Source organism: Delphinus delphis, chromosome 6, assembly GCF_949987515.2.
Source record: "Delphinus delphis chromosome 6, mDelDel1.2, whole genome shotgun sequence".
Lineage (NCBI taxonomy): Eukaryota > Metazoa > Chordata > Mammalia > Artiodactyla > Delphinidae > Delphinus > Delphinus delphis.
Window position 1 is genome coordinate 33699191 of NC_082688.1, and position 124824 is coordinate 33824014.

At 43.6% G+C, this 124824-nt stretch overlaps 5 protein-coding genes across 9 annotated transcripts in view; 3 read left to right on the forward strand and 2 right to left on the reverse strand.

Annotated features, from left to right (window-relative positions):
• The window catches only part of TRIM14 (tripartite motif containing 14), a 21601-nt gene extending 20650 nt beyond the window's left edge, over positions 1–951 (forward strand). The window contains 3 exon segments of the mRNA XM_060015330.1: positions 428–665; positions 667–845; positions 848–951. Coding sequence (XP_059871313.1) covers positions 428–665; positions 667–845; positions 848–951 — 521 coding nt within the window.
• Positions 952–8085: 7134 nt separating this feature from the next.
• On the reverse strand, positions 8086–37285 carry NANS (N-acetylneuraminate synthase). Its single transcript, XM_060014453.1, has 6 exons — positions 37055–37285; positions 25662–25877; positions 13952–14051; positions 12989–13143; positions 10092–10358; positions 8086–8316 (listed from the first exon to the last, which is right to left on the reverse strand). Exons 1-6 carry the CDS (start codon positions 37184–37186, stop codon positions 8107–8109), a joined length of 1080 nt encoding a protein of 359 aa, XP_059870436.1. The 5' UTR covers positions 37187–37285; the 3' UTR covers positions 8086–8106.
• A 12519-nt stretch (positions 37286–49804) lies between these two features.
• Positions 49805–77002, reverse strand: ANP32B (acidic nuclear phosphoprotein 32 family member B). 2 transcript variants are annotated; one of them, XM_060014454.1, is made up of 7 exons: positions 76608–77002; positions 64695–64844; positions 61381–61503; positions 55815–56004; positions 52575–52699; positions 51476–51551; positions 49805–50261 (listed from the first exon to the last, which is right to left on the reverse strand). In XM_060014454.1, the coding sequence occupies exons 1-7, from the start codon at positions 76659–76661 to the stop codon at positions 50194–50196; spliced, it is 786 nt and encodes a 261-aa protein (XP_059870437.1). In that variant the 5' UTR covers positions 76662–77002; the 3' UTR covers positions 49805–50193. The 2 variants fall into 2 exon arrangements, 1 of the variants encoding a protein (XP_059870437.1); XR_009519848.1 differs by lacking the exons at positions 49805–50261; positions 51476–51551; positions 52575–52699; ... (1 more) ...; positions 61381–61503; positions 76608–77002 and adding an exon at positions 75098–76130 and having other exon boundaries at positions 64708–64844.
• A 3851-nt stretch (positions 77003–80853) lies between these two features.
• On the forward strand, positions 80854–119839 carry HEMGN (hemogen). Of its 2 annotated transcripts, XM_060013366.1 has the most exons (7): positions 80854–80997; positions 81501–81606; positions 85112–85230; positions 109171–109296; positions 111058–111151; positions 115256–116316; positions 118920–119839. In XM_060013366.1, the coding sequence occupies exons 3-6, from the start codon at positions 85155–85157 to the stop codon at positions 116313–116315; spliced, it is 1356 nt and encodes a 451-aa protein (XP_059869349.1). In that variant the 5' UTR covers positions 80854–80997; positions 81501–81606; positions 85112–85154; the 3' UTR covers position 116316; positions 118920–119839. The 2 variants fall into 2 exon arrangements, with proteins under 2 accessions (XP_059869349.1, XP_059869350.1); XM_060013367.1 differs by lacking the exon at positions 80854–80997 and having other exon boundaries at positions 81473–81606.
• A 4342-nt stretch (positions 119840–124181) lies between these two features.
• TRMO (tRNA methyltransferase O) overlaps positions 124182–124824 on the forward strand; it is a 12114-nt gene continuing 11471 nt past the window's right edge. Inside the window, exon 1 of one of the 3 annotated variants that reach the window (XM_060013368.1) lies at positions 124182–124315. In XM_060013368.1, the coding sequence (XP_059869351.1) occupies positions 124240–124315 (76 nt within the window). In that variant the 5' untranslated portion in view covers positions 124182–124239. The remainder of the gene's footprint in view (positions 124316–124824) is intronic. The other 2 variants (XM_060013369.1, XM_060013372.1) reach the window with 2 other exon arrangements.

A 124824-nucleotide genomic window follows, 5' to 3' on the forward strand; every position in this document is an offset into this window, starting at 1 on the left:
CTCTTGTTGCGGAGCACAGGCTCCAGACGCGCAGGCTCAGTAGTTGTGGCTCACGGGCCTAGCTGCTCCGCGGCATGTGGAATCTTCCCAGACTAGGGCTCGAACCCGTGTCCCCTGCATTGGCAGGCAGACTCTCAACCACTGCGCCACCAGGGAAGCCCCGATAGGATTATTTTTTATTAACTTTTTAGAAATTGGCAACAAATTCCATGGTACAAAATTCAAGCCGTACAACGGGTGTGCACTAAAATGTTTTCTCCTGCCCGTGCTCCCCAGCCACCGCCCCACTAGTGATTTCCGTGTTTCCCTGTATTCTACCCTGAACACTTGCGGGACAACGGGTACCAGCAGGGTCGGTTTCCAGGGGGCGGGGCAGGGGCACTGGCCCCGCCCATCGGGCCTGGCCCGGTGTCCCCGCCCTCCGCAGACGCGCGTACGCTCACGCTGGAGGCAGACACGCTGCACTCGCGCGTGCGTCTCTCGGCAGACTGCTTGAAGGTGCGTTGTGGCCACCACGGCAACCTGGGGCTCAATCCTGCGCTGCGTTTCGACGCGCTGTGGCAGGTGCTGGGCTGCGACTGCTTCGACGCCGGCCGCCACTACTGGGAAGTGGACGTGCTGGAGGCGGGCGTCGGCTGGTGGGTGGGCGCGGCCTACGGCTCCCTGCGGCGCCTCTGCCGCAGCCCGCTTGGGCTGCAACCGCCAGTCCTGGTGCCTCGAACTATATGACCTCGAGTACTGGGCCTTCCACGATGGCCAGCGCAGCCGTCTGCGGCGCCGCGACGACCCCGACCGGCTCGGCGTCTTCCTGGACTACGAGGTCGGCGTCTTCACCTTTTACGACGTGACGGCATGACCCACCTGCACACCTTCCGTGCCGCCTTCCAGGAGCTGCTCTACCCGGCCCTGCGGCTCTGGGAAGGGGCCATCAGCATCTCCCGACTGCCCTAGGGGCCGACACCTGAGTGGCCGCCCTAGGCTCTCCGCGGCTCTGGTCTCATCCCATCCAGACATGGCTGGTCTACTGCCGCCTCTGTAAGCATTCCCATCCTCTCCCTTACCAGTCATGCCCTGTGCTTTGAACAGTTCCTCTCCTAGGTACGCTAGTTTCAAACGGGCCCTAAACACAGGTCCTCTGCTGCTGCTCTCTCATCCGAATTCCCCACCGCCACCAGGGCCCTTCTTCTACACTGCTTTTAGTCCAGGTTCCTGAAAGGACACACCCATGGGTGAGCCCTAAGCATCCTCACCATGTCAGAATACATGATCCTCAGCCTCAGAACATTCTCCCTCGTACAGCACTCAGAACCGCCTGGCACATAGTAGGCGCACAGTAAATATGTGAATAAGAGTCGCTAAGACTCTTCTGTCCCTTAATGTCCCTTGGATCTGCTTCCTCCTCTCCACTCTCCTTCAGCTTGTCCATGTCACTTCCTTAAGAGCAGCTGCAAGAGCTTCTTAACACCTGGCCTGAACCCTTTCCCATGCTCATCCTCCACCCTACAGCTAGAGTGATCTGCGTGAAACCACTTAACCTCTTAGAACTATCAGAAGGTTCCCAAGGAGACTATGGGGGGGGGGGAGGGGAGCACTTTACCTTAGCAGTCAAGGCTTTTCTAGTCTGCCCCAAACTACACATCCTCATCTAGCTCCTACTGCTCTTTTCAGAGACTCTCCAATCAGAACTGTGTGTCGCATAGTTCCACCTCTATACCCTTGCCCTTTCCCATATAAAGACATTTATACAGGAAAGCCCCGTCTTCTTTTTGCCTGTCTGTTTTCCCCAGGCTTAACTGCCCCCAGGAAGTCTCCCCAAGCTACAAGAATCTCTCTGTATCAGATCCACAGTCTGGGACCTGTCTTTCCAATTAGAATGGAAGATTCCTAAGGGCAGCCATGTCCTACACCTTACCCACCCTGAAAAGTTCAGAAAGTCCCTTCCCTCCAAGGCAGCGAGTGAATGACCACTAGCTGGCTGCTATTGAATCAGAACAGCTGAGCTGGGAGGGTCTCACAGATCACTCAGCCTGACCCCATTGTCCATTTGGGGAGAATAAGGTCCTGAAAGAAAGTTGCCTAAAGTCACCCACGGTGATTAAGGGCTCGGCCACCTCCCAGCCCTCAGGCATGTGTCTCACTTGCCCCCTGGCCCAGCCCTTCAGGCCCAGCTTTCAACCTGGAAGATTTTACTGCTTATTCATTTCTTAGGGAATGTTGGGAAGAAATCAGCAGGTGACTGTTGCTAAGCAACCACAGGCAGTTTTCCCAACCGTCTTGGAATCAAAAGGAGAGGAACTAACTATGAGTGGGGTTTGGGCAGCTCAGGCATCCCTATGCTCCTCAGGTCCAAAATGTTGCCAAGGAAACCCAGAGAGCCCCTGCTTTCCAGAAGGTAATGATGGAAATAGAGAAGGCCAAATCAGCAGGGCTTCCCAGGGAGATCATCCCCTCTAGTAGGGAGGGAAAGGCCTCTTTCCAGGGTCTGTGCCTCAGTTCTGAAGGTTCAGCATCCTGTCGGTCAAATTCCTTATATGGTTTTGAAGTGGTACTATGTAAAAGTATCTTCTTAGGTGCTTGGCAGGAGGGCAGTGGTAGGGTGAGGAAAACGCAAAGCAATCGCCCTCAGGGTTTAAACAGACTCTCAGTGCGTTAATTGGTTTGAACCATATAAAACTGGCAATTTCCAATAGTTTTTTTTTAACCTAAAAACGGTACTTTCATATGGGGCAATGTAATGTAAGTAGAATACAAGGCAGAAGGAACCTCAAAAGTGGCTTTAGTCCTAACCAAATCATTTAAAACGCTAGCTTGGATAGATGTCTTCAGCGCTATGCTCCAGGAATGCTGAGAAGAGGGAAATTAATTCTACTGGGGATGGCCCAGAGCTGAATTCTGACAGGCAGAGGGCATTCCTGACAGAGGAAGATGCATGCACTTGACCCCATATCTCTGTTCATCCCTGCAAACCAATATTTATTCCCAGACCCATGGCCACAGGGTCCAAGTAAAAATACTTGCTATTTTGTCAGGCACTGTTCTAATGCTTTACAGCTATTAACTCATTTGATCCTTACATCACCCCTAGGAGGTAGAAAGTTATCCCAATTGTACACATGGCAAAATTGAGACACAGAATGAGTAACTTGCCCAAGGTCACACAGCTGATGGTGGAACTGGGGTGTGTACTCATCCACCATGTTCAGGTGAATGCAGCCGGTCTCTAGCCAGTGCCTACTCGCTCTGGCCCCTCTCTTTTTTCTTTTTTTTTCTTTTTTAACATCTTTATTGGAGTATAATTGCTTTACAATGGTGTGTTAGTTTCTGCTTTATAACAAAGTGAATCAGTTATACGTATACATATGTTCCCAATCTCTTCCCTCTTGCGTCTCCCTCCCACCCTTCCTATCCCACCTCTCTAGGTGGTCACAAACCACTGAGCTGATCTCCCTGTGCTATGCGGCTGCTTCCCACTAGCTATCTATTTTACGTTTGGTAGTGTATATATGTCCATGCCACTGTCTCACTTTGTCACAGCTTACCCTTCCCCCTCCCCATATCCTCAAGTCCATTCTCTAGTAGGTCTGTGTCTTTATTCCCGTCTTACCCCTAGGTTCTTCATGACCTTTTTTTTTTTCTTAGATTCCATATATATGTGTTAGCATACGCTATTTGTTTTTCTCTTTCTGACTTACTTCACTCTGTATGACAGACTCTAGGTTCATCCACCTCACTACAAATAACTCAATTTCATTTCTTTTTATGGCTGAGTAATATTCCATTGTATATATGTGCCACATCTTCTTTATCCATTCATCTGTTGATGGACACTTAGGTTGCTTCCATGTCCTGGCTATTGTAAATAGAGCTGCAATGAACATTTTGGTACATGACTCTTTTTGAATTATGGTTTTCTCAGTGTATATGCCCAGTAGTGGGATTGCTGGGTCATATGGTAATTCTATTTTTAGTTTTTTAAGGAACCTCCATACTGTTCTCCATAGAGGCTGTATCAATTTGCATTCCCACCAACAGTGCAAGAGGGTTCCCTTTTCTCCACACCCTCTCCAGCATTTACTGTTTGTAGATTTTTTGATGATGGCCATTCTGACTGGTGTGAGATGATATCTCATTGCAGTTTTGATTTGCATTTCTGTAATGATTAGTGATGTTGAGCATCCTTTCATGTGTTTGTTGGCCGTCTGTATATCTTCTTTGGAGATGGCCCCTCTCTTATTAGGCCTGTGATGCTTTGCTTTTGCTCGGTTTCTCTGTGGGACTTAAGTCTACCTTTGGATTACCTTCCATGGGCTCTGAGATGAGGTCTTACACCCAGAGGGAGATTTGAGAGTTTGGGATTCAGGTAGCAGAGTCAGAGCTGGACTATAAAGGATGAAAACTGCAGTTTTGGTCCACAATCAATTGTGACCTCAAGCTAGTCACTGTACTCCTTGGGGCATCATCTGTAAAATGAGGTTAATGACCCTACCTGCAAGTGCTGTGAGGCTCAGATGAGCCCACAGGATATGAACTTGCCTTAAAAACTGTACAGTACTGTACCATGCCAGGACCTATCTGCATCCCCAGTGGAGTTCCTGTTGTGCCTGACACGGTGCTGAGACAGCCGATACTCCTAGCTGCCATCTGGCAGTAGCAGGAGCCTCCGTGAATACTCAGCACAGGACTGAGCTTCCTTGGGGTCCATGTCTGTAACGGTACTGATCACTATTCTCTTTCAGACTTGAATTTATAGAAATTTCCTTATTGATAAGAGCAAATTGCTTGCAGATGTGGTTTTAATAAAATGAATACCGTCCCTTTTTTATTTTTATTTTTTGGTACACGGGCCTCTCACTGTTGCGGCCTCTCCCGTTGCGGAGCACAGGCTCCGGACGCGCAGGCTCAGCGGCCATGGCTCACGGGCCCAGCCGCTCCGCGGCATGTGGGATCCCCCCAGACCGGGGCACGAACCCGTGCCCCCTGCATCGGCAGGCGGACTCTCTACCACTGTGCCACCAGGGAAGCCCGTACCGTCCCTTTTAACCGTGTTCTTCATTGGGAGTTTGTGTTGCTTCAAGTACACGGCACCCAGGCCTGGACGGGGCCTTGCTCATTTCCCACCCCCTCCACAACTTTCTTGCTCTAGTCAGCTGGTCCTTGATGAAATATCTCTAGTAATGGGGGGAGTTCACTATTTCTGAAGGTAATTCACGTTAGAACTTCTTGCTTATGTGGCAACAAATTCTGCTTCCCAGCAGTTCCTATCCAAGATAATATTATGTAACTTTGGGCAACTTTTGATCAACATTGAAGCCATTTGTGGTCACTTACTAATTTTTAGAGATTTCAGGGACCCTTTCTTGTCTACTGAATGATATCTTCTGTTTCTGCAGTTCCTTTTTGCCAGGGAGAAGGGGGACAGTGATGATAGCCTGGTGGAGGAGACGCAGCCTAGCAGAGGGCACACAGAGGTGGCCCAGCGCAGCCAGGGCATGGTGAGCAGGAGTCCATACCACGAGGAGGGGACAGGCTGCCCAAGAAGCCAAGCTGCATATGAGGTGGGACGGTAAGCATAAGAGGGGTGGGGCCCAAGATTGAGTCCGCCATGTCCTGCTCTGAAGCCTTCCATGGCTTCCCATTGCCTATTGAACACAGTCCAAAGTCAGCAGGCTTTTAAGCCCTTGCTTCCTTCCTGACAACCTTCCAAATCCCTTCCTTCCTCTCCATGTGGCCATTCCCTGCCCAACTTTCACCTGGACATACAGGGTACTTCCCATGCCCCAGATTCCACAATTCCTCCCTCAGTCACTTCTCAACATGCACAGTTGAACTAAAGTGCCACCTCCTCCAGGAGAGCTTCCCTGGCCAACGCCTCCTCTCCCATCCCCACTCCCATAGCTCTCATGACTCTTAGAAAACATTTACGCAATTCACACATGCAGGGCACTATTTGTGGACGTAACTGCACCCAATAGGCTGTGAATTCTCCAACAGGGACCGTCTGCTGCCTCACTGTGGGCCCAGCACTGGATCTCCTTCCTGGCAGGTGCTCAGGGACGTACGAATAGGCCAGAGCTGTGCCCAGAGATCCATCCTCCTGCCCTCAGGGCCTGGCACAGCATGAGGTGGCCAGCTGCTCCTGGCTGCAGGCAGCCCCATACTTTACCTACACACGGCATTCACAGGCTATGATTTTCTCTATGTGCCCTGATGGGAAGCAGTTTCTAGACGATGGCCCTTCTTCACAGTTCTCTCCAACACATTACCCAGTCCTTTACCCAAAGGGCAGAGTTAGGCCCTGTGCCCTCACTGGCTTCTGCCCTGTGGGGGAATCTAGCTGAGGTCTACAGAGCAGCCTGGGCCCTTCTCACATTCCAGTCTGACAGGACCTGGAAGCAACTGACAGGTTCCCTGCTAGAAACCGCCTGCCGTACATTCTCAGCCAGAGCCCCAGCTAGGCTCTTCCCTCCTTTCCTTTCAGACCCACCTCCTCTTCCCAGGCCCTGGAACACATCCGTCTACTACCATACTAAGTCTCTTCTTGTTAGGAGGTCTCAGATATTTAATGTCATCTCTGCTCTTGTAGAAAAAAAAAAAAAGGCTATGGAATCAGAAATTTTGATTGTCTGCTCATGACTGTTTGTAGGGAGAAGTGAAAGGGAGTAAACAGCAGCCAGAAATGGATGCCGTCACACTCCAGCTCCTAGCACGTCAATCTTACGGATTCTCGTGAGTACAACCGTGGATTCCCACCCCACCCCACCCACACATACAAACACGAGTCTCCTTCCAGAAACTGTTTTGGGATCCCCAGGAGAGGGAGGCCCTATCCTCACAAGTAAAGAAACTTCAAAGAGCAATTTACACATTCGAAAAGAGACTCCAAGATACACTTTTTTTTTTTTTTTTTTTGAGGTACACGGGCCTCTCACTGTTGTGGCCTCTCCCGTTGCGGAGCACAGGCTCCGGACACGCAGGCTCAGCAGCCGTGGCTCACGGGCCCAGCCGCTCCGCGGCATGTGGGATCTTCCCAGACCGGGGCACGAACCCGTGTCCCCTGCGTCGGCAGGTGGACTCTCAACCACTGTGCCACTAGGGAAGCCCCCCAAGATACACTTTGAATCAAGAGGAATTAAAGTAACCAGGTCAAATAAATATGAACAAAGATTAAGAATTTGAAAGTACATTTGAAAATAATCATTAATCTCAGTATTGGTTCAAAAGAACAAAGAGGACTATGATAGGGAATCTCTGTGAAGGGTTCATGCTTCAGTTCAAGGAAGTCCAACAGTGAGGATCTTTTGTTAGCTGGGTTTGTAATTTCACGATGGATCATGGAAGGGCTGATTTCAGCATCGCCAGCATACTTACAAGTCACCACAAGCTGCAAATACGCCAAGCCCCACACTCCCCAGCTCCCTCACGTGCCCCACTGCACGTGTCACCTTCTGTGGTTTACTTTACTGTGCTCCTGGTTTATGGAGCATCTGTCCCCATCTGAACGGAAGTCCCATAAGGAGGGGATTCACTGCAGTATCCTCAGGCCCCAAAGCAGGGCCTGGCACATAGTAGGCCCTCCATATTTGTTTAAAGAAGGAATAAATGCCATTTCCCTCTCTTTGCTCAGAGCTGTGAGTGCTTTGGCATCCTCTGCCTGCAAAACACTTTGGCCAACCCCTTCTCTAATGCCTAGTGATGGCTATACAGCTAACTAGACTCAACCCCAGGGCGGGCAGGGGATAAGGAGAGAGAGCTGGAAGGAAGAGATATTTGGGGTCATTAGCGTTGGTTTTGCAGGCAGGAAGAAGGAAGGCTGAAAGGAGAGGGCCCATACAGCCAGCACTCACTCCTCTGCACCCTCACTGCCACTGGGCAGTGATGAGATGCTTCTGAGCCCACCGCCCCTTCTGGGCCAGCCAGCCTGAGGCAGAGGCCGCCCATGTTTGCTCTCTGTATCCCTCCAACGGGCTTGACCCAGGGCCTGGCCCCTAAATGTCTGCTGTCTGGGTGGGGAGTGGATGAAAGCCAGATCCCCGGAGACCACCACTCCTGCCCCACCTCACCCAAATGCACCTGACGGCACCAGCATTCAGAGAATGGCACTTTATTTTAAGACTTGATTTTTTTGCCATGATTTTCTACCGATTCCTCCATGATGGTGTCGTCTTCTTCCACAGTGACCAGGACCTTCTTGCCCACCAGACTGAAGATATCTTCAGGAGGGTAGCCTTTGGGCTCACCCACCTTCACAGTGAGCATGTCCAGTGTTAGAATGGTGCCTTCCGGAATTTTCACTTTGGCCACCACAGACTTGCCCAGCTGTGGACAAAATTAAGACTCAGTGCCAGCCTCACAGAAATAGCACACGTTGCTTTATCCCCAAGGTCCCTGATCAGTTTTCTCGCACAAGGTTACCTGGATAGCAGGGACTCTGTTTTCCCCCTTCGGTGCCTAGAACAGTATCTCACACACAGCAGGGACTCGGCCAGTGTGGGGTGGACTCAGAGACTCAGAGGAGGGGCCTTTATAATAAAGGACTCAGGTTATGTAGCCAAAGAGAGCCAGATCCGAATCCCAGGCAGCTGGGTACAAGCTGTGGCTGAGTTTCTCTGTAAAATGGGAAATAACAGTGTCTCTGCCCTGTCAGATGACTACAAGGATTCGTGATAATAATGTAGGTAACCTACCTGGAACATAGACTGCTCTCAGTAAATTAAAATTATGATTGCTTTTGTCATCGTCCAGTTCAGCATCACATTTTAAACATGGGGAAACGGAGGTCCACGGAGGGCGGGTAAGCTGGCCAAGGTTGCGAGGAGCCAAGATGAGAACCTGGGGTTCCTGACTCCTGGCCCACTGCTCGAGGGACACAAACCTTGTGTCCTCCTTGCTCAGTACAGTAGCAGTACAGAGGGCGCACAGACGCTGAGTATGGAAGGGAGCCTCTTAGGAAGAGGCAGATAGGCTGGACAGGTGAGGGGAACAAAGGAGACCTGAAGCTCATGACCAGTGTTTCTAGGTCTTGCCCATAGATGCTTTTCAACAAAGTATCTAGTCCGATACTCTGCATCGTCCAGGTAAGGGCCAAGGAATCAGTTCTGGAATTTATGGCAGGACAAAAGGTCTGTCGGCGGATGATTATCAGATTCTGCATCCTCTGGTACCTCACTGTTTGCCCAGGGAGCCAGGAGGCTCAGAACCAAATTAAGTGCTCAACTGCTATAACTCTCATTCCAGTTTCTGGGCCAATTCTCTCCCCTTTTCTTGTATAAGGTAGTTTGTTTCTTTTTACTGTTATTTTAATTTCCTGGTGTATATGCATCTTTAATTTGAGGGCAGCAAGTAGGCCCCACAGGGATAAAAGAGCACTCCTCTAGCAGGCCTAGTGTTAGATCTTTGTTCTGGCCCAGACAGCCTGCAGCGTTTGAGGAGTGTCTGCTTCCCTGGCAGCCCCGGGACGCCTGGCTCTAGACTCAGAGGCCGAGCCAGGTATAGGCCATGGCTTCCGGGAAGCCCAGATAGTCAGTGTGCCAGGCAGGGCTCGCGGGCCTCCCCGTCCCCTCTGTCTGAAGGTTAACGCTGCACAGCTCAAACTGCTCCTGAGGGAACGTTTGCGTCATCCCCCACCAACCCTGTGACAAGCCCCACCCCCATCCATCCATTGCCTCCCACGCTTAGGGATGCCTTGACATAGCACAGGCCCTCCTCCCACTGCCTCATGGGGCCCCTCTGCCTGGATGTCCCTCAAGGATTACCTACTCCACGGGACCCCAGACTTGACCTACCCGCATGCCTCACGAGGGGCCCCGGATACCACCTCCCTTTACCCGGGGTCTAGAGCGCCGGGGCCAGAGGCTTCAGAGACTTAATGGAAAACTGTAATATTACAGGGAACCAGAGAAACAGCTGAAGTTCCTTAAATAACCAGTTCCTCCCGCTGCTAATATGAACCCCAAAAAACTCATAGGCTCTGAGCGACATCCCTGCATCATTCCACTGGCCTGGGCTCAGGTAGGGCTGGTACCAACTACCTCTCAGGTAAGCGCACGCGGCCCCCTCTCAACAGTGGCACCCGGCAGGACAGAAGAACCCACCTTCTCGTTGCAGGCCATCTCACAGGGCAGCAGCTGCTTGGTCGGGGAGCCCAGGGCCCTCTCCACGAGGCGCACGGACCGCACTAGCTCGGCCAGCTCCACAGGCTCCAGCGAGGCCGAGTGGTCACTCCCCTTCCAGGTCTTGTCCAAAGTTATGTGACGCTCCAAGACCTTGGCCCCCAGAGCCACTGCGGCCACAGATATCACTATGCCCGTTTCATGCCCAGAATACCCTATGGGAATGTCAGGAAAGAGCTTCTGATATTCCTTTAAAATAGAAAAAGGGAGGGAAAAAAAAGTTAAATAGTGTGGTACTTTCCGCATACATTCTAAAGTCAGGCAGACCTGAGTTTGAGGCCCAGTAAGCTCCAGGAAGCCTCCGAGGCTCTCTGAGTCTCTCCTTCCCAGGGATAGCAGTACCTGGTGGGAGCTGCTATGAACTTGTGGAGGGCACTCAGCACACTGTAAATGCTCAAAAATAATGGCTGCTGTTATCAGGAACACATCTGAAGAATGTTACACACTGCGCAAACCACGAAGAATAAGAACTATAACCAAATGCCTAAACCCATTCAAAAAGCATCTGTCACATTTAATTAGCCTGAGCTGCTGAAAGCAAGTATGCTATATGCACAAATATCACCATCAATAATACATACAGCCCAATCTCAAAACAATCCTTTGGTGGGAATGCTAAATAATTGATTAATTGGTTATCTATAATTCACTGGATGTGACGAAAGACATTCTAAGTGGAGTGAGCCTTGTCAGTGAGGGTGACCAGAAAGCTTAAGTACAGCAGAAAGACCCAGATGGGAATTAATAGAAGATAAGGATGGCTGAGTGGCAAAGGCCTTGAAAACCAGGCTTAAGGGTGTGTGATGGACAAAGAAGTGCAGGTTGCTAGGTCAGAGGACTCACCCTGCTGTGACAGGGGTGGGCTGGGCCTGGGGGGCAGGCTGGCAATTTAACTCTGACGGTGCCCTGCTCTAAAGAGAGAGGATGTGAGCATACCTCAGGTGGGGATGGAAGGGATATGGGGACCACACTTCACAAAGGAAGAAAACTGAGGAAAATATTTGGCGTCAGACACACTAAATTGTTAATTACGGTAATCTCTGTGGGATGGGATTACAGAGGATGTTCATTTTGTATGTTAAATATTTCAGGGCTGAATTTTTTTTTTAAACCATGTTTAAATTTAAAAAATAACATGATTTAGAGATGAGCTAGAAATGGAGAAAAGACTACAGAACTGGGAGAGACAGAAACTTTAGTTAAAAAGAGAGTAGTGTCATTTCAAAAAAGGTTAATTTTTTTTTTTAAGTTAAACATGAAGACTAAAAAAATGTATAAGAGCTTATATAATCATGGGGGGAAAAAACCCTGCAGAATGTCATATACGGTAATGAAAGAAAAATATAAAAGGAAAACTGGTTAATTGCAGTATCAGGATTGTGTGTGTGTATATTTAGAATTCCACTACTCTTACTATAATGTTTTTTGTACGATAATTACACACCTATATATTTCCAATTATGTTTCGGGAGCTACCAGGAGGAATTGATAGAGATGGCCTGAAACAATAAGGGACAAAGAATTCTACTCCAGCTTTGCCACCAGGATGCTGTGAGATCTCAGGCCAGGTAAGGACTGGACCTCGTCACCTGTAAACCGACTGAAGTGGAACAGACAAAATGCTGGGAGAGAGAGAGCTCTCTCAAGGTTGTCACTGTAACAACTCTGACCCTCAAGGATACTCAGAATCAGAGAGCTGGTAAATAACAGAGTTGGAAGTAGGAAAAGCCAGAAGTTTCAAGAAGGTCTCCTACAACTCAATATGAAGAAAAACGGATTTCTATACACCAGTCTTCATATCTGCATTATTCACAATAGCCAAAAGGTGGAACCATCCCAAAATGGTTTTGTTGTGCTACCATCACCACCATCCATCTCCAGGACTTTTTCATCGTCTCAGAGTCAAACTCTCTACTCATTAACACTAACTGCCCATTTCCCCCTCCCCCACTGACAAACAAAATGGGTATTTTGTTTGTCAATATGGAGAAAAGTGGTGTATTTGTACACCAATGTTCATATCAGCATTATTCACAATAGCCAAAATGTGGAACCATGCCAAGTGTCCATCAACGGATGACTGGATAAACAAAATGTGGTATATATATACAATGGAATATTTTTCAGCCTTAAAAAGGAATGAAATGCTAACACATGCTACAACATGGATGAACCCTAAAGACATTATGCTAAGTGAAAGCAGACACACAGAAGGACAAGTACTGTACGGTTCCATTTATTTGAGATACCTAGAGTAGTCAAATTCATAGAGACAAAACAGAATGACTGCTGCCAGGGGCTCGGGGAGGGGAAATGGGCAGTTAGTGTTTAATGAGTATAGAGTTTGACTCTGAGATGATGAAAAAGTCCTGGAGATGGATGGTGGCGATGGTAGCACAACAGTGTGAAAGCACTTAATGCCACTGAACTGGACGCCAAAAAATGGTTAAGATGGTAAATCATATGTATATTTTACAAACACAAACCCACAACTCACTAAGAAAGCCAGCGATTCACAGAAGACGGACTGCTGATGGCCAATACACACAGGTAAAGAAAAGGTATATGGACAATTATGAAGACTCCCCCTTAAATTTTATAATGAGAGAAATTAAGGTTGGTTTTAAGAAAACGTAATTTGTAATCTTTAGAATGTATCGGACTCCTTAACTGCATAGTTGATTCTAATTTGATTCTGCAACAGCAAGATCGTCAAAGGATGTTCGAATTACGAAGCATGTCAAGACTGGTTAGAATTTGGGCTGCATCTTCCCCACAGCAAACGGCCCAGTCAGACAAGGGCCCTCCCTCGGGCTCACCGAGATGACACACAGGTTGACGTCCTCGGGCTGGAGCGGGTACGCACTGGTGCACTGGAGGAAGCAGAAGTTGGGGTTGAGGGGCTTCACAATCTGATAGACTTGCTTCATGGTGTCCATGGACTGCATCCCACTGGAGATGACCATTGGGCGGCCTGAGGGACCCAACACCAACACCATCATCACTTTCTTTTTAGGGGTTCTGACTCTCCCTTAAGCACACCCCTGCTGTTGGTTTCATCATTCTACTGAACCCCGCAAACATCTCTTAAGCACTGTGCCAGCCACAGTGGGGGAACGGAGGTGAGCCTGGTGGGTTCCTGTTCTCAACCACGGGAAACGTAGACTCCCCTCACCCCCATAAAACATTATTGTTCAGCAAAGTGAACCCAATTAAGAGGAATTTCACACTCTTTAGAGAAAGATGAGCATCTCATTGGATTAAGAGGTTGCACAGTGTGGTAGAGTGAGCGCTGCCCCAGACTCAAGAGTGTGAGGCCCGGGGCGGCCAGTGTCCTAGCTGTGTGTTCTCAGATGCCTCGTCAGTGAAGTAAGTAGAAAGCATCATCATCATATGACCTGCGTCAGTCCCAGGATTGTCATGAGGATCAAATGAGATCAGTCATGTTGTAAAACCACTTTACAAACTGTGATGTGTGGAGGTTGGATATTATACCTACAGAATACTTCTCAAAGTCAGAGCTTCCTCTAAGAAGTTTGACACATACTGTCATATCCTTAATTTTATATAAATATTTTCTTAGAAATTAAAAATAATTTTAAAATTCTTTTAAAAAACTGTCTTATTTTTCATTTCTTTCCTTGCAAGTCAGCACATGAAAAAGTGGGAGTATAGGCTGACTGGAAAATCTGTCTTCAGCAGACTCCTTTAGTGGGTTATTACTAGCGGGGTGAAAACATGAAGGTCTGGACTCAGATGTATGACAAAAATTAAACACTCACCTTTTCTGGCTGTCTTTTCCAGATAAGGGAAGTTGTTAGTGTCCCCAGATCCAACTTTGAAAAATGGAACATTCAGTTCATGCAGAAACTCAACTGCCATCTACAAAAATCCGAGAGGGAGCTCCTTTTCACGACTGTTCAGAAGCACTGTCCTGAAGACAGGCGAGGAGCCACATACGAAGAGAAAAACCCCTCTTGCCCAGCAAGAGGGACTCTCTCAACAACTTGAAAGCAGACACAGATTTGTTATGTCATGTCATTCAAATTCAAACATTCCGTCATTCATATCCACCCATCCATTTGTCCAACAAACATTGCGTGCTGGGACACACTGGCTATGAGCAACTGGAAAAGAATCGGAACCCTGGCCAGACCTTCCTTCCCCAGGGGCCTGGAGCCCCAGTAAACAAACGAAAAAGGGTCATGACCTAATCCTGACCCAGCAAAGCAGGCAGTGAGCAAGTGAAAGTCCCTCAAAGGCCTTATCCTTTCCTCAGGACCAAACAGCCGGAAGAGAGGCCATTTCAATCCTTGCCAAAAATGGAGCGTTTGATGGCCTAGCCCTGACACACTGATCCACAGCTGGCGGGGCCCATCAAACCCAAGCCCTTTCAGACCTCAAACTATGCTGCCCACAGAAAAAACGAACCTCAGTCACTTTTTTGGACACAACGTCACTGTTTGAGGTTACCTCTCTAGGGCCCTTCACTATCCTTACCTGGGATTCATCAATAACACTCAGGAAATTGGCAAATGTCAGCAAATGCTTGCTGAAGGAATCAGTGGACCACAAGTTTTAAGAATAAAATCTCAATTTGCTGTAAAATTACAATTTTACATTACTATTACTGTTTTCATTACTATTTTTTTTAAATTGAAGTTGAAAATCAGAAGTAGGGCGAATCAATGTCTTGGAACGTTTCCCAATATCTAAGTTCCATCTATTAAAATGCTGGCTGAGTCTCAGAAGTAACTTTGGAAGACTTGATTAGCTAGGTCAGTGCTTCTCACGCTTTATTACGGGCACACGAACCTGCCATGGATCTTGCCCAAATGAAATGCAAATTCTGATTCTGTTGGTCTAGAGTGGGGCCTGAGAGTCTGCATTTCTTGTAAGTTCCTGGGTAACACTGCTGTTACTGCTCCGTGAATCATACTCTGAGTAGCAAGTAGCAAGGTTACCAGCATGAAAATCCAAAGGGCTCGGGGGTGGTAAGGAACAATATGAGAAGGCAATTCTGCAGCAGGTTCTTTAAATCAACCCACTACTGCCTGAGCTCCCTTCCATCTTCCCAGCAGGTGATGAGCTACTCCAATCATTGGTCTCACTCAGAGAATCACCTTCCTCATATGTTAATCCTCTAATAATGTAGGGGTTAGAGCTGCTGGTGATTCATACAGAGTGACCAACCAGCCAGTGAACAGTTCAAAGGCAGAAGGCAACCCCCTCGGTCTAAGAGACACCTCTCAGGATGGCCCAGGCGCCACTCCCCTCCAAGGTGCTAAGCCACCACTGCCTTCCCCCACTCTGCTTTATGTCTTCCTCGTCTCTCTCTTCCCTTCCACAGTTTTCTATGTCACTCTCTCCTGTGTACGTATCTCTCGTACTGTTAACCAGCCCTAAGGTGGAACTGAAAACCATTTGTTTTTAATATATTTCTTGAACAAAGTCTAATGTTCCCACCCTTCTCACTCCATCTGGCAGATGAAGAGTGTTTTCTATTTTAAGAGGGAAAACCCTATGCTAAGTTTTCGTCTGTAAAATGCTCTATTTGTGAGAGCATGGCTCATGATGAAAAAGTCCCCAAGGGCATAAAGAGATGGATGAGCCCACTCAGGAGAGGTGCAGAGTGCGCAGGGGCAAGGAGGGGCCAAATGCAGAAAACACACTTTGCAAAAGCTTACCTACACTACTGTATAGCCCAGGGAACTCTACTCAATGCTCTGTGGTGACCTAAATGAGAAGGAAATCCAAAAAAGAGGGGATATATGTATATGTCCAGCTGATTCACTTTGCTGTACAGTATAAACTAACGCAATATTATAAAGCAACTACACTCCAATAAAAAATTTTTAAAAAGCTTACCTACACTGATTGTAAAATCTGCATGGAGCTCTACAATTTTCAAGTGAGGAAAAGGGGAAATTCCTGCCGGAGGAGAAAGGCGCATCTCGTTTTGCAGCCCTCCTGGGGAGCCAGCCCCATCTAGTGGCCATTTAGAAAACTGCCATTTTGTCAATCCTTGGTCCAGGAAGATCCCACATGCCACGGAGCAACTAAGCCCAGGAGCCACAACTACTGAGCCTGCGCTCTAGAGCCCGCGAGCCACAACTACTGAGCTCGCATTGCCACAACTACTGAAGCCCACGCACCTAGAGCCCGTGCTCCGCAACAAGAGAAACCACCACAATGAGAACCCCGCACACCTCAGCAAAGAGTAGCGCCTGCTCGCTGCAACTAGAGAAAGCTCGCGCACAGCAACAAAGACCCAACGCAGCCAAAAATTAATAAAATTTTAAAAATAAATAAGTAGAGAAAGCATTCTTTAAACATTAAAAAAAGAAAAAGAAAACTGCCATTTTGGATTAATCCCTGCAAACGGTGCCAACTTCCGTAGTAATCTGGAAGATACTAGCCTTCCATCCTGAGGCAATATTATTGTGCCCAGGGCCCCTCAGTCTAGGTCAGCGCCAGTGGCTGCCTTCTCTCTGTGGACTCCCTGGCTTCCTCTAGCCCTGCCCACGCCGCTGTCTGTCCTCCTTCCATCTAGGGGTACAATGCAGCCAGGCAGTCTCACAACTTCTCCTCCCTCCCACCCCACACATCATAAAGGCTTTCTGAGTCTGTCTGAAAGGAACTCGACTGAGTATGACCCTCCCTGGGCATCCAACTGGGTTAAACACACAGAAAACAGTCCCACTAGCAAACTGGTTTGGGTAAAATGCTGCATTGTTAGACTCTCCCTTAGAGGGTCCCAGTAAATACAATTGTCTAGCTATTTTACAGTGTTTCCACACTTATTCTACTCAGAACCCTTATTTATTTGGGGAAGGGGCTTTGATTCTAAATTAATGAATTAATGAGGAACCCCCTTCCCACAACGTGTGCCCACAGAACCCCCTTTCCACATCATGTCCCATGAGAAATTTGGGGGCCCGCTGATCTAAGGGGTAACAGAAATGACAGGAGTGGAGCTGGGATTTTTCTAGAGCTGCTTCCACTCCCCTTGGTTTCTGGATCCATGGTGATGAGCTGGGGAGAACAGGGGGTGCTGGAGAGCTGCCCAGGGTGAGGAAATGATGAGGGGGGAAGCACGGAGCCATAAAGGCTGGGCCTGCCCTCAGCCCGGTGGCCCTGTCAGAGTGCACCACGACGTAGGCAGGGGGTGCCCTGTGGCAGAGGTGGTGGAGGAGAGAGGGCACCGTGGAGGCAGGCGCTGGGAGGGAAGGGCAGCTCTGCCGGAATCGGTCTCCAGGGGCCCCCTCTATGTCACGGCTCCCATTTGCTTTCTCAACAGAACCCTCCATTTTGACCAGACACTCTGCTCATTTCAGTCAAGTTCCACATGCCTCCGTGCAGTTTTGACCGTGTGCCCTGGCAGTTTTCTTGGTCTTCACAAAGTTCGTTCCACCATGCCTTAACCTTTCCTCAGCACACAAAGACTGCCCTAGGACAGCACACAGAGTGGAGAAAATCGGCACCCAATAAATGCCTACTATCCATGAGGAAGTTTGGGTGGGTAAATACTCAGAGATACTTGCCAGGTAAACACAGAACAAGGAACCAACCCACCTCCAATAGCCGGGTAGACAGGACTTGCTGGTTTGGCAAAGGGACCTGGCCGGCAAAGAAAATTAACTTGCAAAGGCTCTTAAGAATGCATTTCTCCTTACTGCCTATGCCCAGGTCAGTCAGGAGACTAGTGGGGAACAAACAGCATTCTTAGGAGAGAGGAGCCTCCCTGCCCTGTTAATGTGAAGCAGAGAAAAGGGTTCTGAGCAACAGAACAGCTGTCATTCAGTGGGTGCAGATCTTGCACCTCCTAGACTCACCTCACTGGGTCCCCACTGCAGCCTCTGGGGTGGGCATCTTGATTACCCCGTTTTTACAGATTGGACACGTGTGGCTCAAAGAAGCTACATGACCAGCCCAAGCCCACCGATCAAGTGCTAGTACCAGGACCTGAACTCAGAGGGTGTCCGCAGAGCACGCGTTTATACACCAAAGAGAAGTGCTTCCTGGGAAACCAAGAGGGTACCTGCGGAGAGTCAGCCCCAGCTACCAACACCCAGCCAGGTTCCTCTCCTTCTCCCACCTGCTCCTGATTCCCACCTCGAAGCCACCGGGGAGTGAAAGACCTAAAGAAGTGACTTCCTGAGCAGATGCAAGGAGATGCACCCCCTTCAGAGTCCACAACCGGGAGCTCCGGTGCCTGGAAACGTGTACTGGACAGGAAAGTTCTCATCCCAAATCCAAGTCACCTTAGTGACACTATCTCTGATTCTATGCTGGCTCAGGACAACAGAGCAGGGAGAGCCTTTGGATAGCAGCTTGTTCACACACAAAAGGAAATGGAGGCCCACAGCAGGGAAGGGACTCTTCCAAGCTCACACTCAGAGCAGAGCAGGGCAAGGACCCGGATGTCCCGATCCTCAGCCCAGGCTGTTTCCTGAACCGTAACTAACATCGCTAAGCGCTGGCTGTGTGCTGCGCTTTACATGGGTGATCACATTTAATCCTCATAACAACCCTACGAGATGGGTTCAGCTGAAGAAACAGAAGCACAAAGAAGGTAAATAACCTCCACCTGGACTCAGCAGGCATGACGGGCAAAACCATATTCAAACTCAAAATGTGACCCCAGAGTCTGTACACTTAACCACGGGCCCATCCAGCCAGGGTCTGCGCTAGAGAGCACTCTTAGTACTGAGGACTCTACTGAGTTTCTGTTTATGCAGGTTCTACCTATTCATATTTACTGAATTAAAATATGTTAAGGGACTTTCCTGGTGGCACAGTGGTTAAGAACCCGCCTGCCAATGCAGGGGACACAGGTTCGAGCCCTGGTCCGGGAAGATCCCACATGCTGCGAAGCAACTGAGCCCGTGCGCCACAACTACTGAGCCTGCGCTCTAGACCCGCGAGCCACAACTACTGAAGCCTGTGCACCTAAAGCCCGTGCTCTGCAACAAGAGAAGCCATGCAATGAGAAGCCCACGTGCAGCAACAAAGACCCAATGCAACAAAAAAAAAAATTTTTTAAACCAAGGATTTTTTTTTTAGATTTTAAACTTTTTATTTTGAGATAATTAATAGCTTCACATGTAGCTGTAAGAAATAATACAGAAAGAACCTATGTACACTTTACAGTTCCCCCCAGTGGTAACATCTTGCAAAACTACAGTGTAATATCACAACTGGGAGGGTAAGGTTGATAGAGGCCACCGATCTCATTCAGATTTCACCATTTTCAAATGGACCCATCTGAGTGTGCTCGTATCTAATTCTCTGCAATTTTACCACGTGCCCAGACTCACGCGGACCACCACCACAGCCCGATACAGAGTTATGCCACCACTACAAGGCTCCCGTCATGTTACCCCTCTATAGCCACATCAACCTCCAAGCCCTCCCCTCCCTAACTCCTGATGACCACTAATCTGCTCTCCAGCTCTATAATTCTGTTATTCCGAGAATGTTAAATAAGCAGAGCCGTACGGTATGCAACCTTCTGAGAGAAGCTTTTTCACTCAGCACAGTATCCCTGAGATCCATCCAAGCTGTGGCAGCCATCAGTTTTCACTCCTTTTTATTGCTGAGTAGTATTCCGTGGTGTGGATACGCTACAGTTTATTTAATGATTCATCCCCTAAAGAAAGTTTGGGTTCTAGTTTGGGGCTACTACAAATAAAGTTGCTATGGACACTCATATACAGATTTTTGGGTGAACATAGGTTTTCATTTCTTTGGGGATAAATTACCAAATGACAACTGGTGGGTCACATGATGAGCACATGTCTAGTTTTATAAGAAACTACCAGTATACGTCAAGTGGGTGAATCGTACAGTATATGAATTATATCTTGATAAAGTTGTTTTTAAAAAAGGAAAGAATTTTCTAGAATGTACCGTTCTACATTCCCACCAGCAATGCACGAGAGGTCCATTTTCTCTGCATCCTTGCCACAATTTGGTGTTATCATCACTTTTTTTTTTAAGATTTAATTTTATTTATTTTTGGCTACGTTGGGTCTTCGTTGCTGCGCGCGGGCTTTCTCTAGTTGTGGCGAACGGGGGCTACTCTTGGTTGTGGTGCTCTGGCTTTTCCTTGCTGTGGCTTCTCTTGCTGTAGAGCACTGGCTCTAGGCGCACGTGGGCTTCAGTAGTTGTGGCGTGCGGGCTTAGTTGTTCCACGGCATGTGGGATCTTCCCGGACCAGAGATCGAACCCGTGTCCCCTGCATTAGCAGGCGGACTCCTGTCTATTGCGCCACCAGGGAAGTCCCATCACTTTTTATTTTAGCCTTTAGCCATACTGATAGTTGTGCAGTGATATCACATTGTGGTTTAAAACTGAGAAATGTTTAAATTACAAGAATAGACAAGCATAAAAGAAAAAACTAAAAAATTGGACATCATCAAAATTAAAGATGTTCGTGCTTCAAAGGACACCATCAAGAAGTGAAAAGATACCCCACAGAATGGGAAAATTTTTTGCAAATCATGTTTCTGATTAGGGACTTGTATCAGGAATATGTAAAGATAAATAACCCAATTTTAAAACTGGCAAAGGATCTGAATAGATATTCCTCCAAAGAAGACACACAAATGGCCAATATGCATGCGAAAAGATGCTCAACATCATTAGCCATCAGATAAATGCAAGTCAAAACCACAATAAGATATCACTTCACACTCACTAGGATGTCTAGAATCAGAAAGACATGTAATAACAAATGTTGGTGAGGATGTAGAGAAATTGGAACCCTCATACATTGCTGGTGGGAATGTAAAATGGTGCAGCCACTTTGAAAAACAGTCTGACAGTTTCTTGAAAAAAATTAAACATGAGCTACCGTATATACACCCAAGAGAAATGAAAATATGTTCATATAAAACATGTACATGGATGTTTGTGACAGCATTGCTCATACTATTCATACTAGCCAAAAAGTGGAAACAATCCAAATGTCCATCAACTGAGATGTGGATAAATAAAATGTAGTCTAGCCATAAAATTGAATGGTATTCAGCAACAAAAAGGAATGAAATACTGACACATGCTATCACATAGATGAACCTTGAAAAAATGTTGCCATGTGAAAGAAGCCAGACACAAAGGACCACATATTATCTGATTCTATTTACATGCAATGTCCAAAAGAGGCAAAACTATAGAGATAGACAGGAGATTAGAGGTTGCCTAGGGTTGGGAGAATTGAGGGAATTGAGCAATGACTGCTAATGGGTATAGTTCTTCTTCTTGGGGTGATAAAAATGTTCTAAATTGATTGTGGTGATGGTCGCACAACTCTGTGAATATACTAAAAACCACTGAACTGTGCAATTTAATTGATTGAACTGTATAGTATGTCAATAAAGCTGTTAATTAAACACTGGGAAACCAAAAAATTCATTTGAATTGCTCTATTGATATATTCACTTTATTGCGGTGGTCTGGAATTGAACCCACAATATCTTCGAGGTATGCCTGAATGCTTATTCCAAAGACAGTACTAGGGATCCAAAATACATCTGTACACTTCCTTGGAAATTCTCTCCAGAGCCTGTTTATGGGCCCTGCAAAAACTAATCTGCCTCAAAATGAACCTCCAGGGACTTCCCTGGTAGTCCAGTGGTTAAGACTCTGTGCTTCCACTTCAGGGGGCACGGGTTTGATCCCTGGTTGGGGAACTAAGATCCCGCATGCCGAGAGGTGTGGCCAAAAATTAAAAACAAAAAAACGAATCTGCCTCATTACTGACTTGTTACCAAGTTGGTCAGATCAAAAGTTTCACCCAGGAATTTTAAGTCTATTCACATTTGACCCAAGAACAATCAGTTTCTTGAACCCAAACCAGCCCTCTCCAAGGACTAAGATTTAGCTGTCCCTGAGTGAATGAGCCCTACAGGCAGTTACCAAAGAGCAATCCCCAAAGGTTCTGAACCCACAGTACGTGAAACAAGCATGGAATGAAAACTGTCATTTCTTGGGCATGACCTTCCTATCAAGCTATTTCCTAAGCATGGACTATGGGTCAACACTGTGCCAGGACCTGGGTTCATGAGGGTGTCCATGCTCCTCAGGTCAAGCCTACCTCCTGGGTATTTTTACTTTTATTTATTTATTTTAAAAATAAATTTATTTATTTTTGGCTGCATTGGGTCTTCGTTGGTGCACGCGGGCTTTCTCTAGTTGTGGTGAACTGGGGCTACGCTTCGTTGCGGTGTGTGGGCTTCTCAGTGTGGTGGCTTCTCTTGTTGCGGAGCACGGGCTCTAGGCACGTGGGCTTCAGTAGTTGTGGCATGCAGGCTCGGTAGTTGTGGCTCACGAGCTCTAGAGCGCAGGCTCAGTAGTTGTGGTGCATAGGCTTAGTTGCTCCGCGGCATGTGGGATCTTCCCGGACCAAGGCTCAAAGCCGTGTCCCCTGCATGGGCAGGCGGATTCTTAACCGCTGCGCCACCAGGGAAGTCGACTTCTGGGTATTTTTAATCCATCCCCTTGCCCTTTACCTATGAGGAAACAGGCCCGAGAGATGCAAGAAGAGTATGGTCAGGAGGGCAGGCTCTGGAGTCACCTAGGTTGGAATCAGCCTCTGCTGATCAACAGCTACTGACAGCTAACCCGCTCCGTGCTCTAGCGTCCTCATCTGTAGAGTGGGAATAATAACTGTCCTATCTCAAGGGGTTAAGAGGAGTAAATGAGCTGATACATTTAAAATACCTAGCACAGAACCTGGCAGATCATAAACACTCAAGAAACGTTGAAGATTCTTACTTTTAATCACTCAGCTAGTTAATAGCAAGACCAGAAAAAACACCCAAGTCTTTCAGATCCCAAAGCCCACAATCTTTTTTGTCTAACATTTTTGATTTACAGATCCTTTAAGGATCTGATAAAAACCATCAACCCTCTCTTTTGTTTGGCTCGCTTATTTACTTATTCACTCAACAAACATCTCCCGAGCACCTACTACGTTCCAGGCACTGGGGATGCTGTGGTGTTAACAGCCTGGTGGAAAGGAGCAATAGTTAGCGGTAATTACGGAAGTAAAGAAAATCGGGAGACAGGACTTCCCTGGTGGTGCAGTGGTTCGGAGTCTGCCAGCCAATGCAGGGGACATAGGTTCGAGCCCTGGTCCGGGAAGATCCCACATGCCGCGGAGCAACTAAGCCCGTGCGCCCCAACTACTGAGCCTGTACTCTGGAGTCTGTGAGCCACAACTACTGAAGCCCGTGTGCCTAGAGCCCGTGCTCTGCAACAAGAGAAGCCACCACAATGAGAACGAAGAGTAGCCCCTGCTCACCGCAACTAGAGAAAGCCCGCACGCAGCAACGAAGACCCAATGCAGCCAAAAATAAATAAATAAATAAATTAATTAATTAAAAAAAAAGAAAACCAAGAGAACACAACAGAAGGACGGGCCTGAACCAAGCAGGGGCACAGGAAGAATTTCCTGAGGAGGTACTATTTAAGATGGGATCAGAAAAATGCCCAGTAACCACTTTAGATAGGTTTTCCTAAAAATATGTCCCCTTTTCCCCAGGGCATCTCTTGGGCCCAAAGACTCTCCAGCCACCAACATCGAGAGTGGTGAAGAGCAGGGGGGAAGCCCAAAGGCTCTCCTGAGCTTTGGGAAGCCACACACACCCGAACGGACGGCCAGGTGGCAGCTGAGGGACTGCAGAAAGCACACTGCACTAGGCATCAGATCTGCCCTCAAGACCCATTTCCCAGCTGTGTGACACTGTACAAACTTCCTGGCCCCTCTGAGTCTCCATTTCTTCATCTGCAAAATGGGGCATAGTAGGGATAAGATATATTACTGTAAGCGGGCTACGGAACTGAAGCCTGGACTTGTCAAGTTTCACAGACACCTAGGTTCTCTGCTTCCCCCCCTTTTTTAAACTACCAATAGTTTAGGCTAGAGTTATGTTTCTTTCGACTCAATTTACAGACATATCTTAGGGTTGGAATAGTGACACAAAAGGTCAGACGCCTAGAGAAGGAACTGGGCTCCCTTCAAATATTCTAGTTGACTAAAAGAATCCTAAGTGTTTCAAGAGCCTTTAAAATGTTGTTTCATCTAATGATCCATTACTGCAAAGCTATCCTAAGGAAACAATTCAAACCACAGAAAAGAAGATGGTCATCTCAGCATTATTTATAACACAAAAAACTGAAAGTAAAAACATAACCTCATGTTCAAACATAAAGAAATGGTTACATACATTATAAATCCTCAAAAGAAATACTACACCATCATTAATAACTTTCAGCACAAGATATGGAGAGCTACATGTCAATTATATCTCAATAAAGCTGAGAAAAAAAAAACAAGATATGGGTAAAAGCTGTAGATAATGTTAACTGGGAAAAGCATGCACGGAACTCAACATTCACAAATATAACAACTAGGCAATAAAAGATGCATATAAAACAACTTCAGGAGGAAATATATAAAGAGAGCTGCCAGGGACTTCCCTGGTGGCACAGTGGTTAAGAACCTGCCTGCCAATGCAGGGGACACGGGTTCCAGCCCTGGTCCGCGAAGATCCCACATGCCATGGAGCAACGAAGCCCGTGCGCCACAACTACTGAGCCTGCGCTCTAGAGCCTGCAAGCCACAACTACTGAGCCTGTGTGCCACAACTACTGAAGCCTGCGTGCCTAGAGCCAGTGCTCCGCAACAAGAGAAGCCACCGCAATGTGAAGCCTGCGCGCCGCAACAAGAGTAGCCCCCGCTTGCCGCAACTAGAGAAAGCCCACCTGCAGCAACAAAGACCCAACGCAGCCAAAAATAAATTAATTAATTAACTGATTAAAAAAAAAAAAAGAGCTGCCATATAGAGATTATGGGTCAGTTTTTCTCCCTTCTTTCTGTTTTCTAAACTTTCTGTGACATTGTATAACATTGTATAATTTTTATAATTAAAAAAATTTTTTATATTTGAAAAAAGAGCACGTAAAGGAGTCTTGAGGCAGGTTACAGAGCAGATGGGACCCAAGACCTGGCACCAGCTGGACTCGTCCAGTATGTCAGCATGGCCATCCTGTGTGCTACTGCCTTCTGAATCATGCAATGCCACCTCACCCAGATAAGCCACGGCCACTCAGCAGGGGGAGGACTCCTGTCAGAACTGAGGTTTCCTGTGTCCAGGCCACTTTCCACTGGGAGAAAACTGGCCCAGTGTGGCATCTTCCACAGGCTTGAGGGACTCTGGGGTTCCAGGGTGGCTGGCCCCTACTCCCAGAGACAGCCTGCTCTGAAAACTATGGTTCCCTGCATCACTGGGCCTCTGATCCCCCTGGCCTCCTGTTTAGTTGGGCATTTATCTTGTTAATGCTATGGGGAACTCTAGGTCCAGAAAGCACAAAAAAGTCTAAAGTGAGCAAGGGCTGGAGCTGGCTCTAAGCCAAAGCCACAGGGCTACCTGATGTCCCCTAGGTCTGCTAAAATGACAAATAGCAGCGTGGCAGAGGGCTCACCTCATCCATGCCGGAGGCAGTGAAGAAGATGCCAACCTCCTCAGCATATTTCTGCAGCTCCTTGTACTGGGCGTGGCTGAATTCCAGGTGGCGTTTGTGCTCCCCGTACGTCTTCCCCCAGGAATGCTTCGAAGTATACGGCCTCTCCAAGGCTTTCCGATTAAACTTATACTCCAGCTCACTCTTCTGGAACTTGGCACAGTCAGCGCCACACTCCTGCAAACACACATTAGGGCTCCTTTAATGACCCTGCACAGATTCTGAGAGACAAGAGAAGTGTTGGGGCAACTGCTATGAAATTATTATCTTTAAAAATAACATCGGGGGGCTTCCCTGGTGGCGCAGTGGTTGAGAGTCCGCCTGCTGATGCAGAGGACACGGGTTCGTGCCCCAGTCCGGGAGGATCCCACATGCCGCGGAGCGGCTGGGCCCATGAGCCATGGCCGCTGAGCCTGCGCGTCCGGAGCCTGTGCTCCGCAACGGGAGAGGCCACAACAGTGAGAGGCCCGCGTACCGCTAAAAAAAAAAAAAAAAAAAAAAAAAAAATAACATGAATTGACAGACGCATTAAGAACTCCCAAAGAAGAGAAACAGGAAAAGCAAGGAAGTCTCACAGGAATAAAAGGGTGGGGATGGGGGTTCTGCTGTATTTTTCCCTCTTAAAATGTAAAAAAAAAAAAGGGGAGCTGCTTTGTTTTGTATTATAATATTAAAAATAATTAATCAAACAGTCAAAGAAGATTTTAAGTTGTGTAACTCGGCAGAGGATATGAAAACTGGGCCAGAATTTAGGGGAAAAAGTCAGAATCTGACTTAACTCTGACTCTCTTGGATAAGTCACTTCCTATCTCTGGACTCAGTTTCTCCATCTATACAAATGGCCATTTGGACTAGCTCTAGGACCTGTAACTTGCTGAGGAGCCCCTGATGGGGGTGGGAAACAAAGGAACAACTGTGTTTTTAGCTGTTCTGCACATCTGCTTTTCTGCACAGCATCTCATTTGAACAAGAGGTTCTGGGGCAAAAGCAAGCAAACTTAGAAATGCCCCAGCTTTACTTAACAGAAGCTATAATATAAAAGCTGGATTGTCTGACTATAAAAGCTGTAATTTTATTGCCAGTCAGCCTCCAATCTTTCAAAATTGTTTTTTAAAACCACTCAACAGATAGATTAAGCAAAGCTCTCTAAAGTCTCAGCTCGCTGACATTTCTGTAGACACAGAGGTCTTCATGCTGCTGGAAACCTCAGCTCCAGAAATGCCTGTGCTGAGAGTGCTGCTTCTACTCCTGGAAAAATCAAAAGATGGCACAGTCAGGACTTGATGCTGGATAGAAGTTCAGAGAACATTAGACCTGAAAGTGACCTTGGGCAACAGAGTCCTCATTGTCTAGATGAAGATCCCAAGGCCTAGAGTGACCTGACCAAAGCTGCACAGTGAGTCTCTGGCAGAGCTGGCCAGAGGGCTTTCCTGAACGCTGCAGAACATGATCTTCACAGAGCACTGCTTCCTTCCCTTTGCGTCTCACCTCCGTCTGAAGAAGTAGACTTACCCTCAAGAAGTTAAAAAGCTTGTCTCCACCTAGGCAAGTAGTAAAGTGAAGTAAAACAGCAGAAAGTACTAATGATAAGAGATAAGATAAAGTTCTACCACATTCCACCTGACAGCAGTTGTATGGGGAGGACAGCAGGTTCCTCCCCTTCTTTTCTCAGCTTCTTTCCTAAATATGACAAATTTCTCTATCTGTTTAATGCTATGGTCAACTCTTGGTTCAGAAAACACAACCACTGTCACTATTTTACCATAATGCTGATGGTTTCTTTGCTCAAGCTTTTATTGCTTCTCTACTGGCAAAAAGCAAGCTACAGAATGAGCCAAGGTGTGATGTGCCCTTTGCATCAAAATTTGAGAGTTAAAAGTATATTCAATCAGCAAATTTCTAATTGTAACACAGTTATATTTTTATACATATTATATAATTATAATAACATTTTGTTGTAATAAAATAAAAATAATTGGGTGAACAAAGAAAAGAACAAAGGGTGTCACTCATCATCCAATTATACAAAAGCTTAAGTTGCAACCCACTGTAGTCACCCACAGAGAGTGAGTCCTAAGAGGAACTCAGGATAGAAAAAACAGGATGAGGGATTCTGTGCTTTGGATAAAAAGCCCCCAGAGGAGCTTCTGGGTTGGCTGACACGTGGAGGTGATGGGAGAGTGGTGCGCCTGGAGAAGTCATGGGAAGTCTGCTCCCATTCCCCGTGCCTTGCCCTATGCATCCCTTTCATCTGGCTGTCCCTGAGTTATATCATTTTATGATCCACTACGGATCTACCGTGTGGCTGACAGGGTCTTGGTGCTCCAGCCGGGTGTCAGGCCTGAGCCTCTGAGGTGGGAGAGCCGAGTTCAGGACATTGGTCCACCAGAGACCTCCTGGCCCCATGTAATATCAAACGGTGAAAGCTCTCTCAGAGATCTCCATCTCAACGCTAAGACCCAGCTCCACTCAACAACCAGCAAGCTCCAGTGCTGGATGCCCCATGCCAAACAACTAGCAAGACAGTAACACAACCCCATCCATTAGCAGAGAGGCTGCCTAAAGTCATACTAAGTTCACAGATACCCCAAAACACACCACCAGATGCGGTCCTGCCCACCAGAAAGACAAGATCCAGCCTCATCCACCAGAACACAGGCACCAGTCCCCTACACCAGGAAGCCTACACAACCTACTGAACCAACCTTACCCACTGGGGGCAAACATCAAAAACAACAGGAACTACGAACCTGCAGCCTGTGAAAAGGAGACCCCAAACACAGTAAGTTAAACAAAATGAGAAGACAGAGAATTACACAGCAGATGAAGGAGCAAGGTAAAAACCCACTAGACCAAACAAATGAAGAGGAAATAGGCAGTCTACCTGAAAAAGAATTCAGAATAATGAGAGTAAAGATCCAAAATCTTGGAAATAGAATGGAGAAAATACAAGAAACGTTTAACAAGGACCTAGAAGAACTAAAGAGCAAACAATGATGAACAACACAATAAATGAAATTAAAAATTCTCCAGAAGGAATCAATAGCAGAATAACTGAGGCAGAAGAACAGATAAGTGACCTGGAAGATAAAATAGTGGAAATAACTACCACAGAGCTGAATAAAGAAAAAAGAATGAAAAGAATTGAGGACAGTTTCAAAGACCTCTGGGAGAACATTAAACACACCAACATTCGAATTATAGGGGTCCCAGAAGAAGAAGAGAATAAAAAAAAGGGACTGAGAAAATATTTGAAGAGATTATAGTTGAAAACTTCCCTAATATGGTAAAGGAAATAGTCAATCAAGTCCAGGAAGCACAGAGAGTCCCATACAGGATAAATCCAAGGAGAAACACACCAAGGCACATATTAATCAAACTATCAAAAATTAAATACAGGGCTTCCCTGGTGGCGCAGTGGTTGAGAGTCCACCTGCCGATGCAGGAGACAGGGTTCGTGCCCCGGTCCGGGAGGATCCCACGTGCCGCGGAGCGGCTGGGCCCGTGAGCCATGGCCGCTGAGCCTGCGCGTCCGGAGCCTGTGCTCCGCAACAGGAGAGGCCACAATGGTGAGACGCCCGCATACCGCAAAAAAAGAAAAAAAAAATTAAATACAAAGGAAAAATATTAAAAGCAGCAAGGGAAAAGCAACAAATAACATACAAGGGAATCTCCATAAGGTTAACAGCTGATCTTTCAGCAGAAACTCTGCAAACCAGAAGGGAGTGGCAGGACATATTTAAAGTGACGAAAGAGAAAAACATACAACCAAGATTACTCAACCCAGCAAGAATCTCATTCAGATTCAACAGAGAAATTAAAACCTTTACGGACAAGCAAAAGCTAAGAGAATTCAGCACCACCAAACCAGCTTTACAACAAATCCTAAAGGAAGTTCTCTAGGTAGGAAACACAAGAGAAGAAAAGGACCTACAATAAGAAACCCAAAACAGTTAAGAAAATGGTAATAGGAACACACATATCGATAACTACCTTGAATGTAAATGGATTAAATGCTCTAACCAAAAGACATAGACTGGCTGAATGGATACAAAAACAACACCTGTATATTTGCTGTCTACAAGGGACCCACTTCAGACCTAGGGACACATACAGACTGAAAGTGAGGGGATGGCAAAAGATATTCCATGCAAATGGAAATCAAAAGAAAGCAGGAGTAGCAATTCTCATATCAGACAAAATGGACTTTAAAATAAAGACTATTACAAGAGACAAAGAAGGACACTACATAATCATCAAGGGATCAATCCAAGAAGAAGATATAACAATTGTAAATATTTATGCACCCAACATAGGAGCACCTCAATACATAAGGCAAATGCTAACAGCCATAAAAGGGGAAATCAACAGTAACACAATCATACTAGGGGACTTTAACACCCCACTTTCACCAATGGACAGATCATCCAAAATGAAAATAAATAAGGAAACACAAGTCTTAAATGATACATTAAACAAGATGGACTTAATTGATATTTATAGGACATTCCATCCGAACACAACAGAATACACTTTCTTCTCAAGTGCTCATGGAACATTCTCCAGGATAGATCATATCTTGGGTCACAAATCAAGCCTTGGTAAATTTAAGAAAATTGAAATCATATCAAGTATCTTTTCCAACCACAACACTATGAGGCTAGATATCAATTACAGGAAAAAATCTGTAAAAAATACAAACACATGGAGGCTAAACAATACACTACTTAATAATGAAGTGATCACTGAAGAAATCAAAGAGGAAATCAAAAAATACCTAGAAACAAATGACAATGAAAACACGATGACCTAAAAGCTATGGGATGCAGCAAAAGCAATTCTAAGAGGGACGTTTATAGCAATACAATCCTACCTCAAGAAACAAGAAACATCTCAAACAAACAACCTAACCTTATACCTAAAGCAATTAGAGAAAGAAGAACAAAAAACACCCGAAGTTAGCAGAAGGAAAGAAATCATAAAGATCAGATCAGAAATAAATGAAAAAGAAATGAAGGAAATAATAGCTAAGATCAATAAAACTAAAAGCTGTTTCTTTGAGAAGATAAACAAAATTGATAAACCACTAGCCAGACTCATCAAGAAAAAAAGGGAGAAGTCTCAAATCAATAGAATTAGAAATGAAAAAGGAGAAGTAACAACTGACACTGCAGAAATACAAAGGATCAGGAGAGATTACTACAAGCAACTATATGCCAATAAAATGGACAAACTGGAAGAAATGGACACATTCTTAGAAAAGCACAACCTCCTGAGACTGAACCAGGAAGAAATAGAAAATATAAACAGACCAATCACAAGCACAGAAATTGAAACTGTGATTAAAAATCTTCCAGGGCTTCTCTGGTGGCGCAGTGGTTGAGAGTCCGCCTGCCGATGCAGGGGACACGGGTTCGTGTCCCGGTCCGGGAAGACCCCACATACTGCAGAGTGGCTGGGCCAGTGAGCCATGGCCACTGAGCCTGCGCGTCTGGAGCCTGTGCTCCGGAACGAGAGAGGCCACAACAGTGAGAGGCCCGCGTACCGAAAAAAAAAAAAATCTTCCAAAAATAAAGCCCAGGACCAGATGGCTTCACAGGCAAATTCTATCAAACATTTAGAGAAGAGCTAACACCTATCCTCTCAAACTCTTCCAAAATATAGCAGAGGGAGGAACACTCCCAAACTCATTCTATGAGGCCACCATCACCCTGATACCAAACCAGACAAAGATGTCACAAAGAAAGAAAATTACAGGCCAATATCACTGATGAACATAGATGCAAAAATCCTCAACAAAGTACTAGCAAACAGAATCCAACAGCACATCAAAAGGATCATACACCATGATTAAGTGGGGTTTACCCCAGGGATGCAAGGATTCTTCAATATATACAAATCAATCAATGTGATAAACCATATTAACAAATTGAAGGAGAAAAACCGTATGATCTTCTCAATAGATGCAGAAAAAGCTTTTGACAAAATTCAACACCCATTTATGATAAAAACTCTCCCGAAAGTAGGCATAGAGGAAACTTACCTCAACATAATAAAGGCCGTATATGACAACCCCACAGCCAACATCGTTCTCAGTGGTGAAACATTGAAACCATTTCCACTAAGATCAGGTACAAGACAAGGTTGCCCACTCTCACCACTATTATTCAACATAGTTTCGGAAGTTTCAGCCACAGAACTCAGAGAAGAAAAAGAAATAAAAGGAATCCAAATTGGAAAAGAAGAAGTAAAACTGTCACTGTTTGCAGATGACATGATACTATACATAGAGGATCCCAAAGATGCTACCAGAAAACTACTAGAGCTAATCAATGAATTTGGTAAGGTAGCAGGATACAAAATTAATGCACAGAAATCTCTTGCATTCCTATACACTAATGACAAAAAATCTGAAAGGGAAATTAAGGAAACACTTCAATTTACCATTGCAACAAAAAGAATTAAATACCTAGGTATAAACCTACCTAAGGAGACAAAAGACCTGTATGCAGAAAAGTATAAGACACTGATGAAAGAAATTAAAGATGATACAAACAGATGGAGAGATATACCATGTTTTTGGATTGGAAGAGTCAACACTGTGAAAATGACTATACTACCCAAAGCAATCTACAGATTCAATGCAATCCCTATCAAATTACCAATGGCATTTTCCACAGAACTAGAACAAAAAATTTCACAATTTGTATGGAAACACAAAAGACCCTGAATAGCCAAAGCAATCTTGAGAAAGAAAAACAGAGCTGGAGGAATCAGGCTCCCTGACTTCAGACTATACTACAAAGCTACAGTAATCAAGACAGTATGGTACTGGCACAAAAACAGAAATATAGATCAATGGAACAGGATAGAAAGCCCAGAGATAAACCCACACACATATGGTCACCTTATCTTTGATAAAGCAGGCAAGAATATACAATGAAGAAAAGACAGCCTCTTCAATAAGTGGTGCTGGGAAAACTGGACAGCTACATGTAAAAGAATGAAATTAGAACACTCCCTAACACCATACACAAAAATAAATTCAAAATGGATTAAAGACCTAAATGTAAGGCCAGAAACTATCAAACTCTTAGAGGAAAACATAGGCAGAACACTCTATTACATACATCACAGCAAGATCCTTTTTGACCCACCTCCTAGAGAAATGAAAATAAAAACAAAAATAAACAAATGGGACCTAATGAAACTTAAAAGCTTTTGCACAGCAGAGGAAACCATAAACAAGATGAAAAGACAACCCTCAGAATGGGAGAAAATAGCTGCAAATGAAGCAACTGACAAAGGATTAATCTCCAAAATTTACAAGCAGCTCATGCAGCTCAATATCAAAAAAACAAACAACCCAGTCCAAAAATGGGCAGAAGACCTAAATAGACATTTCTCCAAAGAAGATATACAGATTGCCAACAAACACATGAAAGGATGCTCAACATCACTAATCATTAGAGAAATGCAAATCAAAACTACAATGAGAATTCACCTTGCACCAGTCAGAATGGCCATCCTCAAAATACCTACAACAACAAATGCTGGAGAGGGTGTGGAGAAAAGGGAACCCTCTTGCACTGTTGGTGGGAATGTAAATTGATACAGCCACTATGGAGAACAGTATGGAGGTTCCTTAGAAAACTAAAAATAGAACTACCATATGACCCAGCGATCCCACTACTGGGCATATACCCTGAGAAAACCATAATTCAAAAAGAGTCATGTACCACAATGTTCATTGCAGCTCTATTTACAATAGCCAGGACATGGAAGCAACCTATGTGTCCATCAACAGATGAATGCATAAAGAAGATGTGGCACATATATACAATGGAATATTACTCAGCCATAAAAAGAAACGAAATTGAGTTATTTGTAGTAAGGTGGATGGACCTAGAGACTGTCAAACAGAGTGAAGTAAATCAGAAAGAGAAAAACAAATACCATATGCTAACACATATATACGGAATATAAAAAAAAAATTGGTTCTAAAGAACCTAAGGGCAGGACGGGAATAAAGACACAGATGTAGAGAATGGACTTGAGGACATGGGGAGGGGGATGGGTAAGCTGGGACGAAGTGAGAGCGTGCTGTGGACCTATATACACTACCAAATGTAAATAGATAGCTAGTGGGAAGCAGCCACATAGCACAGGGAGATCACCTCGGTGCTTTGTGTCCACCTAGAGGGGTGGGATAGGGAAGGTGGGAGGGAGACGCAAGAGGGAGGAGATATGGGGATATATGTTTGTGTATAGCTGATTCACTTTGTTATACAGCAGAAACTAACACATGACTGTAAAGCAATTATACTCCAATAAAGATGTTAAAAAAAAAAAAAAAGCCCCCAGATAGCTAACATGCATGTCTCAGGAAAAATTTTAATGATCCCAGATTCTTGCATTTGCCCATATATAGAAAAGTACTAAAATCATTAACTTGAGATATTTGTTCTTTGTGATTAGCAGTACTTTTTTTTACCAAGATTCATGCTTGATTACATGTATTTCCTAGCCAAAAAATCCATATATATACTGGCTTCTCCCCTACCTCTTTGGAGCAGTTTCTCAGATCTACTGAGAGACTGTATCCTGGGCTATAGTCCTCACTATAAAACTTAGCTCACAACTCTTCTGTTGCACATTTTTATTTTGGTCAACAATTGAATGAACTGCCAATTAAAGAAGGTCACTTGCCACCTGGTTCTACAAGAATTAACTCACTACCCACTGCAGCTGCTGACCTTCAACATATCCTGAAAGTAATTTAGGGTAGAGATCAGGAATGAGGCTCTCTGTGCTCCAGGAAAACTGGCAGAACAGGCCTTTAGACAGTTAAGTATTTGTAGGAGAAATTTCTTATGAACCTGAATTCTTGAATCTTCCCATACTTAGAAAAGCACTAAAACCATTAACTAAGATATCTGTTCCTCGTGACTAGCAGCAACCTTCCACAGAGATGTGTGGTTGATTACAGGTTCCCTTCATCAAAATCACATATACACTTACCTCCCTCCTCACCTCTTCAGAACAGTTTCTCAGAGGCTGTCTCCCTGGTTATGACTCTGAATAAACTCAGTATGACACTGAATAAACTCAACTCACAGCTTTTACACTGTGCGATTTTTTCCAAGTTGACAGAACTCAACTTTTAATATTGTAAACAGATTTGGTACATGAACAAGCCAGCTTGTACATAATATACTCTGGATAACTGAACTTGGAAATGTGACTCCATCTGGCAAGAAAAAAAATCCTAAAACGTAAGGATTGCAAAAGATTCCATTGCTTTAAGTTTAAAAATAAAGATACATACATATTATAAAACAAGTGAAACTGAAGCTTAGAGAGGAAAAGTCCAAGATTATCCAGCTGCCCAAGATTATTCAGCTAGTAAATGGTATCATGACTCCAGTCCAGCGCTCTTTCCACTATAACACAACCTCAAACTCTTCATTCCCCTCCCCCGGGGAAAACTATCCTTCACAATTAAAACAGGAAGAAGAAAAAAAACCACTATAACTTTGTTTCTATGGCTTCACTATTTCTAGGTATTTTTACAACTTGAGCATTCAGAGTTGACACCTCCAAAATAAGGTTGTTTCCTAAATTAAGAGCCGAAGTCTCCCCCTAGAAAACAATGTTACAGTACAAAGGCTGGAGCCTTGTGTCTAAGAGCAAAGCTCTGAAATACATGAATTACTAGCTGTGGGCCCTCAGACAAGCCACTGATCTTCTCTGAGCCTTTAAAATGAAACCAACTGCATCTATTCCACTGTGTTGTTGTAGGAATTAAATGAGATGGTGCATTTAAAGCACTTGGCCCAGAAAGCATTCAAAAATGTTAGCAATTGTTACTCTTTAAAAGTATTTTAATTTTTAGATTTCATAAGTGATAACATAGAGTATTTGTTTTTCTCTGACTTATTTCACTAAGCATAATATCCTCCAGGTCCACCCACATTGTTGTAAATGGCAGAATTTCATTCTTTTTTATGCTTGAATAATATTCCATTGTGTATATCAACCACATCTTCTTTATCCATTCGTCTGTTGACGGACACTTAGGTTGCAAATAGACTCACAGATCTAGAGAACAAACTAATGGTTACCAGTGGGGAGAAGTAAGGGGGAGAGGTAAGATAGGAGTGGGGGATTAAGAAGCACCATCTACTATGTATAAAATAAATAAGCAACAAAGATGTATTGCACAGCACAGGGAAATATAGCCATTATTTTGCAGTAACTTTAAATGGAGTATAATCTATAAAAGTATTGAATCATTATGTTGTACACCTGAAACCAATGTTATTGCAAATCAATTATACTTCAATGAAAAAGTAAATAAAATTTAAAAATAAAAGTATTTTTATGATTCAGTAGGCTTCCATAAAAGCTAGTCCTGAAGGAGTAATAACAGTTAGTCCTGAAGGAGTAACAGAAAACCTAATCATGAATGACTGAGTGAACAGCACTGACTGAAGGGAAGTGAAAGGAAAAAAGATGGAGTGAGCTATCGCTAAACCAGGGAATCACAGCGCAGACTTATTGTGGGGCCCGGGGTCACAATGAAGAACGTGACAGGCCTCTCCTTCAGAGGGCTCACAGTCTAACAGAGAGAGAAGTTTAAACAGACAGTGACAATACAATTCGATGGGAACAATTACAGGAGCCCAGCTTTGCAGGTAGGGATTGGAGAAAGTATCCAAAGAGGGATCATAAATGTTCATTAACATCATATCACTAATAACCAACATGTATTGAGTCCTATTTGCCAAGTACTCTACTAAGAGCTTTACACGAGTTATCTCATTTGATCCTCACAACTCTATGAGGTAGGTAAGTACAAGGAATGGCAGGTGAGAGAGACAACAGCAAATTTCAGGAACTTCCTGGAAGTAATTCACTGTCGCTGGAAGATGTCAGAGATTTAAAAAAAGGCAAGAAGGGGCCAGGTCATTAAGGTCTTGAAGGCTTTATTAAAGGGTTTCGACTCTACCCGCTGGCAGTGGGAAGCCACTGAAGGTGCCAGGCGGCTGATCAAATTTGTGTTTCAGAAAGATCATTCTGCCACCAGAAGGGAGCGAGAGAGCTGGGAGTAAGGGCGGGGGGCGCAGATGCAGTAATGCAAACAAATCAGGATGGTGGCGGAGGGCTGAAGAGGATTCGAAACGTTTGGAAATGGATCCGGCGAGCTGGACGGCAGGCCGGACGTAGGGCACCGAGAGGCAGAGGAAGGATGGCCCCAGCTCTGCGCAGCCCTGCCCCACCCTTGCCCAGGCCGGTCTTCCCCAGGCCCCGCCCCCCGCTCGGCGCCCGAGTACTCTAGACAGTCCCCTCACCTTGGCCATGCGGATCATGCGCTTGGCCACGTCCAGGTCGCCCTGGTGGTTCTGGCCGATCTCGGCAATGATGAAGCATGGGTGCTGCCCGCCCACCCAGCGCCCGGGACACAGCTCCAGCTCCAGCGGCATGGCAGCGGCTCGCGCTTCCGCGCCACACCACCCGTCACGGTGCCGCCGCCGCCGCCTTGGTCGTTTCGGTCAGCAACCCAGCAGAGCCCACACACCGGCCCCGCCACGTCAGCCCGCGACCACCGCGCAGCCAATCCTCGAGCGCCGCCTCGCTCCAGACAGCCAATCAGGTCAGGGGGCGGAGCCACCCTCTAGGGGAGAGGTGCGGCGGGAAGAGGAAGCCGCGCGCACTTCTCGGGAGCTGAGCTTGTGGCTCGCGGAGTCTGGTGGTTGTGGGGTCCCTGCGTTTACCCGTGAGCAGACATTCCCCGAAGGAGGCTGACGGCTGGGTGCTTTCGGCGTGGAGAGAGTGCGCGCCCTACAGTGTAATGGAAAAAACAGATTCTGGAGTTAGAATTACAGAGCTGGTTCGAGCCCAGCCCATGCCACTAACCAGCTCTTGATCCTAAATACCTTAGTCTTTCTGAGTTTTATTTTCCTTTTTCTCTGAAATGGGAAAATTATAAAGACCCCACCTCTTAAGGTTCGTGAGATGATGTATAGAACACCCTAATCACAGTACTTGGCCTGTAGTGCGCTTTCAATAAGTGGTTGCCAGGCTTCCCTGGTGGCGCAGTGGTTGGGAGTTCGCCTGCCGGTGCAGGGGATGCGAGTTCGTGCCCCGGTCCGGGAGGATCCCACGTGCCGCGGAGCGGCTGGGCCCGTGAGCCATGGCCGTCGGGCCTGCGCGTTCGGAGCCCGTGCTCCGCAGCGGGAGAGGCCGCAGCAGTGAGAGGCCCACATACTGCAAAAAAAAAAAAAAAAAAAAAAGTGGTTGCCAGTCCTATTACACGAGAGGCAGCAAGTTCAAAAAGGTCACTGAGGGCTTCCCTGGAACGGCTAGCCCTGTGAGCCATGGACGCTGAGCCTGCGTGTCCGGAGAGAGGCCCGCGTACCGCAAAAAAAAAAAAAGTTCACTGACTTGTCCAAAGCCGTCCAGAAAGCTGTGGTGGAGCTGGGATTAGGACCCTGGACTGCCTCCTAGCCTAGGGCTCTTGCAATACACTATACTGGGTTACAGACAAAGCTGAGAAATAACCAGTTTGAAGGAAGAAATAACACTTGATTCCCAGCTTGACTTTCAGAACTAATGAGCAAAGTAACAATAACAGAAAGGAGAGGAGGAGGCACTTCTGGGTGGAAGGGAGAAGGGTAGGTTTGGGACACGTTGGTGTAAATATGCAGGTAAAACTGCCCACCAGGCAGGAGGAGAGGCAGGTCTGAAGCTCTGAGTGGAGGTCTGGGCTGGAGAGAGAGATGTGGGAGCCATTTTGAGGAAAAGCTGAGGATGGGTTTGACTCCTGAAGGAGAGAGTGTGCAGAGGGATGAGCAGTGGAGAGGTGAGCCTTGTGCAGCCGTCCTGGAAGGACAGAGGACCAGGGTGTGTGTCCTGAGGAGGAGAGACCCACAGATTCAAAGGCCCAGAGCAGTGCAGGAGAATGATGAGCCAGAACTTGGTGGGAACATGGGGGCAGGGGGACCACTGGAGACAGCAGATTTGGTGGTAAAATGGATTTGGTGGCCAAAGGAGGATGAAGAAACACTGGAGGCAAAAATAGACTTTTCCTTGGAAAAGTTCAGTTGTTAAAAACAGATGGAAAATGGACCATGGGCTAGAGGGGGGTCCTAAAGTTGAGCGGTTCTGAAGAAGTGCAAGTTTGGAGGCCAGGAGGAAGCAACCAAAGGACAAGGAGATTGCAGCAGTGTTCATTCGTCTGCGATATGTCTAGACTAGATGCCATGTGCTTTATGTCTCTCAAGTTTAAATGGCCTTTCACACCTGGGTAAGGCTGAGCAACAGGACCTGATTACAGAGAAAATTAAACCCAGCACTAAAGTAACTCAGTCACTTGGGGCTAAAGAAAACCATCATGGTTTTGCATAGTTCATAAATAAGTGGAAATTAAGTTTAAAGGAAAAAAAAAGAAATCACATTTAAAAATATGATCATCCCACAAAAGCAAATTAGGCTGTTGTTATCTGTGGTTAAATAAGGACTTTCAATAAATTAAAGTAGGTACTTATTTAGTACCTACCATGAATAAGGAGGAAAGTATACAATTTTTCTTCTACTCTTGTTCTTGTTTTTTTGGGTTTTTTTTTTTGCGGTACGTGGGCCTCTCACTGCTGTGTTCTCTCCCGTTGCGGAGCACAGGCTCTGGACACGCAGGCTCAGCGGCCATGGCTCACGGGCCCAGCCGCTCCACGGCATGTGGGATCTTCCCGGACTAGGGCACGAACCTGTGTCCCCTGCATTGGCAGGCAGACTCTCAACCACTGCGCCACCAGGGAAGCCCTCGTTCTTGTTTTTAAAGCCAGTTTCCAGTGCTTTCTGTTGCTTTTTCTGCTTGGATAATGAATCAGTGTTCAATCTGTCAAAATGGACGAGAACATATGGGAAGGTCTTTAAAAACAAATTAAAACCAATGAGGGGTCTTTTCTTTTCTTTTTTGGCAGGAGAGGGCAAGGAAGAACTTAATTTTGGAGAAACTAGGGTACCCAGAGTGCTGGGTCATGAGGGTCAAGGTCAAGGATTGGACCCAGTTCCTAGAGCTCAGACCCTGGGGCCTGGGACCCCAGTGGCTAGTTTGACTGTGCTCATCAGCCCCTCCTGCAGCTGATTCCCGCAAAGCCTCCTCCAGCCTAGGACTCCTGCCTAATTTTTTTGCCACTCTGTGCTCTAGTTACACTGAACTATTTTTGAGTTCCCCTAAAGGATCATGTTCTCTCTCCTCCAGGCCTTGGCACAGGCAGTTTCCTAAGCCTGCACACTCCCTCCTCCCCTACACCCACCACGCTGAGCCCTGCCTTCTACAGGTCCTTCTGCAAGTCCTTCAGGGTAGAAGTCACCTCCTCTCAGGACCTTCTCTGATCTCCCCACCGACCTTCTCTGGGCTCCCATAGGACCCTCTTTTGGCCCACTTACTACCCTTCATGGTGACTCCCTCTTTTCTTGTCTGTTATTCTCTCTAGACTGTGAGCTCCTCTGGGTTGGAACCATCTGGAGCACCTACTCAGCACTAAACCCAGGGCAAAGCCCTAGGGACACCATGGTGAACAAACAAGAAGTCCAGGCCTCTGCCCGTATGTGGCTTAGAGCCTTATATTATAACTGTGTCCTCCAGGACAAAGACCTCCTTGAGAGCAGAGCCTGAACTGTTTCCTACTATATCCGTAGCACCAAGCACAGAACTTAACACTTCGTAGGTGCCAATAAACATTTTCTGAACGGCCAAGTGCAGAAAAGGAAAGATGACAGCAAGGACTGAGGCATAACTGACTTCTTACGTTTACTCCTCAGGCCACATTCAGCCTCTTAGGTGAACATGACTGTTCCCTGAAGTCAGCTTTCTGGAAAGTTCCTCTGAGGAAGAAGTGAAGTATTAATGCACCCAAGTTCCCCGACCCCAGCCGCCGAGGACCTGCCCTGGTGTCAAGTGCCCCAGGTTCTCAGTTGTTCCATTTATAGGCACGCTTGATGGTCACACCCTGACCTACACCCACGTCCTGCTTCCTCAAACTTGGTCCTCATTCCTGGAACATAAGCATCATTTTTATACTGTCCCTGAGCGAACAAGCCCACCATCACACCTGGGGCAGTCTGGGAGGTGAAAGTCACCTCATACTGTCTCTGTGGAAGGATTTTTGACCTGGGATACACAACTTACCTGCCTCCATTTTCCAAATGCTACCTCACTCACCCATCCAGCAAATAATTCCTGCATGCTAGGCACCCCGCCAAGCACGAGGAATAGAAAGGGGAATGAAGAGTGTGGCCCTCTTTCTGTAAACTGTATTTTACAGTAAATGTAGTTTACGACAAAAGTAAACTACGTTCACGCACTGCTGTAAAATCATGGACTATAATAACGAGGGCAACGAAGGAAACAAATTGAGTGCTGTGTGTGACTAACAAGGGGACCTTCTTTACACGGGTGGTCAGGAAGTGTCTTTCTGAAGAGTCGACACTGAAGCTGAGACCCCTATCCCAAATTCCTTCCAAATGATAGTAATCTATTCCCACACTGGGCCCCCACAGGAGGTTGAAACAGTATAGTGTCATGAAAAAATCACAGGGTTTGGAATAAGTCAGTCCTGGGTTCCACTCCCAGCTGTGTTCCTTCCTGCTAAGGAACTTCTCAACTTCCAGCCAATGGAAACAACCACCGCCAGAGGCCATAGTGAGGACCATAGGAGATGAGAGGTGTGAGACCTCTAACAGCCTGGACCTGCGGCCCAAGGTTCTTACCCCAGATACTTAGGGAGAAAGAAGTCTCATCCTGAGCTCCGGCTCCCTGGCCTGCTTCCACTGCCTGTGGCTTGGAGGACCTTCCCTATCCTCATACCTCATCTTGACAGTCTCTGCCTGTCACCAGCCTCATCTCCTCTTCATCCCCCACCACAACCCCCTGTCTGGCAGGTCCTGCCCACCCCCTCTCCCCAGTTAAGACAGTGGGTCTAGGGAATTCCCTGGCGGTCCAGTGGTTAGGACTCGGTGCTCTCACTGTGGTGGCCTGGGTTCAATCCCTGGTCGGGGAACTAAGATCCCTCAAGCTGTGCGGCGTGGCCAAAATAAAGACAGTGAGTCTACGTTGTCTCACCTCCTCCTAGCACTCTTTTTTTAAATTTATTTTTATTTTTTAATTTATTTTTTTTCCTCCTATCACTCTTAACTTCCAAGAGTCTCCAAAGCTTTAACAACTTTCACTCTTCTCCCTTACGCTGTCCTTGGGAATATCGTCCGTTCACAGAGCTTCGAGATGTATGTTTTCATGGGTGACTCCCAGATATTCATCACCAACCCCAGTCTGACTGCTCTCCTGGTTGCCTGCTCAGCTCACAACCATCTCTAGAAACAGCCCCAGTACACCAGAACGCCCCATAGCAACCTGGTCTCAAACATGTGATACTGCCAACCCGAGGCCAACCAGATTGATGCAGACGTGTATTAAAAGATAATATTCCAACCGATAAGCACATGAAAAGATGCTCAACATCATTAACCATCAGGAAAATGCAAATCAAAGCTACAATGAGATTCTACCTCACACTCAGTAGGATATCTAGAATTAGAAAGACAGATAATAACAAGGATGTGGAGAGATTGGAAACCTCATACACTGCTGATGGGATATAAAATGGTGCAGCCGCTTTGGGAAACAATCTGGCAGCTCTTCAAAAGGTTAAACACGGCATTACCATATGACTCAGCAATTCCACTCCTAGATATATCCCCAAGAGAAATAAAAACACGTGTCCACACAAAAACTTGTACACAAATGTTCATAGCAATATTATTCATAAAAGCCAAAAAGTAGAAACAACCCAAATGTCCATCAACTAATCAACAGATAAAGTATAATATAGCCACTCAGTGGACTATTACTTGGCAACAAAAAGGAATGAAGCACTGATGCATGCTACGACATGGAAGAACCCAGCATTGGAACCTTGTCACATGAGTATTCAATAGGTGAAACTTTCAAGAGTATTCATCTGAGATAAATTGTGAAGAAGAAAGTCTGGGGGTTAGGGGAGCCATGATGGACATTGTCAAATATTTGCAAGACTCCATTTAAAAAGCTAAATTGGATTTTTCCCCTCTGCAGCTCCATGGGGCAAAATTAGAGCCAAGAGTGTTATAGGAAATTAGATAAGTAAGAGCTTTTTAAGTAGACTGCTTATCGAGTTAACAACACCCATGATAATAAAAAATAAAGCTGCCTTACTATTGTGGAGATAAAGAACTTCCTGTTTTTCTAAGATGGTAAATACATTGCCTTATAAATTGTGAGGTCCCCATCACCAAGGTATCCAACGAAAGTCAGGTAGGCATGTTGCTGAGGGGTTTCCAACATCAGTAGAGGAATTTGACTAGATGAGATCTGGTTCCTTCCTGCCTGGGGATCCTGGATTTCATTGCATTTTAGAAGTTTCCATGGGTGTCTGGAGATACAACTTTGTTAGCTCCAGATTGGTGGGTTCTGATTTTTGGGACTCTAGACTCCCTTCTGTAAACTTGTATCATCCACTGCCATTTTAGCCTTCTGCTCCTCAAAATAAAATAATTTTTCCCAGTTCCAAGTTCAAAGGGGGTGGGGATAATTAATGTGAATTAGTGTAGTTTGAAACAGCAGTAAAGTTTGGGATAACTGACTTACACAAGATCACAAAACTGGTAGGAAGAGGCAAATCAGGATTTGACTCTCCTCTCCGAATCTGTATTCCTGGGTTCGACTTTTAATCACATTTATGTCCAAACACCCAACTGTGGGGCCTTTTAAGCTCCTGACTGCCATTCTCTGCCCAGAGGTTTTCACAATTCACGTGTTTGGCGTTCTGAGTTGAACTGTGTCCCCACAAAATGCATATGTTGAAGTCCTAATGCCCAGTCCCTCAGAATGTGACCTTACTTGGAAACAGTGTTGTTGCAGATGAATTAGTTGAGTTCATTAGGGTGGGCCCTAACCCAAGATGATTAGGTGTCCTTATAGAAAAGGGAAATTTGTGCACAGACGCATACACAAGAACCCCACATGAAAGACACAGGGAGAAGATGGCCATCTATAAGCCAGGGAGAGAGGCCTGGAACACAACCTTCCCTTGCAGCCCTCAGGAGGAACCAACCCTGCCAACACCTTGACCTTGGACTTCTAGCCTCCAGAACTGTAAAACGATAAACTTCTGTTGTTTATGTTACCCAGTCTACGGTACTTTGTTATGGCAGCCCCAGGAAGTTAATACACATGAGGAAATGTCATTGAGGAAATATGCACTGAGGGCTGGTGGGTGAGGCACAGCAAAGGGACTCAGGCCCATGGCCCTGAGCACTCACTCTCTGGCAGGGGAGACAAGACAGGGAGCAGAGTAGCCAGTGCCAGGGCCATGAGAACAAGTTATCAAAGTCACTGAATGAGGAATCCAAGGAGGGAAGTTTCCTGTCTGCTGGCCTGCTGGGGAGGCTAATGCCTTTGCACTGGTTCTTGAAGGCTGGGATGGTTGGCTTATGCAGGTGGAGGAAGAGTGCAGACAGAGGAGGCAGCATGAGCAAGGTGAAACACACAGGAATGTTCGGATGGCCAGGTAGGGCATATGGAGATTAGGTGCAGGAAGTAAGGCTGATAGGGTGATTTGGGATGTTGTGTGTGTGTGCACTTGGGGGGTGTGTGGCACTGGGAAGTCACTGAAAGTTCCTGAGCTGCATCAGGAGAACCAGGCTGTGGGGAGATCCCTTGAGCAACATAGGGAGGACAGGTCCTGGGTGAAACACTGAGGGGCCTCAAGTGGCCTATGATGTGGGAACTTGGATTTCCTCAGCCTCATTTCTTCCATTTCCCTCTTCCTCCTGCCGAAGCACCCACACTGTGGAGTGCTCTGGGTATCAGAAGTTCCCATCCACAGAGGGATCCTCTGAGATGAGCTTCTCCCAAGTCCAGTGGAATAGTCTACTGTTACTAGCTCATCCCTGGCCTTTACCCTGGGATTAGCACAAGGCAGGGAGAGAAGTCGACCTTGCTCTGCACTCTGGGGCCTTGCAACAGTCATCCTGAGCCCCAATTCCCTCATTTGAAAGATGGGGTCAGAATCCTCACACTGCCTCCCTTGAACAAGATAATGGATGTGAGCTATGCGAACTGTAGCATGGTATGGACGCATTGGGGGCCATCATTCTTTTGTCAGAAGTGGGGCTCAGGACGGGTCAGACTGGAGCCGGTCAGGCCTGAGCTTGGCAGAGTGGATGTAGGTAGGATTTGGACAGGTAGCTGTGGGAAGCACCAGGTGGCTACAGAAACAGGAAAGCAATGGGCTGATGTGCCAGCAGGAGTGAAACCTAATGGCAGATCAGGGACAAGGTAGGGCCCTGACCCAGCACTGGTATGGACAAAGCCAAGGGCCTGACAGGAATTCCTATCACCAGGGGCTGGCTGGGATCCTGCAGACTACTCACTTCCCCAGAGTCCATGTCACCCACTCCCAGACTCCCCCAGTGCCAGGTCACCCACTCTGCTCAGATGCCCACCTCTCACCCACCTGCTGCTGCTGCTGCTGCAGCTACCAGGTGCACAGCTGTGCAGAACCCCCGCTGCATGCGTGCTAGCCTAGTTGGCCACTAAGAGAAGCCCATGGTGTAGGCTGTTCCCAGCAGTTCTCCACATCACCCCTCACGGTGTCCAGCACTCTCACATTCATTAGCTTACCACAGCGTGCTCAGGGCACCCCCAATTTTTAAGTGGAAAACTGAGTCCCAAGAAGCAAATGGTCTTTTGCCAGTTCACTAAGATGGTATATGGCAGGGCTGCCTCTCACAACGTGAAATTATTATGATTAAGAGTGGTAGTTGTATTTATAGAGTGCCCACTGTTTGCCTGCACCCCTAAAGCATTTCATGGTTCTAATTCTAAAAACTAGCTCTGTTCGCACTCTGTCTTCACTCTGTCCCGAGCCTCAGGGTCTTGTGAGCCAACATCTACTTTGCTCTGGAGAAGAAAGAAATAGGTCCACTAACTTTCTCATTAGAACAGAGCCAGGAGCCAGACAGCCCTACGGAGGAGCATTTGGCAAACAGCAGAAACTGAATTCGGGCAGAGCTGGGTTGGAATAGGCTGGCTATTCACCGGCTACGTGACTTTAGAAGCACTTCACCTCTAAATCCTTCAGTTTTCATATCCGTGAAATGAGGATTACAGTTTAGCTCCCTCCCTCTGATTCAGAGCATTAGTGCCCCGCTAGGGGCAGATATACATCCTGCTCATGCTAAGGCAAGTCTGTAATTCTGTCTTCCAGTCTGATTAGTCTGACTAGTAAAACAGATTTACTAGTATTCCTGTTGCAGTTTTTGGATGACACCTCATTCACCGTCAGTCTTGGGGGTGCAGCCCTCATCCAGCCTTGTCCAGGTAACTGTAACAGCCTCCTCAATGATCTCTTGCTACAGGTCTACCCCTTTCTACTCCACCAGCCTAAGGCACAGCTCTGACATTTCCCACTAGCCCACACCCTTACCTAACTCCTCAGGAGGGTGGGGTAAGTGGAAGTAACGGCATGTAATTAACTACTAGCATGTCTACTGCTGGTTAGCACTTGGAATATATACCCCCATTCTGATTTGTATAGCTGGATCAGAGCTGCAAGCTTGCTTAAGCTTGGGCCCCATATTTTCAGCCAAGGAACTGAAGGTTCACAGAAGGGAGGTGACTCAGGAGGGTCAAATACCAGCTAGTGGCCAGGCTGGGGCTAGAACAGGTCTCTGGGTTCTCTCTGAGGCCTCCCTCACCACACCTCCACTCCTCTTCCCCAGGGCTGGGGTGGGGTGACGTTGTAACGAACACACATGCTGACCTGGGTCAAGACCCCTTAATCAGAGTAACTCTAGGGTCATTTTCTTTTCTCTATATGCCCTTCTGACACCTCTGGGACAAGTTATAAAATACTTGGTCAGAGATTACGAAGCTGACCTAATTGGCTCTAGGAAGAACTTCAACACTTGCTTCAATCTTGGTGGCTTTCCTGCAGAGCAACTGTTTGGCAGCTGAAGCTTAAGTCAGCTGGTAACTTGACTCCCTTTCAAACTGTCAACACAGTGGTATCACCAGTCTCATTAAAATTGATGTCAGCACAACTTGACAGGGCTGGAGAAAAGGGAAGGTCATAGCCTAGGGATAGAACCACCTCTGTGGTTCTGTCTCACCCTTCTCTGATGGGAGGGTGGTGTAGCCCAAACAGGAATGCCAGAAATGGAAACCATTGACTCTGCTGTAACTCTGCTCACATGTGTCCTAGTTAGGAGTCCTGGTAGTGATGATGAGTGGGGGCTAGCGTCTTACACAAGGTGCTCTGCATTTCCATCAGAAGTGTCAGTCACTCTTCAGGGCCTGGATGCCTAAAGCAGGAATAAACTAAAGGTAAGAGCAAAGTTGAAAGCAGGGCCAGGTTCTTTCACTACTTCACCAGGAAACCTTGGGCCAGTCCTTGACGCTTTCCTGTGCCTCAGTTTCCCCATAACTACAATGAGCAATAGTTCTAAGCCCTTTTATTTTTAAGAGACGAATGCTTCAAATGCATGCCAACATATCACACAGGAACAGGGCCATTGCTCTGGATGTAGGGCAGGCGTGTGTGGAAGAGACCCCTCTCCCCACCCTGCAGGAAGGAGCAAGTAGGAACCAGTTATCCAGCCCATCACAGCTCCCATCCAGCTCAGACATTTATAACTTAAACATTCACTGCAAAAGCTGGGAGCAAACCCACTCAATGAACATCTCCTTCAGATGGGAATTAACTCCAGAAATATGGTCTGCTCTGTGACCTCATCACCAAAAATCCTGTTCCTCAAGAAGTTTAAAATAGTCTTTAGTCAAGAGCAGCTAAGCCAGGGAATTCCCTAGTGGCACAGTGGTTAAGAATCCGCCGGCCAATGCAGGGGACATGGGTTCAAGTCCTGGTCCGGGAAGATCCCACATGCCACGGAGCAACTAAGCCATGTGTGCCGCAACTACCAAGCCTGCACCCTAGAGCCCATAAGCCACAACTACTGAGCCCGCGTGGTGCAACTACTGAAGCCAACGCGCCTAAAGCTCATGCTCCGCAACGAGAAGCCACTGCAATGAGAAGCCCACGCACCGCAACAAAGAGTAGCCCCTGCTCGCCATAACTAGAGAAAGCGCACGCGCAGCAACGAAGACCCAACACGGCCATAAATAAGTAAGTAAATAAATAAATATTAAGAGCAGCTAAGCCTCAAGGCCCTCCCAGAGGTCTGAATGTCACAGGCTTCTGGAAAACCTAATTTTAAAACAAGAAAAAGGGCTTCCTTGGTGGCGCAGTGGTTGAGAGTCCGCCTGCCGATGCAGGGGACACGGGTTCGTGCCCCGGTCCAGGAAGATCCCGCGTGCTGCGGAGTGGCTGGGCCCATGAGCCGTGGCTGCTGAGCCTGCGCTCCGCAACGGGAGAGGCCACAACAGTGAGAGGCCCGCGTACCGCCAAAAAAAAAAAAAAAAAAAAAAAGAAAAAGAAAAAGCATGATAGAAATGAAAAGCTGGTTTGATAGTTCCCTAGAATCCTCACTGGCCACAGGTAGTAGATCAAACTGACATTTTTGCAAAGTGAATGCAAAAGAAAGGTCTGCCGTTCAAGCCCCCTTGGGATAAGGTCCCAAATCACTGCTCCAGTCTCACCTGCCATTCCTCTTCTTCCTCTTCATTCTCTAGTCAAACTTGCCTATTTGAAGCCAAGCGTACACAACTCCCTACCTCTGACCTCTGTCTATCATGTTCCTCCCTACTTTCTCCATTTGTATTTCTAAACTCTACTCACATCTGCATGTGCGCCTCAAATACTTTCCTTTCTAGGAAACTTCCCTAATCCTCCCAGTTAAAAGCTACTTTTCCTACCTCTAAATTACTCTTAACACTTACTGGACCACTGGTACTAGGTCTTGGTAAACATCATTCCCATGTGTCTTCTCTTCCCTACTAGTTCCTATGAGCACCCAAGGGCTGGTTTGTCTTTTTTGCTGTTTGCAAAAAGCAAACTCCGCTTTAAAGCCTAGAGGGGACTTTAATGTAAAGTACATGATTTGGGGGCTCCACTGACACTAAAATGACAAATTCAGATTAGTTTCCAATCTTTAACATTGCTTTTACATGTGTAAAAACACACTCACTCCAGTAGCTTATAGCTAAGAGTTACCAAAACAATCCTCAAGTCTTCCACTACAAAAATTGACAATGTAGTCGCACATGTATTAAATTGTTGAGACACTGCATAAAGACCGCAGAATCTTACCCCTCCCCCAAGTCCTTTTAAGATCCGTAAGAACAAATTTCCATCTTCCGCAAAAAAAGCTGAGCTGAGGCAGTGTGTACCCACGCCCCTCCCCCACCCCAGCCACGCTTTTCACATGTCATTCCTCCTTAGCTCGCCTGTCTTGATAACAAACTATACCCTGTTCACCTGGTCAGTCGAACCCTACATGTTTCAGCCTTCGTGCAAAGCCCATTTTTTTCTTCAGACCTTCCTGTCAGAAGCCATTTGGTCACACCCCCTCAACTTTACAGACTGGGAGGTAGTCCAGAGGGCAACACAAGGTCACACAGGAAATCAGTGGCAGAGCCAGAACTAGAATTCAGATCTCCTGGGACTCAGAGTAAGGCCTTCTCCTTTATACTACCTCCTTTACTTAATTCATCTATTATTTGAATCTAGCACTATTTTTACTGGCTTTCAGGGGCTCCAGAGCATTGAATTTCACACATTATTTTTCAAAAGTCTACCTCATTACTCTCAGTCATCAAGAATGAGGATTAGAGTTAAATGCTCAAAGATCCTACATACTTGTGTATTTCCCCTCAACAACCACTAATATAAAAACACCAAAGAAACCAGTTCTTTAGTGTGTTTCAACACAGGCTTACAATCAAAGTCTTAAATTACAAATGTAAGCATACAACTAGGCTTTACCAAAGAGGAATGTGTTTATTTCACTTAAATTCTTAAAAATACTTTTTTGGCAGTTGTCACATAAAATGTCCTAATGTAAAAAAATTTTCATTAAAAAGAAAAGAAAAGCATGAAAAAACAGACCCAAAATGTTAAGATTTTATTTACAAAGCTTCTTTGTTGTACAGAAAGTAAAAATGCTGTTACAATCTCAGTGTAACTGGCAGCCACGGACCGTTGACTCACCAATCATAGCTATCCACACTACAGCAAGAGTCTTACACGAAAACCTAACAATGCTTACAATTTTGTTGGGGTGAAGTCCCCAAGCTTGGTGGTGGATTTCCAAGAGGGACTAAATGGAGGAAGGCGGAATGTCACAGGAACTATTCTTTGGCTCTTTGGGTGGGTGGGTGTCCTGGGGTTTGTATCACAGCTACTTTTTTTTTTTTTTTTTAAACAGCTACCAAATCCATGTGAGCAGTCCAACCAATACTGAACAGTTCTTTTTTTGCAGGTTATTTGGGGTCTTAATCATCTTCTCCTTCATCATCTGTTTCTCTCTTCCTCTTTTCACCTTTCCCGCTTTCTTCCTCTTCTGTACAATAATAAAAATTCATTTTGAGACAACTGGAAAGGCATTTACTTTGCCTAATTATTGCTAACAGAGGTAACAACAATGCATTTTTTAAGGGTTGGGAGATAAAAAATGATGTAAGCTTGATCAAATCAACAGGTTGTTAATTAAGAAGTTTTAATTCTAAGAAGCATAAACAGTAGCCACGGAACCAAGAAGGGTAAAATGCACAGCAGCACCTCAAATCACAGCAAAGTTAACTCAGTTTTCTCAAGTTAAGTTGCTGTCTAACCAAATGTTTATTTTTCTTACACTTGTTGGTCACCAAAATCAGACATTAGCAGTTATTAAAATAAATAGCAAGGACTCTGGAGCTCCTTAAGCCTATTTCCTCATTTGTAAAATGGGGACAATGGCACTGACTCCATAGGGTTATTCTGAGGATTAAATGAAATAGCACAAGTATTTAGCCTAGAACATGGCAAGACTCAAACTGTTGCAAGTTTACATTAACTAAAAAGAGATTTCTCAGACTCCTTAAGTATTTGAGACACAGAGACCTACACGTTGTTCTGTCTTTTCAACTAGTAAAAACTCACTGCTACTTTAATGAAATTAGCTAAATCTGCACTAAATTGTGTTCCAAAAAGCTCCCTGAAGGCAGAGACCAGGTCCTAATCATTGCTGTATCCAAAGTAATTTTAGTCCTGTGACTTGCACAGAGAGAAGATGCTGCTGAGAAAGTATGAACCAACAGAAAGCACAGCAACCAACCCAGTACTCTGAAACTTACACAAGCGTTAGAATCTACTTTCTAATAAATAAACAGATGTTTCACTGGTTTTGGTTGTGGTGGGGAAAGGAATAACACCAATAAAAACTAGAAAGGTGCTATTTATCTACCCTGCAAAGATTACAATCCAATTAAGATTTTTTTTTAATGAAAAAATTCCAAACACAGAAATCTCATGCTTAACAGTAACACAAACGATGGGGTCTAAAAACACATGTGGGGACTGAGGCCGGGGCCGCCCATCCTCATACAGGCACTACTAACTGCTGTAGAGCAGGTGGGTGAACCAGTACACACACACTAATGGGGCTTTACAAGTGCTTCTGAAGACCACCAGGGCCAAAGGCATTTTATTTTCTTCTCAGTAATTTCAAATTCTAAATTAACAGACATTTCCCTTGATCTTTAACTGAGAGGGACCAAAGTGCATGCAGTAACCCACCTTCATCCTCATCCTCATCTTCATCCTCATCGTCTTCATCTTCATCAACTTCTCCATCATGTCCAAATTCTTCTTCCTAAAGAATGGTAAATAGCATATCATTATTAGATTAATTCTGCCAAGTTAAGAAGTACGAAGAGAAACAAGAACTGTCAATTAAATTTAACAGTTCATTCAAAGAGAAAACTGTAATGTTACTTTTATCTACTTTAATATAGTGAGAACTGCTGGATTTTCTTAAATTAATGAGCTTAATTAAAAATTTTCTTTAAAAATTGCTTTTCAGAAGTAAGCATTAATTAAAGACATCTTTAATTAGTATACAACTTACGATGGGTAACTCCAGAAATAATTTTAAAAACTTCAAAGCATGTTTGGACAAAGACTTCCATATTCCCTTTCCTATAAAAAGCTTCTTTCAGAAACTTAATTTCATTAGACACCTCTGAGATTATACAAATGCTCAGCCTTACGTTTGTACTACAAAAGAACATTTTTTTTTTTTTTTGATGATGTCTAATTTTCTTGGCCTGTATTCACAAGTCCCCTTTAGGGTCAAAGTCACTCCTTTCTCCTATCCTTCTATGGTATTCAGCTCCTCAGAGATAACTGTTATTACTGCCTGTCCCATAAATTAGACTACCTGCCTCTTTCAGAGCAGGACCACATTTTTCTTCAACTTTTCATCCTCAACTCTTTAACACAGCAGGTACATAATGCATTTACTGCATTAAGCTGGATATACAAGAAGTTCAGACTTGGTAAACATACCCTTCACTTCAGTACAACAAAGGGGAGGACATCCCATCAGTTCTCAATGTTTCCAGTTTCCTCACCGTACTGAATGAATACTCAACTTGCTGCTGCCTCCCAAAGTTAAAGGGTCAAAACTTACTCTGCAGAGCCAAGCACTGCCTAGTTAGCATTCAGTAAGTATTCTATTTAGTATTTACTAAAAGGGGGACAAGAGCTAAATTAATCAGATTGCCATTAGTCTATTTACAAGCATACTAATTTCTTCAGAAGACTTTTCTTTTTTAAACAATCCACTTTTATTTCAATTACAAATGGGAAGCAGGGCAGCAAGAGGTGCACTGACCTCCCCACTGACTTCATCTTCATCCTCCTCCCCTTCTACATCTTCGTCTTCATCTTCATCCTCTTCATCATCAAACTCTTCTTCCTCACCATCCTCATCCTCCTCCTTGTCCTCATCTTCTCCTTCTGAAAACCGTCCAAAAGGAATACATCAAATACCCTGTGTGTCTCACAAGGTACACCTACTCAGGTGGTGGGGAGCTTTGGGTTGGTCCACAGGACAAATGCTGGGCCACACCAATGTCAGGGAAAACCACGAACCACAGTCACCTCCTTTCTTGCAAGTTGCTGAGGCTCAGTCCCTTTGACCTGAGCCCCATAAAATCCAGAGGCCAGGAGTCCTGGCGGACCAAGTGTACACTACAACACTTACCGATGAAATGATACAATGCCTAGGATTTGCTTCAAAATAAGGAAGGGGAGAAGTGGGTGGGAGTGTGTGTGTCTATAAAATAATATCAGGCGTGAACAGACCACAGCTGAAACTCAGTAATGGGAACATGAAAGTTAAAGTTAGTTTTACTGTTATTTCTACCTTTGTCTATGTCTGAAATTCTCCATAGTAAAAAGTCACACACACACACACAAAAAAAACAAAAAAGACCCACCAACCTCCTCTGGGGTAAGGGTACCAGCACAAACCAGCTGTGCAAATCAGGAACCTGGGAAACACCCATAATAACCCCATAATGGGGATGGGGGTGGGGGCAGTGGTGGTAGCCAGGCAGGCTGAAAGGCACCTGTGTCCTGTGTTTCTACTCCATTTGGTGCAGGCCTCTCATCAACTAGTTCTTACCTCTCCAGGTCCTGGAGCTCGCTGTGCTCTCTCCTGCCTCCGGACCCCACATGCTCTTCCCTTTCTTTTCTGTGTGGCTAACACTGGCTCAACCTTTGAGTCTCAGTTAAACATCACTTCCTCAGGCCAACTTGCCAGACCCCCAGTCTCAGCTCCTATGCTCTCACACACCTGGTGCTTCTCCATTACCACACACTTTGCTCACTTGTGATTAGTTATTTAGTTACGATTACGTAACATTTCTCTTCTTAGTAGACAGTAAGCTCCAAGGGACAGGAACCGTGTTTGTTTTTTCTTAAAACTATTTTTAGTCTAGTTTTTAGATAGTTTTAAAAGCCTGGCACATAGGAAATTCTCAAATACTTGTTGCCTGACTGATGTTGCTCTCAAGAACTGCCTTCCACTCTCCAAGGAATTTTCTTTACAGGCTCCTGCACATGGGTGGCTGCTCAACCCATTTAAGGTGGACTTAAATATGGACAACCAGACTGGTTTTTAAGAAAAACTGAGAACAAGCAATGAAGGGACTAAGTGATGTAAACATTTGGAACAAGATGAAACATCCTATTCAGCGTCCACTTTACCATCTAACATCCCATCTCTTTTTGCCTTGTCTCAAACCTGCTGCAAAACAAAACTGTAAAATGCTTCCAGAGTACTACCCCACTAACTGCAACCAAGGTGCCTGATGATGTTCTCCACTTTTCTTAACCATTTCTGTCTTATAAACTTTCATCTTTAAAGATATTTAAAATAATACTTTAAATACAGTAATGCTGCAAATTCTAGCAACATCAGGAATTCTCGGAGAATAAGTTTTCTTCATGCTGATTGATGTGATCACTCATAGCTCTGCTTCCTCTAAGCCACTCAGGTGAGAAACCTTTTATCCTAAGAGTGACTCAGAGTAAACAAGTCACTGTGCAAGGAAAGCACAAGCTAATCGGGAGGGATAGTTTGGGTAGAAAATATACAAAGATTCTTAAAGATAACAGGATGGGGCTTCCCTGGTGGCGCAGTGGTTGGGAGTCTGCCTGCTGATGCAGGGGATACGGGTTCATGCCCGGGTCTGGGAGGATCCCACATGCTGCGAAGCGCCTGGGCCCGTGAGCCATGGCCGCTGAGCCTGTGCATCTGGAGCCTGTGCTCCGCAACGGGAGAGGCCACAACAGTGAGAGGCCCGCGTACCGCAAAAAAAAAAAAAAAAAAAGATAACAGGATGTAAAAAACCTTGATCAAATGTCAAAAATAGGGGCTTCCCTGGTGGCGCAGTGGTTAAGAATCTGCCTGCCAACACAGGGCACAAGGGTTCAAGGCCTGGTCCGGGAAGATCCCACATGCCGCGGAGCAGCTGAGCCTGCGTGCCTAGAGCCCGTGCTCCGCAACGAGGGAGGCCAATGCGAGGCCCGCGCAATGCGAGGCCCGCGCTCCACGGCGAAGAGTGGCCCCCACTCGCCTCAACTAGAGAGAGCCCACGTGCAGCAACGAAGACCCAATGCAGCCAAAAATAAATAAATTTATATATTAAAAAAAAGTCAAAAATAAAAAGTATATTCTAATTCCATGTTATAGCTAGAAATTATTTCCTTTATTAATGAAAAATGGAATCCAACACATAGTGCTTTCAAATCATTACCTTTTAAAACTCTATAGTCATATATCAAAGCAGGAAAGATATTTATATTTGAATGTAAAAAACATGTACCAAGTGCTAGGCCCTGTGAATAAAGAGATAAGAAGATAATCACAGGGACTGCCCTGGTGGTCCAGTGGTTAAGAACCCGCCTTCCAATGTGGGGGACGAGGGTTCGATCCCTGATCGGGGAACTAAGATCCCACGCGACGCGGGACAACTAAGCCACAGCTAGAGAGCTGGCATGCCACAATGAAAGATCCTGCGTGCCGCAACTAAGACCTGATGCGGCTAAATAAATTAATTAAAAAAAAAAGAAGGTAATCATAGCATAGTTGGAAGGGACAAGAATAGCAGAGTGACAAGTGCTACGAAAGAGGTAAGCGAGGCGATGCTCTGGCACATACAAGGACCTAGGTCTCCAGCATCATAAAATGCTTCCTGGAAGTGCTGACAAAGCTGAGTTGGTAAGGATAAGCTGGCATTAGCCAAGAAAGGGAAACAGCTAGGAGAAAGGCAGGAGACCTGAGGCAATGGTCCTTTTAGTAAACCATAAACCACAAGTACTTCAAAAAATGGACTGAAGCAGTCTATGATCTCTAGGCTCCAAATTCAAGACTAATTAGCTAACAAACCATTTTCTATTTTGATCATTTGAAGACTTCAATGCCCTAAGAGTTTCAAATTTAACAGAACGCCTACATGCATGGATATAAATTATTTTTCTCAATAGCAAGAGCATTCAGTGGCCTAATCAGGACCTTTGGAAAGCAGAAATTAAGTTCACTGCACGTTGCTTTGTGCCCACTCACCTTCATCGTCCTCTTCTTCATCCACACCATCCACCTCGGCATCTGAGTCAGGGGCTTCACGATCCTCTCGGTCATAGCCATCCAGGTAGGTCAGCTGGGGAAGGAGCTTGAAGACACTCTCTCGGTAGTCATTCAGGTTCGTAACCTCACAGTTAAACAGATCCAGGCTTTTCAGACATTCCAACTTTTTCTGAGGAAAAGGATCAAGAAACATACCTACTAAACCAAAGGAACATAAGCAACAAAACCCATCTCCTAAAGAGGTAAAATTCTAGGCTCTGAATTCAATTAGCTGCTACCTACTCAGCCTTGTACATAGGAAAACATTTCAAGTCCTTTGCAACCTTTATATTAGGTCACTAGATTTTTAATTAGTCCTTCCCTTCTACCTCTATCCTCTCAGAGAACTGTTTTCTTTTGGCAGTATGAACAGTCTTAAGAAATATGAATTTGAAATATTTATTAAAACTGGACCTTTTTACAGTATGAGACAAAACAGAGACTTCAACAAATTTGGTTCAAAACTAGGTTTTAATGTTTGAGTAATCAAATGACCAATAAGAACTTGCTGGGTTATCAAGCAGTCAGTCTTCAGTGCTCTGGGGTGGTAGAATAGGAAGGGAAAAAAATTTTTCAATGAAATCAATCAACATCAAGATCCTTGACGTTTCTACTTGGGGACACAGATGGGAAACACTTGAGAACAGAACCTAGTAAAGCACAAAGTGTGGTGATGCAGATATTTTCTGGGAAGACAGGAGTCAGTGCAAGCTGGGGGAAAAGAAGGGGGACTCAGAGTTGAAACTTCACAAGTAGAGAAACTTTACACTCTTTTCTTCTTTTTTAATTTTGGGGGAAAAGATTGCCACTATTACCAGAACTTTCTGAAGTAAAATTCTTCTGATTTTACCATACCTTGAAGTTTTGTTGTAATACCTTTGTTTGAAACCTCCGTTTCATCTATCTAAAACAGTTAAGATCTAAAAACTTGGCCCAAGAAGTTTTCTGAGCAGCCAAAGCGAATAGGAAAATGTCCACGTATTCTACTCAGATCTTCATTTGTTATTACATCAGTGTACTAGTATTTCAATACCAGGTCTATTAAGTTTTGATTAAGGGTGAATTAAGAGATTGGGAGGGCAGAGTTAGTATTACAGGCAAGTAAGGAGACAGCAACAGAAAGTGACAATAGACCCTCATGGGGAGCAGAAGAGGGGGCAAACCGATAAACAGTAAACACAAAATGTGAAGTACTGTGAGGCCTGGTGCCTTTTAAAATAGGGGCTTGGGGGGCATATGGATATACGGCTTCATAAATTTAACTTTTAATGGTTCTGAGTCAAGAGAAAAGTTTGCCATTCTCTAAAAAATTACTGAGAGGATCTCTGTATGAAGCAAGTTGTAAAAAAATAAACGTTGATGTTTAAAGACTTCGATGCTTTATTGGGAAATCTATTTCAACATTCACAAGGACCTGGGAAGAAACAAAGATGGAACAAAACCTTGTCTGCAGGACTTGAGGTATCTGTGTAGTTCTTGGGAGTTACAAAATCATTTGAAAATCTGTGCTCTAAAGCAGGCCTTGGCAAATGACAGCTGGCTGGCCCACTCCGGCCTGCCTCCCGTAGTTGTAAACCAAGTTTTACTGGAACACAGCCACACTCACTTGTTTATGTATTATGTATGGCTTCTTTTATGCTACAATGGCAAAGTGGAGTAGTTGTGACAGAGACTGCATGGCCTACAAAGCCTAGAAGATCTATTATCTGGTCCTTTAGAGGAAGGGGTTGATGATCCCTGCACTCACAAATCTTCGTCTTCCTGATCAAAGAGGTTCCCACACTGGTTTTATTCTCACTGAACAGCCCTTGGGAACATGGAGCCAAGCATGGAACACAGAACAGTGTTACAGCAACAGACAAATGTACTCCTCAAAACACCAAGGTACAGTGATCCAAGAGTTTTGTGGATCCAATAATGTGCTTATGTAAGTCAGTACACTGAGGTCTTAAGAAAGCTGTCCCCAGCCCTTCTGATCATAGGGAGAACTGCTTTTCTGTCATGTAGCTTTCAGATTAGGTTCCCTACTGGACAGCCCCTGACCCCCAGAAGCCCAGGTATGACTTCTTGACAAAGAGGAAAAAAAATGCTGAAATACCACCCCAGACAACTGTAGAACTCTTTTCTCTTCACAGAAGGGTTGACTCTATACCAGCTAAGATAGAACCATGAATATATTTAGGCAGCTTTCCCAGAGGCTCAGTATAAATTCTTCACTCAAAGGAATGAGCCATTTACTGTTCAACATTATTTCCTAGGAATGGATGTGCAAAAATACATACAACTCCAGATCTTTAATGCTCAAAAGTGCCCCAAGCCCGTTTTCTAATTCTATCAACTAGCCTAGTACACAGGGCCTCCAAGGCTTTCCTGTTTCTGCAACTCTGAATCTGTGACATTTTTTGCTACTTCTTCAGAAAGGACCCATTATGAATAATTCGGACATGCCAAACAGTATGCTAGAAAACAAAGTGAAAGCAAATAACAAAATCCCCAATAACTGTAGGACTCTAGAATTGTTTAAAGCAGTAAAATTGTGCTTTAAGGCCCAAAATACACTACACACAGATTATTCAGGATCCCAATGTAATGTGTAAATACTGCTTAAAAAACAAAAAAAAAACCCCACAACTCTACCATTTCAGAAATTTGGCCTAAAACTAATAGGCTAGCCATAATAAACATTAAACATTTTATTAACAATAATTTTGCTTGCCTTCTTAGAATTTAGAAGGGCTTTGGGGGATGGTTTGGATGGCCCAGGTCTCTTAAAAAAGGTGTCCAAGGAAGTTTGAATTGATGCCTTCTTTGTCTCTCGATTAATGTCCCTGTAGTAAGCAGAGGCATTCACAATCATTGCATTGACTGTAAGAACTGGGCTCAACGTAGACGGAGTTCAAAATGTATGTGGTTGATGAGGATGAGGATGGTGTTTTCCCCACTGAAGAATACTTTCAGAAGTCAAAATGGACCCAACATTTCCCCCCTTCACCTTCTCCTACAGTTTTATTTATCCTGAAGTTATAACGTCAGGAGACCCACCTAGCGCCCCCAGGAATCTGAATAGAAAGTTCAGGAGAATGGCAGCTCAGCCTTTCCCAGACAGCCTTGGGTGTGTGGCACTGTGTCTCTGTCAACTCCCTAGCCAAGTGTGTGACTCTGGACAAGGGATTCAGCCTCTCCTAAGCCTCAGCTTCCTCATGTGTAAAATGAGGGCCATGCTATTTCTATCCATTTTATAGAAATGTTGAGGATTACTAATGGGATAACATACATAAAGCAACCACTACAGTGTATGGTACATAGCAGATCCTCCAAAAATGGTAAATATTATAATGATTATTTTTCTCATACTTCATTGCCCCAGGGGATTGAGACTTTCATAGCCACCAAAGGGCCCTAATAAATCACTGACCAGGTCAGGAACAACTCCCACACAATGTCTGCTTCTGCTCTGCCTCTGAATGCTAGGACACTGACAAAAGCTTCTGATGAAACATCAAAGAAGACTAAGGCTGCTAGGAGAATTAGGCAATGGCCAGTGATTTAGCATGGAAAGGTACTGCCTGGTGCTCTGTTCTAGAGAGAAGGGGTTCCTGTGCTTACAATGACCCTAAATTGATAGCCTGTCATTAACACAAACAATAAAGGCTTAGAGTGCCCCATGGGACTGGGAGACCATCAGCACTTAATTTAGTGCTCCTTTTGGAACTCCCAGCTTAGGTCAATTGGGGTATGGGATAAATTTATAGGTTAAAAAGAGAAGAACAGGTCCCAAGGGCAGTGGAAAGAAGGATGGACTTGGATTTGAATCCCTACTCGCCATTTATTCTGCAGCTGCTGAGTAATTAAACTTGGTTTCCTCATTTCTAAAAGGAGGACATTCCCTCTTCTTTGCATTACATGAGGATACATGGGCAAATGTTAACATCCTTGAATAAAGCAAACTGCAATAAATGTTTGCTTAAACATTGGAAATGGGTATTGATTTGGAGGAAAACAGAACTAGTGAAAAAGTAGGGAGCCCAAGTATCTGAGTGAACTGGTAACAGAAAAAAGGGGACAAAATTCATGGAGCAAAGGTGAACAACAGGCTCGCAACATTTACGAGAAATGAGCTAAATGTGGTCTACTTAATGAAACATAAAAACAAAGGGACTCGGTAAACAGTGACTAAATCTATATTGGAACAGACTCTCAATTACTATTAGGAGGGAAAAGACCCTATAGTTTTAGCAGGAAATCCTCTTTATTAAGAGTCATAATTTAACTCTATCTTCTCTTGAAATATCAACAGCACATTCTGTACAAATGATATGAAGTGCAAATATTTTAATATATTGTGATATCAGAAAAGATAGAGATAGCAGAAGGATGCCTTATCCTCTTGGGTTCTGCTGTGCTGGATCCTGAAAGACAGCTCCTATCTGCTGTATAGCCCCTCTCCCAATTAATGTTTGCAAGTTAAGTCAGATGGAAATACTGACTTTATGTACAACAGAAAAAAAAAAAAAAAAAACCCAGAAAGCTGCCACAAACTTCTTTGGGTGATATGAAACAAGTTTGAGTTCATTAGCCTTATTAAAATAGAATTCTACTTCTATGAATAGAATGTCATATTTAGGGGAAAAAAGTCGTTTAACAATCTTGAATTGTTGAATGGAATAGGAATTTCCAGGTGGCAGCCAAAGAGAACAGGCTGTGGGGCTACCCCTACCCTGCATTAATCCCTGCCTCCAGAAGCTCTTTTCTGGTCACTACAAGTTCCACTAGACTGGACCCCCATTAACACAGCTTCCCAACTTACAAAGCAAAGTAAGTGCATTACCTTATTTTATTCTCAGAACTCCTAAGTGAGGTAAGTTAGGCAGGGATTATTATCCTTCCTGCTTCATAAATGAGGAAACTGAGGCCCAGAGAGAAGAAGCAATTTGCCCAAGGTCACACAGCAAGTCTATAACCCAACTGGCATTTAACTTTCCATAGCTTATCCCAGTATGTAAGACTGAGGAGAATCTGGGGGTTCCCATGCAAAACTTTAGGCAACAGTGGTCCAGCTACAACACAAGATCATGAATTAGAAGACCTAAAACTCAGTGGAGCTGCCCTTGGCCTGTTCCATCTACAGATCAGATATGTCACCCAATATAAACAGCCTTTTCTGTAAAAGTATAATATAGAACAGTCTGGCCAGTCTGGGGAAACAATTTTAAGATAAATGTTTAAGGCTATAGTTAATATATGACATTTAAAAAGGACAAAAAAGAAAAGAATTCCCCTTTGAAGGAAGCTACCACAATAATAAGGGAGGGAGAGCAAAGTCACAGGAACACGTATAACTAAAGAGGCCCTGATTCTTTAAAACTGGACTCTTTCTATAAGAAGTACTATAAAAAACCACCATTTTCTCAGTCAATTATTATTTCCAATTATTTCCCTCACAATAAAGAAATATGAAAATGAAAATGACCAATAAGTCCTGGTTTTCAAATTCTTGATTACTTACCAAAGGTTCCAGGGTGCTGATATCTTTCAGTTTATTTCCACTTAAGTTTAGATGTGTAAGATTTGGAAGTTTTTCTGCTAACATATCCAGACCTCCAAAGATTCTATTGTCACTGAGCTCAAGCTGTTAAGAGAAAATGCACACAGCACACAAATACACACAGAGAAACACATATCATTGGAGTGTTATAAATAATGAATACAGTTCTCAAACACCAAGATCAAATGATCTCTATTTTTTATTAGGGCAGGTGTGTTCATTTTGTTTGATTAAACCCAAATAAGTAGTTTGCAGATCCCAGGAACACTTCTGGGAAGGAGAGACATGTAAGGATTAGAAGAGTTGTATTTTCTTAACCAGCTGCTAATCATAACAGTTTGCTGGCCCCTAACATCAGCAAATACATTTTCTAACCTAAAAAGTGGGTCAAAGCAAATGAGAATTCTTTGAGAAGTTGTAATACTCTATACCTGCCAGGAAGGGTAAATGGTCTGTGCATTCTAAGCAGCTATTCTGTGTGCCAAGCAAAGCTCACAATGCCCACTTGAAACCTAATCTGGTTCTGTTCAGTGTTGGCTCGCCATGGAGTTCTACATCTGGAAGCCACCAGGGGATGTTGCTCTGAAGGCTACAGTAATGGTACAAGCCCTTAAAGAAGCTCCATGACTTTGGAAAAAGGGACTGGGGCAACGGCTTCGAAAGGGCTGACGAAACCAACTCCCCAGAGGACACTTCTTACACAAACCTGGCACTAGCCTTTTTAAGAACCCACTCTAATTTCTTAGCTGCAGGTCAAGTAGCACAGCAAGTGGTATGCCAATGAAGGAACGAGCCTTCACCAAGGAATATTGGACTCTTAGAGTGAAAGAAATTGGAGCCTGGAAAAATAAGATGGTTGAGAGCATCTAATTCAAACTCTTCATTTTGCAGATGAAGAAAACTAAAGCCAGACAGCTAGTTTCAATTCTCTTTTAACTGCCAACAACAATGGTAACTGTATCTAACCCTTACACAGTACTTCAGGCACTGTTCAAAGCACTAGAAATCCATGAACTCATTTGATCTCACAATCACCCTATGGGGTAGGTAGAATTATTACCCCCATTTACAGATGACAAAAATGAACTATGAAGAGACGATATAAGTGCCCATAGATCACACAGCTGTTACATCGGTGAACCTATGATTTGAAGCCAGGCAGGCTAGCTTCAATGTGCTCCCCGCTATGCTATGTACCTAGAACAGCATGACAACTTATGCAATTTAGTCTGGCATGCAATGAAATGAAGGACATGATGCAGAATAGAGGAACTTTTAAAAATTTAAATATTCGTTGAAAGAATGAGTTTAAAAAACAGTAAGTCTGCTGCTTTGGTGTTATTAAGCATTTCGGAAGAGAAAAATGCAACATTTCAATACATTTTTTTCCTTCTGATGGGACAGTCCAGTAAAATATCTAAAATTTCTCTTGGTTGGTTAGAATATCGACACATGTAGTATTCACATCCTTTCAACATGAGTATCTTAGGAAGCAGAGATAACAAGGCAATCTGCCAAAGCATTTAGTGGCATATTTATTTTGAAATGAAATCAGTGTAAATTTAGGAAACCTGCGACATTTATACACCAAAATTTCTTTCAGAACCTGTTTCTTCTTAAAAAAAAAAAAAAAACAATCTGTGCTCTAGGGTAGGAAGAAAATCAGCTGTGAGAACACGCAATGTGCCTTTAAGTTTGGTTTACAGATATCTCTATTCCTCCCTCTCTGACCCTACAAGGTAAGTGATTAATAGGACTTCAGAAGGATTTGATACACTGATACACTGACTTTCTGAATAAGTGTGATAGTACACAGACCATGGTAATTCAGGAAAATGTACCAGGATGCTAGAAAAGCAGAACAGAACACAAAACACAGTAGGGACCTGCTAGCATCAAGTTTATGTAGATACAGGCTAAAAAGCCATCAGTTTTTTATAGGCTTATCAGAGCTTCCAATGTCACAATAAACTATGCAAACATAAAAGGATTACACTTGAACCTCTAAAGGAAATGACTGTCAGAAAAAAGAAAAAAAATTTACAAATTTAAACATAACAGAATTCTTTCTGACAGGAGGGTTGCCCTGAAACTTATGAGGACTTCCTGAGCATTTATTACCTAAAAAAGGCAAATAAATAAAAAGCACTTCTGGATTTTAATTCACGTACTTAACCAAAAAACAAGTCCCTCTCAGAATTCAAGCAAGCAAGTTACAGGAACAGCCTACTTGTCCTTTGCCTCAATTTGATTTGTTTTCTATGTGTATCTTTTTTAGATGAAGGTTCAACTTAAACTCCCTAATAAAGAGATTAGGTAAACAGTGGAGAATTCTGCAACACTGCCATGACCACAAACATTTTCGTATGTAATGGAAAAGATACTGGATTAGCAAACAGGAAGATATGGGTTCTAGCTTTGGTTCCAGTACTAACCACTTCTGTGGGTGGCTTTAGGCAAATTACTGTACCTTTCTGTATTTTCTGGGTCTACTGCTGTGCCTGTAAAACAAGGCTAGAAGATCTAAGTTTCTTCCAGTTCTGACATTCTGGGGCTTTGTGACAGGGCAATGTGCAAGGACATGAAAAAAACATTTTTCTTGAGGTTTTTTTGTTTGTTGTTTTTTTTGGGGGGGGTTGTTAGGGGGGATAGCGATTGGTTTATAATTAGACCAATAAAGCCCTAACAATGGGCCGTCAACTAGGATAGGGAAGTACAGCAGTTTTGTTAAAATGAACTCTTGCAGTCAATCACAACACATTTTAAACTTTCTAGTCATTAAGAATTACATAATGGGTTTGAAATAACATAGACTACACATTTGAAAGGTCTATACTTCAATTCTCCCTTAACATAAAACACGGAGAATGGGAGGCACCTGTGGTTCTTAAACCAGAGCATACTAAGAACAATGAGTTAACATCATAGCAACAGATTCATAACAAGTAATAAATTACTCACAAAGTAATTATTCTTCATAACTACTATTTATTCAGCACCCAACATGTATTATTTCCAAACATCACAGCAATTCTGCAAGGTCAGGTGGTATTACAAGTTTACAGATGAGGAAACTGAGTCTTAGAGAAATTAAGTAACCTGAGGAAGATTTACCCATCAGGGAAACGTTAGAGCTGGAATTCAATCCCAGATCTGCCCAGTTCCAAAGGCCATATGCTTTCTGCTACACTAAACGCTTCCTTACAGATAGAATCATGTATTTTTCCCTTCCGCAGGATGGTTCTCTCTTCTACTGTTAAAGAAAAAGCACTTACCTTTTTCAATTTAGGTAGTTTGGGGAGATTTGAAACTGAAATCAAGCCTACATTTATTAAACTGAGGAACTCTAAGTTCACAAATTCAGCTGTTAGGCCCTCAATTTTCCCATCATTTGATTTGCAATTGTCCAGGACAAGTTCTCGAACCTGTGGGTGACAAAGTGGGGAAGAAAAGCTTTAAAAAACATGCAGAAAACAATGCAAAAACTCCAATCATAAATACCCACCAAACCACCCACATATAGTGGCAGCCTCAACTTAGACCTAGGTCACAGTTATAAATAAATGAAAAATGATTAAGCCTTTAGTAACAATATTCTAATAGATATCAAGGGTGGAATGTCACACCATGATACAAATAAAGATTTAAACCCTTTATTTTCCAGAGACAGAAACTACAGTTCTTACAAGGTAAGTGAAGAAATGATACCCCCCTTATTCCTTTTCCCAAGTCTCTTCTGCAAGGGGCAGCTTTAACTACAAATGTGGAGTGAAGATACCCCACCACAACCCCTGCAACCTCTTTAGGCTGAGTCCACAACCCCTACAACCCCTTTAGGCCGAGTCTTCCTCAAGGCCCAGGAGACTGACACAAGGAAAAGAGGAAAGCTTCACTTTTCCCATCAAGGTCACTAAGAGATTGTGGCTACAGGTTTCTGGACTATACATTTCTACTTTTGGTCTTATTAATCTTTACTAAGATTATTCTAACACTAGGAAAAGATCAAGATGCAAGAGGCCTTAATTCAAAACAAAGATCATTTTGTGTTACATGTAAGAAAGTATTTCTAGGGGAGAGAACTGTTAGATATTAGGTTCCTTTTTCAGGCAACAAAATCTCCTTATTTGGAGGTCCTGAAATTCAGAATTCAAATCCATCCAAAGGTATCACATCTGAAGACTGTGAATACTGATTATTTAATAAAGTCTACTGTGTGAATATCTACCGTGATAATCCCTACTGCCATTCTTGCTCTGTGGTTGACTCTGAAACTTGCAAGTTTTAAACACATTTTGATAAATTTACACTGATGCAAATTAGTTTTAACTGCCAAAGGCATTCTTGCAGTGAATCTAACACATTTAATAGCATTAATCAAGCATGTATGAAGAGATGCTGATAGTTCTAAAATGAAAATAGGGGCTAGTAGTATCTTTATTCTCTCATACAAAATCCAAGGATACTACTCTAGCAATTGCTAACATTTATGGAGAATTTACTCATTTTTCTTTGTACCACCATACCCTTCCCTCAGTTACAGAGAAGGAAACTGATTTAGAGTCTGTGACACCCACAACACCACAACTTCTTGCTCGCTTCTTCACTACTTCTCACTACTCTACTTCCTCTTCAGAAGCCTTGCTTTCAGGATGCATACAGGCCCATTATATCTTTTGTTTCTTTCTTCCCTTCCTTCCACTTTTCTCTAGCTACCTCGGACATTCTTTCCTCTTCTGATGAAAATTAGCATATCTGAAAACTTAAGGTAGACTGAGGAGAGCTGGGCTCCAGAGACAGATGCTTAGGGTTGAATTCTGGCTTTGCCACTCACAACCTGTGTGACCTTAGGCAAGTCACTTAACCTATCTGTGCCTCAGTTTCCTCATCTGTGAAGTAGAACTGTTATAGAAAGTAGTGCTTGGGGCATAGTGAATACTGGGAAAGGCTGCAGGAGAATGACAAAGACCTTTGCTATTTACTTTATTCCTATCTGTACTAAGTTTTCTACAAGCATGTATTTCTTCTGTATTAAAAAAAAAAAAGTAGGACTTCCCTTGGTTGCACAGTGGTTGGGAATCCGCCTGCCGACGCAGGGGACACGGGTTCGATCCCTGGTCCGGGAAGATCCCACATGCCACGGAGCAATTAAGCCCATGCACCACAACTACTGAGCCTGTGCTCTAAAGCCTGTGAGCCACAACTACTGAGCCTGCGTGCCACAACTACTGAAGCCCATGCACCTAGAGCCCGTGCCCCGCAACCAAAGAAGCCACCACAATGGTAAGCCCACACACTGCAACAAAGAGTAGCCCCCATTGCCGCAACTAGAGAAAGCCCAGGCGCTGCAACAAAGACCCAACACAGCCAAAAATAAATAAATAAAAAATAAATACATTTATTAAAAAGAGTAAAACCAGCAAATCATTTTTTTTTTTAAAAAAAGGTCAACTGTAATCCCCCACCAACCTAAGTAGTATACTGCACTACAAATAAATGTTTCTATTTGATTTGGGGGGTTTTCTATGACTATATCTGACAGAGAATCCAAAAACGTTATACAGAATGACACCAATATGCCAAAAGCCAAGTAAGGAGGAATTTAGATAGCCATTTTGCCTCCCAGCCCACGGGTGTACTTCTTGGACATTTCTCTCAACTGGTAAAATTCTGCTTTAACTAGAGTCATCAAAGAGTTAGAACAAGTCTGCTGAACCAAATAGCCGAATAGGAATCAAGGAGAAATTGGGAGGGAAAAAAAGATGTTAAAGTGGTCCAAATCTGCAAAATCTAACTGCTGAGTATGAAAGATGATGGAGATGAATTGAGGTTCTGGTTTAAAGAAATGGGAACTACGTAGCTGGATGGAAATAGGAAGGAACAGCTTTGGGGATGGGGTCGGGGTAGGGGGGGAGCAGGTATATAATGAATACCACAAATAATACCAAGTTTAAAGTTCTCATGAGAAGTCCAGGTGAAAGCATCCCCAGGCAGCTGGACATGAGGGTCTGGAGTTCATGGGAGTTCTAGTTTTAAATTCTGATTTGGAAGCCATCAGGGTAGAGACAGCAGTGAAAAGATGGAATTCCTAGGAAGAGAACCAAGGATGGAACCTGGGGGATCCTGCAAAGGTGACTTGAGAAGAATCAGTAGTACCCAAAGGTGAAGCATTAGTTTCAAACACCCAGAAAGGTTTATGAAATAAGGCATAAGAAGTTACTGGGGCGGGGGGGGGGAAAGGATTGAAAAAAAATTGGATAACAATACAACTGTCCATCAACAAAGGACTCACTTCCAGGATACAGTGTATGATGAAAAAGGCACAAAATGTATAAAATGTTTTCATTTATGTCACATATCACACATTCACTTTCTTATATTCTTCTCAGGGAGAGAAAGTGACTGGCTGGGGGACTTTTCCATAACCTTATTTAACATTTCTATGATGAGATTAATCTATTAAAAAAAATAAAGGTTAAAAAAAAGGTCACTCCTAGGGACTTCGCTGGTGGTCCAGTGACTAAGGCTCCACGCTCCCGATGCAGGGAGCCCAGGTTCCATCCCTGGTCAGGGAACTAGATCCCCCATGACACAACTAAGACCTAGCGGGGTCAAATAAAGAAATAAATATTAAAAATAAAATAATTTTTTAAAAAGGTCACTGCTAGCCTTGAAATTTCATCAAGCTTCATGATGGCAGGGTCATGTCTATTTTAGTTACCACCATACCTCAGTATGAGAAGGAGCCTTCACAACTGTCAAATGCAGAAAAAGTGGCATTGGGGTTTGTGTCCGGATTGTAGGGGAATGAGCAGATGATGAAACAGAGGAAACCTGGGTATGAAGAGAACCTACTTTCTGATCTTAAGCATAATCACATTAATGCTACTTAAAGCATATTGCTGTTTGTCACTTAATACTTTGGGGTTTTTTTTTCAGTCTTTGTATATTTTAAACACAGCAAGATGAAACAATATTACTTAGCATATTTTAACAATTATAAATATTTTTTAATGGCTAAAGAAATTAAAGTGTATGGATGCACCATAAATTACAATCCTCCCTATTGAACATGTTTCCAAGTTTATTATATATAATGCCATGCTATCTTTTTATGTGAAATTTCTTTTGTAATAAGGATTGTTTCCTCACAATCTATTGCTAGGTGAAAAGAAATATAAACGTTAGAGTCTCTGAGTTTTGAGTTCTTTATTTAAAACGGCAACCAATCCCTCTTAACACTTTTTTGGTGACCTTTCTTGACATATGGAAATTCTAGGTATTTGCATATAGTTATCTTTTTCTTGAGGATACTGTTTTTACCCTAAGTGAGGAAAAAACCAAACACCTCAAAAGAAATGACAAAAAAGCAGACAAGCCATAAAAATATAAATCATCAGTAAACAAAAAAATCATTCAACAACAACAAATTATAAAAGATACATATTTAAAAATGAGATGTTATTCTACTCTTATTGAGGATGGCGCAGCTCTTTCATGGAGAAGAGATGGCTAGGATGGGTACAGGTGCAGGTAAGTTTGTAAGTGGGAGAGTGAGAAGTCAGGGAACGCACACCTGAGACCTTTAATTTTCTCCTTGAGTAGGAGGCAACAGAATGTATTGGGGTGAGTACAGGGAAGGGCTGGGCTGTATGGCTCAGCAGTGAAATCATGTCCCTAGACTTTTCCAGGAAGACTAAGCACGTAGTAAAGAAATGGGCTAACCCCAGAACAAAGTTCCAGAGGCACAGTAAGAAGATGAGCCACAAACAAGCACAGAGCAGAGTGAGAAATTACTGCAGAAAGCAGAGACCAAAGGAGGGTCCACTTAGGGCTGTGCCCAAGGATGACAGGTCTGGAAAGCCTGCCATAAGCAGCATTCTAGCCAGTCTAAAGTTCTAAACAGGACCCTGGTGAAAAGGTGTCTGCTCTCAGGCATTGTGTCAGCAGCACTTGAGATAACTAAGCCTCCCCTCTCCCCCAATTCCTTCTTGAGGGTGAAGGGATCCAGACTGCCTTACAAAGGAAGGTACATGGGGTGGGGGACATACAATGCCATGGCATCCCAATCTAGACCCAGAATAAATGGGAGGCTCTAATCAAGAAAAAGCAGCCCTAGTTTTTCCTCCTTATGTCCCAAATCCTCCCAGGAGGGAAGGTTGGGCAGGCACTTGTACATTTGTGGGCACAATTCAGGGAGCTATTTGATCCAAGGCAGAGTTACCAGGCTTTCTGATTGAAGAAAGATGACTTAACTTTGGGGGCCAAATTCACTCTTCTTCATTCCTCATCTTCCAACTAAACTAGTTTTTTCTCAAACGTTAATTTAAGGTAAACACTTAAGAGCTCAAGACAAAAATCCAAACTGTTTCCTATTCAACTTTTGTTTTTGATAGTTATCAGCAAAGCTGATACTCTAGTTTTTCAATGCAAATTTTGAAATATATTGCAACCAAGTTACAGGGATTGGGGCTAGGAGCCCCATAGGAGATCAAGGAATTTTCCTTTCATCCTCTCCAACTTGCTCTCATTTCCTACTTCCCTAGCTACTCTTTTTAAATTTATTTATTTTTGGCTGCTCTGGGTCTTCATTGCTGCACGCGGGCTTTCTCTAGTTGTGGTGAGCAGAGGCTACTCTGTTGCGGTGCGCGGGCTTCTCATTGAAGTGGCTTCTCTTGTTGCGGAGCAGGGCTCTAGGCACATGGGCTTCAGCAGTTGTGGCACGTGGGCTCTAGAGCTTAGGCTCAATAGTTGTGGCACATGGGCTTAGCTGCTCTGTGGCATGTGGGGTCTTCCTGGACCAGGGCTCGAACCTGTGTCTCCTGCATTGGCAGGCAATTCTTAACCACTGCGCCACCAGGGAAGCCCCCCTAGCTACTCTTTAAAAAAAAAGAAAATAAATTTTCCATAACTGGTTGAGTGACCTTCCCCAATCATCAATTATAATTGTTATAAGAGGGGAAAAGAAGATACAGAGGATTAAAAATCATTGAGTTATCAATTTTTTTGTTAGAAAATACATGATTATTATAGTAAGCGAAATATGTGGAAATATGTCCAAAAATGTAGAAAGTAACTCTTTCTGAGTTAACCAGTCTTCAAACCTTCCACCCTACTATTATTTTAAAATAATGTTTGCAAAATGACAGTAGAATAGAACATTAGCAGTTCTCAAATGTGTTTGGATGGCAGAACTGTTGGTATGAAGGAAGGAAACACTCATACCCTACTGGTGGGGAGAACCATTCTAGAAAGCAATTTGACAGAGATTCACATTACAAAATGTTCATTTCAATACTACTTAAAACAGTAAAAAACCTTCTAACCACCTAATGGGGATGGTTAAATTATGGCCTATGCAGGGCTTCCCTGGTGGCACAGTGGTTGAGAGTCCGCCTGCTAATGCAGGGGACACGGGTTTGTGCCTCGGTCCGGGAAGATCTCACATGCCGGTCCGGGAAGATCTCACATGCCGTGGAGCGGCTGGGCCCGTGAGCCATGGCCGCTGAGCCTGCGCGTCCGGCGCCTGTGCTCTGCAATGGGAGAGGCCACAACAGTGAGAGGCCCGAGTACCGCAAAAAAAAAAAAAAAAAAAATTATGACCTATGCAGACGTTAACAATGAGGCTGTAAAATAATAAACTGTGCCAGAGAAAGATAAAGATGTTTACTATATTTTAACAAGATATTATATGTATTAATAGCATGATCTGAGTTTAGAAAAAAACATTCTCGTGGACTATACACCAGAATGTCTAGATGGTAGGATGGGTGTGTATGAGATTTCTGAGTTTTTAAATTTTTCCTTATCTATATCTACTATTTTTTTTAGCTTATCTGTATCAAATTTTTCTTCAATGAAGACTGTATTCCTTATACAAGGAAAAGAACCCAATTAGCTGCTATGCAACCAATTAGAATATTCCACGGAGCTCAAAATCACATCACAACAGACAAAACAATAAATGCCAAAAGTTGGGGGAAAGGTTCTTCTCACGTTGCCTTTTTTTCCCTTTTTTTTTTTTTTAAGGCTGTACCATGCGGCATGTGGGATCTTAGTTCCCCAGTCAGGGATCAAACCCGTGCCCCATGCATTGGGGCAGTGAAGTGTTAACCACTGGAACGCCAGGGGAAGTCCCCTCACGTTATTTATTTTTAAAAGTAATTTTTTTTAGTAAATTGGGACTAAGGAAAAACTACTCTTATTTGTGGGATATGAAATGTCTCAGTCTAGCATACAGCCCACCAGTGTTCCACAGGGGCATTGATTGTAAACCACAGGAACTGCATGACTTTCTAACTTTGAACACAAGACTGGAACAGAGCTAACATCAAGGCTAGATACCCCTAGATTCATAGTTAATGAGGTGCTCGTATCAGTGGCATGTTTGGCATAATAGAAAGATCAGGGCCTCACATAAAGAATACATATTTTCTCAAATTCTGGAATATATCTAAATTACAAATTTAGATATAGATAATATCTATATCTCGCTACTGCATGTCTCTTCTCACATCTGACAACACCACCAATTTCTGTGGTATACATGGTATGTTCTAGTACTATACAATTTCCTCTCAGTGAAATAACTGACAACACCAATAATGTTTTGTATAAAGTATTTCCTATCCTTGCCTATATTTAAAAACAGTGATCACTGTTCTTTTTGAAGATTATTTTAAAATGCCATCTTAAGCCATTTTTTCCACTATGAGAACAAACCTCTGATATAAAGAGGTGCTTTAGACTAAGAAAAAACTTAATTATTATAGTTCTTTATAAGTCACCCCCTTAGGGAAATGAGCATACCGGTTTATAACAGGTGAAATGGAACCTATTATCTTGGTCTGTCTCATGTACTTTGGCTAAAGAACACAAGAAGTAAAGTGTTACCAGGGTCTTCTTCAAACCCCCAAATAAAATAAAAACAAAAAAGCCACACTCACAATAAAAGTCCATCTGGGGATTTCCCTGGTGGTTCAGTGGTTAAGAATCCACCTGCCAATGTAGAGGACACGGGTTCGAGCCCTGGTCCAGGAAGATCCCACATGGCGCGGAGCAACTAAGCCCGTGCACCACAACTACTGAGCCCGTGTGCCACAACTACTGAAGGCCGTGTGCCTAGAGCCCGTGCTCCACAACAAGAGAAGCCACCGCAATGAGAAGCCCGCGCACCGCAACGAAGAGTAGCCCTCGCTCGCTGCAACTAGAGAAAGCCCGCGTGCAGCAACGAAAACCCAACACAGCCAAAAATAAATAAATTTATTAAAAAAAATTCCATTGAAGAAAAAAAAGCCCATCTGGTCTTTAAACAAAAACACTGATGATCAAGCCTCCACTTACCCTCCTCAAACAGTCTTAAAGCTCGCTTGATGACATCAAGGTCAACCAAGGAACACACTGTGCTGTGCATTTAAGAGCCTCCTGTCATTATACCAATACATTCAATAAAGACAGGGTTCTTCTTCTTTCCCCAAATAACAAGAGTCTGCAGGATTCCAGAGGTCAAGGCTACTCTTTAACAGTTGGCTCCACAACATATGGAGCCATGTGACTAGCTGACTTAGAATCATCTTGGAACTTCTCACTTACCTTAAAGATGATGCTTTTGTGCAAAACATTTTTAAACTCTTATTTTAAAATTTCCTACAGCTTCCCCTCACCCCCCAAAGCCTTCAGTTTAAGGTCAAAGCTTTCCCCTCTTAAGAACCTAACTCCTACTCAGTCTCCCTGTAAGAGTTCCTAGGGGAGCCATTCTTTTTTTTTTTTTTTTTTTTTTGCGGTACGCAGGCCTCTCACTGTTGTGGCCTCTCCCGTTGAGGAGCACAGGCTCCGGACGCGCAGGCTCAGCGGCCATGGCTCACGGGCCCAGCCACTCTGCGGCATGTCGGATCCTCCTGGACCGGGGCACGAACCCACGTCCCCCGCATCGGCAGGTGGACCCTCAACCACTGCGCCACCAGGGAAGCCCAAGGTGAGCCATTCTTTACCCCACAATCCTGGCTGGCTCCCACGACACTCTCCCAAGGCCCCCTTGCACAGTGCAACGGCACCACCAGGTTCTGAGGCTTCAGGACGGAAGGGGCTGCTCTCTGCGTTGTTCACACTGCTTTTCCAGGCCCTGCCATACTGTTGGTACTCAAATATTTATTTAATAAAACCAGTGGATTATGGACTTCTCTGGTGGCAGTGTGGTTAGAAATTCGCCTGCCAATGCAGGGGACACAGGTGTGAGCCCAGGTCTGGGAAGATCCCACATGCCGCGGAGCAACTAAGCCCACGCGCCACAACTACTGAGCCAGCGAGCCACAACTGCTGAAGCCTGCATGCCTAGAGCCTGTGCTCCACAACGGGAAAGGCCACCACAGCTAGAGGCCTGCACACCGCAACAAAGAGTAGACCCCCCACCCCCGCAAGTAGAGAAAACCCGCGTGCAGCAAGGAAGACCCAACACAGCCAAAAATAAATTAATTTTTTAAAAAGTCAAGGGCTTCCCTGGTGGCGCAGTGGTTGAAAATCTGCCAGCCAAAGCAGGGGACATGGTTTCGAGCCCTGGTCTGGGAAAATCCCACATGCCACGGAGCAACTAGGCCCATGAGCCACAACTACTGAGCCTGCGTGTCTGGAGCCTGTGCTCCACAACAAGAGAGGCCGCGATAGTGAGAGGCCCGCGCACCGTGATGAAGAGTGGCCCCCGCTTGCCGCAACTAGAGAAAGCCCTCGCACAGAAACGAAGACCCAACACAGCCAAAAATAAATAAATAAATTAAAAAAAAAGTCAAGATATATATTTTTAAAAAGGTCATATATTAAAAAACAAAAACCAGTGGATTACAGTAGGAGAGTGCAGCCCAATACAGTAGCCACTAGTCACCTGTGGCTTTTGAGTTCCTGATATGTGAATACTGCAACTGACAAACTGACCTTTCAGTATAAGTTAAATAGCCTCACGACTCTAGCCTGTTTTGGGCAAAAGGGCAAGGCTTAAGCTGATTTCTTGAAAAATTAACGGTTGCACATATATATGTTCTTAAAAAGCAATATATTAGTTATTTCATATAAGAACAAATTCCACATACAACTAGCCCAGCTGTACTTCCCAGAAGGAGCAACAGTGCTCTTAGCTGAGTATTTTAAGAGTACTTTATGCACCCTCAAAGAACTCAAATTCCAGATTTTAAGGCACTTTGAAGACCCATGTGTACTTTTCTTTTGGAAAATTTGGCTAAATCTAATTCCTCCACATTCTCCTCATTTGGAACTACGCAGTAATAATTCAGACGTCTTAAATTAACAACTCCTCAAAATGAGATCACAACTCTACAAGGTTTACAGTATGAAGAAGCTTAACGGTTCAATATACTAGCACGTGGCCGACACAAAATGTCTGACTGATGGACCGAAGGGACCACTGAGGTCAAACCTCAACCTTAAAAACCCAGAGCACCGAGTCGAGACGCCCACCCCCCGAGGTCCTCAGGGACAAACGGGGAGGCTACGAGGTGCAGCGACCCGGCACCTCATTTGTGAAGACCTCAGGAATTCAAAACCTCATGCACACAAGGGAAAGCCGGTTGACGAATTCCCACAAGTTGGCAACTTGTTACCCACAGCTCCCTGACTGCACGAAACGCGCCCATCGCCAGCATCGGCTGCCCCAGGGCCAAAAGACGCCACTCACCCGAAGAAGGGGTCTGGCAGAGGCACGGCCTCCCCGCGCGGGGGCCAGGAAACATGGCCCCGCGCCCGGCCACGGGAAGGCGCTCTAGTTCGCGGGGAGGGCCAGGGGAGAAAAGAAAGCCGATTCGTAAACGTCCACCCGCCGCTCACGCAGCCGCGGCGGGCGAGTGCCGGCCTGGGTCGGCGGCCCTGGAGCACGTGCGAGGACAGAGGCCGCCCGGCCCGCGAGCCCAGCCGAGGCCCGCCCGTGCCCCCGACGCTCGACCAGGGCGGAGGCGGTCGCCTGGCGTTGCCCTTTTAAGAAGGGGGGAGGGAGACGGCAGCGTGCCCAAGAGATGAGTCGGCGGCGGCCGCAGCGCGCGGCTCCAGCCAGAGCGAGCCAAGCCCTGGCGAGGCGGGCACCATACAAGCCGCAGGCTCGGCCCGGGGAGCGGCGGCCCACAGCCACCGCCGGTGCGGACGGGCAGGGCCCGGCTGGCCGAGCCAGCAGGCCGGCTCACGCGGCGGAGGGAGACGAGAGCTCGCCAACATGGCGCTGTGTCGGCCTGTGGCGCGCCCCGGCTGACGCGAGGAGCCGCCGCCGCCCGCCCACACCGAGGGGCCAGCCTCTCAGGCAGGGGCCCCAGGGCTCCGCTGCGGCGGCACAGGGGAAGGGAGAAGCCGCCTACGCCACACCGGCGGCCCCGGGCTGAGCAAGGCCCGCCCTGGGAGGCCGGGACTGGGGAAGGCCCGGGGGGCAAAAAGGGAGCGAGAGAAATGCCGGAGAAAGTTTTATTTTTAGGCTTGAAAAATGGCGGGAACCGCATCCTTTTTTCAAACTTGGCCTGGGGAGGGGCGGCGGTTGCGCCACCGACGCCGCCCGAGCTCGCCCCTCCCCCGCTCCGCGCGCGCCAAGCCATGCCCGCTCAAGCCCCCCAGCGCCCGAGGGGACCTCCTGTCCCCCTCAGAGGCCAAGAGCCCCCTATTCGCCCCTCGGCCCCTGCCCTAGCCGGGCCGGCGCCAACCGCGAGGCCTGGCCGGAGGAGCCCCCCCACCCCGCCCAAGCCCCTTCCCCGGCCGGCCCGGGGCGCGCGGAGCACGGCCTGGCCCGCAATGGGCCCAGCCCCGGCTGGCCGCGCGGCTCCTCGGCAGGCCGGGCCTCCGCCCGGCCGCGCGTCCCGGGAGGCTGCAAACATGGCTCCCAGCGTTACACAACCCCCTCCTCCCTCCCTTGCCGCCGGCCACACGCACACGCGCTCCTCCGGGAAAGGACCCCGGCGGGTGAGGAGCTCAAAGTTTGCTTTCCCCACCCCACCGCCTTCCCCGGACGGCCGCGGGGGCCCGTGGGCGCCAAAGAGTTAATCCCCGCGCGCTCGCTCCCCCCTCCGCGCTCGCCCGCCTTCCCAGTCCGAGCCCGCGAGCTGCGCTCTTCCCCGCGCCGGGCCGGCGAACCCGCGGTCGGGGCCCCGCAGGTGGCCACCATTACATGCAAGTCATCGGGGGAGAGGGCGCCCGAAGGGGGCTCTGCTTACAGCTGCCGGGGTCCGGTTCCTCAGCTCCAGGTGGATCCTCCTCTTCATGTCCATGTTTCTCTCTTCCCCCCTCTCCAAACTTAACTTTCCGCGGCGGTGGCGGAGGGGGGAGAGGCGTCCCAGCCTGCGCAGCGAGGGCCGTCAGAAGGGGTCTGCTAGTAGCAGAGGCCGGCGGCGCGGTCCCGGGCGGTGGGCGGCGTGCGGGCAGGCGAGCGGAGCCCCCGGAGCCAAGTTACTCACGGGAGCGGAGAGAAACCATGGAGGGAAAAGGGGGCTGGAGCGCAGCGCTGTTCTCACTACCGCCGCCCCCGGCCGCGGCCCCGCACTGCGCTTAAACCGGCGACGCGTCGCGGGTGGCTGCTCGGCTCGACTCGGCCCCGCGCGGCGCCGCTCGGCTCGGCGGCCGCGGTGCACCAAGGACGGGGCGGGGAGAGGCGCGGCGGGAGAGGCGGAGGCTGGGGGGAAAAAGCGCAGCCGGGTGGACGGGAGTGACTTACTCCCGCCCTCAGATCGCACGTGGGGGTGGCTGATGTAAGACCCGCCTCGGGAGCTTCCCCGCCCACAGCTAAGCTGAGACCCCGGGGTCCCTCCTCGACGCGCCCGGAGACGGGTCTCCAGACCGCGCTTGGACGTTTGCCGGGAGGGCTGAGGGGGGACTTTACAGCCTGGCTGAGGGGGTACCTACGGCCAAGTCCTTCCGCGGAGGCTCGGCCTGGCCCTCCCGACACCCGCGAAGGCGGGAGACTTGTAGAGAGCGCGGGACGAGGGCTTTCGGGTTCACCTCCCGCTCCTCCGCACCGTGTGGGGCCAACAGCCCGAGCCCCGCGTCCCCTTGACCGTGTGGGGCTGGAAGTGCTGCGAGGATCCTCGTCGGGGGCAGAATCGCGGCGGGCCCGCGTTCTACCGCGTGGCACCGGGCGGAGTCGGCCTTCGTGGCCGGCGGGGACACGGCAACCCCGGCCGCTTGCCCAAGCCACAGGGGAGCCGAGCATCCCCAAGTCCGGGAGAATCTCCCTGGGTTTTCTAACATTTAAATATAGGCTAGCGAAGGCAGCAATTAGCATCTCTAATGGGGCCTCGGAGTTTACAGTTTCTTCGAAGACTTTTATCTCGTTTATTTTTAAGGGCACCCCTGTGAGGTGTGTGGATTCTAGATGGTCTCCATTTCGGGGATTGGCAGGTAGCCTTTGTAATGGGCTGGCTCAGAGAGCTCCCTGAGAAACAGGGTTAGAGCACTAAGTCGGCTTTGCAGACCTCAGAGAAATAATGTTACATTCAGCTTAAAATAAGTAAATACGTCACGTGTCAAATCAGATACCATCTTAATTCTAGTATGGACAAAAGGCTCCAAGATTGAGAACAATTTATGAAGAGAGAAAAACTTACAATTCTATGCATTAACCTAAGGTTTTCTTCAAGTTAAGAAAGACTGCACTCTTCCATTTCACCTAAGTTCATTTAGTGGCAAACAAAACTACCTACATCAATTTTTAAAATATCAGATGCATTAAAATGTCAAAACAAAAAAGTTTTAGAAGGATTATGGAAAAAGGCAAAAAAGAACCTTTCTAGTATGTTGTTTCCTGAGTCTTGTATTTAAAAGGTTAGTCTCAGCAGTCATCTCTGTGACGGGAAAATGATGAGGGAAGTGCTCTTCGGGATGTTACACTAGGTCTGTAACTGTAAGGTTATGAGAACCGCAGGGCCATGAGATGAAGGCTTTTACAAAAAAACTAGCAAATTAGTTCCATGAGCTAACAAGCAATGATTGAGCATCCACTTTTAGGGCTTAATACGTTCTTTCTAATTTAATGCTCAGACGACCCTGTGAAGTAGATTGTATTTTAGTCGTTTTACAGATGAGGAACTGAAGCTGTGTGGCCAACAAGAGGTGGAGCTAGGGTTTAAACCCAGATGGGTCTGACTCCAAGGCCTGTGTCTCTTCTGCTACACTATCGGTCTGTGTGGAATGAAATCGTAGCATGGGGGTCTGCTTTGAAACAGTAGGTTGGGAACAATTGTAGAGAGGCTTTAATACCAAACAGAGGCTGCAGGCGCCATCTTGTAGGTAAAGGGGAGATGCTGAAGGAGACTGGGCCGTGGTAGCTCTGTGCTAGAGAAAGTGGGAACCTGGTGGCTTGTGGGGGAGGTGATATCAATCCTTAGGGAGAAAGAGGGCAGAATCTTGGGATCCTGTCCTCTCTTTATGACCAACTCAACGGTATGAGAACTCACAAGATAAATGTGTGTTTTATAAGATTAAGCTACAAAGTAATTAATAAACATAGCCACAATGTGCAGCAAATAAAAAGAAAGCAAAAGAGCCAGAAGAGAGACTACAGACCCGGCACTGTCCCTTCTGACACAGCCGGTGCTGGCATGCACCTCTGTGAACAAAGAGCATGTGTTCCAGTGACATGCTTCTTTGTCAGGGGCTTCACTGCCAAAGGCATAAATAACACAGGCAGAACAGGGTGTGTCTCACTGCCCTGCCAACATCTTCCACTGGACTGTCAGTCCACAGGCCTGAAGGGGCTGTTGTCACAACTGTCCTGGTTGTGAATATTGCTGTACTTAACATCATTCTGTGTATGCATCTGGGTGTGAGAAAGAAGTAGAATATTGAACTGTATCTAAGCTGCAATCATTATCGTGATTTTGGATTTATGGATTTGAAGGACTGGAAGGGAATAAGGAAAAGCGAAAACATCTTAGTTTGTGAGGGAGTCTGAACTATGGGTAAATCTCTTTTACTTCCATTGATGTTAATGTTTACCTAATAAGTAATACAGATATCAAACAATGCCTGGTTTTGGCACTCCTTTGACCCTTAAAACTGCTTGTTAATCAGAATGTGTGTATTCCAGTAAGCTCCAAAATGTCTGAGAACACTCGGAGCTAGTTTGTAACTCCTTGGATCTGCTCTCCACCCCACTGCCTCAGCAACGTCATCAGATGATCAGAGCCTTCCACAAACTTTGTGTCTGTGAACAGACTTCAGCAAATCTGAAGATGAAACAGGCCCACTCAGGCATTGGCTTAACTGGTCTTGAAACCAGTTTACCAGAATCGGCACCTTTTCTCTTTAAGAAAGACAGTCTATGAAGGTGATGCATAAGATGGGGTGAAGAAATCATTACTCTAAATATTAAACACTTCCATTCTTTCCCTCCTCTCCCATACACATTTGCATACACTGGTAAATCCGTCCGCTGAGTCTCCACAGTATGGTCTGTGTGCCTGTTATAGCAGCTAGGCAACACGTGGGAGTTGTTGAAGGATCTAAATTCTCAGCGAGACTGAGCTCATACAAATATTTCTGGATGATATGAATGGAGAGCAGGAGCCTGGGGCCATCTTTAGAACATAGGTGCCCTGCAAATGTGTTATGTTGAAATAATGTCACGTGTACTCAAAAATATTACCTAGAAACAGCTGAGACACTGAGACAAATGGAGAGAGGAAGGCAAGTAGTTGGGTGAAAATGGGTTAAGGAATAAGATCCTGTTAGTCACCAGATGGTAAAAAAAAAATGAGAAGGGGAAAGTGTCAGGTGTGCAGGCAGCTGCAGGTCCAGTAAGGGGCCCCTGCCAAGACAGCCAGATTCCGTTCTGCTCTCTGAAACAGCTGTAGGTGCGTGGCCTTCCTGGGGCAGCAAGGAAGAGCTATGACCACCAAGAGTCGGGTTTAACATTTATTAAACACTATCTTTATGCCAAGTACTGTGCTTGGGACTTTTGTGTACATTGCATCTCAGTTAATCCTGGCACCAGCTCACGGGGACAAGACTATAATTCCCTTTTATTGTTTAGGAAACAGGCTTAGCAAAGCCAAGTGGAACTCACATAGCTAGTAAGAACCTGGATTTCTCTGTCATTAAAATCTCACTGTAATTCATTCGCATTACTTTGATCCACTAGTCTTCACAACTGCTTCTGAAAACTTTGATCCACTAGTCCTCACAACTGCTTCTGAAAAGCCTTTTTGTTTTCTCTGCTTTAAGAAGATTTACATGCTCAAGGAGGGGGTGCAGAGGAAGTTAAAAAAAAGAAAAAACTAAAGAAAATATTAAATTTTAAAATTAGATTCCTACTATTGAAACATATCCACCATTAAGGTGTATATCCTTGCAGCTTTTTTTTCTATATTATACATAGTTTTTAAGAAAACAATATTGGGGGGACTTCACTGGCAGTCCAGGGGTTAAGACTCTGCGCTTCCACTGCAGGGGGCGCGGGTTCCATCCCTGGTTGTCGAACTAAGACCCACATGCCACGTGACGCAGCTACAAAATTTAAAAAGAAAATTATGTTTCACGATTAAAAAAAAACAATATTGGGATCAGATTGAAGATTTTTGCTTGAAACTTGTTTTTCCAGCTAACACTATGGTAAGTAATGAGTTAATACTCATGACAAATATGAGTGTTAACTTTGCTCAATGTTTTTCCCTTTTTAGAGATGGACTCTAGTAATGTGGGAATCCACTCCATCACTTACAGGCTGTGTGCTTTGGGACAAACCACATAACCTCTAGGAGCCTCAGGCTGCTTATTTCGGGGGACTGTTATGAGGATTAGACATGATCCTGTGGGTGAAGCTCCTACCTGGCGCTGTGCCTGGCACTGTCTCTGTGCCCCAGTCACAGTTGCTGCAAGGCAGAGTCCCTCCCTTCTAAGCTGAGGCCCAGAGCTTGCTAGCTTCCTCAGGGGTTATCGAAGTTCTGCTGTGGCCATTAGTCTTCCACTTCTGCTCCATGCCCTTCATCTCCTGTAGTTACCTTGCCCTTTTGGCTGAGGTATGGGCTCACCTCAAACCAATGTAAGTTGTTTTATTTATTTATTTATTTATTTATTTATTTATTTATTTATTTATTTATTTATTGGTTGCACAGAGTTGCTGGCGGGATCTTAGTTCCCCGACCAGGGATTGAACCCAGGCCACCACAGTGAAAGTGCTGAGTCCTAACCACTGGACCGCCAGGGAATTCTCTAATCAATGTAAGTTTTGACTTTCAAAAAGGGTGGACTCATTTTCTGTTTCATGCAGGACTTGGTCTCTCTTGAGTAACTGAGAACATACTCCTGGAAAATATCTGTGTGGCCCCGCGGTGTTGGACATCCCTCTCCTCCATAATTAGCCAGCATCCCCGCCATCTGGACTCACTCATACCTCACAGGGATTTCCTTGTCCACACAGAACTAAGATTGATCCAAGAGCCCTGCTCCCGCTGACCGAACTCTACCATCTGTTCTCAAGCTTGCTTTGCCAGCTCCTGCCCAGCCAGGGGCCCCTCAGTGGGCATGCAAGGTGGTTTGTGTGCACCCTAATTTGCTAGTCTCTTATTTTGGTAAAGGCCCAAAGTCCCAAATACCCTCACACTCTGCTTCTTCCTTGAAAAGCAGGGCAGCCGGTTTCCTGATTTCTTTATGTTTATTTATGCACGTACTACAGAAAACTTGGAAACTATACTTAACCAGAAAAAAAAAAAAAGAAAAAGAAGAAGAAAGAAAAAGAAAAGAAAAATCTCAGTTCAGAGCTAAACACTGCTCACGTTTTGGTGTCTATTCTTCCAGTCTTTTCTCTACACACATATGGCACTTTCTCAAGTCTCAGATTGCCAGAAGCCTCATCTCATTAATAACAGCTTTTCACGCAGGCCGGGAGGGGGGAACCACTACATTAAATATTCATATTGATTGTAAGAGACATTTTTATTTCAGAAATAGTAAGTGGTGGAAAAAAAGTATCACAGTACCTAGGAAATATGGTGTCTATTACATTAAAAAAATTTTAAGTGGGATACTATAACCTGCTTTTTTCAGTTAACATATTATGAAAATATTTACCATTGAATAGTCTTTTACAATATATATTCCTTGAGGACATTCTTCTACAAAATGAAAATAGCTTTTCTTTTTCTGAATATAAAGACAATATATATTCATGTAGCACATACATAAAATGCACCAAAAGTATAAAGAAGAAAATACAAGGCAGCCAAAATCCCATTATCTAGCAGCAACCACTGTTAACATTTTTGTTAACAGTGAGCTATTTCTATGAATGTAGATGCATAAGTAAAACATATTATAAAGTGGAATACTACTATAAAGAGCACTTTGTAACATGCTTTTATTTTTCACTTAGCAGTAGGTCACAGGAATTGCTCCAAGTCAATAAATCATTTCATCATTTTTAAAGTCTGCATCATATTTCAGTGTACAGATGAAATGATAGCACAATTTATTCACCTAGTCTTCTACTGATAGACATTTAGGTTACTTCCAGTTGTTCACCATTATACGTAACATCTTCCTTGAAATAAATGCCTAGAAGTACAACTCCTGAATCAGAGTACATATTTTTCAAATCGGATATACATGGCAAATTGCCCTTCAGATGCTGTTCCTCTTTTATGCTCCCATTAGCAGTGTGTAAGACTTCCCCTCAGTCTTGCCTAAACTGGGTATTATCTTTTAAAAATCTTTGTCAATCATTTTTCAACTAATGTCAAGGTTGAAAACCTAAGGGTGCCAAGACAATTCAATGTGAAAGAATAGTCTTTTAAACAAAATGTGCTTGGACTCATTTAGCCATATGCAAAAGAAAGATGTTGAACCTCTGACTCACACCATATATAAAAATTAACTCAAAATGGACCATAGACTTAAATACAAGAGCTGGAACTATAAGACTCAGGAAACCTAGGAGTAAATCTTCATGACCTTGTATTAGGCAAAGCTTTCTTAGATATGACACCAAAAGCACAAGAAGCCAAAGAAGAAAGAGATAAATTGGACTTAATCAAAATTTAAAACTTTTGTGCTTCAAATGATACCATCAAGAAAGTGAAAAGACAATGCATGGAATGAGAGAAAATATTTGTGAATCATATATCTAATAAGGGACTTGTATCCAGAATAGATAAAGAACTATTAGAGCTCAACAACAAAAAGACAAATAACCCAATTAAAAATGGGCAGAGAATTTGAATAGACATTTCTCCAAAGAAGATATACAAATGGCCAATAAGCACAAAAAGAAGCTTAATGTTATTAGGCATTTGGGAAATGATAATCAAAACCACAATGAGATACCACTTTGCACTTACTAGGATGTCTATAATTAAAATGATGGACGACAAGTGTTGGTGAGGATGTGGAAAAATTGGAACCCTTGTGCATTGCTTGTGAGAATGTAAAATGGTGCAGCTGCTGTGGAAAACAGCTTGGCAGTTCCTCAAAAAGTTAAACATAGAGCCAGCAGTTTCACTGTTAGTTATATACCCAAGAGAATAAAAATGTATGTCCATATGAAATTTGTACATGAATGTTTATAGCAGCATTATTCATAATTATCATAAATTGGAAACAACCGAAATGTCCATAAACTGGACATTTTGGTTGTTTATCCATAACAGAATAGATAAACAAAATGTAGTATATACATACAATGGAATTTTTTTCAGACATGAGAAGGAATAAAGTACTGATACGTGCTTCAACATGGATGAACCTTAAAAATATTATGTTAGCTGAAAGAAGTCAGGCAAGATGACCACATAGTGTATGACTCCATTTATATGGAATGTCTAAAAAAAGCAAATCCATAGAGACAGAAAATAGATTAGTGGTCGCCAAGGGCTGGGAGTAATAGGGAGTGACTTCTAATGAGTATGGGGTTTCTTTTTGGGATAACAGGAATGCTCTGGAATTTGATAGTAGTGATGGTTGCACAACTCTCTGAACATACTAAAAACTACTGAATTGTACACTTTAGAAGTGAACTTTATGGTAACTGAGTTACATCTCAATAAAACGGTAAAAAATGTTTATCAATTAGGTAAGATGACAATGATATCTCATCTCTAATTTGTACTTGTTTATATAACTAATGGGGCTGAATACTTTTTCAGGTATTTATAAGGAATTTGTTTTCCTTTATAAGTTACCTGTTTATGTCCTGTTGGTATTTTTAAATTATTTATTAATAAGTGCTCTGTATATATTAAGAATATTAACCCTTAGTCTGCCATTCATGTTCAAACTATTTTCCCCACTTGTTGTTTGCCTTTAAAATTTTATTTATGTATGTATATATACATACACAAACACACATACAGGGGAGGGTGATGAAGAAAAATTTCAAATTTTTATTTAGGATAAAATTGATCTTTATGTTTATTGCTCTCATGTCATGAGAGCCTTCCCCACCCCAAGACTATATCAATATTCACCTATATTTTCATCTGATACTTCTGGTTTCATTTTTATGTGAAATCGATAATCTATATAGATTAATATTTTAATGTATGCCTTGAAGTAAAGGTCTAATTTTCTTTATTTTTAATGGTTAGCTACTTGTCCCAACACCATGTGTTAAGTAATCATCTTTCCCCCAATGAACATGAAATGTGACCCTTAACACATACTAAGTTCTTACATATTCTTAAGTCTATTTCTGGACCTCCTTCTCTGTTCACTTATTTTTCTATCTCACCAGTACCCCTCTGGGACAGTTTAGCAAATGGAAAGCCAGTGGACAAATGACAGAAGACCAGAAGTTTATTCTCTGGAGACATGGGGTCAGAGCGGCACTGGACTTGGGGACACCAGGCCCAGGTGAGAGTGCATCTCCATTAACCATGTAGGTAAGTAGAGAACATACCTTTCAGAATGCACAGTGCCACCACTAGTCCTATGCTACCCTCCATATTATCTCCCTCCCTATTTATTATCATTCTTCCCCGGAAGAATACACAGTTGACCCTTGTTTTTTTGGCCTCACTATGCGGCGTGTGGGATCTTAGTTCCCTGACCAGGGGTTGAAACTGTGCCCCCTGCAGTGGAAGTGTGGAGTCTTAACCACTGGACAGCCAGGGAAATCCCCATGCTTGACCCTTGAACAATGCAGGTTCGTACTGTGGGGGACCACTTATACGTGAATTTTTTTCAATAAATACAAATTACAGTCCTATACAATATAAGGTTCATTGAATCTGTGGATGCAGATTGGATGTGGAGGGCCAACTGTAAAGTTATACATGTATTTTCAACTTCAGGGAGGATTGGCAACCCTAACCCTTGTGTTGTTCAAGAGTCAGCTGTACCATCAGTCAAGATGTAAAATGATATCAGAAGGATTTCTGGTTAGTCATGATGGATTTAACTCATATGCTTATCTCCACATCCTCCCAAATCCTTAAAAGGATTTAAAGATAAAGTTGAGGAAATTTTCCCAGAAAGTAGAACAAAAAGGTAATGAAATATACTAAATGACAAATAAAATCAAAGGATCAGTCCAGGAGGTCCAATATCCGACTAATCAGAGTTCAAGAAAGAGAGAAAAAATAAAATGGAGGGAATTAAGTGGAAGTCTACATCCCAAATGGCGAGATACCCCTCCAACTCCCCTTTCCCCACTTAGTTCCAGAATGCTAATAGCTAATCTCCAAAGGCAGGAGATTGGAGGATTCTTTTCTGAGGAAAGTGACTGGTTTATTTTTTATTTTTTAAAAATATTTATTTTTGGCTGCGTTGGGTCTTCGTTGCTGTGCGTGGGCTTTCTCTAGTTGCGGTGAGCAGGGGCTACTTTTCGTTGATGTGCACGGGCTTCTCATTGCGGTGGCTTCTCTTGTTGCAGAGCACGGGCTCTAGGCACGCAGGCTTCAGTAGTTGTGGCTCGCAGGCTCTAGAGCGCAGGCTTAGTAATTGTGGTGCATGAGCTTAGTTGCTCCGCGGCATGTGGGATATTCCCGGCCCAGGGATTGAACCCATGTCCCCTGCATTGGCAGGCGGATTCTTAACCACTGTGCCACGAGGGAAGTCCAAAGTGACTGGTTTAAGAGTGAACGTCTAAGATAACCAAATTTCTTTTATTTTAGCTATAATTTCCAAGGGCACTTTTTTGTCTCTATAATTATTCATTTTTCATAGCATCCTGTTTTTATTTCATTGATGTAACATCTCTTCTCTTTGAGAAGATAAAGTTTTATTCTGATATCTGAATTGTCTCCATTTTCTCCAAGTTCCTTTTTACTAACTCAGATTTCTGGCTCTAGTGTTAGACTCTGTTAACCCAAAACAATAAAACAGCAAAACGAGTTTATTTGGGAGCAGCAAAGAATTGCACCTCAGGACACACAACTATGGTGAACCACATGCAAGTCTAGTTAAGAAAAAGAAAGGAGACGCTTTTATAGAGAAGGGGAAATTGGGAGTGGCTGTTAAAAACAAAAAGTCCATTGGAGGAAACTGGGACTTTGAAATATAGTGGCCTTTCACTGGCTGAGCTGTTGCCAGGCAAGGAGAAATCTTTCTTCCTCCCAAGGTGGTATAGTAGTGTCACTTCTTGCTAGAGATGCAAGGTAGGTCTCTACCTGTCAGGATCTCTATGGATGTTGCGTGGTATGTACATGAGAGCTCCCCCTCTGGCCTCCCAGCTCCATTTTAGTGAGGTTTCCTTTTGTTAATTTTCACAAGTCTTTCCTGAGTATCTGACCATCCTTGAATGTCCGTTCATATTTACGAGAGAGGGGCTAAACAGATGACTGGAAGCGCTGATGTACTGATAGGTCTTAGAAACTTGTGGGTATCACTCCATGGTGATCAGGAAGCAAGCAGGCATTTCCATTGAGAGACCTCCAAATGCCAGTATTTTCAGTACCTACGGCTGTAAAGGATGAAATTATCAAGCAATAATACAACACAATTCCTTTGGATTTCCAGGTTGAAATGGCCCATCAAGGCATATTATAATGAAAATCAGAAAACCAGAGATCCTGAAAGTGTCCTAAGAGAGAAAAAAGTCATAATGAGGGCTTCCCTGGTGGCGCAGTGGTTGAGAGTCCGCCTGCCGATGCAGGGGACACGGGTTTGTGCCCCGGTCCGGGAAGATCCCACATGCCGCGGAGCGGCTGTGCCCGTGAGCCGTGGCCGCTGAGCCTGTGCGTCCGGAGCCTGTGCTCCGCAACGGGAGAGGCCACGACAGTGAGAGGCCCGCGTACCGTAAAAAAAAAAAAAAAAAAAAAAAAAAGTGATAATGAAAGAATCAAAAATCAAAATGATGTGAGACTTAATAGACCACGGGGAACTAGAAGACAGTGGAGGTGATGGCTTCTGAGGAAAAGGATCCTCCTCTTAGAACCTAACACACAGCCAAACTGTCATTCAAGAGTGAGAGAAGAATAAAAATATTTTCAGACATTCAAGATCTCAAAATATTAACCCTCCACGCACCCTTTCTCAGGAAGCTACTGGAGGATACCCTCCCTTAAGGGTAGCTGTAGTGGGCCTCAAGGACAACCCAATACAGATGGAAACAGAGGACAAGGGCTCCAGGAGGTATGCTGGAAAATAAACATGAAGATTACCTCCTGTGCAGCCGCATTGAGAGGTGACTTTGCAGCTTTGACAGAGAAATGAAAACAATAAAAAGAGGTCATTCTTAACTCCAGGAAAAATAAAAAGTTGTACAAGAAATATAATTACAATATGTTATATGGCTCATCTGTAAACATTATGTAGTCACATAACATAAATAACCAACACTGAAAGGAGGTGGGAAGTCAAAGCTGTGTGGGAGTGAGGACCTGAGAGCTAAATCCTTATTTTTCATAGTAGGAAGTCAATATTTAATGTTCAAAAAACATTGGATGTAATATAACCACATTATTTATATAAAAGAAGGCAGACACCAGAGACGACAGCTAAAAGAATTGAAGTTGCTGTCTCTGGAGAAGAGGGAGGAAAGTGGGAGGGGCCAGGCAGGAGCATGCTGTTTTGGTAACAAGCTCCGTAGTAGTCTTTTTTTGCGTTTAAAACGCTCTCCTTGTATTACTCGGAAACAAATGAAATTTAAATCAAAAAGCTTGCGAGCTGTTAGAGGTGGCCCCTGACAGTGGGTGTGGATGCTGGGAAAAGGTGTTCTGCCTGCCTGAGATCTATTCCGAAAGGGCTGGAGGTCCCCAGAGCCCAGAGGACAGACAGTGTGGGAGGGGCCAAGGGCCTTCACGCCTTTTCTGGGGCACTCTGCTCCTGGGATGGAGGTGGGTGTGATAGGGGCTCAAAATTGGGTTGGATTTTCTTCATACAGCTGCAACGTGCACTTTATAAGGGTAGAGATGTTGCCAAGACTCTGACATTACATTTCTGTCAGATTTTGTACAGTGTTGGGGGATTCCTAATTTCCCGATGTCTTCAAATGTGTTTTATTTTTTTAACATCTTTATTGGAGTATAATTGCTTTACAATGGTGTGTTAGTTTCTGCTTTATAACAAAGTGAATCAGCTATACATATATCCCCATATCTCTTCCCTCTTGCGCCTCCCTCCCTCCCACCCCTCTGATGTGTTTTAGAGAGAAGTTGAGAGAGTGCAGGGGGCCACTCAGAAGCCACTGTGTTTGGACATCTGGGTTCTTCTTTCTACAACAGCCTGAGCAGGTCGGCCTCCCTCTCACTCTCTTTTTCTCCTCTCTCTTTCTCTCTCTTTTAAATTGAGGAATAATTACAGTAAAATGCACAGATGTTAAGCATATAGTTGGTGAGTTTTAACAAAGGTGTTCACCAACACCCCATTCAAGATAGAAAGCACTGCTATCGCATCCCCCTGTATCCCTTCCAGTGCCCCATCAGAGGCAACACTTGTTCTAAATTATATCCCCAAGAGACGATTTTGCGCGTTCTTGGACTTCGTATGAATGAAATCATACACCTGTACTCTCGTGTGTCCGACTTCTTTCCCTCAACATATTTTTGAGATTCATCTGGGTTGTTGAATGCATCAGTAACTCATTTCTTTTTATTGATGAGTACGATTCCAGTGTATGAATAACATGACTATTTATTCATTTTCTTAACAAGTCTCTTCTTTCTCAAGACCGGCCTTGTTTCTGAGCTGGAGCAAGACTTCTTTACATGACCCTTTTTACTAACACACTAATGAGGTTGTTTCCACTGAGTGGAGTTGAAAGATTAAAATTTAGGCTTTATGAAGGACCAGCATCACTTACCCACATGTTATAAATGGAAATTGGATGTAATACATGCTCATTTAGGTTGAAGCTATTTGTGCACCAGGAGACCAATTAAAAGCCTGTGACAATAACCCAATGTGAGGTAACTGAAGTTTGCACCAGAGTTTTTGCTGTGAAAAGAGAAAAGGAGGAACAGATGGGATAAATATTTCACAGGAAAACTTGACAGGGCTTTGTGACAGATTAGGTGTATGGGATGAAGGGGCAGGATGAAACAAATGCTATTTCCGGGTGGACATCTGCCTGGTGGGTCCCTCTTCTCTTTCACCTTGGGCCAGTCACTCCTTCTGCAAGCTCTGTCCTGTTGGGAATTTTAAGGAGCTCTGATTCAGTGGCTCAGCCTGCCTTCCATGCCCACTTGTACCTTTTATATACACCTCGCAGCTATTGAAAGGCATAGTGAAATTGCGGAAAGAACACTGAGTTTGGACTTGGTTAGTCTATCATTCTTTCACTTGCTTAGGCTCCCTAAGTCTCAGTTTCCTCATAGGTGAAATGAAGGTGAGTAAATATCCCCACCTTACCAGATCGTTTTGAGAATCAAGGGAAGTGACTTCAAATTTCTTATAATGGTTCACAAGAAACTAATAAGAGAAATCACCTGTAGGAGGGGGTATGAGGGATGGGGGAAGCAGTGGGAGTTAAACTTTTAGTGAACACCTTTTTTTTTTTTAACCATGTGAGCATATTACCTTTTAAAAAGAAAATCCTAAACAGAATCAAATAAGCTATCTCTACAAATGATTAGGCATTCTAGACTGCTGAAAAGGACAGAGCCTGGCTACCTCCTGTCTGTGAGAATCTTGAGGTCCATTAGCCCAGAAGTCCTATCACTCCAGGATAGCTGACAATAGCAAATTATTTCACTTTAATGACAAAAAATGGGTTTTGGGTTGCAGTGAGAGGACTCTGCTCCGAGAGTAAAGAGATCTGGATCCTGGTCCTGGCTTTTCTGTGTCATTCAGGTGTGTTCCTTCTCTTCTCTGTGTCTTCTGTTGAATGAAAGAGTTAGACTGCATGATCTTTGAGATGCTTCCAGCTCTGACATGCTAGAATATAATGCTAACTTCTAAGCAACAGAGGGTCTCATGATGTGATATCTGTAAAGGATTTGCTGGCGACATTTTTGTATCTAAGACAGGAGCAGGGCAAAGAATCACATGCTTCTCTTTTCACCTTTTATTTCCTTTGATACTGAAGTACCCAGAAGCAATGAGTCAAATGGAGTGTGTTTTCCAGAAAAGAAAATTGAGCTGTGTTTCAGTAGAACCATTGGTGCAATCCCATTGCTGTTTGCTACTGACATTAGCCAAAGGGTGTATCAGTGGTATTTTATGTATACACGGCACTTTATATGGATAAAGTTATATCCACTCTATATGGATAAAGTGGATCCACTTTATATGGATATCTACTTTTTATGGATAAAGTTCCTATTCAATGAATAGGAACTCAAAGATCATATAGTTCAAATTCTAACAAGACTCAAATAATGGCCTTTGGGGCTTCCCTGGTGGCTCAGTGGTTGAGAATCCGCCTGCCAATGCAGGGGACACGGGTTCGAGCCCTGGCCTGGGAAGATCCCACATGCCGTGGAGCAACTAGGCCCGTGAGCCACAACTACTGAGCCTGTGCATCTGGAGCTTGTGCTCCGCAACAAGAGAGGCTGCGACAGTGAGAGGCCTGTGCACCGCGATGAAGAGTGACCCCCGCTCGCCGCAACTAGAGAAAGCCCTCGCACAGAAACAAAGACCCAACACAGCCAAAAATAATAAATAAATTTAAAAAAAAACAAACAAAAAAACAATGGCCTTTGTTGCCAAGGAACTCATCTCCTGAGGTGCTTCATTCCGTTTTCATCTTGCTCAAATCATTAGGAAACTGTTCCTTAGGTTGAGCTGAAATCTTGACTTCATGATCACTATTAGTGCCAGCTTAGCTCTCTGGGGCTACAAACTACACCTATGTTCTCTCTGGCCAAGGTTGCAAACTGCTGAAATGCAGGCAGTATTAGACCATGACTTGTTGGCTCTTAATAGTGTTTAAAAATATCTCAATTAGTTTTTGACATTAAAACATCATGAGTTTTTTGTTTGTTTGTTTACATAAACTGTTTCTGACTTTTCTGGAAAGATCAAAAGGTCTGTGCAGCTGCCTCCCCAATATGATTCTTCCCTTTTTAGTAAACAATTCAAGGCTTTGTTCCAGTCCCTATCCTCTCTGGCTCAGCCTATGTGCTGTTGGGAGAGGCTGATCCCACCCCTGGTTCTAGAGCAGGGCATGCAAACTAGTCCTAATTCATCAGCATAGCCCTACCTTTTGTCACCTTTGTTGATTCAGAAACAAGCACTGCTTAAAGACTGGGTTCCTTGGAAACAGAATCCAAGATGGAGAGCTGCATGCAGAAGGCTTACTGAGGAGTGTCCTTAGGACACACACCTATGGGGACCTGAAGAAGACAAGGTTGGGGGTGGAGAGAAGCCGACCAGCAAAGTAGGTGCAATGTAGTTACAACCAAAGCCTCAGCTGATCCCAGGAACTCAGGAATGGGGATGGCCCTTCAGAGTTGTCCCAAACTGAAGTAAGGGGGCCAGACATTTGTATTCCCACATCAGCCAGTCACAGGCCTCAGGCTGCACCCTGGAAGGGGGTGTAAAACCTTGGGGGAAGTGGTTTCCTAAGGCTCAGAGCAAGACTATTCCCAGCAGCTGAGGGATGGATGTGTTGCCCCAGAAGAGGGGACCTGGGCTGAGCCTCATAGTATCTCCTACCGGCATAAGACTCAATCCAGATTAATAGAGATTTGCTAGGACTCCTGAGAAAGAGGCTTCCAGAAGTGACCTGTATCTCTCTGGATATGGACAAGGAGCTCTGGGACTTGTCCTTAGCCATCTCACATCAAGGTCAGCTTTGATAACACTGGTGCTCTGCTGAATCAAACCAACCCTGAAGCTTAAATTACCTGGACTTTTAGTGTGAGCTTCATCGTTAAGTCAGTTTTCTGGTTGTTTTAATTACTTACAAATGAACATACTTTGACACATTCTGCATCGCAGAGCTACATTCCCTGGCAATAACCCGCCGAATAGCAGCTGCCTCCCTTTAAGATGGGTCACTTGGTTTCCAGTTTACTAGTGCCCACTTGGCTTTCAGAGGTGGTAGCCGAGAGCTAAATCCTAGTCTTCTAATAATATGAAGTCAATAGATAATGTCTAAAGTGGAAAAACCAAGACATAGAACAGAGCATGTGTCTATAAATATGAGGTAACATCAGAAGAAATAGCTAAAAGTGTTGGCAGTAGTTGCCTCTGGGGAGCTCTGTCAGGGTGGGATGGGACAAGGCACTGCAACTGGTTTTTGTGGGAAGCTTTGAAGTGCGCTTTAATTTGAAACTCTGTGTATCCCCGGTTGCTAATGCATGCCCTGGGGCATCTTGCCCTGCTCTGGGACTCTCCCATCTCCTAGTTCTCTTGCCTTCCTCTGGCCTTTCTTCTGGGTAGGGGGTTTCCCAAATGCTGGTTGATAATCATCTTAAGCTACCCTTTCTCTCTTTATTATCTTATGCATTCTATCCGCTCCTGGGAGACTTTGTTCCCTACTCCTGATCTCTCCTCTTTAGCTCCTGATCCCTATTTCTTCCACAGGATCACCTTGGAATTCCCCTGCCCTATTTCCAACTTGCATGAGGAGGTAACCAAGGTCTCTCCTAGCCCTAACATGCTATGAGGTCTGAAAAATTATATGGAAACATTTAACAAGTCGTAAGAATGGATCTCTTTCATTTACTTAATATCATTAGCCATTTTTTTCTTTTGTCATGTTGACTGAAGAAATGCACAACCTAAAAGTTGAGAATTATGCTTTATTTGGCTAACAAAACTGAGGATGAAAGCCCAGGACGAAACCTCTCAGATAGCTCTGAGAGACTGCTCTGAGGAGGTAAGGGAGGAGCCGGGATATAGAGGAGTATTTGCAGCAAAGAGCAGGTAGTCAGAACTCCAAAAGATTACTGTTTTTCGTTTTAATGCTTTATTTATTTATTTTTGGACTGTTTTTTACTGTGGTAAAATTTATATAACATAAAGTTCACCATTTTAACCATTTAAAATTATACAGTCCAGTAGCATTTAGTTATGAAACCACCACCACTACTTAGTTCCAGAACATTTTCATCACCCCGAGAGAAACCCTGTACCCATTAAGCAGTCGCTCCACCTTCTGGCCTCCCCTCACCCTGGGCAGCTCCTTATCTGCTTTCTGTCTCTATAGATTTGCCTATTTTGGACATTTCATATAAGTTGAGTCATATAATTTGAAGTCTTTCAATACTGTGAAAAAGCCAAGTAACATCTTAATATTATTAGGAAAATAATTTTGATCTTATGGACCTCCTGGAAGAGTCTCAGGATCCCCCAGAGGTCGGCAGAGCAGACTTTGAGAACTGCTGGTCTAGGTCATCCAAGTTGTGGGGCACCAGCCAGCTCCCCATTACAGCTTCTCTCCCAGCACAAGGTGATTGTCATGTCCCCACGTCCAACCTGAGGCCTCTACACCTCAGCTTCTCATTTCCCGTGAAAACTCGGTCCGCCACTTCCTGCAAAGTTGAGATTACAATGGATTCACATTCAAACGGCCCAGAGGAACCAAACAACCAAATGGGGACACGTTTTTATAAGTTATAAATCTGACTGTGGTAAGAAACTATACCACAAACTGGTTTCCGGTAAAATTCTGATCACTTCCTGCCACTGTCATTACATTTTATCATCACAGTAGTTACCTTTTACCTGTGATGAGAGCTGTCATGTACTTTTGAATATCAAGCAGCAGCCATGCCATAAATTGCTAGCCGCTTTTTCCTGTAATGATCACAGCTTATTTTATTCTTCAAGTATTCTTCTCAGAGTAATCAGCACGCTTATTATACAGCATATTCAAATGTTAATGCATACATTGAACTCATGCTATTGTGAGACCCATTTGCTCCGGAGCTAAAATTATGTTGCCATTCTGCTTGGTGCTAGAGGTTCTGTGCTCGAAATCGGTTTTCCACATACAAGGAGCCCAGGTTATTTAACAAGAATGTGAGCTAGAATGAGACCTTCTCAACAATGACTTCACCAAGAGAAGCCACTGCAATGAGAAGCCTGCGCACCGCAACGAAGGGTAGCCACCACTCGCTGAAACTAGAGAAAGCCCACACAGGGCAACAAAGACCCAACACAGCCAAAAATAAATAAATGAATGAATGAATGAATAAATAAATAAATAATTTTAAAATAACATTAAAAAAAATCAGTTCCTCCGTCACATTAGCCACATTTACAGTGTTCCATAGTCACATGTGACTAGTGGCTACCATATTGGATCATACAGAAGAAGATTCCCATCATTGTGGAAAGTTCTATTGGACAGCTCTGCTCTAGAACATTCTAGGTGTACTTCTAAAAAAGGGCCAAACCAGGTAGGATATCATTTTAATGTGCTTATTTTTCCTTTGCTTTCTTCAAGACCCAGCTCATATATCAATTCTTCTGGGAATTTGCCACATGTGTGGTCTGTGACTGTATGCTATAGGCAGCCAAGCATTCTGAGCTATGCAGTTCTTTGTGGTAATGCGTGGATCTAACTAGAACTTAGTATGGAGATCCTGGCATAGCTATTTGTCAATCCTTAACCAAAATGTGGCCTTTCTCTATCTGGGGAAGGCATCCTCCTTGACAAAGCAATTAGCTTTGGGGCAGGAGGGAAAGGAGGGAAACACTGGCCTAGCCAGCCAGATCTGCTGAATCCACTTCTGTAGCTATAAAAATAATTTGTAATAAAAGCTTTTGACCTCCTGTCCATAAACATTACATAGGCCATCTCGGCCAGGCCATCAAGAAATGGAAGTCAGGGTGTGATTTGCTTGATACAAGATATCTTGTCATCTTACCTGTGGACCCTCACTAAATTTTTAGTCTGCTGTCTTTCTCTTTCAATTTTCTGTGCTGGAGCTCTTAGAATTTCTCATAATAAAATCTGTCATTTCTACCTTCTAAATCTCTCTAGAATCTGTGCTTTCCTTTAATACCCTCAGTGAATTTATCTTCTCTCTCCTTTCCCACCCAGCCCCCTTATTGTCACCTAAATGCTCTAAGAACATTACCTGATTATGGCATTCTCCACCCTAAAACCCCTCAGTGGCTCCCCATGACATCATAAAAGCCTCTCCTTGGGCCCCCAGCTACCTCTCTGGTTTCAGATCTTTCCATTCCCTGGTGTGTAGCACACATTCCAGCTTCTCTGTTACTGTGCCCAGAACCAAGATGCCTTTTCACATCTCTGTGCCTTTGTATACTCACACCTCCCTCTGTCTGAAATGAGCCCCCCACCACCTTTAATCCCCCTGGAGAATTTCTACCCCCTTGTTAAGGTAACATTTAAATCTTATCTCTTCTGAGAAGCCCAGCCTGAGCCCTCAGACAGACTTAAGTGATCCATCAACTGTGCCCAAATGCTGTGTGGGCTTTGGTCATAACCCAGTCTGTATATGACACTCATGAGTCTGTTTCTCCTACTAAACTGTGAGGTCTCAAGGGCAGGCAGCACATCTGACTCATCTCTTACCCACTGTGGCAAGCACAGGACCTGACTCACAACAAACGCTTACTAAATGCCTGTTAGAATGAACAATAATCTGTGCCATTATGAGGTTCTGCTATGAGGGTCCTCTGTGTGGAGCTGCTGGGCTCCTTAGGGTTCACCCTTGCTGATAGAGGCCTAGGGCCAAGTGGCACTGGTAGCTGAGGATGTGCAGAAAAGCAAAAGGCCTGCAGCTGCTCCCACTGAAAGCCTCCCTGTATGCGTGCAGCTCGTTCCCTCTCAGACTTTGCTACTCGCACAAGCCCATTCCTTGTCTTTCATGAAAAAAACACAGGACCCCTTGGAGAATGTTCCTGTAGGGACCCATCTGTGGGTGATTCTATGGGGGAGAATTATGGGCAAGGGGGAGAAACATCTTAATAGAATGGAGAAGGGTGAAACATTGCTACTCTTGCTTAGCATTGGGATGTCGCTCGAGGGGGAATGTAGGAGCTGGTAGCAACACTTCTTATGTTTTAGAAAGTACCCTGTGATTACCAAAACCTTCCACTTTTATCAACTTCTCGAGCCTGTTATCCACCCTGAGGGGCAGGCAAGACAGAGCTGGGGTTATTTGTAGATAAGGAAACTAATATCCAGAGAGGTGAAGTGACTTGCCCAAGGTCATGTTTTGAGCAAAGGCCCACAAAAATGAAGTGACTTTCCCAGGGTTGTGAAGTAATATTCAGAACTATAACATATGGGGTTACTTGTAAAAATTTCTGCGGGTTTTAAACTATTTATTTATTTATTTTTGGCTGCGTTGGGTCTTCGTTGCTGCACGTGGGCTTTCTCTAGTTGAGGCAAGCGGGGGCTACTCTTCGTTGTGGTGCGCGGGCTTCTCATTGCGGTGGCTTCTCTTGCTGCAGGTCACGGGCTCTAGGAGCATGGGCTTCAGTAGTTGTGTCATGCAGGCTCAGTAGTTGTGGCTCATGAGCTTAGTTACTCCACGGCATGTGGGATCTTCCCGGACCAGGAAGAACCCATGTTCCCCTGCATCGGCAGGCGGATTCTTAACCACTGCGCCACCAGGGAAGTCCCTCTGTGGGGTTTTCTTTAATAAAATTTTTGAAATCAGAAACATTTTCTGGTAAATTGAGTCCACACAGGGCTTTCAGACATCTCTTGGGAAATTTGACTAGATGACATTGAAGATTTATTCCAGCGGTGAAATTCTATGAAATTTAGTGTTTACTGTGTCCCAGGTTCACGTAACTCCATAAAGTACAATTACCAGTTTGCAAGTAATTTACAAAACAAAGAGCTCTCCTGCCCAGTCAAGCATCACTGTCTGACTTACTAGAAAGTCTCAAGCCCATTACTTACATATTGTATCACCTACTCATCAATCTCTTCTTTCCACTCCTACTTCCTACACTGTAGCAACTCTATTACTTGATCAATTGCTCACTTCCTCTGTCAGAGATAACTAGGATTTAGAGCTAAAGGCGTAATTTCTATATAAGACTAGAAAGCAGAACTGTTGTGTCTTATTGAGATCTTAATTTAATTCCCATTAAAGGGGAATTGAATTGACTGGATTAGTGAAGTTTCATTCTACTCATTCCTCCTCAGAGAGACGACTGAATCCATGTGGGTGCCATATTTGGTAGTGGGATATGGGAATGGAGTTTTCCATAGATCAGGGTAGGGGTAGGATTTTCTAGAAAGGAAAATCTGTCTTGGTTGGATGGACCAAGTTATTTAAATTCTGCCTGATAATTCTGTCCAGTCTCTTTGCATGAGCACAAAGTATTGTACACCCATCTGAACTGGGTAAAAACAGAAGCTAATAGCAGCTCTGTGGAAATAGATACCCTACTTATCTTCTGATCCAAGAGTCCAGGCTCTATCTGCTGCACCACACACTCTTCAGGGTGATAATTGCTCCTATTAGTTAGTGTTTCCTGAGAAGTGAAGCATAGTATCCAATTTTAATAATGAAGGCTATGGCAGTAATAACATGAAACATCCTATTTTATTTTCATCAAGAAGACCAAACCCATCAGATAGAAGGATTATGGGTAATTCTGGGTATTGCTGGCAGTCTCTGAAGATGACAATTCTGTCTGGGTTTAATTTCTCTCTTGATTACCAAGAACATTTTGATACTTAAGAATAGATGTGCTTGTTGCTGACGGGGAGGGGAGGGCTCATTACAAAGTGCTGGGGCAGACCTGCACCCTCTTTTCTTCCAGTGGAACATCAGACTTTGCTACATGACTCCCACACAGGTGTCTATCACAGCTGAGCAACTCTGGCTTCCCTAAAATGAGAGTGCTAACAATAAAGGGTGACAATACAGAACATAAAGAAGCACAAAGGAAGTCTTCATCCTCATGTTGAACTTGCCCAGGATATATGCTGATGAAATCAGATCTGATCACATCCTGAGCTCCATCTGTTAAAGGTGCTCACAGCCACTTAGGAGAATGCCAGGGAAGAAAGACCTGACAATACATTTTCTGCCTGCTAAAGTAAGTCCTTCTCTTCTCTCTGGCTAAAAATACAACCAAAGTGTCACTAAAACACACACACACACACACACACACACACACACACACACACACACACACACCACACAAACCCAAAATACAAGAAAGCCTAACATTTGTTGAACAGATTGTGTTAGAATATCAATTAGCTAAGTGTTTGGTATGCAAACATCCCCGATGCGAACTCACCCAGAGGAGGACTTGCAGGGAGGGGGAATGGAGAGTGTCAGAGAATTAGGGAGCAAGGCAGGCTGCCTCCAAGGGAAAGTGCTTGGAACCAAAGCTCAAGACCTAGTTGACAGGTGAGAATGGTGCAATTGCCTTTTACGTCCACCTAGTGGCAGAGTTCTAGCCAGAGTCATCTCTACCTCAACTGGTTCAGGTGACGACCATTTACTTGGACGTATAATATAACATTCAGCACTGGCGCTGAACCATTTGGAAGGCTGCAATTCTTCAGCAGTGTTCACTTTTGGGCAGGGACTCATCTAGGTTATGCTAACTCTAAACTTCAAGCCCAGGGGATAGAATCTGCTGGAAGCAGGGAGTTGAAGTTTCCAAATTAATAAGACTAAAGCATCATGTTAGGTTCTAGTACATATTCTATGCCCGAGTAGCTAAAACTCCAAGGAGTGAATAAAGAGCAAAAATAGGAGAGGCTAACGTTCAAATAGAGACCCCTTGGAGAGTAGCTGATATGAATAACAGTGGGTCAGTGGCAGGCCAGGGAATGAATGGAGTCTTTTGCTCTGTCCCTTTTGAATTATAAAACAGTTCCTGCAAAGGGCAGTTTGGTTTTAGGATAATTTGGACATGATCTAGAAATTCTGTGAAATGAAAAGAATTCACTGATTAATTACATAGGCCAGCATTTTCCAAGAGGTGATATGCATTCATTCCACTTGGGGCAGTGCAGATAATTTCAGATGAAACATCTTTTACTTTAATAGTTCAGTATTTATTTTAATGTACCTTAGAAGAATTATAATTTGTTATACCACAAACCTGTGATTTCACAGGTGATATTGTTGGTTTTCCATTTACATTGGTGATATAAAATTTCCATTTTAAATACTTTTAGGAAAAATGTTTATTTGAAGGAAAACATTAAGTAAATAATAATACAGAAGATGTTATTACAAGAATATGGCAAAAATCATGAAGAGAGAATGTAACAATTGGAAAGTTTGGGAAATACTTCATCAAACCAGGGGATAAGGTAGATTGACTTGTAGACAGAAGAGTTCGGAATAGCAGGCAGGTAAAGGGAAAATGATAAAACTCTCAGAGGATCTGGATTCCGGTTCCAGCTGCCACTAGGCCTGTGTGACATTGGCCCCCTCTGGATCTCCTCATCTATAAAATAACTCTCATGCCTTGCTTAGCTTTATTATTTGGCAGTTCTATTTCACTTACTGTTATTGAGATTATGAACAATCATAATGACAGCCAGAGCAGTAAGGTCTGCTATGTGCCAGATTCTTTCCAATAGTCATCATTCTTAATCCTCATAATAGTCATGAAAGGTAGGTGTTATAATACCCATTCCATATATGAGGGAATTGAGGGTGGAAGATCCTGGCCACACAGAACCTGATTTGAATGAACTTAGGTCTGACTCTGGAGCCTGTGTTTGTTCCTCTGAGCCTGGTTGCATCATAGTAGTTAATTCCTATTCACTCTCAAAACTAAGCTCGAGATCACCTCTTCCCGTAAGACTTCTTTGACCTTATCTCTTCATCTGGGTTAGATGTCCCTCCTCTGTGTTCCCTTAATTTTCTATGTATGCTGTTTTTCCTATTTGCCTTTATATTCCCAGCACCCTACACACTTTTGGGACACAGATTATATAGTCAACAAATTGCAGAAAGAGGGAGAAGATGAGGGAGAGGGAAATGGGAAAGAAAGGAGGGAGAGAGGATCAAAAAAGAATATATATTGCTGCCTTATTTTATTAAATATGAAAGAAGTAGAATTGAGAGGCAGGAGAGCAAGGTGGTTAAGCATATGACCTCCTAGATCCAAACCACCCAGCTTTGCCACTTACTAGGTGTTTGACTTAGGGCGCAGGTTCAATACCTGTGCTTCAGTTTCTTCATCTACAAAATAGGGATATTAGTAATACCTACCTTAAAAGCTGTTGTAAAGACTAAATGAACTATCATATATAAAGTACTTAGAAGACCGCCTGGAATATGATAAGCAGGTGCTCAATAAATATTGGCTATCATTATTATTTCTGTGAAATTAATATAAGGGGAAAAGCTTAACACTAGTGTAAAGTGAAAAAACCACATAATACTATTACACACATAGAGCCTCATCATTTTTCCAATTCTACGTGTTGACCAATGCAGAGTGATTTCAAGGCAGTTATGAATAAAGAGGATTATAGCTAAAGGATACACAATATAATATCTTTATCTTTCTGCTTCTGTGACAGCAGAATTAAGCACTCCACCTCTACTCTTAGAACATTTGGAAATATTGATGTTAAAATTATCATACTGTATTCTAAATTCAGATTTACTTATTGTCTATCACCCTCAATTAGACTGAGTTCCTTGGAGGAAAGGACTCCTGTTTGATTCTTCTCTATGTCTCCAATTCTTAGTAAAGGGGCTGGCAAGAAATAAATGTTCAATAATGTTTGCTGAATGAACATTATAGAAAAGAAGTGTACATGTCAACAATAAAATAAATATTATGTGATATTTATCATACAAGAGGCTCAGGTCAAGTGACACTATAGCTCAAAAAGGAGAGATCACCTCTAGGTAGGAAAAGGTAGTAAAAAGAATGGTTAAATCTGTGAACTTTAGAGTCAGACTGCTTTGGTTTTGAGCTCTAACTACGGCACCTGTGAGCTTATGTGACCTTGGGATGTAACCTAACTTCTTTAAACCTTAATTTCCTTATCAGTGAAATGGGGATAATATTAGTTAGAAGAACTCAATGAGATAATGTTTGTAACATGTCAGGTACCTATTATGTGTTTGTAGAGTAGCTAATATATCATCATCATTATCACCAAAGGCTTTGTGATGGGGGCACTCACCATCTGGATGGGCAGACACAAGTGAAGAGCACTGAAGAGCAAGAAGGTGTGAATAAAGGTACTGTGGGTGTTAGAAAGAATCAAAGCCAAACAGGGAGGGCAAGTGGCACTATTTAATTGGAATATTGGGTATTTTCAGGAAAGTAATGGGAGACAAGATTGGGAAGTTGGCTTTAAATGCCAGACTGACAAGTTTAGTCTTCATTCTACACATAATACTGAGACTTTATGGGATTCTAAGTGGGGTAGAGACCAGTTCTGAGCCAGTTTTATGGGGAATGTTCTGGCTGTTTGTGCAGGACAATCTGGGGAAGGTGAGGGGAGATAGAAGAAAATAAACCACTTAGGAAGCTTCTCCAATACTTCCAATGAGAAGTTGAGGTCCCCCTCTGGGATGGTGGTATGGGAAAGGAAAAGAGGGAATAAGCATGTGGGACATTGGGAAGAATAAACTCAGAACTGTGTCCAACTAGATGTGAGAAGCAAAGTGAGGAGGCAGAGGCAGATACAATTCTGAACGGGATTGCCAATTAGAACTGGATGTCCAGGAACAAGGTGCCACTCTTCTATAGTAGAATAGTTAAGAGTGGCAGAAATAAAGCGTAGGAGAGACTGGTTTTAGGGGGAAGATATATTTGCCTTTTTTTTTTTTTTTCCGCTCCGCGGCGTGTGGGATCCTCCCGGACCGGGGCACGAACCCGTGTCCCCTGCATCGCCAGGCGGACTCTCAACCACTGTGCCACCAGGGAAACCCTATATTTGCTTTTTGCTATGCTAAATTTAAGGTGCAGTGGGATATTCAGGTAAAGAATGATATTCAAGAGACACTTGAAAATGTGATTTTTCAACTCAGACTGGTAATTATTTAGAAGATATCTGCATAAAGGTAATAGCTAAAGGTATACAGTTGGATTGACTGTCTAAGAGTGAGAGAGAAAAGACTCAAAGGAGTCATCCTTGGGAAGTACTTCTCATAGCTAGAGGAGTAAAAGAGAAGTGTGTGGAGGAGCGGGGGGGAGAGGAAGGAGGGATGAAGAACACATTACTAGAGAAGCCAAGAACAGAGCGACAGAAGTGCTCAGAGGAGCCATGAGCTACAGTGAAGTCACAGAGAGAGAGAAGTGAGAAGGGACCACTGGACTTGGCCATTAGGAATCATTGCTGACTTATGAGAGAACAATATGTGGAAGAGAAAACTAGATTGTGGATGCAAAGGAAAGAAGAAGTTATGTGGGGAAAGGAAGCAGTCGACGTGAGAGTACACTGTTAGTTCCGGAAGTTCAGGAAAGTGAGGACAGAGATGTGATGGGGGCTCAAGGTGGGAGCAGACTTGTTCTTCCCCAGCTAAATGACCACACATCAATGTTTATTCAGAGATGCTTATTGTCTATTCATTAAGAAATAGAAAGCAATATTGGTGGAGGAGGCCGGAGGAGGGACTTTGGAACAAACTAAATTGAAAGTCAGGTTACAGCCATTCTAAAGTCATAGACCGTGTTATCTGTATGTGTACAGTAGCATCTGTTTCAGCAGAGACAGAACTTATTTATCATGCATCAACAGGCTGTGAGAGAGAGGGAAACCAGAAACTCTCCTTCTCCACTAAGGAAAACAAAGCATGATCAACTCTTTGAAAATAATTTAAAAGGTTTGAAAAAGTATTTTAGCAAGAAAAGAACACTAAGAAAAAAAAGTGTATGATAGCTTCCCTTTCTTGACTTTTCCACCCAAATGCACTCCAGGACAATGCCCAGGTGCATAATTAGAACACTTCTAATAATACTGTTAACACTGCCCGAGTTTATGGCATGTCTATCTGCACAGTGCTTTTTATTTTATAGAAAGCTCTCATGATCTCTTTTATCCTCCCAGAATCCCTGGGAGGTATTACTTTTTCTCTGTTTTATAAGGGAAGAAAATGAGAATCAGAAAGAATTGAGAGATTTTCCCCCAAATTACACAGCCAGGAAATGGTAGAGTCCCAAATCCCTTGCTCTTTTTTTCTACACGTTTTCAAATTCCATTCACACGGTCTTCACAGCATAACACTCCATGTATGGGATGACAAACCAAAGTGTAGCAAAGTGAGCGCCCTCTTTTCTATAATTCTATCAATATGGCCTAAAACTACGTCAGTTTGGGGGCACTTTTATTAGGTCAAGTTTCTCACTGAATAGTATCCAGTGCTCCCTTTTCACCCCCATCATAAAGAGCCCCAGGGCAGAAGTTCTTAGGAATGTTTTTCCCTCCCTCCCACATCTGCCCAGTTCAACCAGGCCTCTGAAATGCATGAACAAGGCCTCAATACTTACTTAAACGTGCTCCAGATGGGTCAGGAGGCAGGAAAGCAATTCTCTCCCTCAATATCTAGTTTGGTCTAGTAGGAAGAAGGCCAGACTTGGAGGCTGCAGGCTCAGGTTTCATGCTCAAACTACCAGTCTAGCTCTGTGACCCTAGTAAAATCACTTTCCACCCTGAGCACCAGTGCCTTGATCTGAAAAGTGAGGACACTAATAGCTATTTTATAAGTTTGCCACAAAGATTCAGGGAAGCACTTGTGAAAGTGGCCCTGTGATGGGTTTGACATTCTGATATTCTGCTGTAGCTGTCTTGAAATTCTTAATAGTTTTTGAAGGAGGAGCTCTGTATTTTCATTTTGGACTGGGCCCTGCAAATTATATTGCTGGTCCTGCCTGTATGTCCTTGGCCAAGTCACTTAACCTTTCTGGGCTCCAGTCCATAATTAATTAAATTCTTAGGAAAGAAATTGTTAGGAAAATTCTCAATCCTCCTTCTCTCTACCTATTAGCAAAATTTGACAGGTTGATCACTCCCTCCTCCTTGAAACATTTTTTCCACTTGACGTCCAAAACACTACACTTTCCTGGTTATTCTCTGCCTCACTGGCTGCTCCTTTGCTGTTTTATCCCTAATCTATTAGCATGTCCAAAACTAAACTCCTGATCATCTCCTGCAAGCCTGCTCCCCCCAGTCTTCTTTGTCTATTAATGGTATCTCCATCTTTCCAGTTGCTCAGACCAGAACTCTTGTCATACTCTTTGATTCTTTATCACTCACTGCATATCCAGTTTGTAAGCTACTCCAGAGTCTGACCACTTCTTCATCACTCCCATCACAGTCCAAGCCTTAATCATCTGTATTCTGCAGGATCCTTCTAACTGGTCTCCCTGCTTCCACCTCCTCCCGTGTCCGCATGGTCTGTTCTTTATATAGAATAATCCTTGAAAAATATGCCAGGGACTTCCTTGGAGGTCCAGTGGTTAAGACTTCATGCTTCCACTGCAGCGGGCACAGGTTTGATCCCTGCTTGGGGAACTAAGATCCCGCATGCCAAGCAGCGTTGCCAAAAATTAAAAAAAAAAAAAAAGTCAGATGGCATCAATCCTCTGTTCAAAACCATCCCATGACTATCCATCTCAATCAGAGTAGACATGCCTACAAGGGGCAATAAGCTACCTCTCTGAACCCACCTCCTACCACTCTCTCACCTCAGGCCATTTGCCAGTGCCTCTCTGCCTACAGTGCCCTCCCAGATGGCAGCCTGGTTGGCTCCTCACCTCCTTCAGTCCCGAACAACTGTCACCCTGTTTAAAATAGCATCCACCATCAACTTTCCCCCCTTGTTCCTTATCCTATCATTCCATGCTCACTTTTCTTTCTTCTTTTCAAAAAATTAATTAATTAATTAATTTTTGGCTGCATTGGGTCTTCATTGCTGCGCAGTCTTTCTCTAGTTGCGGTGAGTGGGGGCTACTCTTTGTTGTGGTGCGTGGGCTTCTCATTGCGGTGACTTCTCGTTGCGGAGCATGGGCTGTAGGCACGTGGGCTTCAGTAGTTGTGGCACGTGGGCTCAGTAGTTGTGGCTCACGGGCTCTAGAGCACAGGCTCAGTAGTTGTGGTGCATGGGCTTAGTTGCTCCTCAGCATGTGGGATCTTCCCGGACCAGGGCTCAAACCCGTGTTCCCTGCATTGGCAGGAGGATTCTTTTTTTTTTTTTTTTTTGCGGCATGCAGGCCTCTCACTGTTGCGGCCTCTCCCGTTGCAGAGCACAGGCTCCGGACGCGCAGGCTCAGCGGCCATGGCTCACGGGCTCAGCCGCTCTGCGGCAATGTGGGATCTTCCCAGACCGGGGTACGAACCCGTGTCCCCTGCATCGGCAGGCGGACTCTCAACCACTGCGCCACCAGGGAAGCCCGGCAGGAGGATTCTTAACTACTGTGCCACCAGGGAAATTCTAACTGCTATATCTTCAGCACAGAGGTCAGTGCCAGTGAATGACAGTAGAAAGAGCTCTGGAACAGATGATGGTATTACTAAGTGACAGCAGCATCAGCCCCTCTGAGTGTATCAAGTACTTTCACAGGCTGCACACCCATGAGGCTGGCCCTGCATACAAGAGTGAAGGCGTTTGTGGGGACTGCTCTGGGCTAAGCCTCCTACTAGATTATACTGTGGGGATAGAAAGGTGAATCAGGAGTGGTAACCACCCTCAAAGGGTTTGTGGCCTAGAGAGAGGTATTATGTATATATGCAAATAACTCTAGAACAAGGCAGCTTTTGTTAAAAATATCTGGCCTTTAATGCCTAGCATCTAACATACTGCTATGGACTCTAGACTTCACTACAGAGGGAAAGGACAATGAACTATGGCTTGTGAATTTACTGACTGGCTATTTTTGTCCCAGACAAGTTCCTGCTGTGGCCTGCTTATCACAACAGAGACACCTTGCCTGACTTCCAATCTAGTTTGCTCCAAACTCCCTCCACCTGCCCCCTCCACCCAATATTGCTCCCTAATTACTGTTAACTTGAGACCCCACCCTCATATAGTCCCTCCACATTCTGCTCCTAGATATCAGAACATGGGGTGGAATCAACTTAGGCAGGCTGCAGCAGGGTGTAAAGGGTCTAAATATTATTTCCCTCCAATAAAGATGTGCATATCTCAATGGGCCTACAGTACACAGAACTCAGGGACTAACATCTGTCCACCTTCGTCCACCTTTGTAGTCTGACAGCCTTGCTCAGTACATGGCACAGAGGAGGCATTCAGTAAGGTTTGCTGAATCGTTGAACTGGGTCTTATAAGCTTGAAGGATAATTGTATTTAAGAAGTAATTCTGCATCTTCTGTAAGGCATCCTAGAAGTATTCTAAAAGGTTATCTTATTTCATTATCATAAGAAATAACCTAATCAGTAAGAATTAAAACATATCAAATAAAGCAACTAATTTAAAATGCCAGTTTAAATTATAAAACACTCCTGTTTTATAATTTTCAAAGCTACTTTAGTTTGTATTGGAGTTTTTAAAACCCTGTATCTGTATCTGAAAATCCAAAAATTATCATGAGATAAATTGCAAGTTACACTTTCCATTCCCTATAGGACTTCTTGGAATAGGGACTCCCTGGAGTTATCTGAATTTTTAGGTAGAGATTAACTTACAAGAAAGACTGGGGAACCGAGAAACTTAAAGCTAGAGCTTAGGATCTAGTAATTAAATACCACATTAAGTTTTGGTGGTAAGCGCTTGAGTGCTTGTTATATAATTCTCAATATTTTTCAGTGTGTTTGAAAAAGCTGCTTCTCTCATATGTTCACATCACACATACATCTTCATACCCAGGTAAGATCAAGCATAACAAGATGACCCATCTTATCATCAGTAAGATGTGGTGCCACCAGTAAGTAAGAAAATTTGGGGCAGGTAAATCTTTCCCCTCCTTGGTTCTCAATTTCTCTGTGTATAAAATAGGGGGAGGGACTAGATGGTTTAGGAGGAGATGCTAATGCCTTAAGAGTCTATGGAAGTAGAGGGCATCTATTCACATTATAAAGGTTTTCTCTTTATAAAGGATTCCCTTCAGGTTTTCTCTGAGTTCCTTAGTGCATTTAAACTGTGACTTGACTTACCAAAATCTTGTCACTATATTTTTATTACTAATAAAGCAACTAACACTTACTAAGCATGCTGAATATGCTAGGCACCATGTAGTCAATATGACAGGCACATATGAAATGCATTATTTGATTCAGTCATCCCAATAACCTCATGAGGTACATACCAATATTGTCCCATATTGTAGGTAGGTAAACTGGCTCCAAGACTAAGTGGCCTAAGGTGACTGAATTAGGGAATGTGGCAACTCTGGAATTCAAACTCTCTTCACCTCAGTATCTGACTCCAGATACAGTGTTAACCCTGCATCTCACAGACTGTTTGCCTGTAATAGGAGGTGGTCAGTGTTCCTTTCCTTGGTGAACAATCCTCATTCTCTGTACCTCTTTGCCTTCACAAATTGGGTGACCGATTGAAGATGGGTGATTCCTTTGGTTTCAACTTAATTTCTGTGACATAATGTGCTGATATTTTCATTGAGAAATGATTTTGGGGGCTTCCCTGGTGGTGCAGTGGTTGAGAGTCCGCCTGCTGATGCAGGGGACACGGGTTTGTGCCCCGGTCCGGGAAGATCCCACATGCCGCGCGGCGGCTGGGCCCGTGAGCCATGGCCGCTGGGCCTGCGCGTCTGGAGCCTGTGCTCTGCGGCGGGAGAGGCCGCAGCGGTGAGGGGCCCGCATACCACAAAAAAAAAAAAAAGAAAAAAAAGAAAAAAAAGAAATGCTTTTTGACCTTCCCTGGATGAGTCACAGTGGATTTCACTAGCTATCTTGAGTCAATTGTGAATGATCAGGTGAGCAGAAGAGGGTTCAAATTTGCTTTGAATTCCTAATTTAGTTCTTTATGTCTATTATCTAACAGCAAGACTTTCCATTACTTTGCATCAGGTTAAGATGAAAAAATGCCACATGCAGGAAAACAATACAAGATTAATTTCATATCTTCCTAATTTTCACATTCATAATATTCACTTTCACAAGAACTGTGTGAGGTGGGCAAGTCGGGAATTATTCACCCACTTTGCAAATGAGGAAGGATAGTCACGAAAAGGGGAAGTGATTTGTTCAAGGACATCGAGCTGGTTAGGCGCTAGACTTGGTGTTCTTCCTATACTATGCCACCTCTGTATGTAAAAAGTAACATCGGACTCAGGTACTTCTTAGCAGACCCAAATGACTGCCATACTGGAGGCTGTGACATACCAGCCTGTGGCTGCAGGGCTGTCTGTATAACTAGCCACTATGGTGGCGGAGGACATAGCACCAGCTGTGCCCCCTGCTCACACCTGTGCAGTATGATAAAGAAAGTAGAAGTAGCCAGCAGCTGTGGTCCAACTAGATAAAACTTTTAGGCAGGAAGTCAAGTGACAAGTGAACTCGGGTATGTGTGTGTTTTTAACTGTTAGTTACTTTTGACATTTTAAAAAAGGGTTCTTGTGGAAGTCAGACCAAACAGCAGGAAGGTATTGCAGCAAGATGGATTTGGGAAAGGACCAGTCTCACTTGATGCTCCATCAGATACCTGATCCTCATCAAGAAGAGAACCATGTTCCAGGTAATGAAAGAGTCCTTAAGAGGTAGTGACTGTTGGGAAGGATTGGACTATGATTATTTTCCTCTTTTTATGGCTCTGGCAAAAAAGGGGCATAATTGGATACGTTCATATATTAGAATGGAAGAATTGGGGCTATATAACTTTCTGAGGTGCCTTCTAGCACTAAGATTCTAATAAGCCAGAGAAACACAAGGAAATAATAAATAAATTATTAATAATATATATAAATGAAAGATAATGAAAATACCCTATACCAGATAGTTGTGGTAAAACAAATACAACCATATACTTCTTTGGTAACGTAAATATAGTGAAACTTTTGGAAAGGGATCTGACAATAAGTAGCCAGATAATAAGAACTATAATAAGAACTATAATAGTGTTTATTCTTTTGACTCACTAATCTTAGTCTTTGGATCTATCCTAAAGCAGCATTTCTGCTGCTTTTGCAGAACCCTAGGCCTTGAGGCAGTGATTTAAAACTTTTTAATGCCATGGATCCCTTTGGCATTCTGATGAACCTCTAGACCCCTTCTTAGACTAAGAAGTCTGAATACATAAAATTAAATACATAGGATTATAAAGGAAGCAATTATATTAAGATAAGTTATCAAAATAAAAAACTATGATATAATAATATATGTGCTTATTTACAGATGCATTAAATAACAAGGTCCAGTGGTGGATCTAATTACCACCGTATCAAATCAAATATATCATCTCAAATAAATGATATTTTAAGGTATCTGCAATAACTGTCATGTTATATGAAGAAAATCTGTAATTTCTTTTTGTGACAAAATCACACACTGCTAAAACTACTGTGGTTTGCTACCTACATTCATGATTGAAGGAAGTGGTCATTTAAATTAAAGATTGGTAAAAATAAAAGTATAATTTTCCTCCATCCATGTTCACCATTAAGGACTTCTGTCCTAAAAACAAAAGGTGCCATGGTCCAAGGGACATTTTCTCTTTTGGGGGTCCCCGTGCAAACTTGAAATCATTCTGTAGTCTCTAAGAAGTTCTACATCAAAGACCCAACGTTAACTTTTCACAAACTTGGATGGCAATAGAACCTTTCTTGATAATAACTTTAATATTCCAAAGAACTTGGAGAAACGTCATCCAAAGGAAAAATGTACAAAAGAAAAAAAGCTGTTGTGTACATGAAATATTTATTATAGTTTGATCTACAACGGCAAAAAAAAATAACTGGCAACAACCTAAATGTTCAATACGAGTGGAATGAGTGGATAAATGAGAATACATCAACTCGATTAAGTATCATGTAGCTGCTAAAGTTATAATTATGAGGACGAGATGATGGAATATATTTTTGATGTATCAGGTTAATAAATGATAAAACTGTGGTATGCCATCATTACAACTTTGTTTAATATAGGGACTAGATGAATACGAGGAATAAAATGAAAACAGGTTATAGGATGGCAGAACATGGCTGATTTTTTTCTTTTATGTTTGTACAATATGTACACTATTTTGAAAAAATTAATAGGTTGGTAGCACACTTATGTACAAATACTGACCTTTTCATTTAAAAAATGTCGACTGAATGTTTGCTCCCAGGCATTCTTCAGAGGTACAAAAATAAATAAGATATAGTTCTTGTCCTCAAAAGGCTAAGAGAAAAACTTACACACCCAGTAAAGGGATTCTACCATTTTTTCTATAGGACTCTTTTCCTGTTAATGCCACAACTCATCACTATCTCCCATAACTTTCATTTTGATCCTACAGAAGTCATTGGAACTTGGAGTTTAAGAAACAGAGAGCAACTCAGAAAAAGAAAAGCTGAAGCACAAGAAAAGCAAACTTCACAATGGCAATTTGGGTATGGTATTGCTGCAAGGGGAAAGGAACTGATGTTTATCTAGCGTATGCTACTTGTCAAGTGGTGCTGAGCACTTTTACATACTATATTTCATCTTTCCAAAAATCCCATAAATTGGGAGCTGTTATCCTCATTTTACAAAAAAAGAAACCAAGTCTCTGAAGGTTAAATCTCTTGCCTAAAGTCACCCATCTAGTAAAGTGATGGGAACAGAATCTTATATATGGTCTCTTTTAATTACAGTACCAGGTGATCAAATTATGTATATTGTAGAGAGGACTGGTGTTCAACCACCCTAGTAATATAACCATAGAAGTATCTGTTGGGAGCGGGAGACACCATTGAGAAGACCCCCAAGCTTGTTCTCCAAGCTTTCTATTAGTGAAATTCTTCTTGAATGATTGTAGTTAACTCTCCATGGAGTAAACCAAAGCACTGTCTGTAAATGAGTGATGGCAGAGTTTGAGAGTTCCTAAGTGTCCAAAGTCAGCTGTATGTAATCTCAGGAAGGGAGTACATGAACATGACTATAAATTAGGCAGCATCTAACTGCACCATTTAGAATATAACTGTGAAAACAGAGGTATTGCCTGCTTGGAAATAGAAAACGGGAGCCCAAGGAGCCAAAGTACAGCATCCATCTGAGCGAGGGTTTCTCAACGCTGGTGTTATTAGTGCTGTGGATAGGCGACTTCTTTGTGTGGGAGGCTGTCCTGTGTATTGAAGATGTTTCGCAGCACCACTGGCCTCTGGAAACCCACAGGACTCTCCCCTCCCCATCGTGACAACCAAAAATGTCTCCAGACCTTGTTAAATGTCTCCTGGGGTCAGGGGAGAGGAGGTAAAATGCTCCCAGTTGAGAACCACTGATCTAGGCACTCTTCTTTAAAATTTTTTTGATTAAGATTTAGATGTGCATTTCTTCTTTACTGTAAAAATGTTTCCTTCAATGGCAAAAATAACATAGGTATACATTTTTCACAGGGCCGGGCTCTGCTTTGTGAAAAAAAAACCAAAAAAACATAGGTAAACATTTTTCTAGGCATCATTTTTTTAAAAAACATACAGTGCAGATGTTTTAAGTACCTATTCCCACTGTGGACTTAGTATCATCTGTTCTGCAACAACACATGTTTCTACAACACCAGTTAGCTCACATATGATTGGTAAATATGAGAATGATGTCAGCATAATGTGGAAGTTGTGTTAGTTCATAATTTTTCTTACTCAAAAGAAGCCAGAATAGTGGGAATAGAGTTAAAACCTTCACAGGAAAGGAAAAAGCCTTCAGCTTGGCTGATGTATAGACAGGGTCCTTTTCAGCCTTCATCCGGGGCTTCTTCCCCAGAGAAGGACATTGGTAGCCTTGCAAAGATCTCCACATATAGCAGGTTGCACTTCTTCCTGTGCTCAACTTAGCGGCAGCCCTGCTGTCTCAGAGCACCCTTATGTGCATGATCTCAGCACTGAAAGCCTGCATTTACACTGTTGCTTTTGTGCATTTTTACCACCCTCGAGGCAGCCTCCAGCCATAGTAAGCTGCCTGTCTGGACTATCCAAGTTATCTCACCCTTGTCCCAATTACTGTTTATGCTAGTGTTAAAAAGTTGCATAGGATTTGAGTTATTTGCCCTAACTTTATTTTTTCCCCATAAACACTGTCACATTTAGTGATTTTGCAGAAAGTGAGGTTTTTCAGGAATGCATATATGTTATAGCAGAAACTTCTGTACTCAAGTCCTCTGACAGGTGACTCTGTTGAAGAACACACAATTAGTTCCCCTAATTCCTTAACTCACCAAGCAACCTTCTGATCATTCCTTGCCTTCCCAAGTCTTTGCATTCCTCACTGTTCATTTAAAAATTGGTCTTTAGGTTTACATATCAATCTCTTTGAGCTGGTTGATGAGCTCTGACCCTAGAAATGGAGCTGGTTTCAGTATGCTCATAGAATTGGGCTTCTGTGCTCATTGGTTTGGGGGGGGGGCAAGGCTGAAGAAGTCACTGGAGTAGGTGGAACCTTGGTGAGCCTCTCGGCAGCTGGCCGGCCTTGCTTTTGTGACATATATCTATACTACTGAGGGCTGTCCTCACTACAACATTCTACACAGTGAAACCTTAGCTCCAGAGAGAAGCGGTAGAGTGTAATAGTTAAGAGCCTGGCTGCTAAAGCCAGATGGCTAAATGACTAGATTTGAAGAGTGGCTCCTTACTTCTTAGCCATTTCACCTTGGACAAGTTATTCAACCTCTCTGTGCTTTAGTTTTTTCATCTGCAAAATGGAGATAATAATAGTATCTACCACATAAGTTGATGTGAAGACTATATGAGATAACAGAATAAGTAAATTACTTAAAACAGTGCCTGGCACATAGGAAGCACCATATATATATATATATATATTTCTGATATTTATATAAGAGTACTAGTTTCTATCTGGATGATTCATTCATATAAGTTATTACATGCAATTCTTAGGACAACCACATGAGGTTGGGCAGATACTATTTACTCCATTTTACCTGTGAAGAAATCAAGGCATAGAATAGAGAGTTTAAGTGACTTGCCCATGATCACATAGCTTATAAGTGACAGAGTACAGATTAAATTTTAGGCCACACAGATATATTTGTATCTTTTGAGAAACTACCAGGAAGAACATGGAACATTACTCACATTTCCGTCATATAGAGATCTACATAACAAATTATTTAGGATTTAATTTCTAGGATAATAATGTTGCCTGAAGAATTCACATACATCATCTTTTTAAAATCTGACAATAAGGACTTTATAATTTATCTTGTTACCTTGGTTACTTGGAATTAAACTTCCAAATGCTGAGGTACCATATCATTTTTACCTTCTATATTATTTTTAATATTTATTTTAAACTGTACTATTACAATATGTACCTTTTTAATATTGACTTCAAACTGGTTTTGATGAGACAACCTTTAAAAAAATTTAATTATGGAAATTTTCAAACACGCAAAAGTAGAATAGGGTATACATTTTTTAAGTGTAGAAGGAACTGCAAGCATTGCATAGGTGTAAAAAACACTGGTTTTATCTCCAAAGACTGTCTTGTTTACTAAAAGAAATCGGGTTTCTCCAGAAATAACTACAGGATGAGGCAGCCTATGTTCTTTACCTTAAGCATAATCCTCATAATAAATCCTATAGGAGTGGTAAGCAGGGAGAGCATTTCAGCCCTGTGGTCTGTTGGAGAAGGCTCCACGGGGCAGGTAACATGAAACAGAATTTCAATAGGTTTAGAAAAATGATGAAATGCTTTTTTATAGTATCTTTTTCTTCCCCCAAGTCCATCTATATTAGCCATCTGTATTTGGTTATATTTGTAGTACCTAACAATTTGTCATTGGTTGTAATACCCATGCATATCCTTTCATCTTCTAGATCTTTAGCGATTGGTTCAGAGTAGGTATAATATGAGCGCTCATGCCTTTCCACCAAGCTGCTTTACCTCAAGGAAGTGTTTTTGCAGCTTTGGAGCTGTGGACCCAGCTTTGGCCACTCAGCCTGCTTTACACAGACACTGTATTAGATAAGCAAGCCACATACATCATTCACCTGCAGGCTGCGCAGATGAGGAGCAGACCTGCACTGCAGATCTAGGAACACAATCATATCAGTTTACCCAGGGTATAGAGAAATGAACTCACATAGACTAAACCCAGAGAGACTAGCATATAAACAAGAATGCCAGTCTATTAATGTATAACATCAACAATACATTTTCCATAACCAAACTTTAAGTATATGCTCTCAAACGCGTGCGCACACACACACACACACACACACACACACACACACACACACACGCTACACTCACCAAGAAGATTCCTGCAGAGCAAGGCATCAAAGACAAAAAGTCCTGAGGGTCATTTCCTCTCCCGACAATTGAGAGCATCTAGAACGGCTTCTTCATTTTACAAACAAGGAGACTGAGGCCCAGAGAGAGATTAAGTGCCTTGTTCAAGGTCATGCAACAAGGCAGTGGGAGTCCTGGGACTGTTATTGCCAAATGTTTATTTGAATTCTGGAGCCCTGTTGCTGACACTAATTCTGATTTCTCTATAGAGAGAAAAAACATAAGCGGCAGAGAACAGGAAAAAGAAGTGAAAGAGGCAGAAAGAGACAACAAAATACAGAAATGAAGGTGGAGCCTCTGTCACAATTAGAAAAGGAAATGATGGAGAAAGCACCAGCATCTACAGAGAAAGAAACTGAACCACCCAGGAGTGTGACCGAAGCTCTCCTTCCGGTAGCCTCCACGCAAAGAGTTGTGCCCAAGAAACATTTTTCTGAAATAGGTCAAGAAAGCATTATCCATCAGGAAAATTCTTCTGAATACCAAGAAACAGCAGTACAAAACCACCCCTCTGCAATACTCCAAGATATGGCTGAATCTGGAGACCTCTCTCCTAAAATGTACCAAGAAATAGCTGTATTTCAAGACCATCCTTCCCAAATGCGCCATGATATGGCTCAACCTGAAGACCTCTCTCTTAAAATGTGCCAAGAAACCGCTGCAGCCAAAGCCCTTTCTTCTAAAACATCTGAAGATGTAGCTGACCTGGAAGGATGCCCTCTTGAAGCATACCCCAAACCAGATGTGCCTAAAGGCTACGCTCTTGAAACATACCAAAAAAGAGCTGAACCTGAGGAACACAATTCTGAACTAGGTCAAGGAATAGCTGAGACTGAAAATTTTGTTCCTAAAGCACAAGAAATAGCTGTGCCTAAAGAGCTTTCTATAAAAACATACCAAGAAACAGTTGAACCTGAACACTTTTCTCATAAAACATATAAAGAAATCGCTGTGTCTAAAGCCCCCTCTCATAAAACAATCCAAGAAACACCTGCTCCTGAAAAATATTCACCTGAAATATACCAAGAAACACCTGGGTCTGAAGAATATGCACCTGAAATATACCAAGAAACAGCTGGGCCTGAAGACTATGCCCCTGAAATATACCAAGAAATACCTGGGCCTGAAGACCTCTCTACTAAGACATATAAAGATAAGGATGTGCCTGAAGAATGCTTTCCAGAGCTGCACCAAGAAAGAGGTGGGCCCCAAGACCAGGATCCTAAAGCACACCAGGAAGATGCTAAGGATGTTTATATTTCTCCTTGAGGTAGGTTTTTTTTTTTTTTTATTGGGGTCAAGCTAGTGACATGCCCCTTATTTGTGTTCCCTGTTCATAATCAGAGTACCAGATAGGTTTATCTCCCTTGGAGCGGTGATTTATTGCCTTCTTTGACAATCCTGGGTTATCCCAGTTATCTCAATGGGTATCATCAATGTCTTTGGCTAGTTTCAAGTGAAAAATGTTTTTCATTCAACCAATATCTGTTGGTATATTACCATATAATTAAAAGAAAATCATTGAAACTGTAAGTGTGTATAGTGGGTACTTGTACATACTATCCATTTTGGGAAGCTTTAGCCAGTGAAGAAAAATGAACCCCATATAGAGTGAATTATGTGCAAAATATTTTAAAGGACAATTACATTTAGATTAACAAGAAAACTTGGTGAATAAAGTTTTTTTCTAGAAAATTAAAATTTCCTGGCAAACTAAAGGTAAGTAAATTCATGGTACAAGCTACTGAGGGAGATACAAAGACATAAAATATGATCCTGGTAATAGGGAACTCGTTCTTGTAGGACTTACCAGGCTTACCCCAAACCCTTTCTATTTAAATATTTGCTCCTGAAAAGCTTTCTCCTCTGCATAGCATTTAAGAAATAATGTGACCTTTCTTCAGTTTGACTTGTCTTGGGGACATAATTGAGAGCCTTGATTCTCTTTGTGCACTATTGTACACAGTATAAGAAATGGGCTGGCTAGCGGACCATAGCTATCCCCAGGGAATTGTGTTCTAAAGAAATCCTTTTGGTAGCTTATTTTCTCTTTCTCCTAAAGTATGAGTGCAACAAAAACCTGGGGTTATTGTATTCCAAGTAATACAGGTTTTGAGGAAATACCTTTTAAAAAATTACAGTAAAAGCAGACATATGAAGCACTACTTGTACTGACAGGAGTCCCCTGATGGAGAAGCAGCTCTAATCAACACAGTGCCCGATTCTAAGAGTTTCATTTTAAACCCAGCGAGGTTAAGATGGGCAATTAATTAATGCTTATTCTGTTTTGGGCTTTGTCTTACCAAACAAGTGGAAATATCTACCTTTTTGCTGATTATAAAATTGTCATAATAATAAATTATAATGTTTATTATAATAAATTAAAACAATATATAAGTGACTGTAGAGTAAAAGTCCCCTATAATACCATCTCCTATCTCTGATCCCCAAGGTCAAGTTTTTGTTTTGCTTTAACAAATGAGATGGTATCAATACAATACATTCCATTTTATAACCTGCTTTTTTTCACATACAATATATATTGTGGCCATCTTAATGACATCTTTTGTAACAATTGTACAGTATTATACGTACAATAATTTATTCAACCAATCCCTATAATGATGAACACTTAGATTACTGCCAAGTTTTACTATTACAGCAACGTTCAATGAAATCATTGGAAGTAACATTTATTTAAATAACATTTATTTGGCACTTTCTATCTGCCAGACACTGTATTAAACATTTCATGTGAATCACTTTATTCAATGTTAAAAACCCTAGTGGATGAATAGTATTATCCTTATTTTATAGATAAGGAAACTAAGGCACTGGAAGCTTAAGTTGGTCTGATTACTTCCTTTGGACAAATCCCTAGAAGTTGAATTGCTGGGCCAAAGGGTACCAGCATTTAAAGTCTGGATACATTCTGTCAGAGTAGCCTCCAAAAATGTTGTAGCAATACACAGAAACCAAGAATTTATGTAAGTGCCTGTTGCCCATGCCCTTGACAACACTGCACATGATTGTTTTAATAATCTACGCCTATTATGCTAGGTTAAAAAAAACCTAATTGTTTTAATTCCCACTTTTTTATGACTAATGCTGCTAGGCATATTTTTATGATTATTATGAATTCAGTTTTTTTCTTTTGAGAATTGCCTGTTTGAATCCTTGTTCCATTTTATATTTGGGAAATCTACCTTTTTGATTGATTTAAAAAATCTCTTTAAATAATAGTCATTAAATCTTTACCTACATATAAGTTGTAAATATTTTTCTAGTTGTTGTTTAACTTTGTTTATAGTAGTTTGGCATTCTATATGACAAAATTTTAATGTTAGTTTTTAGTTATTCAAACCTGTCACGATTTTAATTCTTTTTTTTTTTTTTTTTTTTTTTTTTGTGGTACACGGGCCTCTCACTGCTGTGGCCTCTTCCTTTAAGGAGCACAGGCTCCGGACGCTCAGGCCCAGCGGGCATGGCTCACGGGCCCAGCTGTTCCGCGGCACGTGGTATCTTCCTGGTCCAGGGCACGAACCTGTGTCCCCTGCATCGGCAGGCGGATTCTCAACCACTGCGCCACCAGGGAAGCCCCAATTTTAATTCTTAATGATTCAAACCTGTCAGTCTTTTCCCTTATGGCTTCTGGTCTGTGGTCTGCTTAGAAAGGCCTTTATAATCTTAAGATTAAAGGAATATTCTATTGTTTCTACAACATTTACTGTATCTTAATATTTAAATCTTTAATTCGTCTGAGATTTATTTTTGTGCAAAGTGTTAGGTAGAGTTTTTTTTTCTCCAAGTGGATAGCCAATCATCCCAATACCATTTATTAAATGTATTTTCGTATTTTATTTTATTTTACAGAAATGAAGGAAAAACCCAAAGCAGAGGAACCAGAGATACCAGCAATTCCAAACGTTCCTCAAGAGATTCAACCAGAAAATAAAATTTATAGTTGTTTTGTTTTAACAATGTGCAACCATCATAGTTGTCCAACAAAATTCACATCTTAGTACATTATATGTGTGATTTTTCTCAAAATATGGTAGAAATCTCTACAATATTCATTAATATTTTAACAGTGGTTTTTCCCCCATATATAGACCATATCTGAAAGAGAGAACTAATGTGATTTTTCAGGCTCTACCACATAGACAACATCCTGCTAGTGTGTGTGTGTCTGTGTGCACGCCCATGCGTGTGCATGCGTGTGTATGTGTAGGTATATTAGGGAGAGGATAGTGGTGGGAACAGACTTAACAATTTTCCTGCCCTTAAGAATTAGTCAAATAAATGTTTGTTTTCAGGGGAAAATTACTGAGCCCTCCCTTTCCCCATTTTTAAGTCTGAACAATTAAAATTTGAGGAAGTATATAGTTTTCTTATAAACTTTGTTCAATTACTAATGTAACAATAGCATCAAAATCTTTTTTTGTGTGTGGTACACGGGCCTCTCACTGCTGTGGCCTCTCCCGTTGCGGAGCACAGGCTCTGGACGCGCAGGCCCAACGGCCATGGCTCACGGGTTCAGCCGCTCCGCGGCATGTGGGATCCTCCCGCACCGGGGCACGAACCCATGTCCCCTGCATCGGCAGGCGGACTCTCAACCACTGCACCACCAGGGAAGCCCAGCATCAAAATCTTATTCAGGCTTCTGATGGCTTTTAACAATTTAACAATTTTAACAATTCTTATTCTGGGACTCCTTCAAAGATATTTTGGAGTGATGAATGTAGTTGTGTATTTGAATTTTGATTTTCTATTTTTACTTTTTATACACTGTAATTGCGCAAAATGTATATTAAATCATTATCACGTGTTTGTGTGGACAGCATCATGGTAAGCACTGTGAGGGTTAGAAGACCTATAACACATAGTCCTTGCCCACTAGGAGTTTAATCTAGTCTCGTGGGGGAATAAAACAGAAAACAAATAATTACAAAAGAAAATAGTAATGCTAGTGCCATTTGAATTAGAAGATACAACAGAGGGAATGCTCACTTTTTTGCTGGAGTGACCCGAAAAAATTACACATGAGTGGAGCCTTGAAAGATGGAGAGGATTTGTAATATAGGTGAGGATAGCAGCATTATTGTATGTGACAGAGAGAAGGGTGAATTAAAGACATGTTCAAGAGAACTGCATGCAATCTACAGTTAATGCAGGGTCCATGTGGAATAGCAGGTTAGCAGGCTGAAAATTATTGTATTATTGGAGTTGTATGGAAATTTGCTTGCCTAACTAAGAAGTATATTATTTACTTAGGTACTGGGGAACTAAGTAAGACTTTTGAACAAAGAGATGGCAGTTTTAGTATTTCAGGAATATTTATCTGGTGATAATGGTCAGGATTAACTGAAAATGACGAGAGACTGGGGGCAGGAGTAGAAACTATTCTGGGCAGGAACATGTCTGAAAATCCTCCCTGGTAAGATGTCACGGAAAAGCCCGAACGAACTTTTTGGCCAGCCCAGTATTTTTGAGGGAAAGAGGTTTGTTTTCAGTTTTCCTTCTGTTATTACAGAAGACTCAAAATAAAGGAGATTTCTGCAAATGGTTCAGCAAGGGCACAAGTATGCAAGCTCTCCATATAGGCACTGTGCTAGGTACTAGGCTAGAGTGAAGAACACGACAGGATCCCAGTCTCTCAAGCATTCATGGTGTAGAACAGTGGTTCTTAACCCTCACCATATATTAGAACCACTGGGGAAAATTTCAAAATCACAGTTGCCCAGGCACCTCCCCAGGGATTCTGATTCACCTATCTAGGGTGATCTCAAGACATATTTATATTTTACATTGTTTTTTGCTCTAAATAATTTTTGAGGAATAATTTTAGAATTATATAAAAGTTGTAAAGGTAGTACGGAAGTTCCTATATAGCTCTCACCCAGTTTACCCTAATGTTAAGATCTCATATAACCACGGTCCATTTATCAAAACTTAAACTAAGATTGTTACATTACCATTAACTAAACTACAGATATTATTGGGATTTCATTAGTTTTTCTGCTAATGTCTTTTTTCTGCTTCTGGATCCAATCTAGGCTACAACATTGCATTTAGAGCAGTGGTCCCCAACCTTTTTGGCACCAGGGATGGGTTTCATGGAAGACAATTTTTCCACAGAGGGTGGAAAGGTAATGGGAGCAATGGTTCAGGAGGTAATGGGAGCAATGGTGAGTGATGGGGAGCTGCAGATGAAGCTTCACTGGCTCGCCTGCCCACTGCTCACCTCCTGCTGTGCGGCCTGGTTCCCAACAGGCTGAGGACCAGTACCGATCCATGGCCTGGGGGTTGGGGACCCCTGATTTAGAGTATTTTAATGGCTCTCCAGATGATTCTAATGTGCAGCTAGGGTCGAGGACCACTGGTATGGTGGGAGGTTACAATGCTATTTCCCTCCTGTTTGCCACACCCTCTCCCACAATAAAATTTCCCCCCTCAGCATATATTAATAGAACAATGATTACTCATATCCCATTGTATTACTCAAGTAACAGTAGATATTGAGGACAGCACACCATATGATAGTCCCTTACATCTGGATGGCACTTCAGAACTTGTACTTTCAAATACACTTTTTAAAATTTGATCTGCACAAGAATCTTTGAAATAGGCTGGGCAGTGATTATCATTCCCATTTTACAGATGAGGGAATAACTGTAGAGAGGATGGGTACTCACCCAAAGTCTCATCTAACTTCCTCAGTGTTCTTTGTGATGGTTTTCAATCTTTGGAAATCTTGTCTCAATTTTACCTGCCAGGGTGGGTCAAGATTAGAGAAAAAAAGAGTAAACTGAAACCTCAAGTTCTAAAAGTGTTTCATTAAGATGAATCTTACGAGATTTGCATATGTACAATGTACAGGGGCACAAAGGTGAAAGAGATAAGGAAGTAGATGATATGAAGAAATATAGTACATTAGAGGAAGAGGGGTCTTCTCTTTCTACCTTTTAGGACCCTTTCTGCTTGCCTTCTTATCCCACTCCCTATATAGACATACAAACTCTGCTTTCTAACTATTCTCATTCAAACACGAGTGTGTATCTAAAATGTTCCAGTTTTCTTCTTGGCTTAGAGCCTTGATGTCATAGAATTAAAGTTTTGCAAGAATCCATCTAGCCCTACTTTGTGCTACCCTCCACTCGTGGGTAGAATAGTTGTTCTTTAAAATCCATGAATCTTATGATATTAAATCTAATATGATGTGTGAGAAGATCCAAAGCTTTAATTGATATTCAAAGGGATCCTTCACTCAAATGAAAGATTAAGAATCATTACACTGAGAAGTGTTTCAAAGTGTAGACAGATGACCACCTGCCTTGAATCATTCGGGTTTTTTTTAAGGCAGATTCCTAGGTCCTAGCTCCAGAGAAAGGGTTGTCTCATAAACTAAAAATAATCGTATATAATGGTTATTTATACAATCATATATACTCTAGACAGGATAATAGAAATTTCAAATCATATAATGAAAGGGCTACATATTTAAGTTCCTGTTTTCCATAAAGAGAAATTTTTCCTTTAAATGAAGTAGCAACCTACTTCATCAGTGTCTCCAATTCTGCTTTGCATTTCAGAACTTGTCACACTTGGTAATATATTTTTGGTGTGATTATCATTATATATGTTATCTTAAGCCAGGAGGGAAAATACCTCATTTTCTACAGGAGTCTGTCCACAAATTAAGCAAGACTATCACTTTTAGCAACACCCCCATCTAGTGGCAATTTGCAGCTATTACGGCCTCAGTTTTACAACGTGTATAGTAAGTAGCTCAGTGTTTCTCAAATTTGTTCTTGTTTCATCAGCTGCCCAGAATTGTTCCCTCCTCGAAAAAGAATAATGGTATTCTTTTCCAAATTTTCACGTGGAAAGAAACTATCAGAGAACACGTAGGTGTATGAATTTTATCAATTTTTAAAGTTTTTGTTTTAAAACCTACAATCTTCTCTATTTTTCTCATGATTTTAAATACACTGACACGCTACTGTTGGTTAAATTTAAACATGTTTTACCTGCAGAAATTCTCTCACAAATAACCTGAAATAACTTGAAATGCATACCCTTTTGAACACTTCCTTTTCTCATGTATAAATTAAAATGTTTGCTGAATTTCGCAAAATGTCAAAACAAAAAACAAAAACCCATAATCTTCTCTTTAAATCTTTGGCTCCTTATGATGGTTACTTTCTGCTAGTGGTCTGTTAGTTCATGACAAATGAACAGGTTTAGGAACAGCTTTTCATGGTTGTTGAATCTTTTCAATCTGTGGAGTTTTACGGTTTTGAATAATTTATTTTGCAGGCAGTATGTCCCCCCTCTCCCCATGAAGCAACAGGATAAAATGCTCAGAAGTAGAATTATATATACAGAGGAACTTGATAAATACACAGGTGAGAGATGACGTTACAAGTAAGTGGGTAAAAGGCCAGGCTAGCGGTGCAGGGATAATTGGTCATCGCATGGGATGAAAACTGACTCTTGTTGGCCCTCAACTTTTTAGAGCTGCCCAGAAACAACGACTACAATCCCCTCAATGTGTATGGCATGTTGACTCAGTTTCATTCTCGCTTCATTTCTCGTGAGGTATGGAGCACAAGGAACAGTCCCCACTTCTTACCCGTTAATTTGGTGTGGGGCTACCCATCTATTAGATTTGAAATAAGGTTTACTTGGGGTTCCTTTCTGACAAAACATCGTTTTTCTTGTGGAAAAATGGGAGCATACAGAGAAGTATAAATGACCATCTGTGTATTCCCACCATTCAAGAAGAATTAACGTTTAATAACATCCGATCATCTTGCTATGTGCTAATTGTATATACATATTCTTTTTATTTAAAAATTAGCGTCATGCACTGGATATGTAGGTTGCTTATTATTTCGAGAGAGACATCTTTATGCATAAATCTTTATCGACGTGCCCCCCTTGGAAAGGGTGGTAACTTGGAGCTTCTGACTGCCCTGAAAAGGCGGGCAACTGCAAGGGGTCCGCGCGATAGAGCAGACACACGTTCAGAAGCGGAACGAGGGATCCAGACCCTAATCGCCACCTAGCGGTGGCCTCCGGCTCCGCCCGCCGCGCACCGCACTTCTTCCGCACTGCGCAGGCGCCATGCATGGAGACCGGAAGCGGAAGGCTTGAACGCGTTGGGTGGGCACCTGTGAGACCACTAGCCATGCGCGACTTGGAGGAGCCCGGCCCTCGACCCACAGCGACCTCGTGCGGGTGCGTGAAGCCGGCTCTGGAGACAGGTAACTTATAAGAGGCTGAAGGTTCCGCACTCCGAAGAGCCCTAAGTGCAGGGAGCCGACTTCGCTGCAGGGAGGGACGGCAAATGCGAGACCTAGAATGGACGTGGGTCGTTTTTCCTGGTTATTGGAAGGCACGGGTCATGTGCTTAGGAGAGCACGTGATGTGTCTTAGGCGAGCGGGATGACATCATCTCTCCTGTTCTGTTCTTGGTAGCTAAGGTGGCCTGGTCTTGGCAGAACAGCCACGTGCAGTGTAGCAGCCTTTGTCTTGGGGAGTTCTCACCCATAAATGAGAGATAGGATATATACAGCAGGTGTTCTGCCGATTCGGGATTAATGCCACAAGAGAGAAGCAACCTGTGCTGCAGGAAGTGTAGGAAATAGTTTTAAACTGGGCATTGAAAGATGGCATGCGTTTGTTTCTCTTTATTTTCACCCCTATTTTTAGGGCAGAATATATTAACTTTAGAAATCCGAGGAAGCAAATGGAAAAAAAGATGAAAGTAGTT

Excerpts from the sequence above, each read along its gene's own strand:
- HEMGN (XM_060013366.1), top strand. The coding sequence starts at position 85,155 with ATGACAGAAGACCAGAAGTTTATTCTCTGGAGACATGGGGTCAGAGCG. Across the intron at positions 85,231-109,170 it reads CTTGGGGACACCAGGCCCAG|GGTTCTTGTGGAAGTCAGAC; the intron begins GTGAGAGTGCAT and ends ATTTTAAAAAAG. Across the intron at positions 111,152-115,255 it reads ACTTCACAATGGCAATTTGG|AGAGAAAAAACATAAGCGGC; the intron begins GTATGGTATTGC and ends ATTTCTCTATAG.
- NANS (XM_060014453.1), bottom strand. The coding sequence starts at position 37,186 with ATGCCGCTGGAGCTGGAGCTGTGTCCCGGGCGCTGGGTGGGCGGGCAG. Across the intron at positions 14,052-25,661 it reads CTGCCTCCGGCATGGATGAG|ATGGCAGTTGAGTTTCTGCA; the intron begins GTGAGCCCTCTG and ends GGATTTTTGTAG. Across the intron at positions 10,359-12,988 it reads TCAACCTGTGTGTCATCTCG|GAATATCAGAAGCTCTTTCC; the intron begins GTGAGCCCGAGG and ends TCTATTTTAAAG.
- ANP32B (XM_060014454.1), bottom strand. The coding sequence starts at position 76,661 with ATGGACATGAAGAGGAGGATCCACCTGGAGCTGAGGAACCGGACCCCG. Across the intron at positions 61,504-64,694 it reads AACTACCTAAATTGAAAAAG|CTTGAGCTCAGTGACAATAG; the intron begins GTAAGTGCTTTT and ends TTCTCTTAACAG. Across the intron at positions 52,700-55,814 it reads TGAAGAAGAGGACGATGAAG|AAGGAGAAGATGAGGACAAG; the intron begins GTGAGTGGGCAC and ends GACGGTTTTCAG.